At 37.0% G+C, this 144,179-nt stretch overlaps 1 protein-coding gene and 1 long non-coding RNA gene across 4 annotated transcripts; one reads left to right on the top strand and one right to left on the bottom strand.

Annotated features, from left to right (window-relative positions):
* Positions 1-44,559: 44,559 nt before the first annotated feature.
* FLRT2 (fibronectin leucine rich transmembrane protein 2) lies at positions 44,560-107,496 on the bottom strand. Of its 2 annotated transcripts, XM_066552872.1 has the most exons (4): positions 107,449-107,496; positions 106,831-107,004; positions 106,088-106,487; positions 44,560-51,997 (listed from the first exon to the last, which is right to left on the bottom strand). In XM_066552872.1, exon 4 carries the CDS (start codon positions 51,585-51,587, stop codon positions 49,602-49,604), a length of 1,986 nt encoding a protein of 661 aa, XP_066408969.1. In that variant the 5' UTR covers positions 51,588-51,997; positions 106,088-106,487; positions 106,831-107,004; positions 107,449-107,496; the 3' UTR covers positions 44,560-49,601. The 2 variants fall into 2 exon arrangements, with proteins under 2 accessions (XP_066408969.1, XP_066408971.1); XM_066552874.1 differs by lacking the exons at positions 106,088-106,487; positions 106,831-107,004; positions 107,449-107,496 and adding an exon at positions 102,977-103,071.
* LOC136558448 (uncharacterized) lies at positions 103,434-123,008 on the top strand. 2 transcript variants are annotated; one of them, XR_010783890.1, is made up of 4 exons: positions 103,434-103,523; positions 108,892-109,037; positions 119,030-119,191; positions 122,201-123,008. It is a non-coding gene; the product is annotated as an uncharacterized lncRNA (long non-coding RNA). The 2 variants fall into 2 exon arrangements; XR_010783891.1 differs by having other exon boundaries at positions 103,447-103,527.
* The last annotated feature ends 21,171 nt before the right edge of the window (positions 123,009-144,179 follow it).

Below are 144,179 nucleotides of genomic sequence, written 5' to 3'. Positions count from 1 at the left end.
GGGTAAGATGGGATTTTCAAAAGCATGAAATGTAGGTTTCTGATTGCCCTGAAATCAGTACTGAGACATTCAGTGACTTCTATGGGAGCAGATCAAGTACAATACTGTTCACATTTTTAACTCCCACTCATAAGTAACTTTTATATATCGGAAAATAGAGAAACATACTCTGGTAATGAATATTCAGTTACTTCAGAATATTCTTAGCTTTCATTTGAAAAGTATTTGAGTACATATGGCTACAAAATGTGTGCTGCATCCAATCTATTTTCCTGGTGCTTGATAGCACCAGTCTGTAATTGAAGTGCTGGGAAAATTGATAATTGAACCCATTCAAATAGCTGAGGTGCTTTTTAATAGATTTCTCTTCTGCTTGAAAAATGCATTTTTAATAAAACGTTTCTAGCTTCAAAATCCTTAAAAATCTTTTAGGAGTAAATATTGTTGAATTATACAGTGATTTTCTAGTGCAGAGAGGCAGGCAGATATGCTTACATATCCCTTCCTGACAAAACTTTAATGACTTTTCAAGCGCAAAAAACCCATTTAAAGTAGCAATTATAGAAGAACTGCCAGAAAATACATAATCAAAAACTACAGATGAGTCTGTGCAGATCTGTACATATTGGGCTGCATCGCCTGCAGCATGGAAAACTGTCTAGAGGATGCTTATTGCATAGCTGCAGGTCAGCTTTAATAACAGTAATACCTTCCACAATGTAGCTGTTCAAATTGTATTAGTTAATTACATGTATGGACATGAGTCTAGATAGAACCCTTGAGAATTAAGTTTTCATTATGTTGAATGGCAATCTGAGATTTAACAGAGCAAAATAGGAAACTATGTAGTCTGGAAATTATGTAAGGAGACTGGGAAGTACCACCAGAAGAATGAGGATGCTTTTCAGAAAAAGAAGTGAATGATGCAGGTGATTATCTTCTGCCTCCATGCAACAGAGATGATGTAGAAATATATTGCACATTCTATCCAAGATGCCTGTATAATAAACTTGCATTATACCAAGTTAATTAATCACATGTGAGAATAATTTGTCTTATCATATGAAATACAGAAATAAATTAGCAGGAGTACAAACCGTTGTAGTTCCAGCTTATAACTGTGGAATATGGATCACAAAACCAATCACATCCTGGGCAGAGAAAATTACAATCATAAATAATAATCCCTTCAATGCCCTTCAGTCAGAAAATACAAAAGTCTTAGAGAATATCAATAAACTAATTGAGTTTGAACAAAAACAGGGTGAAATTTCAACAGAAAACTGCAGTCAAAATTAGACAGGATCTAATTATATGGTTTTAATGAGAATATGAATCTGATTAACTACACTGCAATAAATATTAGACACAAAGTATCAGCTATAACTGCATTCTGAAACTATTTTTCTGATTGGGAAGTTAGAGAGAAAACAAGGAGAAATTTAATTAAAAGGAAAAAAGACGGACAGAAATCAAAATTGAACAAAAGAATCATTGCATTGGTCTAAATTGATACTTCACCTATATCCCTATCCTGTCCCTAAAGAATGCACCAGCCAATCCTATGTTTTTCTCTAATTTTGGTGTGCAGAAGACCAACACTACACAGAAAATCAGAACTTTATAAATGAATTAAAAGATGCATAGACAAAGAATTAGGACAAGCTAGCCATGCAGTTTGGTCAATACCTGACAAAGTAATCAGATTTTACTTTTTTGTCTCAACTATACTTTTGAAAGAAATAATAAGGTCCATTACAAAAATAATTTTAAGACCTTTATACTTTCCCATAAAGGATTTTTCTAAAAATGGTAGCACACTAAAAAAGGTTTACACTCGTATAAATCCACTAGAACTATATAAGAAACACAGCCTTTATTTTACTATTAAATATGACACATAGACATTAAAAAAAGACCAAAACAAAACAGATATAAATCCGCTCTCTGTAGGTTTAATTGATTTTAATCACATCAATGTAAAATTTGCAATGTAATCACATGGACTTACTGTGCTATTTCCACAGATTTCTTTAATCAATGAAAATTTGTTTCTATAAAATATTGAATATGAGAAGACTGAAAGCATCTATGTTCAACTGAAACCACATCAAATTATTTCATATTTAGTATCCAACTTTTATATCAATAGTGAACAAAGTAATTTTGTACTGTACTCTCTTGTTACCATGCTGTGTTGAAAAGGAAAGCAAACATTTACTTCATGTACTATTTTTTACAAAATAAGCAACAATTTAAAATAAAAATTTAAAAATAAAATCTGGTATTCCTAGTAGTAGTTCTGGTTGTATCTTCCCCAAATTTCAGACTGACTCACAATCACATTTTTTTACATAAGAGATTACTTTTTAAAGTCTTGTTCAGTAATTACATAGAGCTGGTTACCACTGTTAGAGCTAGTTACCACTGTATGGTTGTTGTGTTTCATTGATAGATGAGGATCTTTCTCTTTATCAACTTGGTAAGTGTTTTGAGAAAAAGGCTGTTGAATAAAGATACTATTGATGTATCTAGTTTTAAAGGCCAGGTAATGCAGCTTCATAAAGTCATATATATTTGTGGTGAATAACTATTAGGTCATCTGATTTAGTTCAGCCACAAATAACTCAAATTAGTTTTGCATTATTTGTATCAGCCCCCCTGGGAAATTTTTCCACAGACATAAATATCAATTATAGTAATTGTATCCTGATACTCAAGCTAAATTTTCCTTCACTCAATTTCACCTCACTCTCCTCTCTCATATTCTTGGAATCAACCAAGGCTGTAAATGTCCTTTTGTGGAATAATAAACACTTAATTATCTTTTCTTCTTTATTACCAAAACACGAAGGTAAGACAGGAACCTTTCTTAGTAAGGATTAAAAATGGACAAAGCAAGGGATATAATCAATTCCCCAAAGACCTCTGCAACTGTTTTGAAAAGAGGTGATAATCTTCATGAAACACTAAGCAGAGTGAAATTAGACAATATTAAAAGGCAGGGTTAAATTTTGTTGAGTCAGTGGCACCAATCTGAAGGGCAAATATATTTCTACTTAATTGTTCTTCATTTACATGTCATAGATTACATAGATTTGATCTATATTCCCAGAAGCCAGTTATGAAGACATTAGATTATGAGGAATTAGAAGATATCCATATTTTTTTCTATTTTCCAGTCATTATTTAACAAGGCTGCTTGCAGCTAGCGTAAACTGTAATGATTTTCTAATTTAACAGTTGCTTAATTTTTTACTTAATTCAGTTAAGTAGTGTCTTTGAGGTCAATGGTCATATTTTCAAAAAAGCTCAGGTCTCATAGGCATCAACATGAATTCTCTAGAATTTTCAAAGTACTCAATGAGATATAGTTTGCAATGATCGTCAATGAAATTTGAAGCTTTTAATAACCATGTCTTAACCACAATTTTTTAAATCATGATGTTTTTTACACTGATCATTTGGAGTATTTTCTGTTCCCTATTCTGTTTTGTCTTGATGTATACGTGCAACAACACAAAAGTTAGTCTTGAACCATGAGTTTTATTCCCTTTTTCAAGTATAATACTACTAGGCTAAACAAAATCTAACTCTTAATTGAGTCACTAGTCTTTCTTCTTAACTTTATGGATTATTACTTTGTCTTTAATTTTGGTTATAGTGTTATCGATTGTATTGAATTCAAGTCTAAACCAGCTCTGTCTTGTTGACTGTAAGCCCTTTTTAACTTTAACACATGTAATTCCAACTACTATTGCAGTTTCCTATATATTCTCCTTTCCGTAATGCTCAGCATGTACTAAATTAGTGTTTATAACAGTCACCCAAAGGAAGCACCAAGAGCTGGCAGAGACAAAAGTCCATCTCAGGATGCACCTGATCCTAATTATGTTATTTTATATCAAATAAAGGAATTCAATAAGACTGGATCCAGGTCTTGGTATGGTTCATTTGTCTCACGTGATTATTTGCACAATACTTCTTTTTAAAGATCAGTTATGGCTAATTATCATTTAGGAAATAGAGGCAATGGCTTTTAGATTTAAAGAAATAAAACACTTTGCTGATAAACTTCAGTGTCTGCTCACCATGAACTTAGTGCTGATCTCTCAATTTTTTATTCTACAGGCTTTTCTTTAGCCAAGTGATTTTAGGCAACAAAAAATTAAACAACCTTGATTAAGTTTGGGTAGTGAAAGGGCTTGAATTCAGATAGTTCAGCTTCAGTAAAGCCAAAGATTTACTGTCATGTAACAGTGAAACAAAATACAGCAGCTTCATTCTTGAATGTCACTAAGTAGTTATGAAAAATGTCATTGACATTTTTGTGCTCAGGAGTCCCACAGACCAAGAATTTGGGATTTGTTATCTAGCAAACCCCCTCTGCAGCACAGAAGTCAAAACAGGGGAACATGCCCATCAAAACATGGAAACTGTGTTTACAGATCTAGATTTTTCAGAATGGCTTTTGGCCAGCAGAGATTCTCCAAGTAACAATAATTTGGGGGGAAAGGGAGGGGAAGAGGGGAGGGAGCAGAAATTCAGTATAATTTGTCATAGTTCACTGCTTAATTATTTTCAGTTTCAAAATGAGCAAAATAATTACCCTAAGCTCTTGTATAATTTGTGACACATTATTTACCAAAGTGCAGTGCAGCCCAGGTGACTTAGATTCCCAGTTTACAACCTTACCATTGAAAAATACTTTCACTTGAATCTAAGCCTTGGTCTATACCTCTACTACAAGCTATGTCCAGTTTGCTTATCTACAAATAGACATCATATTATTTGACCTGAGACATCAAAACGGAAGAAAGCCACATCACTCCCTTGGCTACTTTTAGTAAAAGAACCTAGGATGCTATATGGCTTTCTAAACACTGATGAGTATTGAACATATATGTTCTTGTAGACAGTATCTTCAGGGGACTGAAAATATTCTATTCTTTGGTATTATATGGTAACATAATACTATCCTGTAAACTAGTTAAATAACATCATCCTTTTTTTTTTTTTTTTTTAGCTGAGGAACCTAAAACTTGATAAACAACAAACAGATTACAGATTCATGTAAAAAAAAAATTACAGATTTCAAATTGTAGAGAATGTGTATATCATGCCTACATTCCTGTAATGCAATATGTTCAAAATCACCATGATAGTGACATTTTTCCCATCATTCACAGATTTTCCCTAGTCTGCTGAACATTAGTTCAAACAAGATCTCAAAATCAGAATCAAAGTGCACATGAGAAGCAGAGGATATCTGACAAATTAAATCTACTGTGTATTTATTTGACCTTGGTAGTAACTCTGGCCATTAGAATGACTTAAATTTCAAGGCAAAAGTAATATGCCTTGACTGGTTATAGCTATGGACGTATAAAGGGTTAACTTAGAAATGTAAGAAATTGTGACAATCCTTCATTGTGATGTTAAATAATACAGCATAATAGAATCAATAAATATCAATATATTATAATGCACTTTTATACTGAAATCATTAATTTTTCTTCTAGCAGGGACAATTACATTTTGGCAAGATAGTCAAGAATCTGCAGAAGAATATATGAAAAGGATAACCAGTCAAGGCAGTGACACTTTATTATTTTCCTCCCCCACCTAACTTAGTGCATCTACATGCAAGATTTTTCTGTCTTCTGGCATTGCTGAAATCCCAGGATGTTGTGTGCAGTGACTTTGAGCAGATACCCTCTAGTGGTTACATTTTCAATACAAAATGGGTATCATTTGCTCCTCAGAATGGAGTATTTACTTAGGAACTAAAAAGATGAAAAGAACACTCTGTCTTTTAGTTTGCCCCTGTATCAGCAAAGGGAAATTACCTTGGGTTTCTCTGCTCTCAGTCAAGTTAATTTCATTCCTTCTTTTATCAATTCAACTATAACACTGGGAGTTTTCATGGTCTCTTGCCCCTGTTTTGCACAGATATGAAAAAAATTGATCTCCTGAAATAAATGTACAATTGCATTTTGGCCTATTTTCAGTTAAAAAATACTAATGTCTTAATTTCCTGCAATGTCAGAGCAGAATGGTGAAGCGGTCCAGCTGGAGAAAGATTGATTGTCCTTCTCGGATGTCCCAGCTGGCTATCCAGCACCGCTAGCAGTACGGGGGCACTGTCCCCATCTCCGTGGTTCGGGACAGCACCTGAGGCAAACACTCTGTGCTATGACAGCAGCGAGGCCTTGTGGTAGGACGTGGCTTGGCTTATGGCTACAGTCAGCAGAAATAAGAGAGCGCTCTCCAGCTGCGGTGAATCCAGATTTACTGAGTGCCAGGGGAACCAACAGCCAAAGAGAAAGAGGGAAAAGTTGCAACAGTTTATAAGGAGAGAGGGAAATGAGCGAGGATTAAGTCCTTGGACAAATAGGGTTTCAGAGGTGAGTGGGATACAAAAGATTGACTGAGGGAGAACACCAAAGGGGATAACTTGAGGGTGGGGCCCCGGCCCCTGAGCCAATCACTCAACGCTCTAGCTGGAAGTTTCTAGAGGGTTCTAGAGAGAAGGGTGGGAGCGCCGAGTGACGGACAGGGCACTGGGGAGGGATTTGAGAAAGGGTACATTGATCTCCAACTGGGGAGGAGTTGGGATAACTGGCAGAAATAAAGGAGGGAAGGGAGAATCAGGGCAGAACCATTACATGATAGGGGGAACAGAACAGTCCAACTTACACAGACACAACACAACGGAATGAATATCAATTATTGCAGAAATATTTTCTACCACAGGAGCAAAGAACATTCAACCAGGATTTTGCTTCCAGGTCTGTAACTGAGCTTTACCTTCAACTAGGCAGTTGCATATTGCATGCCCCAGTATGAAATAGGTATAAAATTATTGCTTCCCTTAAGCATTTAGCCAAGCATTAATTATGTATTTGTTAATTTTTTCGGCAGCAAGGAGTACAGATAGATCCACATCACTCCCTACAGTGTCCTTTCAGAAATGAGGCTTAATGATGAAATATAATCAGGGACATTTTCAGGATTTGACAGAAAAAGAAGTACCAAAAATGCTCTGGTACTTTTATGGAGCAACTTGCCCTCAAAGGTGTTGGTTCCTGTAAGTCTTTCTGAACTTTCACAAAAATCTGTAATTTAACAATTTTGAAATAAAAACTCTGACTGGGTAGATCAGTGTTGCTACTGCTTGAGAAAAATACCCATTCATACTATTGCAATATAAAATTTTAATTAATTGCATACATTAAAGGTTAGCATTAATAAAAATCAACATATGGATTTTTAAACCCAAAGAGAAAATAATTAGTAATACTTTCAGGTGTTGTTAAAATCAAATCAAATTAATGAATATCACATTTTATCAGAAAGGCCATTCTTGTCCCTCAAGACAGAAGAAAGACCTTCAGAACTTAATGTTGTACCTTGCAATTTGAATTATGAGGTGATAAAGAAAAGTTAACTTCACAAATTTCAGTCCTTGCAGTTGTTCACCATGTGTCCTTCAATGCTTCATGAAAATAACACTTTTTTTCCATGGCTATTATGAAGTTTCTCTTATTCCCAGAAAGAGTTATGACTTTTGGGAAAATTTTCAGTTCTTTCCATTGATCTTTTTTCCCACTTCTCATCATGAAAGTGATGATAGAAGACATTAATATGGCAGTAGTATGGGAAATGGCAGAAGCATTATCAACGCCTGTGTGTTAAGAAACTCAGAACTGCTGATTATTACCTTTATTAAAATTAATCTCCTCCTTTTCCTACTGCCTTGGAAATTTCAGGTCTGCTTGCCGAATTTTTGCCATTTCTTTTAATGGAAATAAGCTGTTAGCCATATATGGGTGATTTCACTTACTGTTGATTCTCAGTAAGAGTCTCATACACTTAATCTGTGAGTGGTCTTACTTGTCAAAATATGAGGTCTTTAGGTATAGAAAAGATTTCCAAAGAAACATAATCCTCAAACACATTGGCCCTGATTCTGGTTTACATAAAGACTCCTTTACAGATCCTGGCAGCACAAAGGAAACCTAAAGGGTATTTAAATAAAATTTATGCCCACTCTAAGATTTTTCTATGCTGCCAGAACTGTGTAAAAGAAAATCAGGTCCATTTTATCTAAGGTGATTTGTTCTTTCAACTGTTATATATGAAAAGGCATTTCTTTATAACTTCTACAATGACAACAACACAAATTTCGAGGTAAAAAGGAAACAAATTTGTGCAGTTAAACAGGGAAGAAAAGTTAAGAAACAAATTTGTGGAGTGAAACAAGGAAGAAAAATTAGGATTATTCTGTTTTAAAAATAATAAAAAATAGATTGATTTTATGAAAAGCAATCAATTGAAAATTCCTTTCCTGATTTTTCTTTTATTATTTTGAGAAGCTGTGATGGGACATGCTAAATATCAGAAATGTTGGGTTTGAACCAGGTTTCAAAACAGATTGACTGAAAGATGGCTTGCAGAAAATCAAGCCTATGACTGTTGTTAACCATAGAGCAGTTATTGCTGTTTTGCAATGATAAAATAAAAACCAGAAAGAATCATATGAAATGGCATATATAGGATTGTTCTTCACTTATCTTGAAGAAAATGTGTTATGGAGTCAAATTTTTAAGAGCTCTTTTAGATTGACCATGAAAAGACATATTTGAAACTATGTTGAAGGGACACATCCACTGAATTTTTTAAAAACTGTAGTACCTCTGGCCTTACGAGTTAATTGCAGACAAAAAATACCATTTCTGTTTGATTACAGCCCATTTCCTTGGCAAGTTGAACACAGCCCAAGGTCAGGAATTCACTTTGTTTCCTTGAATGTCCTTTCTTTAGACCTCTTACCTGCAGCTCTGGCCTTGGCCTTGCTCCATTTTAAATTTGTTTTTCCTTACATTTATGCCAAGATTCCAATGGATTTCAGCCTTTCCCTGTAGTAAAACAATGGATTTCAGCCTTTTCCCTGTAGTAAAACCCTCTTATTTTTGCTCCCAGTGGAATGTGAAAGCATTGAAAACAGAAGACAGCTTGCACATTTAAAACGATAATATTTTTCTGCATTAATTTGTCACTAAATGCATTGTGTTCCAAGTCCATATTGACCTGAAATTTCCCTGTTATTGTTTGAAGTCTCTAGAAACTGAAAATCATCAGTGCTCCTTGGCAACATTTTCATACTTTGGGATTACTTCAGTGAGCTCCACGGGCATTGGCAGTAAAATGGGATCCTTTTGGTAACTGTGATTTGGACACCTGTTGGAAAGGATTCAAAACTCTTACTCTGCCCTTTCTCCCTTTTTATCTGCTCTTCCTGTCTTAACTTTTGCTTTCCCCTGATCACTCATTACTCCTAAGAACCTGTACATAGCTAACAAGCAGTCTGCTCTGGCAAAAATTGGTTTGGGACAACTGGTTCCTCATGAACCTCAGCCAAATTTGAATAAAAATCAAAGTTTTCTCCAGTCCCTGAAGTGGAAAACACAGTTTCCTGGATTCAGGTAAAATAAAAGAGAGTATCTGGGCTCTTTAACCTGTTGTTGGTTTGAATTCATCTGTTTCATCAAGACACAGTAAAATGTAGATTCTTGAACATATTGTCCTTCTTGGATTTTCTTTTGATGTTAATACTAGAGGTCTCACAATACTGAGTGAAAAATAGGTGCTGCCTATTATCATGAAAAGAACATGGAAACTTGGCTGCCTAATATAAATTATTTTATCTTCACAGACACACAGAGAAAAAATGCTAAAATATCTTGGAGGAAAGCCAAAGGGCAGTGTGAGGTGGAACAAAATGATTATTAGTTAGATGAAGAGCAAAATATTCAGGTACAGTTATAAAAATGAGGTAGCTTTTATACATGTAAATAAAGTACCTAAAATATAGAATCTTCTTCTTGTATGAGATTTCACTGTGCTTTGCTTAATATATATCTACTTTTTTTCCTGTCTCCCTTTGATTACTTGTACAACATAGGTCTTTACTCAGCTTGACTTCTATATGTTTCTCTAGTTGGTTGGACTTTATTCCATTTTAATTACCAATCTGATAATAACTCAAAAGACATATATAATTCACAAATGAGTGAATAGTTTTCAGATGCTGGTTAAAAGTTCACAATCCACAGCCACCATTGCAATTCTCCCATTATCTGACAGAATTGTTCCTTAACATTCACACTAGAAAACAGAAATAACCAACAAACCTATCAGAGTGATGTTTACATGACTAAGAGTTTCTTCTGTTTCATTGAAATAATGGATGCCACAACTGATACAGAATGAGATAGGGAGGTCTGAATATATGAGCAGAGTGAGAATCAGAGTACTGAAGACTGAATGTGAACCTAAAGCAGCCTGCTTATCTTCATAATTTCTTATCATTAGTCATTTTGTAGGTAGATATTAAAAAAAAAGAACTAAAGGAAAGATGTATTGTACTATATCCACTGCATAACCTCAGGGCTGCAAGTACTATATAAAGCAAGCAAAGAAAACACACCAAATACACATAAAAACTTCAAAGACACAGGGGTGAGTGGTATAACAGTTTCCCCTTTCTTAGCACAATATGTGAACTCAGCCAAAATCATACCATAGTTTTGCCAGGTTACCTTGTTGCAGTGTGCTTGTTTTGATATTAAACCTGAGTCATTATCACTTTAAAGAAACAGTTAATCTTCCTTGAATGTATGCATAGGGGAAAGTACAGCAAAATCTCTTCCTTGCCATTAAAGGACAATAAGGATTGTATGAAATTACTTTATGAAATTACAGAAGGCTTGACTTTTAAAGGTAAAATAACAAGGATTTTATCTGAATTAAACAGAACTGGATAGAGAAACCACATAGCAGTTTAGGCTCCAAGTCCCTTGCTGTTTTTGCAACTACATCTGGCTAGCTCTTTTTATGCCAATTTTGCATACATAGGTAGCACTTCCAGAAGGGGGGGCTTGGGAATTCAGACAGGCAGGAGATGGATGAGGAGAGGTCTTCTGCATGTAGGATCAAGGTTGCTAATCTGGCTGGCTGTCCAGACTGCTGAGACTGTGTGCAAACTGCTGGCTGTCCAAACTGTGATGGATTCAGAGCCCTTTCACCAAGCTTTTGGAGACCTGAATGCTCATTAACTTCTACTACAAATGCACCATTTTACTGAGGCAAAGATCTTTTGTAATGTTGAGCAGAACCAGAAATCAGATCCCTTATGACAATGTTTATATATTTCCTACAAGGCTTGTTTCCCCTTGTAAAATGTACATCTCATATGCCTTGATGTATGACATCACAGACCTCCATAAACATCTTTCTTTTACTATAGTCCAGGTGTAGTCATTCACCTGAGTCAATATATCCAACACAATTAATTGAAATAAATCTATAAATCTTGAACAGCTGCAGCTTTTGGAGAAAAAAAATGCTTTATGAACACAGATCTATTGTCACCCCCCGCACAGTCACATTTTCACCTGCACACATAAACACACAGACACTCATCGTGTCTGACTCTGCAGCCATTCTCAATAGCATTCATTCCACTTTATACCACCTGTCAAAACAGCAATTTAATTAGGTTAAGCTGTCTGGCTTTGTGAGAAGGTTTTACTGTACTCTGTTGTCTTTGCCATAAAATTAATAGTTTGACCAACTTCTGAGGGGACAGGTTTTTGCACTTGTGAAAGTCAAATTAAAGCCACCTTTGCCAAACAGAATAATAATTATATAAAAAAATAAAATCTCAGTGTCTGAAACTTTGAAAGCAACACTTCATTTATAATCTTTTCCTAGTGCCAAAGTACAAATTATGTAACAAAATAGAACTGCAGCTGCAAAGAAACCAAGACTGTAACCTGCAGCACATGTTATCCCTGCAGTTCTTGGGGCAGTTGCAAGACAATGAAGCTATCAAAGGACTTTTACTTTACTCTGCAGAAGATATTTGCTGTCCAGTTAACTGAGGAAGAGGGTGACTCTTCATTTTACAGTCATCTCTCTTACACCTATGTAAGTCTAATTCCTGTGACTATCAAGGTAACTTTGTGCTGGCCATGTGAATCACAAGCTCCCTGAATAGCAACTTAGCTGATGATTGAAAATAGTCTGGTGATACTGATCTATCAGAATAATCTTTTTTGTCAAGGGTTAACACTCAAAGTGGATGTCTAAGCAAAAGGAGCATTGTTAGGCACTGTTAGACATCTTGGTACTTGCTAAGGAGCACAGCCTCCTGCTGGCAGAGTCTGACTTCAGTGGGAGTAAAAATGTCCAAATTCCTGTCATTGTTTCTACCTTGATTTGCCTGGGGTTTTTCAGGATTGTGAGGTTCTAAAATATAATTCAAGAGAAGCTTCCATTTTTTATGGTAATTAATACTTGCTAATACAAGTGACAGTACTATGGTGAAGGTCTATTTAGTATGCAGGACATGTTCTTTAAATTTATAAAAAAATTAATATGATCCCTGAGGCTCCTACGATCTAATTAAGATACAGTTATGAAGGAGATGATCAATTAAAGTTTACCTGACAAGGCATATGCAGGTTTTAAAAATTTATTTCAGTTTTGAACTAACTGGTTACTTATATGCATTTAGACTAAGATTTTGGCCAATTTATTTATTTGTATTGTAACTACAGGTATGAAATTTGTTTTATCAGAATGACAGCACTTTCAGTACTTTGAGAATCAAATAAAGGAAATGACAAAGAAAAAATATAAAGCAATTTTAATTAATAATTAACACTTTATCTTCTGCTAGCTATCCACAGTTGTTTTTTTTTTCCTTTTCCTTGGAAAAAAATCTTATTTTAACTGTTAGGTTTTTTTGCCTACTCACAGGGGGGTGGACCACTTGGGATAAGATGAAATAACTAGATTTTATCAATAGCATTTTAAAAATACCCTGCTCTCAAATACTCAAGTCTGCACACAGACAAATGTGCACCTATCCTACAGTTACAGCAAAATATAATGCAGGTGAGATTTCAAATATACCTAAAAAGCTTAATATATGAAAGCTTGAAGTGTAGCTTCTATTTCAGTGTAAGTATTGCCCATCTTCTATAGAGCTGTGAAACAAGCTGCTTCTGTTCATACTTCTCCTTGTTCTCTAGATGCACTTTCACAGACTCACAGTATGAGCTGAGTTGGAAGGGACTCACAAGGACCATCCAGTCTAACTCCCAGCCCTGCACAGCACCATCCCCAAAAAGTAATAACATATGCTGAGAGCATTGACCAAATGCTTCTTGAAAACTGTCAGGCTGGTGCTGTGACCAGTTTCCTCACGGAGACTCTGATTTTTATTTTTTTTTTTGTATAAGCCAGCCACAATCAGCAGTTTGCAATCTACATTCCAAAGTCAACAGAAACTGGTTTTGAACAAGCCAGCAAGCTACGTATTTATTCTTTCTTAAAATAAACAACAACTAGCATGCAATGCTTTTTTATTTCTGCTAGCTTTTCATCCAAGCTTCTTTTTCTTTATTTTTTTCTCTGCTCTTGCTGTTTTCTGTAAATCTGTATGAGATGAGTGAAGTAGGACTTTGTTTTCCAGGCTCATATTACACTTCCATGTGTGGTTTTCCTGAAGTACTTCTGTTTCTCCAATGTTGCTCTAGCTGAGCAGAAGCTGTGGTTTACCAAGAATGTTCCCTGGAATGTGCAACCGGTGGCAACTGCAGTTTCCATAAACCTAGGAGTTCTTTTTCCGATAACTAGAAAATGTCATGAAAATAATTATATATTTTCATGCATAATTCTGCTTAGCCAATACCAGTTTTCTGGATTCAAGTGGAACTTTTCTGCACCAAGTAGATCACATTGCTTTTAGTTTGTTTCACAATGGCTGAACCATTTTTGCTTTGCAAAGTGTTTATAGTAGACTGCAATAGTGAAGTTACTCTGTTTGTTTCTAAGATTTTAACCTTATGTTGTTTGATGCAATACCTAGTAAGTACATTCAGGAAAAAAAAAATTTGCTCCTCCCTGTCATACTCCTAAGCATATACCACTGCAGTTTTCCTTTTTGCTACATCTGTTCATCATAGAGCTACAAGGCATGATGGTTTGTTAAGCTGATTTGACAGAAAAAGAAGTATCAAAAATGTTGTGGTACTTCTATGGAGCAACATGCCCTCAATGGCTTTGGTTCCTGTAAGTCTTTCTAAACCTTTACAAAAGTCTGCAAAGCTTTTGTGTCAAAGAGATTTCCTGCAGATTTTCCTGCAGCATCATTTCCTGACATCACAGTGAAGGTGTCAGCTGAGGTTCTACCTGTCCTTACTTGTCAGCATGATGTATACTGAAAATATTGGCCACAGTGGAGATGTCCTACAGCTGCTCACCTTTTCTGCCTTGTTCTTTATGATCACTGTGTGCAGCACCTAAGATTTCGGTCCAAGACCCTCAGATTGCTATATTTGAAAATATATTTGCAAATATTATAGGTTCACAGAGAGTTTTTGGACTCTCATTCTTAGGTCATATATCTCTTTTTTTGCTGTCAAAGTCATTAAAAACCAGCTAAACTTCTCTTTCCTCACTACTCTTTTGGTGCGACCTGATTTCAGTGGGAGCAGTGTATTTCTAAGGTTGTCTTACATAAGAGGTTTAATAAGTCCTTTTTGCATTTAGATAGATGTTGGCTTTTGGTTACCCTACCCACGGAAACTGAGAACAATGATGGAAAAGTAAGCAAGGTATGGATTTGTTAGGATGCTTTTCTAATATACTCTGTTCTCAGCAGCTCTACTCATCGCAAAAGAATGAATGTCCGAGAAGTTGTGTCCTGGAGCATTTACTGCTCTGGGTTCTGATGGGGTCACTGCAATACTTACCTAACGGTGCATGAATCTAAGTTAGCAGTTAGATTTAATACAGCTGAATTTATGAGAGCAAGCAATTTAGCCTTTGCCTGAGCTACAAAATGAAGCTCATTTTCCTTGCATTCCCTCTGCGCTTGTGCAAACAATCAGCCCAGTAGTTCATAACTTCTTTCATTTTGTAAAAATTCTATGCTGGATGGTATGATAATATCTCATGATTTTCTTATATTCTGGGAGCTGTGACACTACTGCTGCTAAAGTTTTAATTTTGTACTGGATCGTGGTGTGATTGGTAAAGCTGGTTCTTCATAAAAAGCAAAATGGATGGGAACAATAATGGCATAGAGTTAAAAGAGGTTAATTGGACATGCAGGAAATCTTCTCTGCAGGTTGTCTGCTTGGCTGTAAAATCCAGTGACACTGCAAAAAAACATCACCTCAGTAAAAATATGATGTCTCTATATAACATACAAAGCACACTGACAGAATTTTGACAGTGCACTATGCTAAGCCATTATTAGTGCCATGAATAAATTTATATAAATATTTATATAAGTTCTGAATTAATTTTGTTAGAGGTTCTATTACTACAGGTTAAAAAAAAAGGAAAAAAATTACTTTCAGAGCATATATGTAATTTATAATCCAGTAAATGCAATTAAAAATAAAAAGTAACCCACATATCTCTAAGTATGCATATGAAAAAAATGGGGGAAGAAGGACAGAGACAGAGTTCCTATGAATTTTTTTTATTATCTGCAGATTCTTTTCTGCTTCACGTTTCATTCATGCCATTTTCACTTTATAACTTTGCAGGAAACAATGATCAATGTCTAAAAATCATAAGGACCTGAGCAAGCACTAGGCACAATTCTATATGTATTTGTATATATCCATGTAACTGCTGCTACTCTATTCAGCCTCTAAAGGCTCCATGATCTGATGATTCTAAAGTATTGTAACTTATGGCAGACACAGATGCCAACAGTTATCTCAGTGCAAAAATTTCATGCTGCAAAAGCAGCTGACATTAATGGACCTTCTGTGGCAACCCCATGAGTGAACAACTCTGTAGTGAGAGCAGAAAAACTCAGATTCTGACTGAAAATATATACTAAAAATAAAGTCCCATCTTCAGTGTCTCTCAGAAAGGAACCAACAAAGTAATGATGCTTAAGAGTTGGGGTGACTTTAAGGGATAAAAATACTTCCCCATTTTAGTTGTACAAGAAGTATGTCTATTTAATTAAGGTTGGAAACAATGCTGGATGTGGTTCTTTGGGATGGGAAGGATAGGACTGATTTCTGTATGCATAAGTGTAAGTAACTGAGTAGTTTGTTTATTCAGATATTCATTGTCCCACCTGACAGCCAACCTGAAGAAAAAGTACAGATAATATCCACAACACCTGCACATACAGTGTTACTCAAGACAATGGATGAATTCAGAATACAAGACTATATGCTCTATTTGTGTTTCAAAGGCTGTTGAATATAGTTACAAAAACTCATTTTGCTCAATAATTTTACACTAGAGTAATTTAACTACTCACTGGAATCTTCTACTGTTTGATAATCTCCAGAGTGACAAAATATTTTGATGATACTTGTTGGGTTACCGCATTTTCAACCATGTCTTCTTATAAAAGTGCCCGTCTCTCTTTTGATTGCACATTTGCAGAAAGGATTTGAATGAAAATATTCACATTGACAAAGTTTTGCTAATGCAAATTTCATTGCTATAAGCAAAGCCTTACTAACAGGATATTTAGTTACATGTAAGGGAAAAAAATCAGTCAATGAGCTTTTCAAAACACACTTTACAATATTTTGAAATAAAAAAATGCTTAACATATTAATATTAAATACAATACATATTGATTTTTCTTAAGTAATTCACGAAATAAAGAATAAAGAAAGAAGCAAACAAGGCTTTTTTCTTTCCAAGAAGCCTTGCTTGCTTCACTGTGTGCTAGATTTTATGCTAGTAAGATTTGGTATATATATCAGCAGGGAGATAGAATTCATAGTAGCAGCCAGGGTGAAGTGATTTTTACACTTCCTTTAAGGCAGTACTTTCTCAATACTTTAGAAATTATGATTAAAGCTCACATCTTCACTGGATTTATAATAAAGTATTGCCTATAGATCATAAAGCTGAACAGAATTACATTTTGGAAAAGAGTCCTCTCTCTCAAGCCCTGCTGTAAATAAAACATGCCAAGGTAAATTTGAAGAAATCTTTCAACAGTCCTGCTGGGCATGGTGACTATTGTATTAGAGATGCAACCAATGGTTAATAAAGCAGTTCATAAATCTGCAATCTATTATCTGGCTGTGGGAATGATGCAGCTCCTTAAAAGTCCATAGAATGGGGTTGTATTGAATGAAATTAAAGAGACACGGTCAACCTGATCTCTAACCAATTACTAAATATGAGCTAGAAGTGCTTCTACAGACATTTTAAAAAAGACTGCCTGCTTCCTAGAATTTGCAGGGGGATTATTTCTCTAAATCACAAATTTCTGGCTGATTGCTGGCAGGTCATAGTCCCAAATTTTTTCTACTGTGATTGCTTTGAGTTTCAAAGATCTTAGAAATGGAAGCTTTCATTCCCGACAGAGAATAACCACTCCATACAGACTCACACAAGCTTTAACAGAGTAAAAAGATTCTTTGTGTGCTCCTCCCAAGCTGCAAACAAACATAAAAAACTGCTACTATCTGTCTGCAGGTAAGTACTGTGCTTGGAAGAACAAGGAAAATATAAAAAGAGTTTAAAAGTGTTTTCTTTTCTGTTCACCTATCAGAAAACACTGCAGGCTGGTCCCCTGACAATAAAAATCATAGACTCTTCATTAGTGGTGTTGTGCATAAATAGACACATTGTACCTGTCTGAATGGGGAAGATGAGCTTCTAGAGTGGGGGAAAAATTCCCAAATAATTTATGGGCTTTGGAGTGATACTGTAGGGAAAGCAAAAGACACTAAAAATCTTCCATGAAAGTCAAGTTAGGATTACAAAGGAAATAATTATTTTGCACAGTGTTTTAATGTTCAGGGTGTAGTGACACAGAGAAAATGAAATTCTCACCAAAGTCTTCAATATGCTGGATCTCTTCTGGCAACTTCAAATCTTTACAAATTTTATCCTATTTAACAATTGGGAAATGTCTAACAAAGAACATTATTCAGTAAAAGACTCTTCAAGGTTAAAATGGAATTAAGACATTTGGGAGAGTAAATCTTCGAGATTATCTTTATTTTTCAGGTGCCTGCTATTTTGAGACATGCTGAAAACCACAGAGAAAACATCTTTCTTCCTGGACATATTCTTCTTTAGGCAAGTGTGGATAGAGTGACCATGTAATGAAAAGCTTGGAGCAACCTCCAAAAGTGTCCAGAACAGAATAGTACAGAAAAGTCTGACATGTAGCAAATCTCACTCTCTCCTTTGTGAAGTCTAATATGAGTAGGTATGAAGAGGGGAATATGAGTAGGTATGAAGAGGAGCTACTGCTCCATTAAATTCATCCATATCTGATTTAGCTTTTTTAAACATGAACTCCCAATGGATTTACATAGACCACTCTGACTGTTTATGTAGTGGTGCTGAGTTGGGCTGTTTAGACAGCTAGATAGACAATGAAATTTGTCTTAAGTCCTACCCTGGAGAAGTGGAAATTGTGCATCTTTGCAGAGATGTTGTTTAGGTAAAGATCAGGAAAAATCCCACTAGAAACCTCAATGATGCTTTAAAGTGGTCCATTAAGAGAGTAAGTTGTTTACTGAACATGGGATTCTATGTGAAAATTTCACTGCTTTTCATAAAACTCAGTGTTTCCATGAAATAAGCTTTCATCTGAGGCAAAGCAGATTCCTCAAAGTGATTATTCCAACTCTAGAGGTGTCTTGGGCCAGTAACACCTTAATCATACAGGATGGAGGGGAGGATAGGGGAATACAGGATAGGCTTAAGCACAAGGTTATTTTCAGGTTTCATAGAATCAGAGAATATACTGAGTTGGAAGGGGTCCATCAGGATCTAAGTCCTGTCCCTGAACATGAAACCCCAAGACACCACATGCCTCCTTTGGACACTCTCTAATAGCTTAATGTCTTTTTTATGATGTGGTGCCCAAAACTGCACACCTCATTCAAGGTGATGCCACACCAAAAGTATAGCAGAGAAGGAAAGTCTCCATCCTTGCCTGGCTTGTGATGCTGTGTCTGATGCCCCCCAGGACACACCTGGCCCTCCTGGCTGCCAGGATACACTGATGGCTCAGGCTCAACTTGCCATGACCAGGACCCCCAGGTCCCTTTTCACAGTGCTGCTCTCCAGCCTCTCATTCCCCAGTCTAGGCACACAATAAGAGTTGCCTGGTCTTAGGTGCACAATCTGGCACTTGCCCATGTTGGACTCCATGTTGAACTATTTTTGGTAATTGCCCATCTCTCTAATTTGTCAAGGTCTCTGCAGGACCTCTCTACCCTCAAGGAAATCAACAAATCCTCCTAGTTTAGTGTCCTGGGCTTACTTAGTGTTCCTTTGAGTCCTGCATCTGTGTTGATTATGAAGATGTCGAAGAGAACTGGACTGAGGATGGAGCCTTGCCCAATACCACTTGCGAGTGGCTGCCAGCCTGATGCCACTCCCTGTACAATAACACTTTGTGCCCAGCCTGTGAGCAGTTTTTCACCCACTGTACAATGCATTTATCCATCTGTGTGCCTGGCACTTTGTCCAGAATGATACTGTGAGAGACAGTATCAAGGCAGCAAAGGTCTAAAAAAGCAGAGGGTCAGAAAAAAAGTAAAATTAAAGCTCTCATCACTTGCATATGAGAAGGATTACAAAACAATCATATGAAAATTCCTGGACTTATTCTGTGTGCAATATGCAGAAATAATTGAGCCTCAGCAGTAGGATGATGTCACGAATGCATTAATGTCCGTGTCATGCTGTTCCTGAACCTCTGCCTATGGCACGCATCAGGTCACAACACATCTGTCCACATCCTCCTGCAATGGAGAAATCCTAGTATTATGTGCTGATGGAGAATACTAATAATATTTTTCACCTGGAGTTAGAGGACAGCATCTTGCTTTGTGTTTGTTTGAGCCTTATTTCCAGGCTCCAGTAGAGTTGCAAAGCCCTTCAGAGCCAGGGATAATGGCTCAGTGTGACATTTAAGCAAACTCTGTACCATGCTTACTTGTAGTCTGAATGGCCAGAGACTAGCCTTTATGCCATTTGCACCTTCTGAGTCACTTTTTTCTGCCTTTGAAACCAGTGTCCATAACATGAAAGATTAATGAGCTCATCTGCAGCCATACCTCACACAAATAGCATTCATCCCCTCATCACTCTGCCTCGACAGAAACGACAGACCTGCTTCACAAAATAGTCAGATATCAGAGGTTGTGCAGGGTCACCTCCCCAAACCTCTCTATTCTAAAACTCATGTGCCTGCACAAACTAAGATTTCCAGTAAGCTTTTAAACACATCTTTCAGTACAGCCATGACAGCTCGCCTGAATAATTATTATAGGCAAACCAGGTTTTCCAAAATTATTTCCTTACTTTTTTTTTTAATGACGAATGATGCAAAAAATTAATTTCTATATTGTGAATAAAAGGAGGTTTTGCAGAATAAATAGGGAAGGAAGGAAGGAAGGAAGGAAGGAAGGAAGGAAGGAAGGAAGGAAGGAAGGAAGGAAGGAAGGAAGGAAGGAAGGAAGGAAGGAAGGAAGGAAGGAAGGAAGGAAGGAAGGGAAATTGATAGAAAAAAAAAGAAAGAGAGGGAATAGGAGCTGTCTAACTTGCATCTGCACACAAAATACATTTTCTAAAGTGCAAGAAACTAAATATCACATACCTAGTGAACTCATGTTTTAAGTGATTTATGTTAAAGAAAAAGTTTTATCCCACTCTATATTTTCATAAACTGCTTGTTTTGGATACAAAGGACGCTACAAATCTGCAACTGATAACTGATATTGCTCCTTTTTCCATGATCAACTATTTAACTAAAAACCCTCTGTTAGCCTTCCATATGCATTCAGCTAATTTTTCAGGTTTTCATTTCAAATTATTTCTCATGATGTCCAAAAGACCCTTGCTATAGGGGGAAAGGAAATTAATTCATGTTCCATTGTTTCTTGCTGCATAAAACTAAATCCTGTGCTTCTTCCTCCTTCCTTTGGGAATTCCTGTGGTGCAGTACAAAGCATGCATTAAAGAAGAGATGTTTTAATGGATCATTAGCTCTCTTACTGGAGGCTTCAGCCAAAGAAATATTTTGCTGTGGTCGCTGATAAGAACAAAAGATATTAATGGATATGAGACACATAATTTTATATCCAAATTATTCTGTGCTTCTACAAAGTCCAATGCAGAGAAGCTTGAAAGGGACTAGAAAAAGGGGCCTGATATTTAGAGCTTTTTCTTTTGTCAAGGACAGCAGTAAACTCAAGTTCCAGTCTTAATTCAGGCCATAAAAGTGACTTTGGATTCTTTCTGATTACCAGGTGTTCTACATAACTATTCTCTGGGTTTTTTTTGTGGGTGCTTGACCTTTTTCTCCCCTCTTTTCTCAGTACTTGAAAAAATGAGCAAATAAAAATTGTACTGATGAATAACTTGCAGTATTCCATTACAGTTATTTTCATACAATAGTAAAGCTCCATCTCATCCACTGCTACCTAGATGAACCTCATCATTAGTACCAACTCACTGGATCACTCTCACCACTGAACTGAGGTAGAGAAAGGTAGAAAAACATAATATTTAGCATACCAGACATGAGGCTAGCTAGTGCAACTTGACTAAAAGTATTTAAGAAGGAACAGGAGTCAAAACCATCTTGACTCAATGTCCAGAGAGCTAATGTTCTTGACAAATGATAACTCTAGTTAAAATAAAGTAGGGGATTAAAACAATCCCATTTGTTTTTTCCTTTATTACAGAAGTTTTAGCTATTTTGTACACTGATTGCAGGGAATGAACACTGCAGCTCTTGGCAAGTCTGCAATGCTCTCTCTTCTTCCTTCCTCTCATATGCTTCTCTGCCCTTTGTGAAGGAGTCACTTTGACAAGGAATCAAATAAAAATCCATATATAGCCTTTCTAGGCAAAACAGACAAGAGAAGGTAGGAGGGGAGACAATAATAAATAGAAAAACATCCTAAATCTGGAAGTATTTGAAACCTTATTTCTCTGTCTGCATGTACATGTGACAAACAAAAGGCAAGTATAAAGAAGGGAGAAAATAGACTGCAAATTTGTGAGTCAGGAGACTGGATATCAGAATAGAACAAAAATAATGACAAAGCTTTGAATAGGGCAGTCTTACCATTAAAGACTCTCACCTCTCACCAAATCCAATGGATTTTAGAAACTGTAAAGCTGATTGGTAAAGTTGAATTGGTTTTGGGAAGATGAATACTGTGGCTATTGCTACTGACTCTCACTCTCCCATATTCTGTCTTGCTCATTTTACTGAGTCTGTTTTTGGAATAAAAGGAAAACATTTCTCAGCTAGCATGACATTATATTTTTTACCACTGTCTGACACTTTCCTGGCCTATGATCACAGTGGAATTTTCTCGATAAAGTGATATTGTCTCCACATGGCTAAGCTAGAGTTGAAAATCAAGTATAGGAAGAAAAAAAGCTAAACATACCTGACCACAGCCTTGTATCAGGAAGGAAGGTGACCTGAGACTGACAAGCAAGGGGAACAGGTGGAAGAGGAAAAGGTTCCCAAAGGGAATATAAATTACCTTACTCATGTTCTTTTAAATAGTTTGTGTGACCTCTAGTGGCCTTTGCTGCCTGCTATGTCCCCATGATTCAATTTGTGAAAGCCACCTTGATGTACTGATGCAGCATCAAATTCACATAGATGTTAGATACTTCTAGATTTCTGCTGGAAGCACAAGTCAGACAGGGGTTAGGTATAGGTATATCCAGACTTTTTCTTGAAATAAACAAAGGGGAAAATATTTTCAGTTGAAATAAACATTTGAACTTCCCTTTTCTCCCCAGAATACCTCTCCCAAGGTAGAATACAGAATGGTTGAAGTTGGCTTACTCCAAACCCCTGTTCAAAACAGTCACCTAGGACAGGTGCCCAGTTGGATTTTAAATTATCTCAAAGAATGGAGACTCCACAGCCTCTCTGGGAAATCTCTTCCAGTGTTCAGCCACACTCACGGAAAAGAAAACAAACAAACACTTTTTTTTTTTATGTTTAAAGGGAATTTTTTGTATTTCAGTTTATAACAGTTGCTTCTTGTTCTCTCACTGGATTCCAGTGACAAGACCTAATGCATATTTTTGTTAGAGAATGTGAAGAACATATGATACTCACAAGAGAGACAGATTAAAATAAGAGATTTAAAAACTATACACAGATAAACACACATATTTTTGCAGAGTAGCTTTTTCTTTCTTTCTTTCTATTACCTCAGAAATTTCCAGGGCCTCTGACCTGTGGCACACTACACACAGTTCTCACTCTGTGCTTTGTTTGACTTGGCTATGTTTTGCTCCCGACTGCTCTCAGGAGCCTCCTCTTCTCTGTTCCTTCTGGATGTTCCCAGATCACCCTTTTTATTCCATCCCTGCTGACCCATCACGTTCTCTGTCGCATCCCTCACTTCTGTAGACATTCCAGCTCTTGAAAAGGCATAAATTCTCCCTCAATCTCTGAAAGGGAGACACAATTTTGCTGCAAAGAGAATTCAAACAGGTGATCTTCTTCTATGCTTTTCAGTCATATTTACTAACGCATCACAATATAAGCAATGTAGAAGAAGAGCAAATAAACCAGATACCTTCCATCATTGCTGGATTTGCTGACTCTTATGCATAGATGACAAACATTACTGCTATTTTTCCAGTATACTGGTGTGCTTAGATTAAGATGGACATTTTCCCAAAACTCCCAGTGAAAAAGATGTATTAATCAAAAGGAGAACAGTTTCTTTTACAGGGTTAGTATTGCATTATGCTGTGAGCTGCAGATGGTGGGAGTACTTGTATAGTAAGGTATACACAGACAGATGATGTAATGAAGGTATTCATTGCTTGAATCATTTTATGTTATCATTTAAATGTTAATAGATTTATCTTTGTAGACCTTTTTGCATATCACTGTCTTGTCCCTATTTTACAGAAAAGGAATTGAGTCAAAGACAATAATAAAGATCATTAAACATTATCACATCAATACATTATGAACATTAATGCTAGACTACATATTACAGTAATGGTTTGAATCACTTGGCTAAACCAACACAGGAAATACGTAGGAGAAAATGATCATGTTCCAGAATTTTGCACTTATTGTTCTTATGTATTATGGTTTTTTTAACCACAAGGTCTCCCTCTTCTAATGAAAAAAAAATAGATATATAATCCCTCAATATATCACCATCTCACCAACCTTAATTAACTTTAAGTAATGAGAATGACAGTGAAAATAGTATCACATTAAAACAGCATCAGAAAAGCTTAGGCAAATTTGATTTTCTCATATGTATGCTCCAAAAGCATATCTGAAAGTAGGAAGCCTTTTGCAATCAGATAAAAGTTATATAAAAGCAAACAAGGAAAGGAAAGAAAAAACAAAACCAAACAAATAAAAAAAATCCAAAACCAAAAAAAACAACCAACCCAACATTCATACTAATCCTCAAAATATATTTCAAGTCACCAGACTTTGATCTTGCCTGGACATTTTCAAACTTGAGGAATTCTTTATTTTACTTTTTTGGCCTTTTGATTTAAAAATTTACAGTACAGTTGAATCATAAGGTATGTACAGAGAAATGGCAGGTGCTGATCTGATTCTGTTGTTCTAGGAAGAAGAAGCTGATATTTATTCCTAGTTATGTTTACACTGTGTTGCAATTAAATAAACATGGCAAATATACACACCTAGTTTTGCAGGTTTTAGTGATTATTTCTTCCTAAAGAAACAGCTGACTCCTCACCTCTTTTTGAGAGATAGGATACAATGTACTGCTAACATTGAGTTTTTATTTCTGCTCAGCTATAAAGATGGTTTATAAATGTTATCTCTACCATAAGGTAAACAAAGATAATAGACCTGATTTGTACACAGCATATGGGCCTTTGTATCCAATTTATTTCCTATTTTATTTCTTGGATTTGCCTAAGGCCTGTCTTCTGTTTGTATAGGATTTCATCCAAAAATGAATCCTAAAAACATCTCTTCAAAATGTGCATTGCCTTTTTTATTAACAAACTGTAATTCAGACATCTGCTAAACTGTCCCCCAATATAACCATATGAAAGACAAAGCTAACACAGCTCTAGCCAATTATTGTGTTAATTCTACACTGTGGAAGTTTAGCATCTGCATTTAATGGAAATACATTATTTATAAAAATACACAGTTTGAAAACAGCTTCTGAAATTTAATCACTTATCTAGAGCAAAATTCTGCTACTATATAAGCATTAAGCATGAGTTTTAGATCAAGCTGAGTGTTTTAAATAGTAGTTTTTTAAGACAAAAGAATAAAGTTTTAATTAGTATAGTTCAAAGAAAGCTATGAAATAGCTTAGTGGGTCCACTTTCGGCCCAATGTCTGTGAGGCTTGCCAACATTCAAACCTGTGACTCCAAAACCTTCACCAAGGTGTTTCTAGTCCTGGAAAAACCAAAACTCTCACAGAAAGGAGTCAGTGGTTTTGGAAGTTAGAATACAATCTACGAGACTGCTGTACCTTAAAGAAAAGAATTAGATGTTAGTCTGTGTTTCAAGGAACTTTGACATATGGATCAGAATTTTCAAATGGATTAATTTCTGTAGGGAGTTTAAGTCCTAACATGACCAAAAAAAAAAAAATATTTTCTTACTGTTTTAACTGCTGGCTATTGCATCTACAACAACAGTTTTAGGTGCTGTAATCATGGCACATGTGGGTTTCTTACACTGTGTCTGCAATAGAAGGTAAAAGTGGGTGATGGTAACAGATGATGTGTCCGCTTGGATCCTCTCTCAGATAAATGAGAATGCTTTAGATTAAACTACTTCCATGATTATTCCTTATTAAAGTAACTTTGCCTTTGAAATGGACAAAACAAATTCATAGAATCTAGCAGAGAGTTCAGTTCCAGAATTTTGTTTTCTTTATGAAATCTTCGTTTTCCTATAGTCCATTAATACTTAACATAAAATTTCTTTGTAAGAAATCCTCATTAACTTCCACAGGGTGAGGATTCTACCTCAACATTTTACAGTGTCAGAATTTACCAGAAAAAGGAAATCTATGATGTTTTCCTTTTTTTTTTTTTCACTGTGAAATAAGCTTACTTCCTGCTTGCACACTTCCTATTTGGAAATGCTCCAGAAACCAAAGCCAAAATGCAGACTGTGATTGATAGCTCTTACCACAAATAAGACAACACATCTCCAATATGATGCTTTTTCCCCCTTATGATCAGGAGAGCTTGAATGGCAACCCCATCTACCAGGACTATAGAAATATTAGAAAGGCCTCTTATAAATAGAGGGTCTGTTTTTATACTCTGCCTGGGGGAAATTTTGCCCTTTTATTTTTAGGTCCCAGGTGATTCAGTGAAATGAAATACAGAGCTGAGTTCTGTAAAAATATTTTCTCAGAATCTTGAAAATTTTAATAGTATCTACTTCCACAAAGCAGTGAGTGAAAAACAGAATGTCATTTTCCGTGCCCATTTCTAGTGAGTGCTCTGAAGAAGATACATTCCATTAACTTATTAGAAGATTTAAAAAGAGACAGCTGAAGGTGCACAGGGTGCTCACATCCCATCTGCTCTCTGTCTCCAGAGACAGTACTGCCACTCTGGTACACATTTCTTGCAGGTAGCTCAGAGAAAAGGGCTATGAAGTTTTACTTAAGGCCCCCTCCATCCCAAACCATTCTAGAATTCTGTGAACTTACAAAGCACAACCAGGAGTGAAGTGGCAGGATGCGATATGTCCATATTCATATTCAGGGCACATTGACAAGAACACAGTTTAGAAGATTAAGAACATGTGAGCTCAGAAACTTCTTAAATATCACAGAACTTTTTTGACCTGAGCATCAAACTGAGTTTTTAAAATAAATAGATAAAATTACTGTTAATAATTAGCCAAGCCAGGCAATATTATCTTTTGAGTCCTACAGACACTCAGAAATTAAATTTCTGAAAGGTAGTAGAAAATGTAATAATTTTGAAAGACATTTCACAGAAATAAATGCAAATAATTTGAAAAGTGCTTCTAGGGATGTACACAGCTAAGGACCAACATGTCTGACTTGCTTGAAAACAAAGTATAAAAATAAATAGAATTAATAGAGAATATAATGTACATGGGGAGGTCAGTATAAATAAATAAAATTTTGTGTCTCACAGAGTCACCAGAAGTCTTTCAAGGATCACTTAACATATGGATAAAACATGAGGAGAGAATGCTATTACAAGCTGAACAGGAATCAATTTTTCATTGCTGTGTTGTGAAAGAGATAATGCCAAACTTGAGCAACAGCTGTAAGAACAACATAACTCTGATTTCCTTAGTACTGGCTGCATCTTAGTCTTACATGTAGTTTTGTTGTAATGCACTCCATAGGAAAAAAAAAAAATCAAATGAGATGCTTGGACATATTCATCAGGAAAGAAAAGATGTTAGAGGCATGAACAGCAATGATTGAAAAAATCTGACCTTGCTTAGTCAAGACATGACAGAGGTTAGAAATATAGTAGTTAGTACAATCAAAGAGATCATGTAGAAACAACTATAAATGCTATTTCATTGTACATGTTCAGGGCTGCTAGGATAAGTAATATTGTATTTAAGTTTCAGCAAGAGCTAGACAAGGTAACTAAACTCCTAATGCAATTCCCTGGAACATGATATTTTTTTCACTAAATATAAAGCACTGGATGGATACTTATCTGGAATTTCATCACACAGAAGAGAGGGAAGGACTACAGGGCCTAGAATATAGTTCCCAGATTAATTTTTTGTGATTCAATAATTATATCCACACATTTCAAGTTTATTTCAGGAATTTGATCTAAGCACTGAACCTCAATAATTGCAATAATTTGATTGTGACTTTATAGCTTATATTTCCAACAAAATGTCTCTGTTTTCTCACTGAAAATCACAGGTCCAGTGTTTCCCAAGCCACCATCATTTCAAATTGTTGATTAATATCATGTCTGGTCTCAGTCAAGAGTTGGTAATGAATGACAGGCATTTTTTCCAACTGTAACCCTGGCTTAGGTATGTATTTCAAATTGCAGGTTGGTTTCAGATTTAAGTCTTTTTATGTGGAGATGTTTTACATTGGAATGTACATATTTAGTAAGCAGATGGGGAAGAGAGCTTTACTTTACTACTAAAAGAATTCAAGATATGTAAATAGGCAATTGTAGAACAGGTGGCTTTTCATTTCCAAAAAAATCTTAATAAAACCAGAGTACCTCTGTAATTTAATAGGAAAAATGTCAAAAATATCTCTGTGCACTTACAGCTGAATAAGCTTTGGGAAAAGAAAATTATTTTGGAAGGAAAGACAGAGAATCCCAAAATATTATAGGCTTAAACAGTTCCTAGGAGAAGATTTACACTAACAAAACCAAAACAAACAAGCAAAGTTCAGTGTGTCTTGAAAAAGTAATTATTCTCTAAAATAGAGACCCATCTTGAATGAGAAAGTCTTCAGCTAAATACTAGCAATAGAAAAATCTGATGTTAGCATAATTCAATAAAGCAGTGTTCATTTGTTTTACAAGGGTCCATAACATTTTTGTTTATTTAAAGACATAAATAGTTTTTATTTGTATTTTACCATAATCTCATTCAGACTGTGGACATTAAAAAACATAGAGTTAACAGAAACCTATTTTAAATCAACAGATGTGGTGATCCTTGAAATTGAATTTTTATCAAGTTCATAGCTTTACTAAATATTGATGCAAAAAATTTAAAAGGTAAGAAATCTATTATTTAAACTGCATGGATAAGAGTCTATACCATGAGATTAAGAAAGAAATAACTATTTCTCAGTAGTAAGAGTGTGTCACTATAGTGAACAGGACAACTAAAACCTGATGGTCCCAAAGGAATTGTTCAAAAGTGCTGCAGCCAAGGTATTTTTCTGTTCCTACTGCCCAGCCACGTGAATCTTAGTTTATTAAACAAGCATGAATAAGAGTTTTGAAGGTACTATCAAGGAGAGATGCTTGCTTTACTGAACAAGCAAGAGAAAAAGACGAACGTTCACCCAGTATGCTTCTGCAGGGAGCAGAGATAGAACAGGGAATTTGCAAAATAAAAAATCCTCTGCATGACTAAGAAATGCTCTACCCAAGAGAATGGTCGCAGCTAGAGCTGCACAGAGAGAATAAACTGGTTGCTTTTGATGACAGCTAACCAAGACATAATGTGTCTATTGAGAACATAGATGTAGAAGATAGGACTGTGAGGAAGAATAAAATGCTAGAAAAGACAAAAGCTTTATGGTCCAGGAATGCATGATGAGGAATGGGGAGTGTTATTAAGACAACACAATTGGAGGAATTGGCTGGGGAAAAGAAAAAATTATCTTTGAGTAAGAAGTGTGTGGGGACTCTCGCTAGTGGGAGTTACTACTTATTTGCAAGCACCTGACTGAAATTATGACCTCTCTTCCATAATAAATGTTGAATGGCTAAAACCAGAGAAGTTGTGGATGACAGCACAGATAGAGCTGCTACTGCCAGCAAGCCAAGAAAAGCTAGGGACTACAATCCACTCACTGACACAAATACTGGAAGGTCAGAGTAGTTGTGGTGTGGAGATCAAAGACCATAGGGCAGCCTTGAGGAGAGAAGTGAGGCACCAGCACACACCACAGGAAGATTTTATGTGTCAGAAAAGAAATTCTTGTCTTAATGTGCCATTGCAGGCATAAAATAGAAATGCCTCATGGAAAATGAGCAGAGAGACACACAGAGAGGTACTACAAAGATGAGGGGCTTCATCACAGACAGATCTGTAGATTCTAAGACACAATTACTTTACATAACTTTTACAGCTATCACATAATGGTATTAATTTAAAAAGTTATTCTTTTTCATGCTAGCAGGCATGGTGAAGTAAGCACAGCTGCAGCTTCTGTAACTGGACTCAAAATCTGAAAAGAATATTTGCTTCCAGGAAAGTCCAGCTAAGCTACTCTCTCATATGACCCAGGCGTTTTGATAGTCTCCATCATCATTATGAGTGCCCTTATGGATCAGGCTAGATGGAGGAAAATACTCTGTCTCTAAACCTGGCAAGACATTTTGCTGTCTAACATCTTAAAGCAAGTTCTTTGCCCTTTCAGATAACAATGAAAAAAAAAATTATGGTCTATTAAAGAATTATAAAATGATGACATTTGTCTCCTATTTTATCCAGAAATAAATTATTTAAGAGACATTTTCACTAAAAGTGCTTAAGGCTAAATTGAAATATATGCAACCAAAAAGATTACAATGGCAGCATAGTATTACCTCATTTTCTCCTGGCTACTACAAGGTACTTAGGGAATCTCTGTGGTTCAGGAGTTTGTACACCCACACAGAGGGATAAAACATAAACCTTCAGATCTCAATGGATACTTTTGGTGAAGCAGCACTAGATTATACATTCAAGCGTTATGTAATGATTTAAAATGAACATTTCTTTTGACATAATAATACACGACCAAAGGCCAAAGGACCTGGAAAATGTGGTACAACCAGAATTGTTTCAAGCATTCTTTTGAAGTGGAGGTGTTCATGCTACCCTCAATCCTTGAAGACTACTTTAAGATGCAAACTTCTTGGGAGAGAAGCCTTTGAGGAAATGAAGAGGTTAATGAATCTACATACAATGACAGGAAGTGACACAATCAGGCTGTACCACAAGCAATGCACAATAATAATTTGAGAGTCTGTTGCAGATGTAAAGAGGTTATAAATATGATTAGTAGGAAAGAGGACGCACCCGTAAGCCCTCTTCTGTCAGATACTCACCAAAAATGAAAGGAAGCTCTTTAAAGAATATAATTCTGCTTTGGGAGGTGCCTCTTTCAACAAAAGCACATTATGCATAATCAATAGAAAAATATTTCTAATAAAATTGCTGGCTATCATGAAGATCCTATCAGACAAAGTTGCAGACACTAATATGAAGTCAGGGATTTTTAACATTATAAATAAAGACTAAGGCAAAATTAAGCAGTCCTTGAGACATAGTAAGAATACTTTGAAAATGCATTTTCCATATGACTTGGCAATGGCTGAGCAGAATGGAACTTTTCATCTATTTTCAAGACAAATAATCATTCTTTTTTCAAGACAAATAATCTGCTGGTAACTTTGAAATGATTCACCCATATCAACTAAACCTTCATTTGGTTTGATAAGTTTATATTGTCAGGCTCTGTTCAAAATGTTAAAATCTGCATTCACCATGGACAATTTGTCTGTCCGGTACCAAATTTATGTTTCAGAATCCAACTAGGTAGATGCCATGATTATCTTGGGACCAGTCATTTACAGAAGCAGCTACAAAGAGTACATGAAGCTGGATGGACTCTTTGAAAAGCTAGGACCTGGTTGTTTGAGGAACATCTGATGTATTGAGAGTAAATCACTTGGGCCACCAGACCAAATGCCTTTCTACTCCCGAGGCAAAAGGCACAGTGGACTGGGAAAAAAATGAAAGGTGAAAATCAATGACTAAGAAAATTTTTTGGACTGTGAAACCATGCTGAGAAGTCTGAATATTGGAGGCATGACAAAGGAACCTATTCTTGTTACTAATTGTCTTTTTAGAACTTTAATGCAAAGATATTTTTAGCCAAAATAAATATGATATTCACCATACTAACTGTAGGAACAAACAAAACTGTGAAAGTAGGACACTGAAGTAAGGTCAGAATCAAAAGATGTTGTGGGATTTATTTTGCTTTTTTAATATTTCTTAGATATTTCTGTGGATTGATGTAAATTAAAAGTTTCAGCATTCCATTTCATTTAAGATGCATCAAAGTGCTGAAATTCATATATATCCTTTGAGACCAGAATTTACTTTTTCTCCAAATTTCTAGGCTTTCCTTCAGTGGAATGAGTTCTGATTTAAAAGGAAATCAGTATTGTATTCTCTTCTGAAAATTGTTTGGGTTTTTAATTCTTTTGAATTTGTTACCAGTGGCATAACTGATGATATTGGTGTTTTGCTGTCTTTTAAAATTAGAATCAAGCAAAATTATATAATTAGCCTAATTCTTTTTTTCAAATTTAAAATTGTGCAAAAAGTTTTAAAAATATGTCTGACTACAAAATATCACACATCAAAATAAAAAGGACAAAATGTATACTTTTAAAATTTTTATTATCTTAATACTAAAGTCTGAGATTTGGTGTCTTGATTCATATTTTTTTTGTTTATAGACTTGGTAATGTTTCACTAAATCAACCCATTTCATCCCAGATCAAGGTTCTCCAAGCCTCCTAATGTGCTTCAGCAAATATAAACTGCAATTTAGTTCCCAAGAAATTCCAAGAATTTAATATAGTTAATTGTCTGTATTTTTTAGAAGTGCTGTTATTAGTTTGAAGTTTAACTGGATTAGAGAACACAAAAGTAACCATATTCTGAAGTGCAGAAAATGGGCTTGCATTCAGTGCTTTATTACACAATATAGTATAATAAACAGGCTTAGAGTAAAGCCTCAAATCAAACCTCTGTGGAGAGGCCCCTCAACACACAGGTTAATTAAAATCTACATTTACATCTTTCCATTTGGGACACATCTGTTTAGCTTAACATATGCCAAATTATAGGCTATAAAAATTTGTTGCAAAGACATCTTTTTAAATTCAAGGAAGCTTTCACATATGCCGTCCATTTGTTAATGCTTTAACAGAAAAACAAAGTGATGCACTGGGTGAATTACATCCTCTTATTCTCCTCTTATTCTCCTTTCCTTTCTAGTGTTTAAATTTTCAGACTCTGTCCCTAAGTGAGGCTTATGCAATTACCCTGATTTTTTCTAATATGTGGCACTGCTGTAAACACAACTCTAGATATAATTTGTTTGATTTTCTTGCTCTTTTATCATACCAATACCCAGTTATTCCCTACTCAGCTGGTCTAGTGTAATTCCTTAGATGATTTTCTTGAAGCATCACTTAACTATTTTTGATTGCTTCATGTAGAGCACAGATATTTTATGAGCCGTGTCTCCCTGTCAGATTGCCTGTCATACCTGTTTTTCTTTTTCTTTTCTTTTCTTTTCTTTTTTCTTTTCTTTTCTTTTCTTTTCTTTTCTTTTCTTTTCTTTTCTTTTCTTTTCTTTTCTTTTCTTTTCTTTTCTTTTCTTTTCTTTTCTTTTCTCTTTTCTTTTCTTTTCTTTTCTCTTTTCTTTTCTTTTCTTTTCTTTTCTTTTCTTTTCTTTTCTTTTCTTTTCTTTTCTTTTCTTTTCTTTTCTTTTCTTTTCTTTTCTTTTCTTTTCTTTTCCTTTTCTTTTCTTTTTTCTTTTCTTTTTTCTTTTTTCTTTTCTTTTCCTTTTCTTTTCTTTTCTTTTCTTTTCTTTTCTTTTCTTTTCTTTTCTTTTCTTTTCTTTTCTTTTCTTTTCTTTTCTTTTCTTTTATTTTCTTTTCTTTTTTCTCTTTTCTTTTCTTTTCTTTTCTTTTCTTTTCTTTTCTTTTCTTTTCTTTTCTTTTCTTTTCTTTTCTTTTCTTTTTCTCTTTTCTTTTCTTTTCTTTTCTTTTCTTTTCTTTTCTTTTCTTTTCTTTTCTTTTCTTTTCTTTTCTTTTCTTTTCTTTTCTTTTCTTTTTTCTTTTCTTTTCTTTTTCCCTTCCCTTCCCTTCCCTTCCCTTCCCTTCCCTTCCCTTCCCTTCTCTTCCCTTCCCTTCCCTTTTTTTCTTTCCTCTTCTTTTTCTTTTCTTTTTCTTTTTCTTTTTCTTTTTCTTTTTCTTTTTCTTTTTCTTTTTCTTTTTCTTTTTCTTTTTCTTTTTCTTTTTCTTTTTCTTTTTCTTTTTCTTTTTCTTTTTCTTTTTCTTTTTCTTTTTCTTTTCTTTTTCTTTTCTTCTTGCAGTTTGAATGGTTTTGGTTGTTTTAAGGAAGTAGTAAAATAAGAGGTATCACAAACAGCCAGATTTGCTTTAAAATGTGTGAAAATCGATGGCAAGGTAGATTACAAAGACTGTAAATGTCCATTCTCAGGGAAAGAACTCAACCAGTTGGTCAGTCCATGGCCATGCACTGCTTATCACTGTGTCGCTTCATCACTACTTTCTGTCAGTCACCAATGGCAGCTTTTGCCTATTAACCAGCTAGACTCATGTTTAAATGGTGGTAAATAACACAGAAAGAGCTAGAAGAGCTGTTTAGGCACAACAGAGATGTTAGACTAGTAGTGGCACTGAAATAAATATAGGGACAAAGCGGAAGTGAACATGAAAAAAGAGAGGATATAAGAATGGAGAAGAATATGGGGCACAGTAACTAAATTCATATCATGTTGGTTCATGCAAGGATTTTATTGTGGAAGGAGAACACTGCCTGGGAACTTGTGCTTTTCAGCAATTTGAGATACATTTTGGGAAAGAATTCTGTGATATGTTCACTTAAAGATTCTACAGAGTTAGAATCAATTATAAGTAGTGATAAAACAAAGGGTAAAAGGAGTAAAACAGGAGTAAAAAGAGATACAGATATAGACTTCTAATACTTCTCTGTACTTTGAGTACTACGTCTTCTACCTATTAACAGTGTAAACACTAAGCATAAGGGAAATTATGGAAGTAGCAAGAGGAAAAGTTTGCTAATAAACAGATTTTTTCATTAGAAAAGCAAAACAGATAAAATATCTAACATTTAGATTCAGAAAAATGGTTGAGGAATACTTAAGACAAAGCAAAGCTTTAGAAAATAGACCGTAAAAAGTCTTTGCCAGATAAACTGATGAAGTTATCTAATGCTGTTTACAGCCATATTTGGATGGATGAGGAGGGCACAAAAGTGTGACTGGAATACATTCTTCCACTAGCTTAAAACAGATTTGTGCCAGCTTGAATAAACTATTTTTGCATCATATCTGGGATGGAAAAAGAAGTGACATTCAAGAATAAAAGAGAAAAGACACACATAGGAAATGTAGCCGAGCAATGATCAGAGGCAAAGAAGCATATTCAGGAGTGTGGTTTAGCTGTATTAAAAGTCTGTTTTGAAAACAACTTCAAATTGTTTCATTTGATAATTTGAGGAATGTAAGCAATGCCAGCAGGTTTTCTAATCAATTTATATTGTTTTTTTTTCTCTCTAGCATTTTTTTTCAAAATTCAATATACGGATATATACAGCTGAAGTACAGATATGTCTTCAGTTATATTAGCTCTAAGAAAACAGTTATTATAGAGGTTTATTCATTTCAGCACTATCTATTCAGTGATGTTTTAGTTAACAGCAGAAGGTCTGAGAATGCAAAGCAATAATGAAATCATAATGTTTTCTTTTGAGACTGTGTTTTCCTCCTTTAAGAGAGGAATATTTTATTTTTGTAAAGGCAAGCTGATTTAACCATCTGATAACCTTTAATTAAATTAAAACAAAGCCTATGATTCTAATACAAATTTACAAATGCATCAAGTAGAAGCATTATTCTGTAAGAGAGACAAGATATAATCAGATGTTCAGCAAACAAGAAAGAGGCAACAGAAAGACTTCCTTTCAAAAAATAAGAAAATAAGAAATCAGGACATTTTGGGAAGCCTACTAAGGATTCTATTTAAGTAATAAAAGTATGGAAGATGCCCTATAGCATAGACTAAAACATCTCATTTGAATATGATATTCCTTTAATATCTGTCTAGTAATGCATTTAACTTTAAGCCAGATTTCTGATCCTTATCTCTTTAGATGAACAAGCAATCACTATGTAACATACAACCACATAAATGTATGCTACTTAGGGAAGTATTGAGGGATATGGAATATTTTTCCTCTTCAGATTAAGCAACAATTCCCTACATTTTTAACTTAGAGAGCAATATCTCAATATGAGATTAATTAATCAATTACTTTAAATGTTGGTATGGTTAAAGATTCAGAATCTGTTCAGAAAAGAAAAATTAGACAGAACATGCGAGTAAGACTTTAGGAAAGTCTTAGAAGAATTATAATCTCATTAGAGAAGCCAACCATCACACTGAGAAGGATAGTGTCTTCTAAAGTGGAATTGACAGCCTGTATAGACTTCTCAGAAACAAATTTTTGCTATCTAAGTTAAGGTTGCAGAATCACTGCAGAAACTAGGACTTATTTTGTCATGTATTTCTACACTACATTCCGTTTCAGTAGGATTTGTTTAGACTAGACCATAAACCTTAAATAGTAGAGCAATAGTTGTAGAAAACAAAAAAAGCCAAATTTTTTTATCCACACTTTTGTGCTTTTAAACTCTTTAAACAAATTTGTAGGTACTCCTACAGCTAAATAATGCTTTCTAATCTTTAGTAGATTGTCTTACAATTGTGCAGGTACTAATCTCTGAACTAGGGTACAGAGGATGTACAGTGGCTTCACTACAGCATTTTTATCATGTGCACTATGTGTCCTAGCCTGTAGCTCAGTATTACAGTAGTTTTGTGGCTAGAAATGGGCCACAGGATCTGTACTGAGTTTATGAGGCCTCAGGACTATGGCTTGTCAAGCTTATTTTGTATGACTTTTTCTTGATCTGCCTGCAACTTTGCTTTGACCTAGTTTAACTGTAACAGTATTTTTGTCTCATAACTGGATAACCATGTGTAATTTTTTTTAATATGGCTTGTCTTCCTATGGTATAACCAGTTTCACATATAATTGTAAAAAGTAGTTTTTCTATATGAAATTTGTGAGCCTAATGCAATGTAGCAATGTAGAGAATCACAAGGTTGGTGTGTTGGTGGAGTCCTTGAGAAAAGGAAGCAAAGCAAGCAGTACAGAGGAATAGTGGTGTGGGACAAGAGGAGAGTCACAGCCTGGCACCAGAGATCCCATGGCTATGAACAGCTCATCAACAGTCAGTTTAAGAAATGCAGACCTGAACAAAACTGGGGTATAGGGGCATGACAGGTGCATCATATGTAGTAAATTTGAATGCACAGCAATGAAAAGAAACAGTATATGAAAGACCATTAAAAAAAAAACTAATATTATCCCAGCAAATCCTAAAGTGAAGAAGAAAACAACTATTTCATCATAGTCTTCCCAGTGAAATAGTTTGGGTGCTGGTGATTTCTACATGGTACCATAACAGGTGGAAGGATCCCAAAGGCAAGTGAAAGGTTCAACAAAACCATTAGCAGCTAGGAAATGTGCGATACACTTCGAACTGTACTGTTATTGAGGGTTGTTTTGCTTTTTTTTTTACTTTGGTTTGGGGCTTTTTCAGTAATGGTGGTATCCTTTCTTTATGCTTTTTATTTTCTTAATTTTCTGTTATAATTAGATGTTGGCTGGCTTTTTGATTAAACTTTAAATGATTGTACGTAAAGTCAGGACTTCATTATTAATATAATGAAGTCCTGACTTTACATACAAACATTGTTTACTTTTTTACCTATCATGTTTTTAACCAAAAGTATGGATATCTTGATGATATAATTCCATTAGATTTTGTATACTGAGTTACTGTGGAGTCCATATATTAAGGAAAACTCTCAAAATGGTAAAGCAGCTCCTTATGTTCCACTAAAATGGCTCTAGCTAAATTTACTGGTTTTCAGCAGAGCTGCATATTGCAAAATAAGAAAAATGCCAAGCTTTTACCCAGTGCTTATCTCGAGGTTAGTAGAGGATGTATCCTTTTTCCCATTATAAGCAAGAATCAACAATTATGCAGGCTCAGGATCATTAGCATTTTTAGTGTCAGAATTTGTCTTTCCAGTGCACTAGATGACACTAAAGATTAGAAATTTATCTATGGATCTACAGAAGAAATCATAATTGACCTAGATGGCCTTCTACATAAATTATTCTAATCTGACAGTGGTTTTATAAGGTGTTTGGCTAAAAAGATACACTTTAGGATTCATTTTAAAATGTGAAACTCTTAGAATAATTCCCTTTGAAGAAGACTGCAACAGGATCCACAGATTATTCCAGTCCTTTTAAATTCCCATGCAATTTACATTCTGTTAATCTTTTTTATAAAGAGATGCATCCAAGTACTCTTTCAGGATGTGGATATCCTATTAAAACTATTAATATAAAATCTTGTATAATATGCAAAACTAGAGCCTTTAGCATACACTTTGAATTTCCCATATGTTACAAAAGCTTTTGCTTTTGTCAGTTTAATTTACGTTTCTAACACTTTTTCAGGAATGTAGAGCATGTAGGTGGTGAAAAGAACCTGGAAAATGTGGATCTCACACCCAGAGAGCAGATCCCAGTCCCCTCTGTGCCATCCACGTTGTTCAACAGGCTCATAAACACACCAGAGGTCACTCAGCAGGGATCCATTTGCTGCTGCAGGTGTGTTAGATGGCATGTTGCAGGAGCAGGTGGCAGGAATCATGTGTGATGCTGAGGAGAGGTGACAGGCACCATCATCGTCCATCACACCGCTGCCATCCTCCCTCTCTGCAGCCCCTGCTGAGGGCTCTGTGGCAGCTGGGCAGGGGACACTGCCTGGCAAACTCCTTGTGGGTCACCAGCAGAGGACTGAAAGGATCTGTCCCGATTTGCCTCTTCCCTCTTGGCCAGCTGTCCTGAGAAAAACATGCACACGGAAAAATGGCATATACTTCACATGATTGGCTCCAGCCAGGTTAGTCAAGCAGGAAAAACAAAAGGAAAAACCCTGCAACCAAATCCAACAGAGCATTATCAAGACCTGTCAGGGCTGGAAGCAGTTAAAAGACCAGAGTATTTAGCATGGCTAAAAGATCTTTCTGCAGGATGGCTTCTGAAACAGAATTTTTTGAATAATTATGAGAAATATCCTGATCAAAAAGTTTTGAAGGCATAGTGTTCATTAGAAAATACAGCTGCATTTTACAGCAAGCAGTAAATTCTAACTTGAAGAAATTAATGTTATTTCAGTCACATCATACTTTGCCCTAAACTAATGCTGTTAGTGTTTTACTCATAATTTTGTTATTTGCTATGGTTATTTCACTTATCCTTCATCAGCTGTCTAAATCTAAATTGAAATGAGTGCATATAATTTTTAGAATTAATGCAAAGAAAGCATTCATTGGACAGTGAATTTCTTTACTACTTCAAATTAACATCATTGTTTCAAACATTGTTAATTTTTTTCCCCCAATCCAACTGTTTGCTGCATTATCAGGGCTTGAAGAAATGTTTCTCTAAACAATTTGTCTTCTATAGCAAGGTGGAGAAATGTCTACTGTGATATTTTTTTTAAATGACCAGCATGCAGCTTTCCAAATTCGCTTTAACATAGCAGAAAATGGAAAAAGAAAATGCAGATTTTTAATGGAAAATGCAGATTTTAAATTGTATGAAACAATTTTTTTCAACCCAGGCAAAGATTTTCTAATGGTGTACTAATTTAGTCACTTAAAATAAGCAGCAACCCTAATTGAATCCCACAAATAGAGAAAAAATAGAAGAAATTTTTGCATCTTTAAATTTTCCACAGTTGTTTGGTACCCTAGGTCTAAACAGAACTCTTATATTTTGGCCCATATTTATTTAAAAGTCATTTTTATTTGCAGGATTTCTGTCTTTCAAATCTATCTCTCTGTCTCTACCCCTGCTTCAAATACTAAAACAGCTTTGATGTTTAGAGTAGGCTGTGCTTGGAACTTCATAAACTAGAAGGAACTTCACTACTTATATCAGTTAATTTACTATTACTGCAAAGTAAAACATTAAAATAATATTACCCACCAAATTTCTATGTTTTCCTGTAATAGCACACAGGCTGCATGGCTCATCTCAGAAAGATTTTTTTCAAACAGATTAATGACTTAAGGAGGATGAGTGGCAATGAAAACTCCCTTTGGGCTGCTGCACACAAATGCATTTTCTCAGGGATAACAGAAGTGCTCATTTGGGGCATTCCACAAAAATCCTGTAGAAAAATCAGGTTCTTCATGAAGCAGAAAGTGAAGAGTGAATTAAAAGACAGCTCATGTGACAAGGAAAAACTGTCAAATACAGGGAAAGAAATATAGACCACAGAGAAAAAATTACATAGAAAGTCAACAGTAATGCTAATGATGTAGAAATATCTGAACTTTTCCCTTCTTGCTCATACTGGGTTTCAGTTTCATACTGCCCTCTTTCACATTCTACTCTGTCTACACTTAGAGACCACACAGAACAGTCCTGCTCTAAACTGATTCCTCAGATGTGCTTTGTGCATTCCAAAGTGTATTCCAAAAGGTGCACACTGTCTGCTTCCAGGAGCTGTGATAGTCTTCTCTGTAAATTTCAAGTTTTAGTGTATAGGCTGTAAAAGTACATAAACTGTTGAAAAACATGCTCTTACTAATACTTACGTTACAGTGCTTAAAAAATAAATCATGCTGCTCTACCTCTTTACTCTCTTGAACAAGCTAAAGTGGAACTGAATTGATGCAAAAATCCAGAGTAAAAGATTTGTAATGGACTCAACACAGATCAATCTATACTTATAATACAGATATGCATACCATATGTCTATATATTTGTATATTTGAATATACATAAACATAAAAAATCTATAAATATAATGTGATTGTGCCTTATGTGTTTGTAAAATGGTGAGGAACAGATAGTGCAGGGGACAGGTACAAAGTAAATTAGAGCAGCCCAAAGATGCAGACAATCAGAAAAAAGCTTAGTTTTTCTTGATTTAATCTTAAATGTAAACAGCAATAAATCAGATAACCATATGAGGCATCAAGCAGCAATCTGTCCTGTAAGCCAATCATGCTAGAGAAGGTTAATGCAACACAAAGGAAATGAGGTAAAAGCAAAAGAAATTATGAGATTGGTGCCTCTGGATTTTTCATAGTCTGGCTATAAACTGAATTGATATCACAGTAGAAGATGTGACTTCATGAAAAATGGTTCACTGCCAATGGTATTGGCAGCATTTCTGTGGCTTAGCTTTGCTGGGTAATCATCACAGTTTGCAGGTATAATGGTTTTGCAGAAACCTTTTCCTTGTGTTGTGATGAATAAGCAATAGTGCAAACTGCTTTGTTTCAGGTATTAAGGAAAAAGTTAATTTGACAAGAAATAAGGGAAAAAAATCCTGAAAGTAGTGTCTGATCTGATGGCTGACAGAATGATCAATCACATCTGTGGGGTGGAATCAGAATGATCAATCACATGCTGTGGGTTGGAATCTTGCCTGCAAGGACCTTACTAATATTTGCAATGATAAAGGGAGAGTCATCAAAAATGTGACCTTTCAAACCCGCCTTGTTGCACACTCCTTCTTGAACATTGTGGTGTAGCTGGCACTCTAGAACCTACAGGAAAGAGTAATTAAAGATGCACAAAACAAAGTTAAACCCAGCTCCTTCCTTGCTTTTATGGGCATGGGTTTACCTTTTGACACAATCCCTCCAAGAGCATGGACCTCAGTGAAGGCACCTTAGTAGGGTTCTGGACAAACCAGATATCCTATATAAAACTGCAGAACACCTGTAATTTGCTGTATCCCTCATAGTATGATTCAGCTCTACTTCTACCAGCTTCTGTAGTCATCAAAGAGAAATGCCATGACTGCATGAACTTTCCTTCTGTTCTGACCACCTTGTTTCTTGAGGGAGATCTCTGTGAAGTAGCTGTATTTCCTCCTCAATCTCTACAGAAAGGAATCTGATACTTCAAAGAAGAAACCTTTGTTCCCTTCTCTTTGTGCAGCTGCTAATAATAATCTGTAAAACTGAACATAAGAACCCAAAGTTCCTATAACCACAAACCTGAGTTTACTCAGTGTATCTAGCTCAAATTCTCACCATGACTATTGTAACTAAATGTTGAAAAATAATTCAACTGAAAATTCATATCAAAGTTCTTTAAGATAATTTTTCTTAACTCAGTATTCTGAAATTTTGTCTTCTGATAGAAAGACAACACAGTCTTACTGCTGTAATTACAGCAGAAAATAGTTAAAATTTGCTCTACTTCAAATTTGCTTCATTTTTTATAAAGTTAAATCACAAAAAGGAAAGCCAAAACAAAATCAGAAAGCTCTAGACATATACTTGCTACTTGTTTCTCATGAAAGCAAGTATTGCACGTATAGTAATCTATTCCTCAAATTTCTTCATAGCTGATAAAAGAAATCAGTGCATGAAAGGACTTATCATGACCAATTAAAAAAAAAAAAAAAGAAAACACGGGCTTCAAAACTAACCTCCAACAAAAATGTAAGTAAAAAGCTATCTAATCTAATTTTTTGTGAATTGAAAATTAAATATATCCTCCTAGGGATGGGAAATATGAAAACATTCAATACTTTCATGAACCCTTTTTTAATTGCCTAAAGTACTTAACTGTATACTACTAAAAGAACTGCAATAATATGGAATATCCCCCCTTACTTAGGTTTCTACTTTATTTTTCTAAGTAATCTGTTCTTGATAACCCATATGTGCTTTTTGTCAGGTTCTTCAAAATGAAATAATGTGCATGCCTTGCTTCTGCAGCCCTCACTTACAAACACATGCTAATTCCCTGCTTGAATAAATATCATTGTTCACATCAGCATTTACTGCCAACTTGACTTCACATCAACTCTCGAATTTTGTTAACATGTTTCCTAAATGGAGAGAAATTCCTATCATTTGCATTGTAAGTCAGAGAGCAATGAATTATGTATTGGTTTCTGACCTGTGAATGCCCAAAGCAGTTTGTAAAAATATGTGAGGTCAGGATTATAAGACTGTCATTTAAATTGTTTGACTTTCTAGTCAAACCAACATTCTCTCTTCCATTCTTTCTTCTTTTCTTCTTTCTTTCTCAGTATTCATACATGCATTTTTCAGTCATAATTTAGCCACAATATGAGGCTATAATAAAAAAAATAAAACGTGTTTATGTGAAAAAAGAATATTTTTGCTATGCCCACTGGCCCATTTGTGGCTTTAAATGTCCTTATCTTCCATGTCTTTATATTGGGCAGTGTTGCTCAGAGCATACTTAGCTCCCCTCTCATTTTCTGCACAGTCTTTTTCACAGCTTTCCCAGCTTTTCATAAGAGACGCATGGGCCTTCTGCCTTATTCAGTTGATGTATTTCATTTGGGGATACATAGTGTGAGGTGCCATAAAATGTGTCATATTGTATGTTTTTAATAATCCTTCTGTTATATATTATTGTGGTTTATAGTTGAAGGCAGTGGGGTCAGGATTTCACTATAAAAATGTGCTAATTTGTTTCAGGAATTATTGGTAAGAAATTCACCAAGTCTCTATCTGTGTAATGGAAGTATTTTAGTATTTTTTAGTTTCAGCCTTTGTTGACAGTGGCATTTCAAGTAGAATTAAAATATTTGTTACCTACTTTAATGGTAGAATGCAGTGCCATAACTCTTCTTCAATATGGTACCTTCTCCATGTGGTACCATAACTCTTCTTCAAGGGAAGAACTTTTTAAAGTGGAATATTAACAATTTTGACTGAACAATAATGAAAAATACTCCTCCATGTGCTTTCTTTGAGAGATCTCTGTAGTTAAATCCTCTACACACAAGAAATTCATACACAATTGCACATGCATGAAAAATTCCAGATAATAGAGCTTAGAAGTATTGAAAATACTGTTTTATCTTTGCTACAATAAATAATTTTGGGTTATTAAAAGATTACCTGATGAAGTCAATGGTTGTAAATTCCTTTTTTTGACAGAAAACATTATCAATTGAAAATGATGATTTCCTCATTGTCAGAAATACATAACTGATGGCAGGCATTTGTCATTCTCATTATCTCTATTGTCCACCCTCCTGTGGTAAGGCAAGTAGGTTTAATTATCAGGGTCTAATGTGCTTGAGTAGAAACATCAAATGAGGAGAGGGATATTACAGGGGGAAAGAGGCAGGGCTAGGTGAGGATATATTGCACACCAGCCCTAGGTAGTTTTACATGATACTATGGGTTAAGAAAGAGATTAAGATATTTTGTGGAGGAACTGTGACACTCAAAAATATTAAATTTCTAAGCTTTGAAATAAAGTAGCATTCAGCATCTTACCTTCTAGCAAAGCAAAAAATTAGTTCTTGTATATGGAAGTAGAAGAGAGGTAATTTCCATTTCTAAGCAGCTAAACCATCTCTTTATATATAGTATATATTACCATATATGTTATGTATAAGATTTGCTTTATACAAAAATTTATTAAGGCGTATGTATTAATGTTGTGCATTCTAAAAATTCAAGAACAATTTTGAAGGGAGAATTGGAAAAGTCATATTTCATGTCAAGGAAACAGATTAAATAGATAACAATAGTTAAAAAACAGATTCATGATTGTCATGTTATAAATGTCAAATGCATTTATCAACTGGCTATGCATATAATGAGTCACAGCTTCCACATATATATATATATATATTTGTTATTGACATGTGTAACTCCTTAAGTGTACCTATTAATTGCAAACACTGGAGTACAGTCTGTTCTCATTTTAAATTGCTTTTCTATATGCATATTAGAAAGAGATAACTTTTTAAAGATAAGATTAAATCTGAGAAACTGAGGTAAAAAATTATTTAACTCTTTGAGAGACAAATATTATTTGTCTTTTAGAAACTGAAGAGAGGGTTGAACAGACAGAAGTTTCAGTAGAACATCTGAAAATATCTCCATGAATGAAAGTACAGAAAATGGATATTTTTTGTCCCTTTCAGATACCCACATCCTTATTTTAATTAGCTTGCTAATATAAATACAGCAAAGTTGTTGTATTTTTTAAATAACTCTTTACTGAATATGTCAACAAGATAATATATAGTGTATAGTGAGGTTTTGAAGTTAACAATGCGTGCAACATGGCAGATTGCAGAAAACAGGTAACGCAGACTTCAAACCATCTATTTTTCCATGTTAAAGATAGAAAGTATACCAAACACAGAACAGAATCAAGTGTGCATATCTCAGTTTAAATCAATTTTATGAAAGATTACCTCCAGATATTTGGGATCAACTCATGATAACAATTTGTTTAGTAGCTTATCTGTTTCTGAGAGGATCAGAATTCAGCTCTCATGAGGCACATTTCCACAGAGCCCCAGTGTAATAAAAGGTTGCCAAATCTCTTCTGTGCTAGTTTTCCATATGGACTACTAGCCAGCGTCCTTTTAAAGAGTAAAACATTCTCTGCTGTACAAAAGTTTAATGCCAAATGCTTCAATATTGCCTGTAGTATCATCTGGGATACAAAGTGCCCTGTTCAATAGAGTTCAGGGAAGGAGTGATCATCAGCTTCCTAGGATTATCTCTGTGTTTAGAAGAGAGCATCAGGCAGGATTTGATGAGGTTCAGAGCCATATCTTTTGGTTTTGGCACTCACTTCTGTTTTGTTTTTCCACTGAGCTGTAAAGATAAGTCATGTGTAAAACCATTATTCTCATGTTCTAAAGAAAAAAAACTTTAATATCTCCATGTTAAATTTAAGGTGAAGAAGTACTATAAATGTAGAATTCAATGGGAATTAACCACTTTACTGTCAAAAGCTGAGACTGAACTTTCACTTCAACGCCTTTAATAAAGTGCCTTATGTAGACCCTTAAAACAATAATATCACTATGCATAAAGTTTTTCTGTTTGCAAAATTTAAATTAATAAATTTTTCAGAGGGAGAAACTTGTTCTCATGAAGAAAAGAAAATTCTTCTGAGAAAAATATAGTTGAATTACTCTAGTAGCAAATATCATATGCTACTTCATTTTTCTGTTTTTCAAGATATTCACTGTAGTCCTTTATTGGGTTACATGGAAAACTGCTATATCTTTTCAGATCAAAGTAGCTTATTCCGTAAATATTCTTATAAAGAAATTCAGTAATAATGTTCCAATAAGAACCTGTCAACACAAAGTCCATGCATTAATCTGGTGTTTGTTTCTGCCAGCAAGCCACATGCAAGTAGCACTTATTAAAGTGACAGAATCCATGAAAATAAGGACCTGTTTGTAAATATATATATCTTCGGAAGGAAGCAAGTACTGGGAACAGCAGTGTTGTGATGCTTCTTTAACACAATTTCATTTAAATTCTTATTTTATTCTACACCAATCTTTCTGCATGTCTGTGTCAACTATTAGCAGTATACAATGGAAGATGGGTAACATTTTGACTGAAAAAAAATTTGTCCCTAGATCCAATGAACTTGATCAAATCATGACTTAAAAGTGAACATTTTGAGTGAGTTGCACATATATATATTTGGCATGTCTGCTCTATAGCCTTTAGTTATTATGTGTGGTCGGATATCTGCCCTAAGTGAAGATCACCCAAGTTTTACAAAGCCCAAGGAAAAAGCTACTAGTCTTAAACTTGATATTGCCAAGAGATTGTTGTCCATTTTTAACTCTGACTTTTTCTACATACTTTACCTAGTGAAGTTTGCTTGCTAAGTGCTTATCTAGGTGGGAACTGAAATGAAAACTCAGATGTTTGTGTGGCTGACACTTTGAGAAGTCCGAAATTCTGTTGTAGGTTGAAATACATTAAACTTTTTGGAGCTAAGGAGCAATTAAATAGGGAGAAACATTCTTCAAATTACAGATATGACCTTTCAGTTGACTACAACTCTGAATTTTTTACATAATATTCCCAGCTCTATCCACAAATTTTGGTATAAGGCGCTTGCAATGTTTTTTCAGAAGAGTCTTTATAGTAAAGAAACTTTCGTCAGTATCACATACAAATGATTTTTTTTTTCATACTGAAGAGAAGCATAAAGTAGGCTATCTTTAATATCATTGTGATTTTTTGATCTAGGTAAGCGAGTCATAGTCTACATATATATATATATATGTATATATATACAAATACATACATATGTTTCATCATTCAAGATCAAAATAAACAGTTTGTGAATGCCTTCTCTTTTCACCCTATTCTATAAGTAACCAGATTTATTGTCATCAGGTTGGGCTTGTGTGTCATTCACCTGCAGTACAGGTCAAACTCCCTGAATATTGCTATAAAGAAGGTGCCTATAGTATACTGAGGTCTAGAACAGAAGATTCCTCCTGCATCAGTAAATACTAATCAGCTTGTACTTTCAAAGGAGGCCTTTTGAAACCAAATGTACAACCACTTATTTCATTGAAATTAAATACTATGTCCACACCCAATGGGAATCACTGGCTCTGTTTAACTTCAAGCAAACTCCAGCATTCAACAGAAGTGTGCAGAAGCACAACTGTTTGCTGCTTGTCTTTTGAGCTGTGGCATCTAAAATATGTTAAAAAAAACAAAACAAATTAAAAAAAACCCAAAAAACACCAAAACAAAAAACCAAAGCCCAAAAGTATAAACCTTATCATCAGTAAATAGATGAAAGAAAAAACCCGTCCGCTTTGCATAGACATTTCTGCCTAGAATTATGCTATTTGAAATCATATGGTAAACTTTTAATCAGCCAAATTTTAGTGACTTAACTATGACAGTAGCCACACAGGTTGCTTAGAATATCCACTATAGCTGGAGAAAATAGCTAATATATAGAATATAGACTAGAATTTCAAAATGTTATTTTAAAAGATGTTGCTGAGAGGAAGTGGTTCCTTACAAAATGGTTGTACTTTGCCATCAGTCATAACTGGGTTCATTTTGTCATTGCAGACAATTAGTGTTATCATGTGATCTGAATTACAGAAAATATGTGCTCATAGACCGCTGAGTTTCAAGAATGGGTTGAGTGAAATGAGCGAAGGAAAGGATTAAAACCCTCTTTTCCAGCATAAGGAGCTTCATAAAGTGAAAAGTCTAAGCATTCCACTGTGAAGGTGCTTCAGCCTTTACTTCAAATCCACATGCAGCAACTTTCTCTCTATCCCTTGGTGATCACTGTAACACTTTCTCTCTTTGGTTCCCTACTACCCCTGGGAAGTTTTGTCTCTATCTTTTTTTCCTTTTCTTTTTTTTTTCCTGATGTGATGCAGCTTTAGCTTGTCCCCAAACTCAGGAGAAAATTAGCTACATTAAAAAAGCAAACTGAAAAACCCCCAAATAATTAGATTCCACCACAGTTCTTGGCAGTCACTGAGTTTGCAGAGCGGCTAAAATATTACATAATTTTGAGAGCTGCATTATGGTTTTAATACAAGCATGATATTTTGCATGGTGTATGTAAAGCTCAAGGACTGAGAAGAATCTGAGGGTATAAAAAAACAAATTCTAAACGCAGCTACTTTTTGTGGAACAGAAATCATTATGGAAAACTTGAAAATGCTTAATGTAAAAGAAGGGTAATTCAGAGGGACACTGTGTACCTGTGTTCTCAAAATTCCCCAGTCAATCAAATGCTTAACTAATGTCAGTCTCTGTATACTTTAATTGGGAAGGAAAAAAAGCAAAACAAACAAACAAACAAAACCCACAAAGATTTGTACATGATTTTCCCCACTGAAGATATTTCAGTTTATAATAGCCCTCAAGGTCTTCCCAGTACTAATAATTTTTTACAATATATTTCTTGTTTGTTTTCTCTTTTTGTCTTTTTTTTCTCCTATTTCTCCATACTGAACATAACTCGGGCCCTTAAGTCAAACAAGGCTTGAACCATACAAATTATTAGTAAAACCTTTGCATTGCCATTACATTTTCAGCAATATGCACTTTTAGATTTCAAATTACATGAACACATACATGAATACTGCAGAGCTGGGAGCACTCAGAATTTCCCTCATTCTGGCCTTACCTGAACATGCTATGTCAACAAATGATGGTCTATTAAGAGGTGCGACTTAATGACAGCTTTCTGTTATGTACTGTTACATAACCTTCACCTCCCACTGAGAAGGGTCAGAGAATGCCTAAAGCTTCTTAATCCTAATGAAAAGCACAAACAGTTTCTGAGATAAAGTATATAGTATTGGGGACATTTTTGGAGCAACTTTTGCAAATAGGAACCAAGGTCACTTTGTGTTTGACACAGTTCTTTCCACGTTTCCTATTCCAAGTAGATTGAAAGAAAACTAATCAAACGAGAGAGTAGCTTTTTTTTCAGAACTACAGCTTTCACTTGGAGGTGAGAAGTGCAGACCTGACAAAGAGGAAAGGATATATTTCCAATTGTTTGAAGCTCAACAGCAACTGCTGGGTTCAAGTCAGAAGGGTTGTGCCCATTTTATCTGAATTGCTTTTCTCTGTTCCTAGTGACCCTGTTTTAATATGCACTTATTTTCCTGTATTCCAGGACACCTAGAAACTTAACATCCCTCAGACTGCTTCGACAGCAAAGTGGTTAATGTTTGAAGAATGAGTCATTCTTTCCTTTGCCATGACATTGGGTTCTTATTGTACAACCCTGTACAGTACTCAGCAATAGTTTTTAAAGATTTAAAAAGCAAAGAGTTACAAAACCATTTGCAATTAACTTGAAATAGAAAAGATAGCACTTTTTTTTAAATCCCATTATATAGTACACCGTATAAATTACAGAGTATTCAAATGCATAAATGCATCTGTGTAACATTTATCAAATGTAATTTTTTTCATTATTCTTGGGGGGCTAATTTTTTCTAGAGTTTTTCTCCTTGTCCTAGAGACCCCCATGGTCCCTCACTATCACGTATGACAGTGCTCCAGGTCTGAGACGTTGCTGTTGCAGTATCGCATGTTGTTGGGGATGTGGCAGTCTGTGTAGTTAATGCCCCCGTTTGGGGTATAAATGGGCTGCAGTCTGAAATCTCCTTTAAGGAGCTGATCATTATTTAAGGAGACAATCTGGAAGCTGGTTTCCGTCATCTCCAGGATGGAGTTGTCCTTCTTGGTCCCTGCCTCACAGTAGTCATCTTTCCGACGGCCCCGGTTATATTTCCACTTCTGGGAGGTGTAACGACCTTTTTTGTGCATGTGCCAGCAAAAAATGCTGAGCAAGACCACGAGGACAAGTATCACTGCACCCCCAATCAACCCTGCCAGCAGAAATGGGGAGCCTAGGTTCTGAGAAGTCGTCTGCTCATGGCTGGAAGGGATGTTGCTGCCATTGAAAAAGGAAGCCTTGGTTGTGGCTTCTGAACAGACAGTGTCTTCTCCAGTCCGGTAGTTGTTATAAGTATCCAGTGGAACCAAACAAATCCGGTAAGTGGATTTGGGCTCCAGATTTACCAAGCTTGATTGCTGCTTCTCACCACTAATTATTCGTTCATGAACAATTCCTCCTACCAGACTATGGCCCATTTTAACCCATGTGAGTTTATATGCCATCACGGTAAAAAGTGACATCCAGTTGACTTGGATGCAAGTGTCATTCACAAAGTGGATGGAGAGCTGAATCCAGTCAGACAAAGGAGGTGTCACCCTTTCTCTGTCCTCCCTGTCAGGCACAGTGGGGAGTGTGGCTATGATGGGAGTGAGAGGATTATATTTACTACTTGAGGGAGGAAATGATGGGCTGGGAACTAATGTAGTTGGCATGGTTGTAGCTGGGACTGGGGTGATGATAAGTGGCAGACCAGGGGTGGTGGTTGGGCATGACAACATATTCATATTGAGCTCCCTGACTGCCATACCTCGGACCTGCTCTGGTCCCTGGCACATAAAACCACGTACATTGATGGAAGCAGGAATAAATTTGAGCCATTCAGTGACCCACTTAATGCTGCAGTCACATAACCAGGGATTATTCCTTACAGTGAGTTGTCTCAGGCTATGAAGATTATCAAATACTCCCTTTGCCAACATCCGAAGTTGATTGTTGGAAATATCAAGACGTTCCAGTTTGTGGAGGTTTGAAAAGGCTGTAAGTGGTATATGGGTTATCTGGTTGTCCTGCAAGTAAAGTCTTAGCAGATGTGTACCTGGAAGATCGGGAGGAGGGTGAGTCAGTGAATTCCGAACTATTGAGAATTCCTTGAGCTTGGAGAGGTGGCTAAAGGTGCCTTCAGCTATGCCTTTATTAGTGAGGAGATTGCCATCCAAGATCAGACGCTCCAGACTTGTAAGATTCTGGAAGGCCAGGTCTGAAATGACGGCAATTCGGTTTTCGTCTACACGAAGTTCTTGTAAGTCCAGCGGAAGGCCTACTGGCACACTGCTTAAGTGATTCTTGGACAAGAACAGAAGCTTGAGGCTGATGGCTTCCTGGAATGCCCCATCCTCAACGCCAACAGTGGAGATGGAGTTGTCATCCAGGTGCAGTTCTTCCAGCTTCAAAAGCTGAGCAAGAGCAGCACGTGAAATGGTCTGAATGTTGTTTTCCTGCAGGTGGAGAACCCTGACATTCTTGGGCAGGTTCATGGGGAATTCATCCAATTGATTGCCATACAGGTAGACTGTGTGCACAGACTGGACATTGTGCAACTCTGCAGGAAATCCAGCATTATTAATTTGGTTATTATGGAGGTAGAGGACGGTTACACCCTCCGGTATCCCAAGAGGCACTGAGGTCAAGCTTCGTTCATTACAGTAGACAAAGTTTCGGTCACAGCGGCAAACTTTTGGGCAGGCCAGAGTTTTGGAGACCTGTATGTAGAGCCCCAGGGAAAAGATAAGCCATGATTTCATGAGAAGAGCCCAATCTGTGGGCCACATTTTAGTCCACAAACCCATTTCTAATTTAAAGAAATAAAGTACCAAAGTGTTTAAGAACTGATAACAATAATAACGCACAGGTAACAAAATCTCAGGTCATTAAAATTGGCTTCTATTTATGTCCAGTGTTCAGGCCAGAGTTAAAGTCTTGGAGGCTAAGCATAAAATAATCCTTTTATAATTGGCCTGCCTCCTACTTCTGAACAGGAAAACGCAGTCCTATTAGCCAGGGTTACAATGTTTGTTGCCTTCCTCCATGTGTGCTGAAAGAATCAGTAGCTATGTCTTTGCAAATGACCCACAGGTTACTTTAAAGCTACCAAAAGTCTCTGTGCTTGGAGGTGTATTTCACTGAAGTCCGTTGGCTTCTGTCAGCTTTCTGAAGTCAGCAAAGTCCTCATATTCACTATCTGCCAGATCTGGTCTGCCTGTAGAAGGAAAGAGAAAAGAAAAATCTGAATAGCATGAAACGTTTAGTAAGGAAGATTAAGCCCATTAGAAGACTATTCTAAGTCTGAGCTCTTTATGGATTTCAGGGAAAAAAAAAAGGAAAAAAAGGGCATTAATATTAAACATTAGCTTAATATTACTGCTAAATAGTCCTGAAATAGATTTGATGCAAAGTCATTTCAATGACTGAAGGACTTTCAGTGACTTCAGAGAAGGCTAGATCTATTATTTTCATTTGCATACTATACCTCCAGTCATTGTCCTCTCACAGTCTGTTTAAAATTTTAGAACCAAAAACAACCCAAAAATCTAAACCATTTAACTGGAAATTTTTGCTCAGGTAATTTTCTTTTTTTTGCAGAACCACTGACTTCAATGACTACTATTCACTGATGCCTGACAGAGTAGACTCTGGGCTGTATTATTTAATCACATTCTATGGTTTCTTTCATTTTCTACCAGACTCTGGAATATTCTGCTTCTATTTCTGTAATACCATTCCAAATATTGTCCAAATTAATGCACACTGCCAGATTATTTTGTCTTGCTCTAATGAATTAGAGAGTTATGAGAAGAGTCTTTTAAACAAGTATAGTAGTCCATGAATGTAAGACACTCTGCTGTAAGACATGTACTTGCTAAAACTATCACCTTGATATTGGTTCTGATGTGAACTGTGCTGTCAATAGATTCCACAACTTCCTTTCCACTAAATGAAACAGGCTCACATCTGCTAAGTTATTGTTTCAGGAGATCAGCTCAAACTATGGCAGTTTTGTAGAACACTTCCTTTGAAACCATAAAGGTTAGATATGGCATTTAATTTTGCTACACAGTTATCTGTGAATGGCTACATAAACAAGTGTGTTAACTTTAGTATAGCTGAGTTCCTTAGTGTGTATTTTCAGCTTGTAAGCATACTTTTTATGTTCACAGCTACTACTTATTATTCAGATCTATAACCAAACATTCCCACTCTCCAAAGCATGCAATGAAAGGTACTTTGTTCTTTGATGCTGTCTTGTCTTGTTATATGTTGTTTCCAATGATTGTCACCCCATCCTCTCCTCCAAATGCATAGTTGGACCTAATGAAGGATATCAGCCTTGGCAAGTACAAAGCATGTGCAGATCTCAGGGTCTTCAATTACAGAGACATAAGCACAGTAATTTTCCAGGTTTTGTTTATCCAGATCAAAGCTCAGGCTGGGATTTCAAGAAAATAGAATTTTAGTGAACAAAATCCTTTTTCTTAATGGTGGTTGATTTTTTTTTAATTTTATTTTTATTATTATATTTATATTTATTTAAACAAATTAAGAACATTCAGGTCATTCAGAAAGAAACTTACTTTGGTCATACATAAAACCTTGTTAGTCTGATACAGCTGTGCAGTTTATAACATGTGCCTCATGCTACTTTTGGGAATCCTATGGACTGGTAGTGTAGAAAGCATCCTTAGGAGTCAAACTGTTATAAACCTTCAACCTTGCACTTGCAGATTACTGTATTTATTTAGAGCATCATCAGGTATCAGCCTCAAGGTTAAAACAGCTGGAGATAAAAAAGTGAGACCCTGAAAAACCCTGTTTATCATTATGAATTCAAATTTTAAGATTTTTAAATGTAATACTGTAATACAGCCTATAATGTATTGTCCCTTTATAGAAACAGTAAGATTAGGTACCCCACTGTTCATGGTTTTCTCTCTCACAGGCATATTTCAGTCAAGACAGATTTCTTTTCAATTATGCCAGATGACGTGATACTGTAGAGAAACTCTTAACAGGATTACATTCTAACATGAGCCCAAGTGTGACAGTTTATCTGCCTTTAATACGGCCTGGCTCCCATCTAGATCACAGCGCTCTGATCCGTCATGACACTCTCTTTTAAAATGAGAATGGACATGCAGAGCATCCTCTGAGATGCTCAGGACCACAGAGAGTAATAACAGTTGTTCTCTCACTTTCCTGTCATCATCAGAGAGAGACAGCCTGTACCTCCTCACAGATCCAATACCCTGCACTAAGCTCGCTTCCGAGTCTAAGTCCAGTTACTGATTAAGTTTTATGTCACTCCTGGGTACAATAGAAAGCCCAGCTGAGAACATGCAGCCACAGGCAGCTGCAGTTCCTGGTTTGCTGGGAATGTCCTAAGAAGGGACTGTCATATTAAAACTGATTTATACATTCACCTCATTCTAGTACTCTGTACAGTGTACTTCTCACCTAAGTAGATATGGCACCTGAATTAAAGATTTCAGTAATGGTTCAAACATATTAGGTCAAGCACACAGCATTTCTCATTAGATATGATGAGAAAAAGAGCTTTGATTGGACAGTAACTTAAGCAGATTCTGGAGTTTCTCTCCTTTTTTTGTTGCATGGATTTTGCTATTAGAAATCTGTTAAAACTTTCCTGTTTTCTTCCCCCATGAGGGAAAGAAAGGTAGTCCTCTTATTAATGCCGGTATCCTAAACTCTAGATATCAATCCTTAATAAAGTGATACAAAAAAAACAGTACAGATTATATGTATTTGGGACTACTCTTGATTGTACTAAGTAAGAGTACAAGGACATATCTAACTAGATATTTATGACCTCATGGTTGACTGTGGTGTGGCAGAGCTAAAAAATGAGGAAGTAAGGATAAAACTGAATGTATTTAAATGACTTTTTTGGGAAGGGTTTTTCTTTGGTAGTCTTTTACAACTGCTTAATACTAACTTAAAATAGGGCTCATAGTTGCTGTACTTTTCGGCATATCTCGGGGACCCTAATGCAAATGTGAGTTCCGTGTGTCAGAAATCTCTACCCCAAAGACATTAAAAAGATAGAAGAGTTGGAAACCTGCTTGATTAAAAAAAAGAAACTTTCTGAATTTAAACTCGAAAAGGCTAGAAAAGTATAAACAGTCTTTTTCTTCAGTAAACTGTCAAAACTGAAGGCAGGTAGAGTCACTCAGCTTCCCCTCTCCCCACCATTCCTGGCATGCTGGCTTCCTAAAGTAAGCTCTGTTTTCAATATGACTGCAAATACTAATTTGAGTCTCTCTCTGCAAATTTTTTTGGAAATAGAAATTTATAAGTGGAGGAATTAAAGGCATTCCTTAGCTATTGTGATTTTAAATCTTGGGATTTGACTGATAAGCTATAGGAGGCAATAACTTTACTTATTTGAAGTCAGAAAGTTCTATGAACCAGTCTAGGTAGAGAAAAAGGCAAGTGTCACAATTAACTTAAAATGTAAGAAATTATCAGGCAAATGCCTCAATAATAACACATCTGTTCATCAACAATTTGGTAATTTTTGTATCTATTTCCTCCCCTGTACACTTGATTTCTATTTTTTCTTACTATACCCTCCTTAGATGCAAGTTGTATCTTCCAAGTGTGTAAGACATTTCCTGCCTTACTGCAGCCAGGATATTTAATCCCATTAGAATTTAAGGAATGATGCAATGAAGTTAAGAAAACTGCTTTGATGATAAACTATCACATGTTTTAGGTGGCCAAGTCTGAAAATTTGGCTTAGAAGTTCCTGTAATCAATGGAAATATTTGTTTTCATAACTTACAATACATTTCTGATCGACATTGTTATCCACTGTCTTTTTTCAAACCTGCGTTGTTTAAATTCCCTTTTGACTGATGCTAGCTGGAAAAGAAAAATTCTGGCTTTATGTACTGGATAAAATATAAGGTGTTTCAGTTAAAGATATTTTAAAGGTTGAAACATCTGGCTGCAAGTTGGAAAGGTGAAAGTTTTTTATGAGTCGTTCCTTCACTGGTCAGAATCCTTCATACAACTTCCAGCCTTTGTCACACTACACAGCCATGCAATAATTAATATATTACTGAAATTGATGTTCAATTATAAATTTGTGGCATCTAGGGGAAAAAAAAACTATCTCACTAGTAGTCTGCTTAAGGAACTTTTTCCTACCTCACTGCTGGCCTACTTACTGCCTCAGTGGCTCTGCCTACACTGTCTAAAGAATCTCCAAAGCTGCCCTTAGAATCATCTTTGCCATTTTTCATTCTGCAGTCTTCCAAACAAGCAGTCAAGGTCCCTGTGGCTACCTGAGAACCTAGTGAAATTCAGGGAAGATAACAGAGAATAAAGGGAGAAGATAACATGTGGAACCAAGCCTGCATAGGAATTTTACCTATGGCAACATTGGTTACCTATAAGCACAGAGTTCTGAGGTGTTCCTGAAGCCAGGTTGTCTGTCTTCATTAGCCTAATCATGGTTTACATTAAGGCTACAAATTTTTCAGAGGTAATAAAATTAAGAATGCTTGGCTATTTTTTTCCTTCAAGGAATATTGAAAATAATAAAAAATAGGTCAAAGGAATTCAAGGCCTTTTTTCTCTGATAGCCTAACCAGTTAGCATCACTTTTCCCAGCAGTTCACCTGTTTATCTGGACCTGAGTGCCATGCAACATAGACTGAAAGGCAAGCAAAGCCAAAACCAAACAGTCATACTTTTTTCACTATTACGAGTTAGTGACTCTTTTTTAGCACTAAACCATTTGGCATAAATTTTCTTGGCTGTACTGCAGACCAGGGTTGTAATCGAGTCATATAATCTTACTCTACATAATTATAATACACAGTAAGTACAAGGCTATTATGTCTGTAATTGAATGACAAACAGAAAACAAATCTAATTCCATTCATATGAAATCTAGTACAGAGCTCCTTGTTCTTAAGAAAAACATCCTTGTGTATCTATCAAGTGGTAACAGGAAAAATTACAGAATAACACCTGACATATGTCTTTTTTCCATACAAGTAGAGTTCATATGTGTGAGTGCACACATTAGTGAATATCCTGGTGTTTTGGTTTTTTGGGGTTTTTTTTGGTTGGTTTTTTATTTTTTTAAGTGATTAGGAGCCTTGGGTGATAGTTTGCTGTATATATTTCTCTATGAGTTACTTGGGTTTGAACTTTGTGCTCATATTTTAATTAGAGTCTATAATCTCTGCATCAAAGGCAAGGGGAAAATGACCCAAAGGAATCAAAATGCTTTTATAGGAAGCCTTTTTGCATGCCTGCTGTACTGGCTGCTTCATAGCTATGGGTGTGTATTATGTAAGAAGAAGAGGTAAGGAGGAAGAAAAAGAGGCGAAGAAAAAGAGATAGAGAGGAAGAAAACATCCTTGGTGCCCTCCTCTAAAATAAGTATTGATGACAGGATAATGATGAGTAGCTAGTATAGGAAGGAAACCTTCTAGTGTCTCTGTACATTGTTACAGACAAATGAAGTCTATATGAATAGATTTTGGCAGAGAAATGCGTTACTGTCTTTGCAATATTGTTAGCAAAATGATTCAGCAAATGTACACATCTGAACTCTTGTGCTTTCTTCTACTCTGATCAGGATGTTTCTGGTTTTACTTGTCAATTTGCATTTATAATTATTCTCAAAACCTCACATCAGGCAGCCTGAGGATGCAAGTGAAATTGATTTGGATCTTCCTTGGTGGAGAGAGGAGAAAATTTAGAGAGTGGTACATCTTGCAACAACTAGTGTAAAGACATTATTTGCCATCCTTCTCTTTCTGGTTCTTCTGTAATCTTCTGGTCCTCCAAGCATTTTTTCTCTTTCTAGCTACATTCCTGCAAATTATTATGCAGACACATTACCCAGAAGGATGCAGGCTTCAGGAAATCCCATTTGAAAAGGCATGCTATTACAGTGAACAAGAGCTTTGTCTTTGGAAATTTGGGTAGTGTATAGGTTTAACAGACTCTGATACTGCCCAATTCCTGACTGCCAGGAGAGGGAGCTAAGCCAGCAGGAAACTTTCTCTCCCCTGAATAAACAAATAAATAAATAAATGTGGGACTTGTTTTCTCCCCACTATGTCTGCCCTCACACACATGCACACACTTCTTCAAAGTTGTCTGTCACTGCTGACTTGTTTGATGGCACCTCTGTTACATACCTGACAAACTGACTTGGTTATAGGACTTGGTTACTGGGAAAATTAATGTTCATGTATTCTTATAAAAGCAGTGTTCCCAGCTTCATGGTTCAAGACTTTACTTGTGGGTTACTGCAGAGTGAAATTGCTTCATAGGCATGAGGAGGCATGTAAGAGGGAAGGAAACAAAAGAGAACAAATGATGGAAAATAGATAGGTTTTAGGGGGGAAAAGCTCAGATAGAACAGATTTTTTCCTTGCAGTAATAGGAACCAGTAACAGGTCAAGAGAGAGAACCTACTACAAGACATAATCACTAGAGTGACTGCTGTACTTCAGGAAGCAGAGCTGAAATAGCTACAAGATCAATAGCATTAATGCCTCAGGTGGGGCCATGAATTCAAGGCTGCCAGTCATCCTGGCCAGGCGCTGTGCTGTATGACACACCCTGCTCAGCTCCTCGCACTTCTCCATAAATGGGGGTTGAAGTGCCAAAGTTCAGGTTTGGAGACTACCTAGACTAATGTTATCTTCATTCCTATGTTTAACAGTTACTGAATTGTAATAGAAGGAAGTTATTCTGAAAATTTGACATTGCACAACTTCATCAAGACTACCTCATCTGTGAAAACTAATAAACTTCTGAGCCCAGAAACAACTGTGTTTGCAGCCTGTGGCAAAAAAAAAAAAGTTCTTGCTTGCACACACATAGGTAAATACAAATTTTGTTATTAAATAGTTTTAAAAATAAGACTATTTTTAGTAATAAAGCCCATCAATGAAATACTGTAGAAGGTCTAGTGGAAAAGATATCTATCCAAATTCATGTTTTGGTTTGTCATACCATTCAGTCTTATCTGAATGACTGTCTGCATGAATTAATCTTGCAGGGACCTATTTCTATTGATAATTTCATCTTAGGAGTTCTAGAAATGGAAAATTGCCATCAAGAATATCCTGCCTGTGAAGTCCTGAATTCTAATGTAAGAAACATCCAAGCCTAGTATTACAACTAATGGTAGCTGTTAAAGTAAAAGTTAATGAGGAAATACATGGCAAATTAAAAAGCAAAATCTTTAATTGCCTATACATGAGCAGACAGGACTCCCTCCCAGAATGCAAGGAAGAAGAAAAGGTGCAGAATTCCAGGTTTTTAACCAATGTGAGCTTCTGAGTTGTGTAGGATGTCAAGGCAGCCAAAAGTCATTGACAGCCCAAGCATATTTTTATAGGGAAATATCCCTGATTTCATTATAAAATTGCTGATTGCTGAAAAACTACTCCAGATGGTGACCATCATGATATTTTCACTCCAGTGGGCAAAGAGGAACAGATGATCACCTTCAGGACTCATATTAAATGGAGTATTGCACCTACTAGCAAAAGGTTATTGGTGTCTTTATTAACCTTGCCCCAAGGCCTACTTTAATTTTTCACCAGTCTAATGCTGCAGTGTTCAAAACTTAACAAATTTGTCAAACAGTGAGAATGATCTATTTAGTATGGAAGTAAATTAATTCCCTAATCTTTCATCCCCAAAAGCTGTTCTCGTATCTTAGGTGAAATAGTTTTGATGGATCTCATCTACGACTCTATAACTCACCAATGTACCATGTCATGATGTGAAGTTGGTTTGAGAAAATTGGAAATGGCAGATGAAAAGAATCTCACATGAGGAGCTATCCTGAACGTTTCAACAAAATACATTTTCATTAAAATATATTATTTCACTGGAGCCAAAAACCTGCATGTAGATTTGTCAGTTGTGATAATGTTTTCAATAGGAAATGTGCCTGAGGTCCAATGTTTTCTGGTCCTTTGTGACCAGAGACGAGAGAGAAAAAACAATAGGGAAAGAATAAAAATTGAATTTTTTACTCTAAAACACAGGTTTGGACACAATTCTACTTTATAAAAGCATTTATAAAATAGTGTTTACATTCCACAATTTAAAACCGTGAAAATTGTTGCGGAATTGTCTGCCTCTGGACAGCTGCACTTAACACAGTGAAAGAAACAGAAAGATAATCTTTCTTTGCCTTCTAGACCATTTTCCAGAGGGCTTACAGCCTTCCTTGATAAAACTGGACACGACTGTTTGAGAAAAACTATTAATACTAAACTAATTTCAAATAATTCCCCTTTTGGAACACATACATTCTGTACTGTGGTTAGCATAATGCATTTTGTACTAAGAAAAACTGATGGCAACCTGCTGTTTCTTTGCAAACAAATTGGTCCCTACCTATAAATTATTCTACACTGTGAAGCAAACAGTTTGCTTTTATCTAGAGATATGTGGGCAGCCTGGCAAAACATCTGTGGAGAATTTGAGAAAGCTGCTTTTAGTGACCTAAGCGGTGAAGCATTGCTGCTTTGGAGTCAACATTTTGACACATTTTAAATGTGTTGCATGGTGCTACATCATTGATGAGATCCTGTATGGCGTCACTTCACCTTGTGGGATAACATTCGTTCAGGATCTCAGACAAATGAGCGTGAGATGTCATATTCTTGTCTTCCATACTTGGAAGCATATGGCTTGGAAAGAAAATATGGAAGGAGCTGCCCCTCAACTTCTCAGACACCTCAATATAAATAAAGTTGAAAGTGTCATCATATGTTCATCTTTCCAGCAAAGGCAGATGGAGGTCTCTCCTTCCTATTTTAATATTACTTAGCATGCTGCTCCTTCACAGCTCTAAGAACTACTCCATAAACACTTCTTAGGAGCTATCAAGAAGGATTATTAAAGTTGTTTACACTGTTAACTTCTGCTTCAGAGAACCTGTCATGTATGGTATATTCACTTATGGGGGCAGTGAACAAAAGATTTTCCCCAGATATAGAAGAAATCTTGCTTACGTGACAGTCCCGGTAACAAGCAAATAGAAGGTTATCAAACAAAATTCTTAAATCAATGCCATCAGATAGCCAGTTATCAGAAAAGGAGAAAGATATTAAGATGATGGATGAAGAATGTACAGCTAAGCCTCTGAAATTCCTGTTCAGCTAAATAGCTGAATTATTTATCAACTGTACAATATCTCAGCATCAACAGTGCCTGACAAGAGCCTGGGGATCTGGATTTGTTTTCCCAGAGATCTCCAGATATCCAGAGATGTCTGGATATCTTTTCCCAGAGATCCAATTACATTTTTCTGTATGCACAGGTGGAGAAAGTGCAATAATCTCACTGCACCAAATATGACACAGCACTTCATTCAGGAAACAACTTGTGCTCCTACATAACATCAGAAAAAAAAATCAGTTATAATAAACACTAAAGATATAGCTGCAACTGGAACTTCCTTATAGCAAAACAAAAACATCCATACACTGGTTATCTGGACACCAGTAAACCCAGTGATTTTCTGAGCACAGAGAGGAAAGAAACACCAGAGAAGAGTTTACCAAGGGTACAGACCATTAGCAGATGTTTTTACCTCACTTGCTTTTGTTTGGTTCTGCTATTTATTTTTTGCTAATTGTTATTCAAGATTCCAGTAACTCTATGATAATAACTATTTTCAGTGAGAGAGTCCTGTTGTCTCTTTTTAGTGCTGCTGGTCAAGCACATATCCAAAGAATGTACACATCTGAGGATTAAAAGGATAATAGGATTAAAAAATTTCTTTGTAGCAGTGGGGATGTGAGTCTTCCCCAGGTCTTGATTCTGACAGAGAGCAAACTTTTTTTGTCACTTTGCTCTGATTTGGTTCTCATTTAGTGAAAGGCTACACTACTACCTCTCCCCAAGAGCCATTCAGATGTCCAAATTATCCTTGAAAGTTCTTTGAGAAAAGAAGGCTGCATGGGACAGAATTTAACATGGGACGGCTTCAGTTTTAGGTACAAGTAGAAATAAGAGCAAGCTAGAAATAGTAAATAGACATTTCTAACCCAAAGATTCTCAGCTGTGAGAAAATCCACAAGAATCTCCCGAGAACTCTTAAGGGATCACAAAATAATACATACAGGCAGTGTTAGCCAGCAAGAGCACTGTTCCTGCAGGATGAAGGAGAACGGATGATACGTTTAAACACTGACTGCAACAGTTTACATCAACCAAGAAACTACTATCTGCCTTTAATTTCTGGCAGCAGCTCAGTTCCCTGGGGAAGAAGAGACAGAGCAGAAGAAGAAATGGTGTTTACATCTGCAGTTGTGATTTAGGTCACTTTTCAGTCTTCCTTCTGGTGTACTATTTCATTGAAGGAGCGGAGATGCTGCCAACACAGAAGGTGCTCAAAGACAAAGCAGAGCCAAACGGACATCATTTCCAGAAGCTGGATGTGTTACTCCAGCCAATTTTTCTTTTGCCCCATGCTGATGACTGTAGGATCGAATATTCTCTGTGAATAGTTTCACCTGGGACACCAAATCACAAATCTTCTGACCATGAACTGCCAAAGGAGGGTACAGTAATGGCAATAGGTCTAATTTTGTCCACAATGTAGAGAGTAGATACACAGGAAAGAGTCTGCCATCTTTGTGCTTCTATGAAGAAGCAGCTCAAAACAGAATAAAGCCCTGCTATTCTGTCCTGAAGCTTCTATCATTACATTTTCTCAATAACTTCTCTAAAACATTTTTAAAAGAGCTTGACTAGGCTTATTTCAACTATAAAGTTCAAAGCCTTTATGTTGAACAAATCCTGACAAAGATGGAAAAGGACACAGAAAGCAATTCTGCTTTGTTTTTCCACTTCTCCCCTTTACCTTTGAGGTCTGTGTGTGGTTGCATCAGTTGATCAAAATTGCCAGGAGGCCCAAAAATGACACATACCAAGAGTAAAGCAAAAAACCATAGTCTTCTGCCATTAATGATTCATGGTTGGTTATTTTTAGCCATGTGTAGACAGACAACAAGATACTTGCAAACCACTTAAACTCTCTAAGCAACTTTTAAGTGGGTCCTAAGAGGTGCAGAGGCCTGGAGTTGGCCTTCAGCTCAAGTGCAAATTCCACCTGACATGTGCCAAATAATTCCAGGCAGCAGAGCCCTTATCAATATGTGAATATGTGTCCTTGTGGTACTTTTCAGCACAGTTGTTATTGCAAGGAATCACAAAATATTATCAGCATTTTGTGCTTATACAAAACTGGACCTCTCAAATGAGTTCAGAAAGGCAGAGAGGCAGTGCACAATAAAACCTGAGAGTGAGCCAGAGGGAGAAATATAGGAAGAAAAAGTGGGATAGAGTTTTAAGGTATTCTGCAGGCAGAAAAATATGCCTGCTCAAAAATGCAATTATTGTTTTCTTTTATTTGCGAGCACTCTATTTTTTCAGGTCACTGCATGAATCAAATAAGAAGACACTCATGTTTTCTATGCAGACCTCTGGGTACTTTAAATGAACTACATATAAAGATCTGCTACGTGATTTGGGGATTTGCTGATGGGTTTTTCTTTGTATTAAAAACTGAGGTAGGTCCCTAATACAAATATCTTTGTAAGTATGGGAAATCTTGGATTTTGATTTGTGTCCACACCAAAATTTTACCTACTAAAAGCACGGGTTCTTTACTTTTACTTCTGCTAATAAGGCACATAGTTGGCATAACCCATTGATGTAGGGTTATGCCCTACATAACAGTATGCCCTAAAGACAGGGTTATGCCCTAAAGACAGTACATGCAATCCATGGTATTTTCAGCAATATTACCTCTGCTCATCTGCTCTGACCTCTACATGTTCCTTTTTTATAGGGGGTTATAAATGAAGAGAATTTAAATACAAATCAACTTTGATGGCCATGGAAATATTGCTGTTGCTACACGCAAAAGAGCAGGCATGGGCTTGCACCTTCCTGTTTCATGGCATACACTGGATACATACATGTGTATGTGGAAGCAGAACAGATGAGGAAAAATATCAAAATCATCTGCTTTCTGAAGACATGAATGGCAGAAGAGCCTATATGCAGCCTGGAAAAAGGATTTTGAGAACTTGACTAACCGCAGATGTTGCTTTGATTACTCAAAGGAAATTTTCTTTTAGTGTAAATCCCTTTTTACTCCACCTCTGTCTTTGCGCTACTGCATCTGTGTTGTGTTGTGTAGAATACACAGCTTAGACAAGAAAGGGGCACTGGCAATTAGAATAAATAGGAAGGGGAGAGGCATCTGAAGCTTCACCCATCACCACCAGCACCCCCATACACCTTCAGTTTGGATGTGGCAAGAATTTGTCAGACATTTCACTTCAAATCTATCTAGACATCTCTGACCCATTACTGCAAATAGCTGACTTTAACTCAAAAAGTAGTGTAAAGTAGTAAAGGACAAAAATTAAAACAATTATAGTTATTCCAATGGATTAGAATTATTGACTCATAAGAGTTCAGCCCACAACACTTGAGTTTGTCTACTGTAAAGTATTATTTAAAAATTCTTTCCTTCCTATTTGAATTAAAATAAACTTAATTTCCTAATACCATACATCCTTAGAGGTGCTGCTACATGCTCAAACAAACCCACCCTGGCAGCAACTACCTTCAAGGCTTTTAAGTCTCTTGGGAGATATTGCCCACCTCTGCTCCAGTGAAATAGAAAACCATCCTGTATTCAAGAGAAAAAAAAAATCTGTTTCTATATTCACTGAAAATACTTCAAGCATTAGCCCTCTTTAAAAAAAAAATAAATTCAAATCTTCTGCATAGGGCTTATATGAAGGAGGAAATCTTGTCAAAGCAATAGTGTTCGTTATTATTATGAATAACAAACTCCTTTTAAAGCACAGATAAGGACTGACTAAACACAGTCACTGTTTAAACACAGTCACTGTGGCTGTTCTGGTCACTTTCTGAGTTCACTTCCCAGAAATCACTGAGCTGTGCTGGCACAAAAGACAATGTGAGGTGATTTTAATAGGTACCTGCAGCAAATTAACTGCAAATACCAGTCTCCACCTGGGAAGCTTCTGACTCACACTGCCTCACAAGAAGCATGGAATTAGGAAAATTCTTGCATAAAAATTATATTTTGAATACCAAGAGAAACTGTGATTCATTAAAATTAGTAAGGTTCCTTTACACAGGATAGTGAAGTGAAAATTTCTGTGGAAATGGTTCCACAATATATTGGTCTTTAAATAGGTTCCCTTAAAGAGAAGACAAAGAGATGCACCCTCTAATATGTCTAGTTCCACTATTTCAGGCACTTCTGGATGTCTGCAGGGGGAAACTGGATGGCAAAAAGCAACTGCAACAATTTCTTGTACTTGTTGGAGGCAAACCACTGAGATAGATGGACTGTTGGTCTGTCTCAGCTGAGAATTGCTTGTTTCAGTCAGTCATACCTTATGGTCTGAACTAGGGCCTGAGCTCAACAACAGAAATGCAGCATGCATGGACCTGTCCATTACATTCCCAGAGTGTTTGAGACAGAAATTAGATCTGGTGGTATCCCATAATGTATCTGAAAGCCTAAAAGTCATTGAAACAGCTCAAATTCTGCATTTTGAAATTCTGGGTATTTCCTAATGACTATAAATATAATGTTAAACCTAAACTGACCAAATAATGTATTCCCAGGAGCATTCCAAATGAAACAAGGAGGGTGACTTTACTGGTCTATTTTTCTTTTAAGACCATGAGTTTTTAAGGCAAGTAAGAAAATAAAGTGGTAAAATGATGATGCAAAAACATGCTTCAAGGGCTAAGTTCTGGTTCCCTAAATAGCAATGTTCTGCTTTAGCTTTAGAGGACTGGAAACTGTAAGGAGTGAAGTAGTGACCACAGAAGGAACTGAAACATATCATCATGTTTTATATACTTTTCTTCAATGACCTCTGCACCTTTTGTATATAGAAAAACCCAAGCCAAGCCAAAATTACTGTATATAAAATTGCATTGACTTGAAATTCAGACTGTTTTGAATCTAGGGGTTCAGTTAGGACACACCTGTAATTTTTATTAAGCTAATTTTTGCATAAATGTCTTTTTTTTTTCTGTTCCATTTGTATTCTTTGTATTATATAAATGGGATTTTTCTTCTCAGTGAAACTTTGGTGAAAGAGGTCATCCAATCAGCTGCTACATAAACTCTATATGAAGTCTGTGAACTTTCTAGGTTATGTCGTTTCCTTTTTGACTGCTGGGAAGGTTGTCAAACACAATCCTTTGAAGAAAGACTTGCTCACCATCTCACTTCACCTCCTTTGAGGTAGATATTTAGAAATATCCTCATCTTCCACTAACATAGAATCTATAACTTTACTTGGGTTTCAATTTAAGGACAGTTTAGAAAAAAATGTCTCCCTTTCTAAATAAGATACTTATAACAAAGAAAATTTCAGAATTCCATTCTTTCACCACCCATAACACATCAACATCCATCCTGATCAATGTCGTTCCTCTTTTTGTGGATGAACTCTTCAAAAACTTCCACTACTCTCTGCCATTGTTAACCTAAGCAATAATAATAATAAAATTTAAAGTCTATTTTCTAACAATCATTACTTTTCTCGTGTTTGAATGTTCTAAAAATAAAGAAATAAAATCCAGACATGGTTTCTTGACAGCTGTGGTACTGGCACTTAGTAAATGCTTGGTAACAGCCAACAAAAATTGTTTATTTTCTTGTCTAAAAAAATGAGGTTAAAAATTTGTGATCCCAGAAGATATATTTCTTTCCATGTTATATTTGCAATCTCTTTCTCAGGGAGTCAGGTCAGCTTTTGCATCAATTACTGCAGGACATAGTAAATATCATCTCAGAATGTCAACACAGCCATGAGAGTTCAAAAACTGCTTTTTTCCTAAACCATAATTATATCCCAGGATCTGTTGGGCACAGTCATACTTGTCATTGTATACAGCATTATTCACCTTTCTCATCATCCTTTCTAATCCAGGCTAGGACAGTAGTGCACAGCCATCAGGGTATAAGTATGGAAAAATGAGGTGGCAGCTTAAGGCTATTCCTTAGGAGAAGTGGAGTCCAAAGTGAAGTGAAGAGGAGTCAATGCTTGTGTGATGGTTTCTTTTTCCTGATGGCAAACCATTGATTAAATACTGTACCAGAAGCAGACAGCCAGGCCTCTAAAAGGGGAGCTTGGAAAGACTAGTGTCAATCCACTGACAGAAAAAACTCCAGTCTTCAGTCTCTCTTGTTGGTAGATGCTGATTTTTTCTGTGACAAGCTCTTTGGATGAAAACTACCTTGCAGTTAGAAGCAGTAGATAAAGACAGGATGGAAAATGACACCATCCTTCTAATGTTTGGCAAGTAGAATGCCCCTGCATCTCTAAATTGTGCTTTTTAATCAATGAAGTAATTAATTTTTCTAAGAAATGCTATGGTGGCCTGGACATCCCTTAGCATTTACATTTGCAATCCTTATTCTCATACCTATAATCACAAAGTTTTGCATCTCAGGGAAGACAAGCTTAAGTACTTCTGGACCCACTGGTTCAAGGAGAAAATGCCATAAAAGACATGACAAGCATATTAAGATTCACAGTAAAATCAGGTTGCAAGTCAGAACCTATAATCAGACATAACACCAGTGGATGTGTTTCTTAAACTCAGTATGAACATTAAGTAAAAAAATGACTGATTAATTCAATTATCCTACGTAGCTTCCCACTTAAATATTTATGACAACTCTATCTCTCCTGAGCATAATAAAAGGTAAAATGAAGCTAAACACCTGAAAGCAGCATTCTCTATCAAGTTGTGTGGGTGGAATGTCCCAGATATCTCACTAAAATGTAACAAAAATTCACAAGATTAAGTGTTCTCTGCTGCCTGTGTTCAACAGGCAAAGAAAAGACTTCATTCAGACAGTATCATGGTAGAAACAGAAAACATTTTCCTCTTCTGGTTCTTTTTTTTGAAACTTTTAAGGTTTTGGATTTTCCTCCTCAAAATAAAGAATCAAAAGGTCAGGCCTCATATGGTTATGTGCTGGCTTTGTGAAGTTCTTCTTTTGCTAATACCAGCTACAGTCAATTATATTCACCCTAGCACTCATTTACTCATGTCAGTTTGGGGTTTTCAAGCTTAGGGGAAATGATGCCTCAGGTTTTAGCTTTTATATTTTTCAGATTCTATTCTGCTTTAGTGTGTAAGCCTAGGCTTCATATTAGGGGATAGTAAGCTCTCTTCACAAAGTAGGTAGACAAAACAATTTCTTTTCTAGCTGGGGACCAAGGACAGCCGATCCAGATCTCACACCCAAGAGCATAAACAATGGTGGACCAAAGAGAGGAAACATGAAGGATGGGACTTCATGGGCTAAAGCTGTAATTGGACAATTAGCTCCAATATGATAATGGACCAAAGTTTATAAAAATGTCACACCCCATGACCAGTCATCCATTTTGTGGCCATTTTTGATTGTGCTGCCCAAGGTGGATCTATTTGAGGCCTCTTAATAAATATCTACTTTATTCTTTAGCTTCTAGGTCAGCCTTCACAAGCCATCAGTCCTGTAACAGCAGCACTAGCCATGCTTCTGACCAGATGGCTGTCAGCAGGAGTGGAGCTAATTCCCTGGTTCATCCACAGGCTATGGCAGCGTGGGCCTGGAGCTGACCTCCTGGGTCAGAGCCCAGACTCCTGCTCTCACAGGCAGCCCTGCCATTGAAAGATAACACCTTGGCCAGGAGCTGATGGATGGTTTGTTCTTCCCACTGTGAATCCCTCCCTGTTTTCTCCAGGGAGATAAGAGTATGTGCTTCAGCTGCCTGTGTTCCCATGGTTAGCTAAAGATCCCTGGCAAAGTCACGGCAGGACAAGCATCATTATTCTCCTCCTGGAATTCAAAAGGCATTTTTATTTTTTAGTTTAGATTGAGAAATTGAGACAGGGGGCTGTGTGTTCTGGGTTCAGCTGTGAACTGCATACAGCCCTATGGTAAATATACACACTGAAGACACTGCTCAATTGCACAGCTGGTAGCAAAAGCAGCTCAGACTTTCCCAAGAAATACAGGAAAAGACCCAGGATATGGGATATGGGAGAGTAAGGCCAAAGGCTTGAGGATAGCAAGTAAGTTTGTGATTTAGTAACATGCCCAAGCACTAGCTTGGTGCTAGTGTTGGTGCTAGGCCACACTACTCAAAAATCTGCCTTGGCCTTTGGGAGTGGTGTTGTGACTCCACAAAAGACAATGCTCGATCTTCTGCAGAGTTGAATAAACTTGCTTAAGGGTTGCAAAGTGAGACGGGAGCACAAGTAAAATTAAAAGTTACAAGTTCCTGTCTCTTGGTCTGCATTCAATCAATGAAACCACATGTCCTCTCTGCTTAGACATACAGCTTTGAAGACATGGCCCTTAATGGCCTGAGGTTTGGCTGTTCCAGCTTTGTTATTTTGGTTTGGTTTTTCCTTTTAGCCTTTACTACCAACCTCAGACAGAGTCCTTCAAAGCCAGTAGAAGGAAGAAGACTGGTGTTACGGGGGGAACTCAATTTAATAAGAGCACTTGCAGAAATTTTTTGTTTTTTGAAAGCATGCAAATAGACAGTATGATTTACAAGGATACAGGGAAACAAGTACACAACTTCCCCTGATATCGTGGTTAAGACAGCTTGGAAACTATAGTGCTGTGCAGAGAACAGCACAAACATACACTGCAGAAAGCCAAGGCAATTATTCAAATCCATCTTTGTTTTAAGCACCAACTATTAAAGTGACCATTCTGGTTTTACCTTGCTCTCTCTGACAGTAGGTGACAAAAGGCTTTCTAAATCCTAAAAAGTTGCAAGTCTGCTTTTTCTGAATTGCAAAGGGAATTTGTCTTCTTGGCTTTTCAATAACTATGCAGAGTGAAAACCAGAAGGAATAGTTGCTCATACTATATCAAATATGCACAGAAGAAAGAAAAAGAAATATAAACCTGGCATATTGAGACTCGTAGGGATTCGAGTGCCTAGATTATACAGCATGCAGGTTTTAATGTGGCCTGAATAAGACATGATAGAATTCATGGCAATTACTTTATTACATGAGCAAAACAAATTAACCTCATGTTGCTAATGCTGTAGACTACCCCAAATCCTTGATTCAGCTATATCACGTGGAAAACTTTGTGACAAAGTTAAATAATCTTTCTGTCTCTCACCACTTCTTGCAACTCTTTTTACTATTCATTGGATGAGCAACCTTAGACCTCAGATGGAGACAAAAAATTGCAATAGAGAAAAAAGAATAACCTTTTATTCTGTTCCTGGAGTTCTCTTGAATCAAATATTATGATTTTCTAAAATATATGTATGATTTTGAATTGTACAATAAAGTCTTCTGTAAATTACAGCTTTGAGATGGTTTATTATTGAAAGTGTCATTAATTGCACATTAGTTGGTCACTTTAATCACATGAAGAGTTTTTGGGTTCATGCTCAATGCTCAGAATTTCTAGGATTGATTTTTCTGGTGGAAATGCTCATAGAAAGCTGTGTAAGACAAACTCAACACAACAGCTTACAATACACTGTTAAGGCTCTTCTCAAGACTCATGTAAATGTGCCCAAAAAGCAAGGGAAAAGGAATGCAAATATATCACTCCCGTTTTCAGGAATTTCTGCTTCCAGGGCCAAATTCTCCTGCAAAGAAAATGGCCATTTTCTTGTGCTTGTCTGGCTGAGAACATACTGCATTATATTTTGACACTTCAAACTGAAGTCTGACTAAGCTATGGCACGTACATTTGAGGAAATCAGAAAAAGGATGTAAAATGTTGTTGGTTTGGTTTTTTTCTTTTGTTTTCAGGTATATTTCTAAGCATATCTAAGATTTGTGGATAAATATTTATTTTTTAAAACAGATGCCACAATGTGATAATGAAGTTTGAGAATGTGAATGTTCTTTCTCTTTAAAAAACCAAAAAAACCAAACCAAACCAAACCAAACCAAACCATACCAAACCAAAAACTAACAGAAAAAAAAAGGAAAAAAACAAACAAAACACTCTCCATTGTAACTTTCTTCCCAATGTCATGTGCTAATATGTCATCATAACATCTGTCATCTGTATGCTTTCTCAACAAAATTAATATTGATGTTTTTAGTCAAGTTTTAAAAAGACTTTACTGTGAGTTATTTTATTGCTTAATTTTGAATATTCAAGTTCTATATTGCTTTATTTCTCATATTTTCTATTTTTGAAGTAGGTTTATTTGCACTAGGTTGCAAGACTATGTTCTTTAATTCAAGAGAAGCCAGAAATTATTAAAATTGGTAAAAGAAGGTGGTCCATAGGAAATATATAATTTTGAGAAACTACTACAGAATCATAGTCATGGATTCCTTTCCCATGTATGAAGCTTCATGGCTCTGATTCTATTCTACTGCCTTTGAAGGCAATGGAAAATTTCCCGTTAGTTTCAGTGGGCCCTTTGTTTTATTTTCAGAAGCATTTTTAAAAGTTTCCCATTTTGAAGTTCCCATGATTTAACCTTGGGTGTGACCTTGAGAGAATTTTTATGCCCATGAACAGAGAGAATTACTGAAACCAATGAGCCTGAAGGGCTGGACCAAATATCATCACTTATAGTGCTATATTCTGTTAACTGCATAGAATGCCAATATCTTGCCTCGACTTCTCCATCCCACTTTATAATTCGAGTTATGTCGTTGTGCAGCTTATGCAGCAGTTACACTGCTAACAATGGCAGCTCAGTAGAAAAACACAGTTAATATTTTGTGGAATGGCAAGGACATAAAACTGCAAGAGAGTTGTTTCAATGTGTTAGGGAAAAACAACAAAAAGGCAATTTTCTCCAAGTTTCCTGGGACTATTCTGAACAACATTTAGAGTAATAGGCTTGAAAGAAATATTTTCAAGAAAGTAGCTGAAACTTTGTTTTACATAAATTCAGTTGATTCAGGAAAGCAATTATTGCTGCATCAAGGGATTTTTTAAAGACCTGAATAATAAACAAGATAATGGGCTCTATCAGTTTCATGGGATATTTAAGGGTGTAATTCACTTCCAAAACAAAAATTTATCCTAAAGTTTCATCTGGTGATGCAGCACAACATCCTGCACCGTGTAAAATCCCACTGCCATGGTTTGATTTAATTGGAAGCAGAGATAAAAACACCACCATGTATTAACAGCAGTCTCACTAATTAATGTCAGCTAAAATTTTAACTCATTCCAGGCATTGTTGCATTTTACTTTTACACACATCCTTCTAAAAAAATCAATGCCCCCTCCACCTCCTCCACCTGAGGAAGCTCTCATTGGTACCAGCATGATGCCAAGAAGAACCCAATTGGAACTCTGTACTGGATGTTCTTTTCCCTATTCTGTAACAATGACCTCAGTTCACACACACACGTCTGTATTTCCACCTTTTCATTCCCTTTTTCTCTGCTGCACATTTGTTCCACATTCTTCCTCCCTCATCTCTGCACCCCCCAACATGAAGTACAATCCACCCCAGGAGGTTTCTGTGGATTTCAGCAAGCGTGGACGGGCTGATATTCTCTCCCTCCTGTGACTTACATAAACTAAATGGCATTTGGATTTCTGAAAGAACTGCATTTGGTTGCAAAGTGAATACTTCTTTTATTCTTAATTTTTCGAAACAGAATTTCTAAGGGTTTCTTTTATCCCTCTTAAATATCAAAGTAATTTTTTCTCAGCAGCTCCAAGCTCCCCTTAGATTTGTGAGCTGAACATTTTGTTTCCTTTAGTGTACTGCTATCTTTCCAAAACAGCATCAATGAAAAGAAATAAATCCATCTTTCTTGAATGAGGTCTCTGCTAAATAAATGGATTTAAGGATGTCCAGGCTCTACCCATAGGAGATAGCAGGAACATTTAACTCTTACAGTAAATGTACTTCTGTGCTAAATTACTTTTCACCTCTCAAGTATAGTAGAAACATTAGGTTTCTACTATAGGATGCTCCAGTCCAAATGAAGACCAGCAAATGCATAATCAAGAAGAAATGAACATTAGAAAACCTATAAAATCCCTGACATGCAACCAGGCCAGTTCATTGCATTTGGTCTGACTTGATTTCTTCTGTAAGTACAATAATATCTAGCAGACACTTCCCTGCTGAAGCCCAAATGTGAAAAGGTTCTCTTGACCTATTTATTTTAATAAAAACATGTGTTTCAATGTTTCTTTGAAATTAAATGTCAAAGTAGGGGTAGGCTAGGTGTCAAAGGAGTACTGGATACCTGGAAGTAAGCACCACATAAATATATTTGCTTGCAATGAGTTGAATAAAAAACATCGCTAAATTTAAAATCAAACATTGTTAAGTGATAATTTACTGGAAAAGTATTACAGATGTTGAGTTTAGGAATCAGGAATGAAAAAGTAGTGAAGGACTCAAAAAGTATGGAAAGAGCAGCATATCATGAGACATTTTTTATGGTTACAAGTGAAATATCTTCAGATAGACTTCTCTTCTGTAATTAGGACAAATGCAAAAATGCATAAAACAGAGAAGAAAAATTTTACATCAATAAGATCTCAAAAAAGAATAGTCAAATTCTACAGAAAAACAGGATAGACTTGTGATAAGAATCCTGATTATCTAGTATGTTACTACCCATACAGGTTTGAATGCATTAAGTCTCTTGATTGTATTATATTTGTTTCAAAGACTGATGGTCTCCTATTGTATATATTTGATCTTCTGTTGAGATGAAAAATTTTGGGTTTGGGACATTTTCTACTATTAACTGCTGGACAACAGTTGTAAAGAGGAGAAGGAATGAATGCACCTTCTCTTTTACTGAGCACTCTTCTGTGTTCCTTGGAGCAGCACAGTCTCTTAAGGGCACACTTGACAAGGATTAAAAAGAAATGCTTTCAGTTAAATCTATTGTCAGATTTGGGTTTTAACCCATTTTCTCACTCCACTTATATTTGGAGAGAAGGCATTATTTTCCTTCCTAGTGTGGGTAGTATTCTACTTCCTGTATCCACACAGGGGACCACATGGAGAGTTTCCTTTAATAAATTCACAAATAAGAAGTTGCTCTTACTTGTGAACCCCATATTACTTGTGTTGCCAGAAATGTTTCGACTTTTCATCTTAAACTGGGCTTTGAAACAAATTTTCTAGCCTGTAGCTTATAGTAGTAGGCAAAACAACCAATGTGAATGGCTGCAAAGCTCCTTCTGGTATTTTTCTATCAATGCTAAAAATACCAATGCAGAATCAATATTCTCCTCACACCTCTACTGGACATAATGCTGCCAGAAAGGCTTTATAAATCCCTGGACCTCATATGACCTAGGCTCTGACATCTCTGCTCTACTACAACACCTGACCTATTGCTTTAAGGTAACTCTGGTACTTGCAAAATTTAGAGGCACTTGATATTTTCTGCCAGAGAAAATCTGCACTGCAAGACAAGTTCAGAACGTACCTCTACAGGGGAAACAATATGTTCTTGAAAAATCACTGAGGCATTGTTAGAGCCATGCAGGAGCTCCTACCTCACTGACAGTGTGAGCAGAACAGAATGTGGACATATATCAGGTGGTGGAGTTTATAGGGAGGGCTCCAGGGTGTCCCCAGACTCAGTGATGGGTGCTCAGCACACTTGTCCCTTCTTGGATTAATGGGGAGGAAAGCACACGCACATGTGGAGGCTCTGGCCTTCATCCCCACCTCAACTAATATAACCACTGTCAAAAGAGAAGAATGTTCTCAAAAACTTACCAGCAGCTTCAGACAGATTAAAAAATGTATGTACTTACTGATTATATAAAAAAGAGAACAGAAATTACAAGGTTTAACACTTTGTATTACAACCAAATCAGAAATTGAATTGTTTGGGAAAAAAATCACAGGGTTATCTCTTAACTAATATCAGATTTCTGCTGTAAATAAGACAGATATGGAAGTTTCTGAAAGAAGAGGTCACTGTAATCCTTTGTAAAGGAATTCCTAGCCAACTTAAATATAGAATTTGCAATTAGCTACTACTATAATTATTGAGTCAAAACCCAGATGGGAATACCATAGATGAAAAATCAAATTTTGTAGGTATATTGATTAAAAATACAGATATAACTAATGCTAGGACTACATTTGAATACTTGTTTGAATATTTTAATAATGTTCCCCATTTTCAAGCATATAATCCTAATAATGTTCACATGTGAGTGTTTTCTCAATGGCAAATTATACCCACCATTTAGACACCATAATTACACAAAGAAAATAAGATCTTAACCCATGAAGAACTGTCAAAAATTAATGAAGATTAGTTAGATTAATGAATATTAGAGTTTTTCAGACTAAGAGCTGTTAGCAGTGCACACATAACAGTGACACTTGATTTACATGCCTTTTACACTTAAAAGCATGTTGTAAGCATGAACAATTCACCAAATATTTCTGTAGGCTAGATAAATACTATAGAACAACTAGCTGGAGCAGAAAAGTGAATAGCTGTATTTTGAAGATTTTGAGCAACCCCAAGATTTCTAACAGGATTTTAGATATTTAGCATTTGATTGGTATGTACTTTTCATCAGTGCATATTTTCTGGTGAAAAGTTTTGAATCAATGACCTTAAAAAGCTTTGTACTACATTGCTATAATTAAATTTTTAATTGCAATTTGGATTTAAGCACTATTTAGACATGGCTGATATTTCCAGTGTTCATGCAAACCAGTATCCCCCTACTACTGATCTGGGACTCGTGAACTCTGATCTGGGACTCGTGAACTCTGAGGGTTGATTTCAATCAGTCTCACAATTTTTCACAGAGAGAACAGATAATCAACCACTGCACCTTGCTTGGCCAAGTTCCAAAGTTCCACCAAACACCCTGGCTCCTTGGAGCCAGGAAAGTAGTAAAAGTGGATCTGGATTTACACAGATTTGGATTAAAAAATATTCTGGGCCTATATTCTGAAAAAAAAAAAAAAAAACAAACAAGTGCCATGGTCATTTTCACATTGCCTAGTTCAGGTGTCATAGTAACCAATAGCTTTAAGTATCTGGTAAATCTGGGGAAAAATTATTAAAGCTGAGGTAAGATGCTTTGGAAAAAATCAAGAGTTCTATTTGTTATTACTATTAGAGAAAAAAAATATTCTAAAATTCAACATAGTTCTCGTTTCACATGGGTTTTTTGAGGTACAAATAGAAAATAATCAGGATTTAGAGCTAGGATAGTTTAGATTCACCCCAAAGCAGTAAGGGTCAAATGCAATTAGCCCTAGTTTCCACATCAAAGTCAGACAGATCTATGACAGTTTCTGCATGACATGTCCCTAGCTTCAGCCTATAAAAGTTTAGACTGGAAAGAATGTCCAGAAAAGAGCAGAGATTGTAGACATGGTATTAGGTTAGTATATGAGGAAATATTGGGTTGAAAACTTTGAAAATAGATCACAAAATCCCTCAAACTTTGGCATGGTATTTCAAATTAATCTCAACCGGAGCTGACAACTGTTACCAGCTGATGGCAGTTCTGTGTGAAATAAGGAACCAGGTTCCGCTGCAGCTACCACTGGCTACAGCCAAAACCACAATTCCCATTTGGAGTAACAGTGCCCTTGTGACACCAAAAATCCCCAAACAGTAAAGGAGATGAAACTGTCCAGTTATTCCCTAGAAGGTCCCTCTGAGATAAGGTGAGGGACAGAATCAGATTATGTGTGTGTGTGTGAAAGGAGGATGAAAGCATGGCTCATACTTCTATAGCACCTCTGCTGTATTTCTTCCTCGAACAGAGACATTCATGGTTTGAGACTTTCAGTCTGATAAACCAGCACTACAACAATTAATAATTGAAAAAGTTGAAAATAAATCTTTTCTACTCACTGAAATGACAAGATGGTAAAACACAGTACAATTTATAGGCATATTAGTATATTTTCTACTCTGTATCAAAATGAGAAGTCATTTAAATGCCTTTATTCTTAACCTTTCTAATATGATATCAAAGGAAGACTTATCACATTCATATCACCCTTCACCAAAAAAATGAAGGGAAAAAATTTCTCTATGCTGAACATAGATTTATGTATGACCTCCATTAACATTAATGAGAGCCTTTAGCTAAATCCCTAAGCCCTGCAGCAGAAACCTACACTTAATAATTTAGTCAAGAACTAAAATGATGGTTGAATAAGACATAAAAAATAGCAAAAAAAAAAAAAATTGCAGAAATCAAACAGTAACAGGAATTGCAACATGGGACTGCAAAACCACTGCAGAAATTCATAGTTTGCAGGGGAATGGGGTTGCTTGATTCAGGGTCCTGAAGAGGCAAAAATAGAGCTGGTGTGAAGAAGAGTGACAGAAGTCCAAGAAGCTTAGGAAGCTCACTAGCCTATCATCACCTCCAGAAATAGTGGCATATGCCTCAATGATGGTGCAAGTTGGAAGATATGGTATTATTTTCCAGGGATGAATCAAAGTGACACTTTCTGTTTGTCTATTGTTTGGTTAGTGGGTAATTATCTTCATGGGAAGAAATTTATCTGTCCTTGCTTCAGCAAAGGCAACAAGGAAGAAGATATATATGAACAACTCTATGCTTTTCCAAGCAAAAAACCCTCAAAATAATGCTTTAAAGCAGATGAGCTCTTCTTATAGCTTGCTGTATATTAAACACAATTTTGCAGCTTAAAAGTTCATTCTTTCAGGTTTCCTATGTCTCTACACACTGTAAGGGCTGAATGGAAAAAAAAAAAGGACGTTGCATGGAAAAAAAAAAGAGACACATTCAGGGATGAATATGTCAATTTTGACAATATAAGCTGTTTTACCTTTTAACAACTTCTGTTCTCTTATCTCACATCTTTTAAGTTAAATCCCACATCAATTCAGACCCCCTACAAACTAGTAGAATTTGATGGAAACAGAAAGCTAGATTTAAAGGATTTATACCAAAAATACTTTTGGGCCATGTTCTATATAACAGAACTTCTGCCAGTGAAGGTCATCACAGGAGCAGAAAATCTAATAAACTTCTTTTATTATGTTACCACCTTTTATTTAACTACAGACAAACAAATGTCAGAATTTTTCCTTTTCATGCCATGAGGGGTTGCAAAGATATATATATATATTTTAAATTAAATAGATATTTGAAAGGCAGAAAAGAAGTTGAATTTAAAGCAGTCTGATCCAGAGTATCTGGGAATCTATAGCATGTGGTGTGAGAAAGTATTTCTTACACCTGGAAGAGTTTTGCTGCAGAACAGGGTCCTAATGCAAGGCAGGGAAAATGAATAAAGATTTCATCTACCATGTGTCCTAGGAAACGGCCAACTTCTTAAGGAGCTGAACAGGAAGAATTAAATTCAGGGATTAATTTAAAATATAAGAGACTTCTCCAGCTTGTAATTTGCACTGTGATTCTATTAAGAAACTCAGATTTGCTTAGTATTTGTGTGATTTGGTCAGCATTTGTGTGATGCCTGTTTCCAAAAATGTTCAAAACCCTGCTGCACTTATTCAAATCACTAATCACATTTTGTTTCTACTTCAGTTTCTCTGTAGTGAAGTTCAGAAATTTATCTACAACGTGTAAATTGACATTGCAAATGCTTTTTCCCTCTTGCAGATCAGGAAACTTTCATTAACATGGGTGTCCATTTTGTCTTCTTATTTTGCATTCAGTCGTATCTATACTTAGATTATTTCTTTATGAATAAAGAGTCGTCAGAGCAAAATGTCTACCAAAAAATCACAAAGACCATGTTTCACAGTAACAGATGTAATCTAAAGTTGCATAACATTAAACAGAGAAGAACTGTGATCTATGATTGATATATTGAAAGCAGTCACAGTCACCAAAACAAAACAAGAACACCATTGGAAGCAGCTGAGTGCTTCTCCCTCTTCCCCTCTTTCCTCTTTCTCACTCTTCTGTTATTGAAATTAATTCATTTACGTTGACAGAGTTTATCAGGAATTTCTGAAGGACAACATTTTAAATATACAGAATCTCATTTTTCTTTCACTTATAAATTAAAGAGCCATCATCATTAATGCCATCATTTTGAAAAAGCAGTGAGAGTTCTAAAGAAAATTTAAAGTCTGAAATTTGTCAAGAGGAAATACACTTTATGGGTGTATGTATGTTTATGTGTACGTTTTCTTGTGAAGTTTCTTCTCTTCCTTCTAAATATGATAGAGGCTTACCCCGAGAAACGGTTTCAAGAGGGTTAAAGTTATAATATTAATGCTGTACTACACTGATGTCAGCAATTTACAGCAGGATGGTGGGTTCCAGTGCCAGAAGCTATGGCACAGGAGAGAATGTTATTTTAACAGCATGATTCTCTATGAAAGCCTGTCATCTTCTGTTCTTGAACCCTCGCTAATGTACTGAGGCGACATGCCCAGATAGAAAAGGAATGTTTTTCAGCTGTTATGTGGTGGCTATTAATATGAATACTGCTATACAATAAATATGATGCCACTGCTTGCCATCATTTTAAATTGACAAAGACATAGGAATCTCTTGGGACACTGTGTTTCTAAAGGGCCACAACCTTCATTCCTTATTCAGATGAAACTCTTAATAACCTATCTCACAAGAAACTTTCCTTTTAAGAATTTTAAGCCCTTGAGACCATCTGGGCACAAATACCATGCTGTGTCAGGCCACATTCACTGTGACTGACAGGGCATAATGCAACACTAGTTTGAATTTTTCTGCATTGCTGCTCTCACACTCCTTAATATTTGCTTAGCATGCCTGACAATACCACAGTGAGATCCAGCACATGCTCAGTACCAGAGAAGAGCTGAAATTCTGAACATTATGACTGATGAGCCATTTTTTTCTGACTAACAGCCCTCACAACTCACAGTGGATGAACCAAAAAATTCAGCATTTAAGCCTTCCTAAAATTTCCTTTTTTTCTGTTATCACTTCCCCAAATCACTCAGCTAGAGTACTACAAAGATATATGTACTTATTTTTCAAAACAAAATAAAAGGCGAAGAGAAACTTTTTGTCTGCTAAGGAATTTTTTTATGTATTGCACATTACCAGCTGCTTATCATTTTCTTTTGGCTGACAAACTCTTGCAACATCATAGCCAATAACTATGGAAGTAATTTTTCAAGACTTATACACATGCCCTTCTAGGCAAATTATTAACAATGCATGTTCTTGAAAAGATAATTCTGTCTATTCAACTCATCAGAAAGGAATGTGAGTAACCAAGATGAGCAGATGCACCTCGGTCACTTGAGCCAATTAGGTCACCCTAAGCAAACGTGGCACTTCAAGGCATCAGGTCACTCACAAAATCAGCTTGGTGATCTGAGAGAGCAAGACATTCCTGCAGAGCTTGTGGAACTTAAAAAAAACAAACAGGAATATATATATAATTTCTCTATATTTGAATTTCCTATATGTCTATAAAAATAAAACACTAATGTTAAATCAAAGCAACTCTCAATACTTTTTATACCAACATTAATGTGTAACATGCATGTATAGATTTGAAATGCTCATATTTGAAATACAGTGGCATAAAACTTGTTGTTTTACCTGTTCATACCTACTCATACATAATTCCTGCTCAGAAAGTTTACCACCTACCTTTCATGTACTTTTTTGCCTCCACTTACCCTGATCTGTTTTTCTGCCAAAAACACTGGAAAATGCAGAAGCATAACATTATTTCTCATATACATTAAAAAAAAGAGGGGAAAAAAAGTGTGTGGGGGACAACAGATCTAAAGCCAACTCTCATTGCATCACTGCTGGAAACAAAAATCAAAGTTTTACAATACCTCAGCAAAGAAAGTAGCTAATCACAGAAATAGGTGATGTACTAGTCAGAGAACTGTGATTTGTATAAGCATATGCTGCAGAACTAGAGGAGGCATCCTGGGTCAATGAATCCAATTCCCTGCTATCATAAATAATCATGTCATATAATCCCATTCATCTCATTTGAGCTCCATCTTAAAACCCTTTTTATGAATTTGTGGTATAAATGCATTCATAGCTGGTTTATATTAATTTGTTCTTGTGTAACCTTGTCCTTCAGCAAAAATAACTCATCTTCCTCCTGCCCCCATTTATTTATAGAAGGCAATCATACTTTTTCTCAGCTATTATTTTGCTAGGCTAAATCCATCTCTTTCAGTCCCCTCATGTAAAACAGCTTCTTCATTCCTCTAGTTATCAAAGCAGCTGGTCTGTGTACCTGCTCCAGTTCAAACATGGGGTTTTTTTAATACTCCATTTAATGCTCCAAATAGTTTTAACTCTTCCTATACTAACGATCAAAATTTCATTACCTACTGGAGATAGTTCACTTCAAGCATACTAATCCGTCCTTCCTTCCTTCCTTCCTTCCTTCCTTCCTCCCTTCCTTCCTCCCTCCCTCCCTCCCTCCCTCCCTCTTGGCAAATGCACTCAAGTGGTTTGTGATTGACTCAAACATTCAAGTCTCCCTTCCCAACAGTTGTTCTCCCACCCTAAAAATCAAAACTTTTGTTAAGTAACAATATAAATACACCAACAATTAAAATGTTTCAGTATCTTAATAATTTCATCATAATTCTGTCTTAGAACAGGGAAAGAGTTTTCAGATATTATAGCAGTACTCTCATGAGAGTTCCTCTTATATATGTGCCATTGGTTAATTTTATTCTAGTAAACTAAATTTCTAGATGAAAATGTTAATAACTTTCAGCACCAAAGACAAGGTTAGAGGAATTCTAATAATAATAATATCTATTAAGATAAGTTACTGCATTTTAAACTCTCTTCCTTTTAGTTGTTTTACACTTAAAATTTTTTTCCAGTCTCTAAGTCTCTAACTTTCCTCCTCATGCTAAAGAATTTCACCGGATCAGATGTTCTTTTGAAGTCTAGATAGAAAAAGTGCATTATCATTTTCTTCAAGAAAACCAGTTATCTTGTTAAACACAGCTATCAGGCTAGCCTAGCATCACTCCCCCTCTATCTCTGGCTGATGTAAATTGTATTCTAATCCATTTTACACAGACATTTATATTTTTAAACATTTGTCCCAAAATGTGTTTTAAATCTTTGCTTATGAGAAGGAAAAAGAACCTCTAGCCACACTAACAAAGATGATCACTTCCTTCTTTTTCTTCCTTTTCATATCTTCTCCAATTAGTGAAGAACACCGCAGGACTTACTGCCTCAAATCTCCAAGGTGAAATTTGCACATCCTTAATACTTGCTGCATTCTCAGGTGAAGCAATATTAGTTTTTAAATACATGCTTCCACTAGCTTTTCTCTCTGCCTTTGCATATTTCAGAGTCATCCCCAGTGAAAATTCAGTGACAGAGTTCTAATCGTGAGAGTAAGACTTAATTTAACTTATTTGGAATGAGTTATAAAAAATTATCTCATCTGTTTTCCTGCAATAGGAATAATCAAATATGCCACTCAGAGCATGCTTGTTTTTCTTGCATTTATATGTCACTTTAGAAATAGACCCCAGTGTTTAAACCACTATTGTATCTCCAGTGAATGACATTACAATCTCCTTTTCCAAGCGTCCAAATGTACCCTTCTGGGATCCTGGCAGGTTGTTTTGAATGAAAAACTCACATTAGGTATTTTCTAGGAGTCCATCTAGATTAAATCATTGCAGTCTATATTTTCACTGTTGTGCTATGATAATAAGTTATTATAATATTACTATTGTTACAGACTAAGCCTACACTGTCAAAAATTGCTACTGTTTTATTATAATAAGTTCATAATTCATTAAAGCAAATGAGAAGAAGGAACTGCTGCATAGGCTGAACATTATAATCAGAAATACAAGCTGCATAGAGAGTATTATGTGTAAAGCATCTTTATAAAACATAGCTTAGTAACATAGGCTGGTATCTTAGATATATGCAGACTAATCAGAACTAACCTGCCAAGTAAATGCTGGAAAGGCACACAGTAGTAGACAGAATGGCAGATTAGTGTTAAAAAATACATGAAAAAGAGAATACTACAACTTCTTTAACCATATGGTAAATGGCAAGATTCTGAGCAGAAAAAGAATTGCTTGATATGGAAAACATATGCTACACATCACATAAGGGAGAAAAAGGGCAAGACAGACTAGTCAAAAGCAGTGGCCATCACCAAAGGCCTCAGAAAGTCCTGAGACTAAAGCACCACAGATCCTGAAGTCTTAATTGTTCACATTTGTAAACAGCTCTCTGAGCTTCTGCCCAGCTCCTGAATGATTAACTGCTGTCTCATTCACTCCCATACAAGGACACATAGGATCACTTTTTTTTTCCTACCTAAGAATGTCTTGTAATGCGTATAAACAGCTTGTACTTATTCTGACCATAAATTCTGCAGCACTTAGTTCAGCAGGATAGCTCCTAACTATGGAGAATACAATCACTTTAACAAGTAGTTGACTTCCAGACCCTTGATCTGATCTAAGGAAAAAACCACTTAAGAATATTCTCCTTATCTACCTAGGAGCTTCTGTATTATAATATCATCTCCCTTCTGAGCTAAATATTTCTATTTTGTGAATGTCTCCTTATAATTGCAACAGATTATATTGTGAAAAATGCATTAATAAAAAATAATAGTAATAAAACCAGAAGAATCTCTCTCTTAAAATCTCTCTCTTACTCTCTCTCTCTGTTGACTTCAATTCTGAAGAATTTGAGATATTTAGATTTTTATGGGACATTTCATACAAAGATAATCTTTCACCCCATCATCTTTAAGTGTTTAAGAGACAAAAGATGACACAACTCTGAACAAAACTTCTGGGACTGGTCAGAATTTTAAACCAGCTAGGAGCAAAGGTTAAATTACTTGACCAAGTAAGCTCAGTGAGTCAGCAGCAGAGTCAGAATGAATAAGCCCCAAGAGTGAAATTTCATCTTTTTGAGGCCAACATAATTTTCCCAACATTTTCTGCTTAGCCAGGATTTCACTTCAGTTTCTATTATATGCTTCTGCCTCCTCTAATCACTAAAGCACAATGGCTCTAAGTGGCTCTTCAGTTACTAAATTTTTAAACTCTTCAGTTACTAAACTTTTAAATGCTGTTTTGATGGTGTTGCTAGTGATATTTTTTGCCCTCTCATGTACTTTATTTCACATGAATTTACTAAAGTGCTCATCAATCATTATTCCAGTAATATAAGCTTAGGCAAGTATCTTGATTTAAAATTTACTGACACTATAATCCCTTTAAATAGTTCCAGCATAGCATTAACTTATTATAGAGAGTGACAGTATAATAAAAAATTGAATAAAATAAATGATAAATAAAATTTCTGAAGAAAGATAGATCTCACATCAGGCTATTTGTATCAAAGCACATGATGGCAATGGACTATATTTGTGAACTTGATATAGAAACACTTTAGCAACTTTTGTTTACATGTACAAGTCTAACAAGGGTAACATTTTCTGTCATAAATATTTGGAAACTGTGAAACAAAAAAAGAAATAAAATAAACCAAAACTTGTGTATTTTTGAGTGATCTGGAAAACCTTGAATAGCCCATCAGATTAACTTTTTCTTCTTTCAACAGCAAAAAAGCTATTCAGATATTTCCCTAAAATAACTTTTTTTTAGATCATTGCTACACTTGATAAACTCATCACAAAAAATTGTAAATGCCAAATTGCTTATAGTCTTTTTGCAGCAACACTCAAAAATCAGTGGAAGCTTAGCTTTGACACCTTCAATACTTTCTTGAAAATCCTAATTTGCTGATGATAGTCACTGTCCAGAATTTTGCTCAATATACTTGAGAAATATTTGAAATTGAAGAAGTGATTCTTTGATTTAGTAATTATATTTTCAACCAATTCAGATGGGAATATTTTCCGATGCAATTTTACCAATGACATTCAAGTGGGACAGCGACAGTTCTCACATTGCTGAGATAATGTTATTGCTATTAATAATCTCAAAGAACCTCTGAGATTGAAGGCATTGCATAAAGCCACAGATGGCTGCATAAAGGTCATTATTTTAATAGCTATAACATTAAAAATACTGGAAATTCCATACATTTAGCTTAGTTGTCCTGTATGTTTACCTTCAAAAAGCCAGAAATTATTGTGACAGGAAAAACCCTTTCAGGAAACATAACACTTTATAAATGACACTCTTGTGCAAGCTGGCCTTATGGTAAGATAAATATTGATGTTATTAATGCCACCTAAAGTATCCACTGAAAGTTTCCAAATAGAAATATACCTGCCTGTCTTGTGTACAATGCAGCAGTTTAAGACAGCAAGGCATTGCTTCTATTGCAATGTTTAATTTTAAACTGATTTATTGCACTGATGTCCATCAGAAAGGGAAAGGAGATTGAGGAGATGCACAAGGGAGTGAGAGAGGACCAGGAAAAGAAAGAAGACACAAATGCACTGAGTGTTAATAACATGAGTTACAAAGTATTTTTCTAGAGATTCCCACAGAGTGTGATTTCAGCTACCGGCTGCACTGTAGGTACCTTTCCTGTGTGAATGTGGCTTCCTCACGTGAATGGAAATTCAGACATTTTTAGGGCTTTAGCAATTAAGGCCTAAGGACATAATATCTGGAAGATATACATAACAGATCTTATGAATAGGTGTCTGGACAAAAACTCTTCCAGTGTTCAATTGATTCTTACTATTATTTCAGTGCCTTGAGTTCTTAATTACCTAAGGCTCCAATTGAAGACAATGTTGTAGTCAGTGCATTCTCTCTGTCAGAGGGGAAGATATGAATCTTATGGTATGGCTCAACTCTGATCAATCAATTTCGTTATTCCAAATGACCAAACATGGTTAATTAATTTATCTTAAATAGTGAGAAGGTTTCCTTATGCCAGCTGTGCCTGCTCTGTCACTGCAGACATATTTTCAACACTAATATATCAGTGCTTTGTCAAAGCTAATTCCATTTGTGCCTAGAAATGAGGCTTACATAATTTATCGGAGACTATGCACTACTTTTTGCTTTTAGAAAAATATCCTGATGTTCTGCTTATTTGAGACAAAGGCTAAAAGAGTAAAGATGTCATTCCAGCTAGTGGGACAAGTATAATGATTTTCAGTTTCTGAAAAAATGTTCAGCATGTCTCACTCTTTTTTTTTTTTATAATATCTGGAAACAAAAACGTTTCAGAAAAGCAGTTTATTAGGTCTGTGAAGAATTCAAGCCTGAGTGTTACAAGTATACCTGGAAAATACATATAGATGTATTGTATCCTGGTTTTACAAATTTTCTTTAGATCATTTAGGTTCAAACTAATTTTTAAAAGGTTTTGATTAAAAATGGTAAGATGCAATACTGAGCCTGAATCATACTCAGAATTCCTGTGTACTAGCTTAGATTCTAGATGATCATATAATAAATTTTTGGCTCCCTTTGTGATGCATTTTCGTCTCAGTGCTCATGTTCCAATGTGACAAGAAGAAAAGGAATACATCCTTTTCCAGGTAGGACTTTACAGTAGAGCTAAATCTAGCAATCAAATCACAAGTTAAGCTTTTACATGTGGCCATTTATCGAATGGATGCTCCTCTGCATGAACTCACAAACATATTAAAAGTTTTAGCAAATACTCAATGAAGTGCTTGAATGAAGTCTTAACTAACCATAAGGGACATGGAGAGGGTAGTCAGAAGTTATCCCATTTCTTTGATGTCAGTGGGAGGTATTTCCATTGATTTTGCTGAAGGACAAATCATCACCTAAGTCTTTAACACCAGGAACTTCAGTCACTTCTATTAAAACAGAGATATAGCTATATCAGTGCTATTATGCCACACAAATACCTAAAAATAGATTACAAGCAAATTAATCAATTACCTGTCAAAATGGGCTGGTATTAAATTTCAGGGGTTTATGCAGCTCAAATTTGTGTTTGGAGCACCAAGTAAGTGATTCTGCATCAATTTAGATACATTGTTTCACCAAATCAAAGTGTTTTATTTGAAATTTATTTAAATATTTCTAAAATTTTCAACCAATTCTGGACATAATATGGGAAAGAAAACTTATGATTGTATCAAATTTAGGAGGAGTGGATTCCTCATTAATATATTACATTCTCTATAATTTTTTGTTATTCTGGAATAATATTCTGTTTTATTCTGGAAAACTAATCAGATCAGATAATATAGTTGACGGTTCATTCTTCTGTTCAAGTCCTGAACTAGCATAACTAATCTAAGAAAATTATTTCAGTACAGATTAACTGATGAGCAGAGCTGCATGTTCAGAAAACAGAGTATGTATTCTAGCATCACCAGATACATTGAATATTGAATCAGTAACTGGATGCCACATTTCAGCCCACTGAAGCTCGGCCAGTATGATATTGCAGTATTTTCTCTTCAGGACACAACTGGCAATGAAAATTTCACATATATACGAGGAATTGCTATGATAAACTTCATATTGCAAAAAATTATTCCAACATTCTTTATTAGGGAAATTATTTTGGGAACTTTTAGCAGAGACAAGTTGTGCAAACCAAGGTTTTGGAGACATGCATAAAAGCTTTCCCTTAAAATAAATCTTAATTCCTCCCATGTCTCTAGAAGGAAACTGGTTTTGACAGACTGTATTTTGCCGCTGTTTCATTTAATTATTCACATCAACATTTACCTAGGGAGATTTGTCTTTGCTCAAATTCTCATTCCATGCCAGACAACCTGCTGCCTATTCTTATTACTTTTATTATTTATTGTTGTTGTATGGTGGACTTTGAAGACAACACTGTTACAATTTATATTTAAAAAAAAAAAGTCACCGTGAGAAAACTTGATCTTCAGAAAGAGCTTTTACTTCAAACTGTCTCAGACATATTTTAGGCCATGCAACATTTTGAAATTAAATCTTTCTCACTCAAAAAACATAAAATATAAAGGTGGTTCTTCTTGGTCCTTCCAAAGGAGATAAACTGAAAGAAATTTCCACTGAAAGAAATGTGTTTAAGTATGTGTGGAGACCTCACAAAATAGTTATCGTGTTCAAAACTCATTGACTTTTACTGGGATTGAAAGTATGCAGAATTCTGAAGGTCTTGACCTCCGCTGTGAAAAGAATACTGCTTCTCAAATTTATTTTTGATCAGCATGAAATAGAGGCCTACATTTCACAGGAATAATATCTTAGTCACTTTTGGGAGAGAGTGGGAAGGTTGAGGAGAAATCTAAAAATTTTCTATTGCTTTAGCATTAAATGACTGCAGTACAGCTGCATGATTCTTAAGCTATGGTGGGGGGGAAGCAATCATAGGTACTGCTGAGTAAGTAATGTTTTTAAGTAAGTAATTTAAACAAGTATCATGAAGTTAATTGTCCCAGTAGCAAAGCCCCTAGAAGTCAGCCATTGCTGCCTGGAGACGTATGTAAAAAGTGATATATACATATGTTGCAGTCGTAGTCTCTTTGTTACAGTATTCTTCAGATTTTTACTGTACTTTATGGAGAACCTTGCATTTCCTTCACCTATTTACTCCATATTCACTTCTTTATATAGAAAAATCTGATATCTTGAAGCTGCAGCTTCATTAGGAATCATCTGATTAGAGTAGCATTTTTAATGCCTGTGCTTGGGCTGGAAGCAGACAATTGTTTTGCTGGGTTTATTTTTATTATTCTCACAAGCCTTTCATATAGCAAAATGGCAATATATACTAAGCACATGTATGAGTTTCTCTACTAATCAGCATGGTATACTAATCAGCAAAATAAATCAAGAAGCCCTGTTCAAAATATGTGAAAATTTTGCTGTTTGTGGGATGCCATTTTTTTAAAGTTTATATTAAAAACCAGAGGATTCTTTTACATTTCCCTATTACCTAGTATTTTTAATGAAAATCTTACACACTTTTACAAATGAATTTTTGAACATGCCCTTTTGGACTAAATATAGTGCTTTTGATTCTGTTTTCTGTTTTCAAAAGTGTTCTGGATTTTTGCAATTGCTTTTTAAACTACTATGGATATAAGTAGCATGCACAAACAGGCAGATGACTGTAGTTGCCCATTTGATTTCTCAATGTAGGACATCTATACATTGATTCATAAACCACGAGCACTCTCTACTTTACTTCAGGCACTTCAGGTCTGTACATGTACTGTGTTTCTGATTATTTACAACTCCAAATATGTTTTGCCGTAACACTGTCAATATGTCTGATACAAGGATGGTCACCTTCTTTCTGCTTTATCCTATAGGTAAAGATTTGAAACAAGGAGTAAGTCTCTTCATTTTCATTTATGTAGATGTAAGGTAATTCCAGATTTTAGAAGAATGAACCTATATTTGTATTAGAGAAATATCTGTGGTGAAAGTGTGACCCTTTAGTTTTTGCTATTTCAGGTTTTACAATTCCTTTTCCCTTACTGGTAATGATAAATCACGAGAAGACTTACAGAGTGAAAAATTATCAGAAAGATCCCTCTCTATTTAAGAGCAGTAATATAAGATATGGTGTTATTTATTTCACTTTTTTTATTTGCAGCATAGCAATGCATGTAAGGGAAAACTTCCCCAAATGACTGTCAGCAATTATAGAATATGGGTACTTATTTATAACAAGGAGAATCTTTCTCCTGGAAATTGCCTGAAAAGCAAGAAATACACTGGGATCATGAATTCAACCTGTGTAATTACCTGAGAGAAAGGAAGAGGAGATTTGTTTCTTGTCAGATCAGTTCTAATCTCATTTTCCCACAGCCTAAAATGACAGCTTTGTACTTATATCCATTAGTGAACCTGTGGACTCCTTCTTCTCTGATAGGAGATGTTAAAATAGATGGAATCATAGTACCATGAAAATGCAACCCTTTAATCTTGCTGGGAAGACCTAGGTTTCAGCATGTCTGGGGCTTTAAGTATTAGAGGTTACAATAGAAGGGCAAAGCGAGGGAGAGGGAGAGAGCAAGAGAGCAGGGGTGAGAGAAATGCTGGATATAACATTTCTAGAAGAACAATCCATTGGGAGTAATTTTTGCAACATTGTTATTTGCAGCTGGAATATGCAGCACAATTGAGACCATTTTGCTAATTACTTATCTAGACTGTGCATGTGTATCAAGTCAGTGGAGTTATAAACATGATTGATGTACCCATAAATTATTGTGTGTACAAACCACTGCCGTGAATTTCATGATCAGAAGGAATTTTAAAGATTTTTAATTCTGACTGACCAGGTCTCATGTTAAGTATTAATAATTCTCTGCATTATATAAAGATCTAATATTATTGAACATTGCAGAACACTTTTGTAATAGCAGCTTTCACTAAAGCTTTTCATATTGGCATTAGGTTAATACAGTGATGAGCAGAATAAGATCACATAGAACAGAATGCAATCTGGCTCATTATTATTCACTTTGTTTTATATCTGGTTGCAAAACATTGTACTAGTTTCTATAAAGGAAACAATGACTAATTAAAGGACACATTTATTAGTAGGCATTAACAGCCTCTGGGGTACTACTGAAATTTGTACTGAAAAAAGGCCACTAAATCCTGAATGAAATAAACATCACTAGTTTCCAGATAGCAAAGTCTTACTGTAAATTCTGGAGATAAATATTCACTGCTACGCAGCAACATTGAATTTTCTCCAGTAACATTACAGCAGTTGTCTCATGCTGTTCTTATCTTTCTTAGACAACACCACCATCAGAATATGCACAACTATAAACGTAACTGAAATTTTAAAATGGTAAATTGATAGAGGACCTCTGTCATTATTCTCCCTACTCCTGCAATAGAGAGCTCCTGCAGCATTAGAAATTACCTAATTCATTAAAACTGTTAAGTTTGAAATTTACTACAAGTTGCAAAAGTCCACTGTTGAATTGATAAAGCCATTATATCTGTAGTCCTCTAGCAGAAGGAGATGATGGTTAGGCTGGTAAATTTTTTAGAGCCATATTACATGCCCAAAATGGTCACATGCCTGTGAAAATCAATCTACAGTAGTTATAGCAATGGTGGAATGCATGAAAAATGTCATGGAAAACATGTCAGTCACAATGGGCAGAGCAATTGCTGAGACAGATATAAGGATCATAACTGCAATATAAAATAGATGCCTCTATAAATTACTCCACAGATGACTCTGAAACTCCAAACTGTATGGCAAATAACTAGAAAAGTGCTGTAAACCTGACCTTAGGCGATTGCATGCCCAAGCATTTCCAGTTAAATCAAGAAAAAAAATATTTACTTTGTGTGAGAGATTTGAAGAGCAGGGTCCTCTACTGATTCTGAGGAAGCCAGGGCATAAACAGCAGTGTCAGCTACCAGACTGCAATCCTTCCCCTTATTATTTAAGAAGGAAGGCTGGCCTACAGTCATAGCTCTAACAAGGAGCTCAACAGAGTTTTCGGTTTTATGTTGTGGATAATTCAGCTATAAACTGGTTGAGCCCTGATTTATGCAAGTGCTACTACACATCTAATATCAAGCCACTTGTGCATCAGAATTCATGGATCAAATGCTGTTCTTTACTGTTCCTCCTATCTTATGTTTACATTCCCTCTTTTTATGTCAGGAAAAATATTGTAGAGTTTGTTTCTGATAATGTGCTTTTTATGAGCACTTGTGCAGTGTGACTGAGGCTCACGTCTGCTTTGTAAGAACAGAGGAGGAAGAACATGTGGAGGTCAAAGAGCAGTTTGTCTTCCTTACCTAACAAATCTTTTCACTTCTGACAGGGACTGGAAAACAAGGATCTGTTAATAGTGGTGGGTTTATCTGAGTCGCCCTCTCATTTCATATAGATCACCAAAGACTATGCCTGGACTTTAAATAGTAATAAAAAGATTTTGTATTCAGCAAGAGAAACCCTGTGTCATTTACTCCCCTTTTAAGCTTTTAAATATTACACTTTTTTGTTATTTCTTTTAGTCAATCAGGAAAGATGAATCAGAAACCATAACACTGTTTCTGTTGTCAGGAATCAAATGTTGACTAATTTCTTACCCTAGCAAGGGTAATTCTAATTTCCACTTGTACTTCATTTGTCTGAATTGTCCAAAAAAGTATTTGCTAACCTGAAAAAAATTTGAGTTCTCTCCAATTTCCTAAAATCAATTACTTAAAAACATGTTTGGTTAAATTTTAGTGCTCATGAAAAGGGAAGGCAGATAGCACCAAGTGAATCATCACACACAAGTTCCCTGGCACGGTTCTGCCAAAGCAGTTCAGCCCCACACCTGTCCTGGAACTATTCACAGAGCTAATCTATGCAGTAGTTATTCCCGTGTGGGCAACTATCCATGAGAGGCTTGACTGAGACCAGCCAAATTCATCTGCCTTGTGTTTTATTACTCACAGGAAGCTTGATCTGAAAGAATGAAGGGCTAACATGTTAACTCATACGGTGCCATTTTTCCACTGAGCTTTTTTTTTCTGTTTTGCAGTTACAGTAACTGAATTCTAGTCAGATTCTTTATTGGACTTTTTGCAAGATAATAAGTGAGCAAATAACTAGAATTACATGTTGTTCCAAATATTATTGCTACCACAACACTCATAGAGAAGGCTAACACAGTAAAAAAAATTGCATAGCCTCCCTAACAAAGCAAGGACATATATCTTTAGTATAGCCTTCACCACGAATTATCTCCTTCCTTCATGTTAAGGGCTCAGACTTGGTGCTGATGCTGATTGTGGGCATTTGGTGTGCCTGGGGGAAGAAAAATGCCAACCCTCCCATATGTACGTGCACAGGGAGTTTCTGCAGCCATTGCTGGTTTAGTCTGTACCCTCCTTGTCCCTGACAAGGGGACAGGGCTGAATTCTGCCCTGAGTTCAGCTGTAAGAGGCAAAAGCATACTGCAGACCATAGTACAGAGTTTGATCAATGTTTGACCTAGACAGTGATTTAATCAACAGGACAGCATGAATGCTCTGATGATGCAGAGAAAACATCACAGTTCTGAATGTTACAGTGCACAGTGAACATTTCTTTCATTGGGTTTCTTAGAAACAACAGTAATAAAGACCCACTTTGGTGTCATTTGCTCCCTTGGCACATTGCTCCCCTAATTCAGTCTTTTTTTTGTAACATAAGGGATCCCTAATCTCTTTCAGATGGGATGTCTAACGAAAAAAGCTACCAGGATCTATATTATATACTTTAAATAACACATAATAGTAATTATTCCCCTTTGATTTATTCACATAAAGAAATTTTATGTGAATAAACCCATTCCTGAGAGGAAAATTTAAGACTAGTTTATCACTAATTTCTTTATCCATCCCATCTTTACTCTGTGTCTGTTTTTTCTTATGGTTAAAATGCATAGTTTCTAAAGACACAAAAACGAGAACACAGAATAATATTAATAGGGAATAGGCTAAAGAGCAACAGACTCACAAAACCAGCAAGGGCTCTGTTCTAGAGGTAACACACTCTGAGAGAACATTAACTGCCTGACAATTCAAATGTGCTATGCCCACAACAGAAACAAATAGGGAAATCCAACAGATCGTTTTGTCCCATCTTAGCTTGTCCTAGAAGGTGCACTGTCCTACTTCTCCCTCTCATGGCAGTCCTTTTCTTCTCAGACAAGTAACAGCTTGGGTGGTTAAAACTGTGATAATTAGGACATTCTGATTTTCTGTTGCACATAAACCTGTTTATCTCCGGACTTCATTAGGTCCGGACAACTTTGATTACTCACTTCCATCCTGTTTTTCAGTTATTTTCTAGTTACTTTCCCTTTTCAGCTTTTATCTTCCCTTTGGCACAATACTTCAATACTTGACCTTCAAAAATGATATGAGAAGTATTTAAATGAAAATAAAAGCTTCTGTGAGCATTATTATTAGTTTTGATAGTATCTTTAGGCTACTTGTCCTCAATGCACCTGACATGACAGACATAAGAGGATGAACTCCAGCTTAAAAGAAAGATCCTTCTTATCTGAAGAGCTAACTAAAAATTCAGATTCAGCCTATATTGCCACATGTATTGAAAAAACAGAGGCAGTGAAAGACACAAATAGGAGAGTAGTATTCTGCTACCAGAATACAAACATATGTCAATAAAAGTACCCCAGACTGTGGGAAGGCAAATTTCATAGCAAGGCTCCATTTCTTTTTTTTTATTTCCTATTGTATTAAAGAGGAGATAATCTTTTAGCATGGCAGTGAAAGAGTTAAAAAGAATGTCTTTTGACAAGCATTGGCTATCAATCAACACAAGACAATATACAGTGCTATATTTAAACACCCCTTCCCAAGACTGCCAAGTATTTTTTCACAAGACTTAAGCAGCTTGTGAACTGACACTGATGTTATCTGAAATTTAAAAGTGTTTATTCTCCTAGAGCTCAAAAAGGATCATCTTTCTGCAGCTGGTTGGCTATACCAGAGGATGCCTTCCCTAGGTCAGCACATGCATAACCAGACAATCATTCGGCAGCTTGTAAAATATGATTGCATATGAGATATTGATGGCCTAAGGGAAGTTCTGAATATCAGAGGTTCATAATTAGAATATCTATGCATTTGATTCAATAGAGTTTCCATCAATGTCACAGAGATGAGTGGTTATGAATTTCAGAGTCATCTCTGCTCGTATGGACTGATTTATGTACTTTCAGTTTTGGACAAATGAAGGGTGAAGAGTTAAAACTCTTCTACCTAGAGACCTCCTTATCCTTTGAAGGGCTCTAAAATTTATAATTGCCTCTCCTGGTGTCAGGATCAAGCTCCACAGTTGGTAACTCATGACCTATTTATGATCATGCCATCCATCCACTTTCAGTCATTCTATCCTCTTATCTGTAAATTCACAGTCACACCATGTAGGATGTGTGGATCTGCTGATAAGACATTTTTGCAGGAAAGAGAATCTGGTTAGATCAACAGTTCTGTTGCCAGAGCTGCTGGCAGCAACTCTAACATCTCATTTATTCCAGATTTATAAAGATCCACTGTGCTGATCTGAGAATAGAGCTGAGTGTTTGAATTCTGTGATAATAGACAAAACTGGATGTGGTACGAAATATAAAGTTAAATAGATGCTGATAAGATTATCCAGTGTGGAACAGAAAACAACCATCTTGTTAGGATTGAGATTTCCACAGTTCCTGAATTGTGGGCTTGGGTTTCCTTTGTTTTTGCTTTTGGGTTTGTTTTAGTGGGTTTTGGTTGTTTATTTGGTCTCTATTTAGTTTTCAATGACAGCATTTTACTGGAATTATACATAACTAAAATCTAAGGTTCTAGGTTATCACACAAGAAGGGATACAGAACCCCGTATCCAGAATTTAAAATTAAACCAAATTTCAACATTTTTCTTAAGACTGTATATTGAATGGAGTAGTACTTGTGAAAACTGTTCTGTATTAACTGCAGAGGGAAAGCACTAGAGTAGAAAACCAAACAAACTAGAAAAACTTATGTAACAGTTTCCATTTCAAAATTCTTCAGTATCACTCTTTGCCCCACTACCTAGTTAAATTAAAAAAATGGAAGATGCTAACTAAACTCCAGAATGAAATATATTTTGTTAAATGATCTGTTGTTACTCTAATTATCTTGAAAATCTTTTCTGTTGTTTTTCTTTTCTATATTTTGTGTGTGTGTCTCCCCACATGCATGTATTTACATTTTTATCGTTTTAAATACATAATACCACATGAATAAAAAAAATTTTAGAAAGGAGATTTTATGAGGCTCAGCATGGCTGAAAGAACTAGAGTAACATTACTGTCAGATGCTTTGTCACAGATGCTTAGGCATCTCTGGGCAATTATAAGGGACTTGACTCTGTCTGTGGCATTCAAAGTGCACATTCTTAAAGGAATGAGAGGTGTCCATTATGCTTCTTTCTTTCCTAAGTATTTTCAAAGCTATAGTGGTAGGCACTTCTCTCCATGAGTAAAGATTGTAATTCTGCTGCATCACAAATAGTAAGATTTTGAAATTAGTTTTGTTGAACAGTGAAAATAATTTCTCAAATAAAAAAAAAAAAGACTTTCACTGGCAAAATGCATTTTACAATTTACTGTTGAACTCTTCAAGAAGCAGCTCTTCAGTGAGCAGCATGGCACAGGGCCAGAATGGGCTATTTCAAAAATCACTGTTAGGCATATACCGATTTGATACACAGGATTCAGCAATACAGATGAGAATGACTGTCTGTATGTGATCATGTTCTGTTAAATTTTAACAGTCCTTCACTGTATACTCATCTTCAATGTGAGGAAATTCGTTCTTAGACAACTAAATCTGTTTTAAAGGAGGAGAAATGTATCAGGCCGGATAACAGCACACTTTATTTGCTTAGTTTACTTATTTTGATTTGGAAATAAATTTTCAATGGACAGTTCAAAGCATAAAATGATGAAGTATTGAAAAAGTTTAAATTCTGCCTCCACTTTCTCTTCTCCAATTAATGATGTGGGGGCTTACTGTAATGGAACTGTACAACATGATGCAATATGCATATAGAACAGTAATATATTTAATTGGAGTCCTACAATCATCAGTTCTAAGGTAACACCAATTCAGGCATCAAAATGATTTGGGGTTTGGTTTTTTTTACATAATAAATGATTAAACTTAACAGCAAGTTATCAACTGATATGGCTCAAAAAATAATGCGTAGTCTTGGAGCATTTGTGACTAACTCCAAAGCTAAGTGGTTAGAATAAGGTTAAATAAGAATAAGGTTATAAGAATAAGGTTAAACTTGGATGAGCCAATGAGATGGCCTGTGAAACCAGCCTAACAAGACAAATAGGGTACATTTAGTTGGATGCAAATCTCTCAGTGACACAAGAAGCACCACCTAGGAAAAACTTCCTAGATCATAAATGAAATTATAAGGTATGGCTAAGACATACTCCTTCATTTAGAGACACCTGACATGGTTTCAGTTTGCATTTAGGGCATGAAACAGGCTCACTAAAACTCCCTCACCTACCAAAACCATAATTCATTAAATGATATGCACACACAATGTCTTATCTGCAGATAGTTTCTACAGAGGTATACCTATGTATGCTGTGCCTGTGAAAAACACAAATACTGCTTCAATCCTAACAAAGACACAATTCTAGTACCTTAAATTAATTTTACCTACATAGTTTGTTTCTTTTACATATGTGAAGAAACTCCTATTGAGAGCATATATACATTAGTATAATCAGAGACATGCTGCTGGGGTTGTATCATCTTCAATTACAGCTAAATGACATCACTTTGGGGTATTGAAATCATTACTCACATGAGTATTACCTAATAATGAGAAGAGTGTCTGTGAAATTAACTTGCCTGTGAAAGAGAGAAGGATTGAGTCTGGAATCCAGTACAATAATTCAAAATGCAGTTCCTCAGCTGTGAAGTTGTATTTCACAAGCACAGGTGAGTTTGGGTCGGACTCTTTCTGTTGATCTCAGGAGCAATACCCCTTGGGAACACCTCAGCTTTTTTACCCACTATAGAAGCTTCCAACACACTGTAGGAAAAGTATACCTTTTTTCTTATTGTTTAATTTGATTTGCAGTTCACCAACAAAATGAATTGCTAATTAATATTAATTACATATGCTTTGAATGGTCTGAGGGAGACCTCTATGACTAGACAGTCACAGTCACCTATATATGTAACCCATACAAAAACTGTATATATATGCATGTGCATATATATAACCTACATTTCTTTTTCAAAACTGCATATTAATCTCATGTTCTGTCAGTATGATATTGATATAAATTTTTTTTTTTTTTGGCAGTAGTTTCCAGTGACATTGTAAAGGTCATCCTTTTCTCTGCAGGAAAAACACACAGGACATCTTAAGAGAAAGAAATATTTGTACTCTGAACCTACAGGTCTGCAGCTGATGACCCCATGACTCCAGTTTGACCATGTTTTGATCCTCTGCAACCTGTGTGAAGATTGAAGACTGTACATGAGCTCACCAAATCCCCTCAGCATTCCTAGGCCATGCTGCTGGAGCACTTTCCCACACAGACAACCCTTTTAAAGATGATGTCTCTTGGCTAGATCTTATGGAACAGCTTGGCCAGGTATGAGCTGCTAGTGCAGCTATGTGGTGCAGCACTGGAAGCACTGTCAGAAAAAGCTCTACTCTTTAGTTTTATTTGACCTGTTGGTTTTGTGAAGGAATGATAAAATCTGCCAGTGAGAATTGGGAGTAACACTGCAGCACACTGATTTCTGGCTTTGGGAGGCGCTGATGAGGCTTTTCATTCAGCGCTCTCACCTTCTCTCCTCTCAAGAGGTCATGTAGTACTTGTCTCATAGTAAATGCGGTAAACTACGTAGTTTACCACGTTTACTATGAGAGAAATGTGTAGCATCAGCTGCCTTGACTTTCCTGAACCCAGATGTACATGGCAATGAATGTCTAATAAATCAGACATGGAATTTCAAAATCTTTTGCTTGTAATGCTCCCACAAGATCTCAGTCATTAAAAAAATCTTGAAAATTTTTTCTGAAGAGATTTTTTGGAATTGCTTTAGATTAATTCAGTCATCGAGAAGGAACTAGCTTGATATCTATATGATATTTTTAAGATATTTAGATTACCAATGACAACCTGGACACAATAAAGAACTTTGGCCAAAGAGCAGAACTTCTGTCACTTCACCTGTGATGTTTTCAAAAATAAATGATGTTAAAAGAAAGTAAGTACTGGAAAGTAAGTACTGGATTCTGTGGCTCAAGGTGTGTCTCTGCCTGGGTCAGGATTTGCAAAAACACACTGCAGACCATCACAGTAATCTACTGACCTCTTGGAAGCAAGTCACCTCTCACCTGGGGCCAAAGTAAAGCCATCACTTTGCAGGACCAAATCTGGCAATGATCTGATCATGTATATCAAAAGAGGGTTTCTTTTCTGAAAGGACTTAAACAGTTTCAAAGACTGATAAACAATTTTCTGTGTCATATGTCTTTTTAAATACATCCTTGCATTACACTAGGCTAGGAAAGATTTATGAATAAAACCTCAAACCAAATAAAGCAGTCATAGCTTGAAGTAAAATATACAGAAGACTGCTTCTAGGTAGAGTTGAAACACAAGACTTCTTTTAAAAAGGGAAACTTTACAGACCTTGTTCTGCATCATTAAGTTTTCAGGAATGCTGAATAGAGCATGATGGATTTAAGTTGCTGCTAGTATTTAATTTTGATACAGTTCAAGGGGCCACATCAGAAGAAGGAATCAAAGACAGAAAAAAACCAAATAAACAACCTTTTAACTGGGAAAACCATCAATTAAAAAAAAAGAAAAGGTATAAGAAGGTCCCAACACCTTTCACCAGTGGCTGAAAATATCAGATTAAATTGTAGTATTCCTGAGGCATATTATTTGATGTGATTAGAATATAATTTGTTAAACAGAGCAGAGCTTTTATTTCAAACATTTCTTTCCTGAGTATCATCAATGGATTAAGGTTTCGGTGTGTTTAAAATAAATTAATAAAACATGCCATCATTTTAATTATGTTCTTTTTGTGGTTGTTTTTCTTTAAAATAAGCCAACTACTTGAAATGTGTCGGTTACACATAGCTGTAGGGAAACTGAGGCTCAAACCATCAGTGCATGTCCAATTAGTCTTCTTTTAAAAAAACAACAGCTGTATATTATTCTTCTCTATTTTTTTTTTAATAAGAGAAAAAAATAAAAACATATAGAAAAGAAAAAAAAATAGAAAACAAAAAACAATTTTTACACCTCTGGGGCAAGTTCCAACTCTGGCTTCTTGAGGAAATAAATAAAAAGCTTTGCAGAAAGACTCCTAAAAAATTGCCCAAGGGGGAGGGAAGGAAACACCTTAAAACATCACATTACCAAGCGCTGAGGTAATCAACTACAATCTGAGAAATGTCAAACAGTGGTATTCATCTACTCAAAGATTTTGCTGGTCAAGTGCTCAACTGCCATTTGCAATCACTAACTAAAATATGGAATATAGTTGTGGATATAAACAAGAGGCAAATTAGTATCAGGAAGCTGGGTTTAATAATCCCCTAAAAAAGTCCATCTGTTTTATAAAGACCCCTTTTTGCTTGATCTCTGACATGTATTCCTAATATAGACAGTACTGGATTTTTTTTCCTTACATTTTTTAAACACCCTGCTACCATAAACTCTACTCATAGTATATCTGATCTGAGTGTTTCTCTCAAGTTTCAATTATGTAAGCACTGAGGGGCAATAAAATTTCACACAGGTTCAGCCTGCTTTAGAGTAAGTATTATAACATCAAACAAATATAAATGCAATTCTTTTATTACTAATGTTCAACAGCACTGGTTACTTCTTGTTTTTCTGATTTTTGCAAATATTTATCATATTACCACTGGAATAGCTGAAACTGATTGAAAGCGCTTTCATGTCTGGAACTGGGGTTTGTTTTTGTTTTCCTGCTTAAAAAAATGGAAAAATCACATTGTTTGCAAGGAATATAAGATTGATAACCTAAAAATCTAGGTGATTTGCAGATATAAAAGACTAAAACAATTTATAGTCTGGGCTTCCTATCCACTATGGAGAAGTGAAAAATACACCATTGACTACACCCTTCTCACAGATAGAGGTCAGTAATGGACTGGGTTTGAATCTGCCTAGTGAAAGCCTGAAAGTTACATGAAAGTATCCTAGGCAAAAATGAACTCATTTTGAGATTAAAGAGGTAATAGAAATGATCAAAAATAAAGCTCTCACCTTCCTGTAAACAGTACTATCTTAAGTGTGCCTTCTTTCTAGTCCTTTAAATAGACAGTTCAGTACAGGAAAAGCCTGATAGTTGTACTTGTTTTAACTGCTTTTTGTTTTCTTCACTTGGTAAAACTCTGTCTCTCCTCCTTTGCTGCGGGAAGGGTAGGGAAGTCAGCCCTAATGACATCCCACGTTTTAGATATTGCTATTTTAAGCATTGAATGCAAGCACATTCTTGGTTCTTGAAGGAAAGCACAGCCTATGTAATGCAGATTCCAACTGGAAGGGTGTAGGGTTGCGCAAAGGAGATATGTCTACATCCTAAATCAAGCTATCCAGCAGGCCAGGATATAAATGTAACTTGTAACAGTGGCTCAAATTAGATCCAGACTTCCCCAAGCCAAACACAGATAACATCACCTTATACAAAATATAGGGTGTATGTGTGCGTGAGGAGCAGCTCTTAAGAACGCTGGGTGCATTCCAGCTCCACTTCTTGCTAAAGCCTTGGACTTTGGAAAACACTGATGACTGTTCTAGTCACAGGTAGTTTTATAGACACTGTATTTGCACAGTGCTCTGACTTGTTTTACCTACAGTACTCCAGGCCTGGACTCTGTTAACTGCCTCGCTACCATATCAGCACACAGAACAACCATTGAAACAGCCTCTTGAAATCTCTCCTCACGTAATTTTCAGAAACAAGATCAACAGTCACATTCTGACATCACTTTTGTCACATAGAAATAATGACTTTAAACTCACCTCTGTTATATCTTTTTTATTGTGCAATGTTTAGATCTTTTTCATTATGCAAAGTTTATATCTCTGTGATAACAATGCATATATTGACTCTTTCAAAGAAAAAAGGACAGAAAGGTGAATAGAGATATAGGTACAGTACCTTAAAAGAGTTTTGAAAAAAAAGCCAGGATGAACTTTTCTCCTTCCAAAAGTACATATATCAAAAATTAATTCATTAGCTTTGTCTCAAACTACAAATATGTAAAGGTCTTTCTTTGGAGAAAGACCATGTCAGTGAATGCAGCAAGGAATTTAGTCCATGGAAATTTGTGGGGGTTTTTGTATGGTTAGTTGGGTTTATTAAATCCAAGAACTGATCAATCTCAACCTCTAAACTGGTTTAAATTCCCTGCAAGCACTGTAAAGTTAGTTACAGTAAATAAACCTCTCTTTAACACACACACTCACTTTCAGAGAGGGAGGTGGGGGTAGAGGGAGAGGGAAGGAATGAGAGAGGGAGAGGGAGGTAGAGAGGAAGAGGTCTGACTTGCTTTTAGTATCTTTTCCTGCTCCTCGTGTAAGGAACCTCTCCCTTTCCATTTGGCTGAACGCTGCATTGCAAAAGGCAGTATCTGAAGAAATACAATCAGTACCTTCCACATACAGTGCAGGAATTTACACGGATTTGTGCCTTGGATTTATTAGCTTATTGTAAGCCCTAAAACAGATTTCCTCCATTAAAATTAATTAAAAGCTCCTGTTGACTGCTTCCCACTCTGAAAAGAAGGTGGAGAATCTTATTCTCCTAACTTTAATGATTGTTTATTTATCTTTTATGGGGTTTTATATCATATTCAAGAGGGGTCTTTTCAGCTGCTTGACTTCCTTTTGCCATCTGCTATTTCTTGTTCACGCACTATCCCCACGCACCCAGCCCCCCCGTAGTAGTTATTCTTATTTTGTCAGATCTCCGTCTAACTCGTCAGGTCTCTGAGCGGCTCCTTTGTATTCCGAATCTCGATCCGATTCCCTTAACCTCTCCCCCACCCACTCACCGCCAGCCCCGCTCCGGAGGCTGCTGATGGGGATCTGGTGGATCCTCCTGCCGGGCGCAGCTCCCGACTCTCCCCGCAGATTCCTGAACACTCGGCAGCGCCGAACTAAGCCGACTACCTCTCCCAAGCAAGGCTCACCTCTAAAGGTCCCGTTTCCCCGAGCCACCTCCCAAACAGAGCCGCTGGTGGTGCTCACAGGGGCGCTCTGCCGGTGCCCCTGCCGCAGGGGTACTCCTCGGCTCTCCCCTCCCCACGGGGTGGGGGCCAGGCTCGGCACCCTCCCTGCTCGGCGGTGAAACGCGACCGGGCACCCGGGACCTGGCTGCAGCCGCCAGCTCCGAGTGCCGCTCCTGAGCCACACGCTGGCGCAAAGCAGCCCGGGGACCCTGCTCGCACTTGCCGCCGGCCATTCATAAATCCTACTTGTGGTGCCCGGCGCCGGGGACATGGGGCTCTAACGTGGCCAAGGCGGTATTTCTGACACAGCCTGATCCCGGCTCCGCAACTTTGCCATCTGGGAGCAGGCAAAGGGCACCGCGGCTTTAGATCGCCCGGGGCTAGAATTACCAGAAAGGAAAAGAGTAAGAAATGAAATCCCAACTGTACCTGGCGGTGTCTGGGAATCCCTCGCCGGCACGGATCGTAATCCCCCTCCGCGCCTCTGGCCCCCCACACCAAAACTTTGCCGCCGCCGCTCCTCGGTGGTGGCCGCCGCCGCCCTCCGCCCGGCGCCGCTCCCGGCCGGCCCCGCGGGCCCGTTCCCCGCCGGCCGCCGCCGCTCCGAGCGACCCCCGCGCCTCCCGCGCCTTCCTCCGCCCTTACGAGGCGGCGGCATCGTCCTACCCCCTGCTCCGCCACCTCCTCCTCCGGCGCGCAGCCCACGGTTCTGGCATTCCCAACGCACTTTCTCTCCTCGATTCACTCTCTCTTTCCCCCGCCGTTCCTCCTTCTCCGGTAAAAAAATAAACGAGAGGGGACCGCGGCTACGCTTGGTCTTGGGGTTTCTTTCTTTCTGGATTTTTTGTTGTTTGCCCCTTTTTTTTTTTTTTTTTTTTTTGTCTCTTTCTATCCTCTGGAAATGATGAAAAGATCACATGAGGAGTAGGATCGGCGACCCAGGACCCTCGTACGTCGGAGAAGGCATCGGACACATGTATGTGAGTATATTTGTGAGCGTGTGTCTGGCTCTCTCCAAGTCCTGCGCCTGCCTCCAGCCGGGATTGCAGGATGATCTTAGCAGTAGTGATGCCTCACATCTCACTATTCCCTGCTAATGTAAGTCGTGCCTTTTTTTCCTCCCTGCCTGACACCCCAGGGAGATGTTTACAGTAATGAATTCAGTTGATAGCCATCTCTCTCTCTCCTGGAGTCCCTCCCACATTTCTACTTTAAAGAATGCTTGGAAGGCAGGGCTGCAACCTAAAGCTTTCCAAGAGGCAAAGTCAGGCTAGATTTTCTCTTTTTCTTCTTTCCTTATTTCCCTCCCCGTCCCCCCCGCGCCCCCCCCCCCCCGGCTGCTTTTAACCCCTAGGTTGCTGAGGACAATTTAGCCAGCTACATCTGTTTGGGCTCCCCCTCTCCCCCCGCTTTCAGCAGTGGGAACCAAGCGGGCGGCGCTGCCGGGGGATGTTCGGGCTGCGGCGACCCCGCTCCCCGCCCTGCTCCCCGCCGGGGCCGCGCTGCGGGAGAGGAGGGTGCGCGCACCGCGTCCTTCGCGGCGGGACTGCCCCGCGCCGCTGCTCCGGGGACTCTCCGAGTGTATCGGAGCGTATCGGAAGGGAAGCCGGGAAGTGAGCTGAGAAACTCCCCGAGCGGCGGTTCTGGGAGATGCCCTCGCTAGCAATAATTACAGCCGTGCTCTCCACCAACATGGCGATATTTCATGTGCAGCCGCCGACAAGCCGGCCTCCCCCACCCCCTTCTTTTCCTCTCCTTCCTCCCTTGCGAACTTTTAGATACACAGCACCAGTATTCAACAAATATAACACAGAATAAAAGAATCTCAAACCCTCAGGGAAGAGACGGACCTCGTCTAGTATTCTGTCTGATTTTCATCATCAGCCATAAAGACTTAAAAACCTCTGGAGAAACCGTCTTTTGCCCTAAAGCGGTAACAACACCCACTCCCCTCCACCCTCCTATTTCTCCTGTACACATTCAGTGTGTGTACATATAAGAGTGAGTGTGTGTGTGTGTGTGTGTGTGTGTGTGTGTGTTTGCATGCCGGGCTGTCTGCGCTTGTTTCAGAGTAACCCTTCCCCCGCCGTCCAGCTCCCTAGTAGGCTACTGCCTTGTCCTGGAAAGTCCACTTAAACACAAAGCTATTTAATACCGAGAAGCACTTGAGCCATAGGATACAGCAGTCAAGGTAGGACGTGGGCTGTGCGAAGAGAATTTGTCTCAAACTCCTACATTTCTCAGTGAAGAAAACGCACAGCACAGCTTTTGCTGCGAGTTACTTTAAGAAACGGGCTGAGGAGGGATGGAGGAGAGGGAGCTGATCAATGCCATGTGTCGAGGAAACAGAAAAGGGAACCGAAATGCCTCGGGGTTGGCTTCCCCCTCACCCCTGGCTGCTCAGTGGTTCTATTTGCTCGGCCGTACCTCATAAGCTGAATCACTCGCTATTAGCTCCGCGCCTCCTTCGCCCTTCGCTTGGGGGGGCTAAACCACTCCCGACTTCAAAGGCTCAATAAAGCCGTACCGAGGAGCCCGGCGAGGGTCGGCCCAGCGCCGTGTGCTCGGCGCAGCTCCTGCCCCCGCGCTCGCCCTGCCCTCCACCTCCTGCCCCCCGAGGGGGCTCCGGAGAGTCCCCGCGTACGGACAGCCCGAAGCGGAGCCGAGCCGAGCCGAGCCGCGCCGCTTGCTCGCTCGGAGAGGGACTCGTGCCCTCCCTCACCTAGGCGGAGTGATGGGGGTGGGGAGCGAGCACGGACGGGGAGCACAGGTAGCCAGCATTTCTCAGGGCACTCAGCAAGAGGAAGGGAGTTAAGGACGAGACCCCGCTTCCCTCCCTGCTTTACGCCCCCAGGATGGAGGGGAGGCAGCCCGGGGCCCTCCGCGGGTCCCAGCCGGCCGGCAAGAAGAGGGTGTGACACCGGTCAGTCCCTCGGTCAGAGCCCGCATCCCCAGGGGCTGCTCTGTGACCGAAACTGCTCACAGCTGCCAGCTGGTCCCGAGGGATGAAAGGATCAGGAGTCCTGTAGAGTACAAAGGCTAATGTGCTAGGTATTTTTTTTTTTTTACTTTTTAAGATCTTTCTTTCTTTCTTTCTTAGCCCCTGCATACTTTTCAGAGTTCTCATTTGAGTATGATTTATACCACCTTCATGAACTGATGGACAGCCAGTGAATTTTCTGGCGAAAAAACCTCTCTTTCTCATGTGTAATCCACCTGTCCCTCTGATTTCCACGTCCCCGATACTAGCAACCTGTCGTCAGCACAGGAGGCAGAGCTGGCCATTGTCGATCACAAGTATTTCTGCCCTCTGTGCCCCTAATGAGGGAGGAAAGTGGGAATGTTAAAAACTTCTGCAAGGTTGCAGGCAGTTGCCCTGCTCCGCAGTCTCAGAGGGATTTAGGCGGAATTATTCCTGTTCCTCTCCCTGTCCCTGGACCCTCAACCAGCCTATACGTCAAATCAGTGAATGATACTCAGGACACGTTTTGGTCAAATCAAGATTGTGTCAATCCAGAAAGTGACTTAATCAGGCATTACCTGCTCCTGCGGAAGTGGGTTCCTTCTCGGTAGGTCACCCAAAGCCCACCGGGTCCGGCAGGTTGAAAGGGGAGAAAGTGGCAGCACGGCTGGGCTCCAGCATGGTACTATTTTAAGGATCACCACCGAGGTCTCTGTTTTCCATAGCTGCCAATGGTCACCAACACCCAAGGTTGCTCTCAAGGAAAGGAGGAAAGAAATTATCTTGCCAAACTGCTCTCCAGCCGGTCATTTGACCCTGACACCCACCGATGACACAGAAGAACACCCCGTTGAAGCGGCTAAACGCCTCGCAATTTCCTGTCTTCTCTTCCCCCAGGCGGCCCCGGCGCACCGCCGCCGAGCGATCTTATCGCCGTGCGATCATTATTCACCGGTGACAACTAGAGATGCAGCGCTCCTAAGTGAGGGTGACAGATTTCAAACGCGGGGCTGCAGCGTATCCAGCCTCAGACATATTCTTCCTCAAACTTTGCCTAGCAAGAAAGTCAGCGGCTTAACCCTTTGCAGCTCTTTCTCTCGCCCGGGGACCGAGACCCCAGAACCGGGGAATGCTGGCTGGGGGGAATGCAGGACAACACGACTACTTGGCTGGGCATTCTTTTTTACCTGCCATTTTATATTCTTGGTTATTTTCACTTGAAACAGATGAGAACCGCCAACTCTGGGGAGCAGATGGAGGGCTTTTCTGTGATTAGGGGCTGGAAAAATCCTCTTGGCAAAGCAGATCGCTGGGGACTCACCTGCGGTCCCTCTCTGTCACCGTGTCTGCAAACTCATCTGCATGGCACGACTTCCTCTTATACGCACATATAGAGAGCTTCTGCACTTTCCCCAGCGTGGTGTGGTTAAAAGCACAATTCCAAAAGTGCCATTTCACTCAGATCTCCAGAATCAGCTCTTTTACAGGTTATTAACTACAACACAGAAAGGAGCAAGTGAGAAAGAAACATATTTTCAGGAAAGAAAGAAAGGAAAAAAAGCCTTTTTCACACATGCAATTTGTACTCAAAGGAAATATTTGCCACCACCAAACTCCAGCATGTCAGAGCATGTTTCCTCCTAAGCACAAGAAATCTTAAAACTGAGGGAAAAGCATGTGCAATTCAAAGATGAAATTAAGTAATGAAGTGCTTGAAAGCTTTCCAAAGTGTGTACCACCAGCCCAGAGCCCGATGTCAAGACAACGTCAAGACAACAGGGAAACAAGATTAACAAACTCTATTGGTTGCCTAGTACTCATTTATATATATTTAAAGTGCATTATGATATTTCTGTCACCCTACTCTGCCCTCATCCCCTCCCTCCCCCGCAACCCCCCCCCCCAAAAAAAAAAAAAAAAGGAGGGGGAAACACACGACCTCTGACTGCAGCTGGTATTCCGGGCGGTCCTTCCAGAGCCCCTGTGGTCACGCTGCAGGAAGGATGGAGATGTGTATGAATGGGAATTTCAGTGCTTTCTTCATTAGATGTGTAAGATAAGGCTGGACAAGGGAGGAGATGAATCCTACAGTAAGCAAAAGGACTGGAAAAAAAATATTCTCCTCCCATCCACATTTCCAATTTCCGATTTGAAGCGCAGCAGGCAAATGAACCTCATTTGAAGAACAACCAGCCACACTCAACCCCCCCTTCCCAAAACTCCCCCCAAAACTGACCCTTTAGACATCACACATATCCTTGTCCAGTTTGTAACAGCAGTGACGCGGCTGGGGCCGCGAGTAGCCCTGGCCGAGGGAGGTTTCGCAGGCAGGAGCAGGAGCGCTGCCGCAGGTGCGCAGCGAGAGCTCCGCGGGCGCGGAGCGGAGCCACCTGCACGTCCCGCGGCGCGGCCAAGGTGGCAGCAGAGCACAGCGCTAGGATGGACACGTCCCCCCTCGCTCCTACCAACACGCTCTGCTTAAACTGCTGCGCACCCCTTCCCCCTCTCCACGTAATCCTGGTAATAGTCTGATTACTTGGACTTGAAACAATTTTTTGCCCTCACCATCACCAGACTATAAATGTGTCAAGGATGCATTTATTTATTTATTTGCTAGCAAACCGCTTTGCATCGTTGAAAAGCTGTAAACTAAAAGGACATTATAGAAATATATTCTCTTTAAATTATCTGTGATCATACAAGAAGGCTAGCCTGGAGTGATGGTCCACTGATCCATAATACAACCTCACTTATTTTATAGAAAACGTAAGATGGGATAACATTAAGAAATGTTATAAAAATGAAAGTGTCTGTTTTAATATTTTTTTTCTTCCAGCTATATTGTTAGATTGATTTCTGCAGCTTGCTAGAAAGAGGGTAAAAGGAAATGGAAATAATTTTGTAACTGAGAGGTTGGTCTAAATCATACTGAATGATCTCAATTTTGTCTGTAATGAAAAATTTTACTTCAGGCCTTAAATTCATGCAGCTGACAGAAGGAAAAAAATCACTAAATATATTCTTCATCAAATTTTGGAAAATCAGCTTATTAAAAAAGGTTTTGAGGAAGGAAAGGGAAAGGAAAGGGGATGGGGAAGGAAAAAGAAAGGAAAGGGATGGAAAAAGAAGGAAAGGGGCAGAAAGGAAGGGGAAGGGGAAGGGAACCAGGTAGACATAGTTATGGAATATTGATGTTAATTGCAATAGTTTTCATGTTGATGACAGTTGCACAAATGTAGATCAATCCAACCAACATTTAGTTGAATTTGATAAAATTAAGGTAATTAAAGTGGCTAAATCATGACATAAGAATCCAGCAGTCATTAAATATTGTTATGGATTGTTTCTTTGTGGTTTTATTTGTTTTTTCTTTCATGTATAGGCAATGCAAGGGAAAATAGAATAATGAGAAAAACTGAAATCGACACCTATATTAAAAAAAGAATTAATTTATGATTGACCTAACAATCTAGCATGGTGAGTGGAAGACATCAGTAAAACCTTCTGAATAACACACAAATAGCCAACGTAAGTTTTTACTTTCACATTTTCTAAGCATAATCATTAAGGTCCTTTTCATTGTCATAGTCAGCTTTTAAAATAGAGGAATATCTTCCATCTCTGCTTCTGTCACTGCACCTTTATGTTTCTGGAAAAAAATAATCCACACCCTTCTATCAGACAAACTCTTACTTCACTATATAAAGATAAAACACCTCAGTTTTGAGGTGTGACAGAAAGTCACACAGCATTCATTAAGTTGCCCCTCTGCATTCAGTGCTCTTCTTTCATTCTAAGTGGAGAACCCTAGAAGTCAGACTATCAATCTACTGTAGAGAAAACATCATTTTCTGATCACAAGGCTATCCTCCCAATCTCCCATGGGTGTTCAAGAGCTCACTCATTCTAATTTCCTACTGAGTAAAAAAATCACATTTATTTGTACTTTCTTATCCACAGGTTTGGCAAGCTCAAATCGTTCTTTCACTTTTGTCTCTGTCAAGTCAATTTCTGTGAATTTTTTATTTTCTAGAGGATGGTTATAATTATGACAGAGTGCCTCTTAATGATCAAAGGGGAATGTCCTAGAGTGACTTTATGATGCTTGTATCCCCATTTGTCTGTTCTGTTTATGCTGGATATTAAGTTCTGCACCTTTAAGACTGGTTCCAAGAGAGAAGAGGGGAGAAGAAGCACAGAGTTTGTTTTCAGAAAGTGAACTTCCAGAATACTTTGCTTGTTAAATAAACTGTTTTTTTCCACTTTTCACCAAGGAAATCTTTGCCTGAACCAGTAGGGGGAAGGGTCACTCGAATCTGCCTTCTAGAGGGAGCTCTTTGGATGTTTCCTCCCAGATTTGCCCTAAACCAGGACAAGGAACCAGTTTTCTTTCAGCCCAATAAACATGGATGAACATTAGAATAATGAGAATATATAACATTTGGACAGGAGAACATTATTTTTAAAAGATTAACCTGGTCAAAATGTCACAATATTATTTAAAGTGAGAATATTTAAAAAATGCTACAGTTTATAATATAGACCCCAAGGCACATGGCATGTCTTTGGCTTTATATCTGCTTGATTTCCATGTGTCACTTTACACAAAGTTAGCAAACTTTGATCTACAGTATTTCAAAATATTTCAAGCTCTATCTGACAACTGTTAACTCTTTCAATTCCAGTATCAGCTAATTATATGTAATAAGATACCATGGAGAATGCAAGTTTTCTATTGAAATGTATTGATTTTTACCTTTTCTGGATTAGTCCCTAGATTCTGATAAACTGGTAGCATCATTTGGTAAAGCTTCTGTTTATTTATTTAAGAACACATTGTTGTAAAAATATTAGGTGAAAAGGAAAATTGGTTTCAATAACCTAAAGAAAAAGCAATAAAAATGTTACCCTGACCATCAGGGTCAAGGTAACATGATTTCACCTCCAAACTCAGAAATAAATGAGCAATAATCTTGGCATGCTGGTGCACAAGAGGTCCCCTTTCCAGGGACTATTACTAGAGGGCAGAAAAACATGTCACCATGGTACAGACTGATTACCTGAAAGGAAAAAAAAAAGAATACTCGGCAGATGGTATCTGTTTTGAATCCTGATAAATTAGCAGTAAGCTTTCAGGTCTTCAAGAGGATTTTGAGGCAGTGAAAATATCTTGTGAAACCATTTGTCTTGCTCTTTAGCAGTGCAAAGCACCCACATCACAGATTTGTGGACTGAGGGGGATAGGAAGGTTGTCACAACAGTCAACAACTTCAACTCTTTTAAAACAGAGGGCACCAGATTAATTTTGTTCAGACCAAAAACATTTTGTTAGAATTTAGTTAAAGAGATTCTATGTCACTTCAGTAATTTCTTTATGAACAGGAAGACACTGCCTTTTAGATTTAAGGGAAATGTTGTTAGAAGGAACAAGGATCTCTGATTAGATCTACTGAACCAGTGAAAGGTACCCATCCAGGTAAGCTTGGCCTGCTGAGAGAAAGAGAAGGGATGTGCACTTATGAGTGACACGTGTTACATTGAAGTAGAAATGTGATGCTAAAAGTTATGAGGCTGATTACTAGTGGATATTATGGAGGATATGGTGCCTAGTGCCAGTACATTTTTTTTATTTCATTCCCATAGTATAGCAGAACTGGGAAAGTCTAAATTTCCTTCACTAATGGGATGCTGAAGGAACCTTCTGGTGAGAAAACCCATCTGCAGAATTGCACCAGGATTGCAAATTTAGGGTGAAATTAATTCAGCTAGGAGTCATTGTTAGGCAATCCCATTCTTCTTGTGGAACTGTGCTTTCCATTCAGCAGTCTTTGCAATTCTCAAGACCTTGAACAATCCCTGAGGAAAGACCAATTTTGCCTTTTATATATACCATATACATCCAACCTCTGAAAGAGTACTGACCATTTGATAGAAAACCCCAGCTATATGCAAAGATAACAGCATATGGAAAATTCATTTTCTGAATCATGTGTGCACATATATATTGAATTGTCTTGCAGAATTTATAACTAAGTAATTGAGGTCTGCTTCTTCTTTTGTTTTAACTCAAACAGACACTTCTTCAGTTTATGATGGGCTTTTTTATTCAGTTAATTCTGCTTAATTGGTGGCGACAAATTGCACTTGAAATCTACCATGAGATTATTTAGTTAAACATGCCACAGTTAAAGTTTCCTAGGTGGAGTAGTTATGAAGAAGAGCCAGGAATATACCCCCAGGATAAACTGAACTTTTTACTTACATCATAAAATGATCCTCCTTTCTATGCCTCAGGCAAAAAGAATGCTAAGAAGTTAAGATATTCTTTTTGGTAGGGTTAGAGAAGAGAGTGAAATCCTCCCTGGAGAAAATGAAGCAGCTTGAGTATGCAATCATTAATTGGTGAACTTTAGTAAGTCCAAACAATGAGTTAGGGAGAGAAGAGTTTTCCGGTTTTGGCTCTTTCTTTCTTAATTTTGAAGCATACGCATATTTGTCAGAATTTGTTCATCAGAGGGACAGATTTGTACAAGCTCAGAGAAGCTGGGGTTTCACTATAGGAGCATCTTTGGTGTTTGTTTCTTGCATTTGTCAAACACAAATAGTCTTAGCAACCATTGAACAAAATAGGCTGACTATATACTCCTATTGCCTTTGTCCTTGGATTTCTCTGGTCTCAAAGGTTGTTGGCTATTGAACACTGTTATGGCCAGTCTTAGCATTCTCATAGTTTTCAGCTTATTGCTGGACTTGATGTAGGGAACAGCAAGAAAAAGGGAGGATGAGCTGGAAGTCAAGGGTGATCCCAGAAAAAGGCAGTGCCCTCAGCCAGTCCTGCAGAAGGGAGACCTGGTAGACAAAAAAGGGGTCTTGGTGCAGGGTTCATTAATATCCCCAGGCATGCCAGGATGGACATTCAGGTTCAGTGTTCACAGAGGGCTGGAGACAAGACTGAAAAGAAGGCTATCATGCCTGTCCAATGTCCATCCAGAAGAGAGGACTGGAGACCTGCACATGTCCAGTCGTGACTGCATCTGGGCACCCCCAAGGTGACACAAAGCCCTGCACTAGAGCAGAGTTGGAGAGAAGGAGTCAGGAGGGGGGTTCCCAGGGAAGGATGGATCTGGTCAGGGCCCAGGACTCTGGATTTATGACACTAGCCACCAGTGACTTACTGAAAACATGTAATACTTGATGGATACATAACATCAGTTCTCTGAAGGGCCAGTTCATAAAGTAACAAACAAGATCAAGCTCTTTCCTCCAACAATAGTTAGTTTTACTAATATATACTGGACAGTCTATTGCGCTACATATTGGAAAGATAGAATATTTCATCTACATGTAAGAAAGTTGTAAGCTCTTTTCAGATGCTATCAGTGCTTCTCTTTTCTTAGTCTTTTCATTTTTGTGCATGAGACTGGACAGTCAGAGAGGAGATACACCATTACCATTTTGAACAGTTGTCTTATAATTCTTTTAACTGATGATAATGTGATGGAGATAATTCCTGATAATACCCCAATAATAGGGTTAGGCTATTGCTTGAAGCACACACAGATTTTACAGTCATCTGATCTGAGGACACTCAAGCAATTATTGATCAAAAATTTCTTCTGTGTTCCTGCAAGTACATTTTTTTGCAGCAGACATTACTGAGATGTATTCTTGAACCTCTGCAGATGACAGCAAAATATGTACTAGCACTGACCAGGGTCAATTTCCAGCTTCCTTTTTTTTTGCTAGGCTGTAAACTGATAACTATCAGGGGATGCTGCCAGTCTAAAAAAGCTCTTCCTGTTGAGGGAAAATGAGGAAAGGGATGGGTGGACAACTGGGGGAGGTAATAACTTTAACCAGTGTTTATCCCCCACTGCAAATGAGTCAATAGTCACAGCTCTAATTTAATATTAAAAAAAAGTCTCCAACTTTCAAGAATGCAAATCCTCAAACAAGAAAAAAGTAAAAAAAAAACAAACCCAAAAAACTAATTAAAACCAAGACAAAATAAACAAATGAGATAATTATTTGAAGAAAGGAAATCCTAGTGAATATTGGGTTAGAATTCCACATCATGTCATAGATTGCTGTCATGATTTCCATTACAAATGCAGGCTTTAAATATCATGATTTTCAATTTTGTAACTAAGAAAAGATTGGAGTTAACAGTTCTGGTTTTATTTCACTTTTTGTTACTGCTAAAGTTGCATTATTGGATTGTTTATTTTGATTTCCCCTCCCTTTTTATTTTACATTTTAAATTGTCCAGAAATGCTGAATAATGTTTGTGCCTTGTGATACCCAAGCCAAGGAGCATGTTGCAGTCAGTACCTGTGAATTCTTCATTACCTATAGCCTCAGGCTGTTGTCTACTGTCACCTACCTTATCCTCTGATAGAATTATTTGACTTAGCTACGTTTATTTCAGGTTTGCAGGGGATGATATTAAATTTATCATTTTGAGGAAATCTTTTATTGGAGACATGTGAGTCGATCCTTTGGGAACATCTCTTCTGTAGTTATACTAAGAGACAGGCCATTAAATTGCTTTCTACCCATTTGGTTACTATCACAAATCTGGAATTCTATACTTGGAGATAAATGGAACAAAAATGTCTCCTGCTGTTGCAGGGCAAACTCTATTGAGTCAGCTGAGTCAGATCACACTGGCTGCACAACTTTTGATGCAATGAATCAGAGAATTGGTATAGCTGTGCCAACACCCTGCTACTTCTGGCCATGCCATTATTTGACACTTCAGAGAAACGTGCAAAAAATTCATAAACCACCTGGCCAATTGTTCAAGTTACGTATCTTGATTAAAAAAGTTATGGATGAAGAAGCAGAAGTCAGGGAAACTGATGATCTTTTTCTAGTCGAGTGCTCAGTTAGACACCTTGTATTTAACAGAACATGAAGAAGCTCCCTTTTGTTTCTCAGTATTTCTAAATGATCATATTTTATGAAGCATGCATGTACTAATCCAGAGACATAGACAATTGGACTATTAAGATTCATTAAATGCATTGATTTGTCTTTTTCTTTCTGTTTCTTATCTCTTATTAATGATGCACAATGACTTGTCTCTCATTTTTTTTCATCTGTTTTCATCTATATTCCTCATATTTTATCTCGAACAAAGAGTAGTCTTGTGTCATGAAGGCTCATCAAAGTCATAATTGCACTTCATTTATCTGCATTGAACTGTCTGTCATCCGTTAGCATTTTGAACGCTCTATACATCTTTCTGCACTTGTCTGCATTCTTCCTCATTTACTTCTCCTGGACCATCCATTACTTCTTGCAAGCTGATTTCTGCTTTTAATTGTTTTTAATTACCAGGTGTTTTTGTAATCTTCTGGCAGTTTCAACCCAGAAATATTGGTAATGCTTTTTTTTCTGCATTTAGCAATAGTTTATAGTCAACACTACTATTTATCTACAAGACTAATGTGCCCCAGCAAGGCAGGATAAATCTCAGTATTGAGGACCTGTTACACACCACAACAACCTACACACCTTTTCTGAATCTATCTTTTATGCTCTGGACATTATCCTTGACATAGCCTAAAACTCAAAAGCACTTATTGTAAGTAATTTCTGCACAATTGTCAGCTGATAAATATTAGATTGGTGGCCAGAAGGTGATAAGGTTATCTGATGATGTTACTGATGATTTTCATTTATTCTTGGTTTTATCATGCATCATGTTTTTTTTTTTTAGTTAATTAAAATATTCTTTTTTTTTCTTATCATACAACTGCTTTTGCTTGTCCTTTTTCTCCTAGGTACCTGTCTCATCATCTTTACTATATCTTATTTTAAAAGACATGGCAAAACTGGGTTATAGAATGAATTTTTACAAATTAGATAAAGAACTCAGATTTCAGAGGGCTGCTTTGAAAGAAGTAAATGTGGAAACATTAATTTTGGGCTGTACAGATACTGTGTTCCTTATCTGTAAGACGAGACAAATAAGCAACCTTTCCTTCACAAGGAAATCCTTTTCATAAGTAGGTGAAGGTTATCAGACAGAAGGTTACTGTAGAAAGATAAAATAGTATACACTTTATATTTCAGATTCTTAACCGAGGCGCATTGGTATAATGGAATCAATGAAACTATGGCGGTTTATATGAAATGAAAACAAATGCGGATGGGTTTGGTTTTGCATTTAGCAGAGAGTCAGACAGATTAACAGTGGTATCATTACCTCAAGTAGGCAGGTTTCAGAGGCCTGGGGACTTTATTTACTTGAGTTCAGGTGAACAAGACACTATTTCATGTTTGGTAATTATTTAGACTAGAAATAATATCAGGTCACAAGAAATCTGCTGAAACTCAGTTTACATTAATATCTCTCTGTAATTAATTTTTATACTTTCACCAAAAGTGAAATTTCTGAGAGTGTGTGCAAACTATTAAATAGTTTTAATACAAAGAGCAGAAGCCAGGTCAAACAGGACAAATACTTCACCAGCCTTCTTCATTTTTCATATGTTGTTTTCATTTCAATTAATTTTATAAATACTAGGAATATTTTATGTACACTGTATTATGAAATTAAGCTAATCTTTAACAGTTTTTCTTTTTTTTTAAATTACCATTGAAATAATCTAAGGGGTCTATGAAGTATTTCTAGAGTATGTCTAATTTGATTTTTAAATGTTTTTATTAAGCCAGTAAATTTTAACTGAAAAAGAACACATAGCTTGGACACATAATGAGATAATCCATCATGATGACTAATTATCTTCAATGCCAATTATACATTTGAGTATGTCTACCTTGAATTTTCAGCTATTGTACCTTACTACAGATTATGACATATGAACCTTCTCAGAGCAAACAAAATGGAATAATCTCCTTAACTTCCTTTAGTAACAAATTTTTTTTCCTCTTCTCCACTCTTTTGTTGGTTACCGGTTCCTTGTCAACTACAGCGTCACCCACCCACACATCCCAGCTGCTACTCTCTCATTTTCCTTCCAAAACACCAGAATACATCACCTGTTATCAATGCTGCCATTCATTCTTAAGAAACAATCAAGAAATAGGTACTTATCCAAGGCTCCTGGCAGCCACCCGTGTTGAAAGATTGAGGAATTCTATTTCTAGTCTATTTCGTGATCTTCATGAGCATATAGTACAACATGGCTCTGGAAAAACTTCCAAACTTCAACTAGAAACAGCTAGTAACACAATGTGAATAGAATAAGTTCATAGTTTTTTTCCTGAGCAAGTGGTGAAAAACCAAATTCCAGCTGTACCAGATAGAAGGAACTCTATTTTTCTGTCCTTCAGGGCCACAGACAAGGCTTTTTCTCTGACTTCCCATGTTCTCTGCTTCTCTGGTGTTCTGTGGAAAATTCTTTAATTTTTTTGTTCAGCTTGCTTTTTCCTGCCATATAATTTGTGCAGCTAAATGCTATAGCACAGCCAGGCCTGCTGGCTGTCTCTTCTTCATTGCTATTTAATCTCCTTTGCTACCTTACACCTCCTTTCTGCCAATAGATTGGCTGTGCCACTGCTGCCACTTGTGTCATTGAGGCTGTTGTTTTATTCATCTGTGCTGAAGTATACTGTGGATTAACTATTTCTATTACTTTCCAACTTAGGCTTATTTATTGCTTCAAAGGACATAAGTCCTCTCATGTTGTCTGATTTTCTCTTCTTGTACTCCTCTTCCCTCCTTCATTCCCCCACCCTTTCATTTCTTAACCTCCTTTTATCTTAGCACAGAATCTCAAGCCCTAAATCTCAAAGTGCAATGTAATAAGCACAAGTGGCTGTGCTGTTATAACTTACAAAAGAAAATGAAAAAGGGTCAGGGAAAATGCCCCCATTAATCTCTGCATTTTATACAGCTGTTTCTGCCCCTGTAGGATAGACAGCAAAAGATGCCAGCTTTAAACTCCATCCCAACCTGCCTATAGGCAGAGACAATTTGAAGTGGAAGATGAAATGACCCCACCCCATAGACATCTTCTATAAATGACATATACATGTTTTCGGGTTTTTTTTCTTTTTCCTCCCCAGAAGCTATATCTCTTAAAATTTTCTCCTCATGTGTTACCGCCACTTTTTTTTTTGTATCTAAACACAGCAAATGGTATACCAGGGAAAACTGCAGTCCTCATTCTCAGGCTGCTTAGTAATGGCAGGTGAAAGCAAAAACTCTCTTCTCTTGAATATCTGACAGCATCATTTCCAGCTACTGTCTGCTCAACTGGTTATTGCTCAACCTCTCCACCTAACACTAACTGCTCAAATTCAGTGTTTTCTGGCTTTCCTACTCCTGCCACACAACTGCCAGGAAAGTACATGAGTAACAGGCCCGAGAGAGCTGTAAATTAAAGTAGGGAGCCAGAGGGTGACTGGCTATATTTAGGACCTTGTGGCACAATTCCTGATCAAGAAGAGGGTCTACTGCTCTATGTGGTTGCCACTGAAAGTCTTCTTCATGAGTTAAATTGAGGTGAAAAAAATTTTAACTGGGTCCAGCCAGTGTTTCAGGCCACATGTCCAAAGTCCTTCCCTATCTTTTGGTAAACAATAGATTTCTGCTGTCTCTGAAACTCAGCAGATACTTCTGGTCATCTGCCAGAGCACAAAAGAATTTTGGAAAAAAAGAAGGTTGTGACTTGTTTTACATTTTGGGAATGCATTGCCAGGATTTTGGTCATGTTTTGAGGAAGGATTATGATGGCCCTCTAAATTAATCACCTCCCACTTCTTTTATCTAAATAATCTATCTGCCTTATGTTGTATTTTCTATATCTCTGTGACCTCTCACTTCTCATCAGCTCCCCTCTCCAGTGTGAAAGAGTGACAAGATGGCTCATAGCACCATACATGATTTGAAAGATATTTACAAAAAGACCTCCCTAAAAAAAAGATGCAGGGAACAGTATCATTTACACTATTTGTGCAGCCTTCAATGGAAGTGTGAGAAAAAGTCTGAAAAGAAAATACAAGTTACAAAAACTGAAAATGTGAGGTAGGAATTTAAGCAAGTTTGGGAACAGTGGATATCTAAATGCTGTTTCCTATTAATTTAGATTCAATGTGTTGTTAACCAGCAGCCTGCCACTTTTTTTTTATTATTTTCACTTGGATGTATTTCTCAAACCATGAAAATCCATGGCAAACAAATCACTTTTCAGTGTTAAATGCAAATTAGGGTTTTTTGTTTTATTACCTTTTCCAACACAATATTTTGTGAAAATAATTTTTCCTTAGTTTTTTCCAGCACAGAGATTTTCATATATACAGTGTATAGTGTACAAGTGCAATGTATACACAAATAAATATATTTACATAGCCAGGGATCTGTCTGTACTGATGCAATCTTTAAGCCAAATTCAACATTTATACAACTTGTTTCTCCATGTAGTTCTAGTGTGTTTGGATTAAACAAGTCTGCAGCTTTCTAATTGTCATGGTTTAACCCCAGCTGCCAACTAAGCAAAACTGGCGCACTAATAAAAGATCTGACTCTTCCTTCCAACCCTGCACAGACTGTACATCTGGGAGATGATTTTGGAAGTGTGAAGAAGACAAAACATCACTTTCTGGCGCGTGTTCTACTCCAGATGAACATGTCAGCATGCTCTTTTTGGTTGCTTACCTTTAGTGTTCTGTGAAAGGATCCTGTCACCACAGGACTGTTTCCCACTCAGGTTAGTGGAAATTGTCAAATTGTGTGTCAGCCTTTTACAGATTCCAAATCTAGTTGGGTAGTAAAGAGCAATGCCCTTTTTAAGCCAGTGTAAGTCACAGAGCATCTACTCTGGATGTCTTGCTGGGGGGCTAATCATTGAATGCTGGGTGTGGAAGGAGTCTTTTGGTATTATCAGGACAGAAATTCTTCTCCCTTCTCAGAAGAATATAACTAGCTAAAGGTAAATCCTCATGGACTCCAGGTTTTTGAAAGGATCCTAACAAGTCATAATGGCTGGCAGTAGGCATCTTGCTGTATTGAAACACCAAAAACTTTGTTTTCTTATAAGGTGTGAACTCTTAAAACATAAAAAAAATATCAGTCTCACTGCTTGCTTGCTTTTGACATGTTTTGCTTCTAACTTAAGAGCAGTAGTTATTTTAAGAGCAGTTGATGATAACATCTCTTATAGGTTGAAAAAGCCTTACAAATGATGTTGCAAAATGTTTGATATTTTCTCAGGAATGGTCCTTCACCCTTCCATTGTGGATTTCTGTTAAGAAAGAAGTTGTTCTCACTGAAGTAATCCTTGGCTTTGGTTATGCCTATTGCAAAGTAGATGGCAGATTTTCTGCATCCTCCACATCTCAGTAAAGGGTTTACATTGATAGCAGCTGTATTAGTTTTTAGATCTCAGAAAAACATGCAGATGATTTTTGGTACTGGTAAGAGAAAAGTTGAATTATGAGCAAGTTGCTGTAGTGATCTCTGCAGATCCAGTGGTTAATTGTGTGCGCCTACTGGATTTTGTGCACATATCCAGGTTTTTTACCATTTCTTTTCAAACATATGCTGGACTTGTAGCTGAAAAGTAAACAGAACTCAAAAAACAGTTAAATATATAATGATAAAAGAATATAATTATGTGACTGAATATCTACTTACACAATGTAGAATAATGGCTCCAGAGCCTACTGGGTGAATAAAATGTATTTCTTAAAGCATCCAAAAATACTTTCATAGTATTAAGGGGTAAATGAGATAATTACAATTAAGGACATTTAAATGAGTTTCTTGTGTACATTTATGCGTGAGACTCATGCTGCTAGATAGGATTTTTCAGCAATTACTAGCTAACCTCTTTAATAGTGTCCCCTTTGATTCTAATGGAAAGGAAACAGGCTGAAGAGTCATAAGTAAGGCTTTAATTTAATTTGCTTACTTATCTAAAGGTAAATAAAATTTTAAGATAACTCCCACTTAAAATGCAACAAAACCAGAGAGAAAGCAGCATATTTAATGTGAATTCACTGAACCATATCTCTTGAGACCAGAGATCACGAGTGTTTGTGAAATATGTTTCTGATGGACAGACATATTAAGAAGTGCATGGCCAATATGTACAGATTGACTGGCACAAATGCCTTTGACATGGTCATTCCAAAATGTTCTGGGACTGGAGTATTTTATTTTCCATGGTGGGAAATAAGTATGAAAAAGAAGATTTTACTCAGAATGATGTATATCAATTATAGTAGTGTCTTGCACCAGTGCTAGAGAGAGAGATGGTCCTTCAGAACAAAATCCTCAATAAGACAGCTTGACACGCAGAATATCTTTTCCAGGGGTTTTCTTCTCACTGTTACTACAGTACTGTTTAATACTGTTTCAAGACATTGCTGAAATTAGGAACAACTCATTGTCAGATGAACCTTATCCTCTCAGAACTTCAAAACTTCCAAGGATGCAGACTGTACTCTTGGCAATCTATTTAGTCTTGACTTCTTTGGGAAGAAGTTTTTCCCTTATTATGAGAAGTCAAGGTGTTCAGGTAAAGCCTATGGTGACTGGAAAAAAGAGAACCACCACTATTATTTTTAAAAAATGTAAAAAGGAAGACCCTGAGAACTACAAAATGGTGAGCCTCACCTCCATGCCTAGGAGGCTGGTGATGAGTTGTGTCCTTCAGGGCTCTTGGGACCAGTGCTCTGTAATATCTTTGTGAATGACGCAGACAGTGAGATTGAGAGCACCCTCAGCAAGTTAGCAGATGACAAGAAGCTGAGTGGTGGGTATGACAGAGCAAACAGATGGAAAGTCATCTACAGGGACCTGGAAAAAGCTTGAGAAGTGGGCCCACAAGAACATATTGAGGTTCAACAAGTTCATGTGCAGGGTGCTGCACCTAAATTGGGGCAATCACAAACATGATCACAGACTGGGAGACGAAGTTTTGGAGAACAGCCTGAGGAGAAAAACTTGGGGTTTCTGGTGGACATGAGCCTGCAGTGTGTGCTTACAGCCCCAAAAGGCAACCATATCCTGGGCTACATCAAAAGAGGAGTGTCTAGAAGGTTGAAGGAAGTGATTCTTCTCCTCTACTCTGCTCTCATGGGACCCCACCTGCAGTGCTGCATTCATCTTTGGGGTCCTCAGCACAGAAAAGACATGGACCTGTTGGAGCCAGTCCAGAGGATTGCCACTAAGCTGGTCAGAGGAGTTGAGCATCCCTCCTGTGAAGACCAGCTGAGACAGCTGGGGTAGATTTCCCTGGAGAAAAGGAATCTGTGGGGAGAACGTGATGTGGACTTTAGGTACTTAAAGAGTGATCATAAAATAGAGAGGATAATGAAAGGGGAAATGGTATTAAACAAAAAGAGGACAGATTTAAGTTAGATGTTAAGAAGAAATTCTTTACTGTGAGGGTTGTGAGGTACAGGAGAAGGCTGTAGATGCCCTATACCTGGCAAAGTTCAAGGCCAGATTGGATAGAGCCCTGTACAACCTGATATAGTGGGTGGCATCCCTGCCCACAGCAGGACTTGGAAATAGATGATATTCAGGGTCATTTGTAAACCAAGGCATTCAATGACTTGATTATTCTATGATGCTCTTTCTCAATGTCTTTACAGGATGCAGTTGGCTAAGACTGGACAAAGTAGCTTTATAGCATTCTAAAGAGTGGCATGTAAATGGGAATAAGCAATTGTCTTGGTTTCTCAAATGTGCTCTCCTCTTGTTCCTGCAGCTCAGAAGGCAGTTAGCCATTTCTGTTGCAGACACACACTGATGGCTCATGTTCAGCTTGCTAACCACAGCAAACTCCAGGAATTTTCCAGCTGAACTGCCTGGAACCAATCCATCCCAGCCTGTAACACTGCAAAAGGCTCTGCTTCCCATGTATAGGACTCTACATTTGTCTTTGCTGAATTTGATAAGGCTCCTTTTCACCCCATTCCTTCAGCAAGCCGGGGCCCCTCCATCCTCAACTGTATTGACTGTTCCTCCACTCCTGGTTGTCACCTGCAAACCTGAAGAAAGGGCACTTCATCTCCTCCTTCAGCTTATTGTTAGAGACACTAAGCAAGACAGATACGTAATGCAACATTAGTGTTTCAAGAATTCAAGTAGTTCATTCTGTCTTTCTGGTTCTGACACTCACAAGTCTCCCTCCTAACTGTTCTTAACTCTGACCAGCTGAAACAAGGGTAAATTGATGGGCTCTACACCAGAAAATGTCTTTTATTTCACTGAAAATGTTGTCTGAATGAAGACCAAAAGATTGTGTCATTCATCATACTGGGCATTCTTTCAACAAAGGGTTTTTAAGAAAATGTCTGGTTCAGCAAATGCATAAAAGAAAGTCTTGATTTTCATAGCTGTACATTGCAGTACTATGAGGGTAACCTTGATGTATAATTATCATTTCTAAGAATGAATTGAAATAAAAGATCTTTGCGATGAAATATGTACTCTAAAATGTGATTTCTATATTCTATGAATTGTCATAATTTTGAAGTCTTAAAATAAATAAATGTTTCCAGAAGCAAACACAGGCTATTTAGATGCCAAATTCTTTTGTTTTCCTAAGTATCCCTTTGAATGCATAGAATCCAGCATTTAGCACTTGGCATCTAATTAACTTGTTATCAGGGGGGAAGTCACAGAGCAATGCCATTCCCCATTCTCATAAATGCCAGAATTTGTTTTAAAACTGTGGAGGCACAGCACTAATAATAAAAGCTTTCTTAGCTTTACTCTTTCCCTTCCAGCTCTACACCATACCTTAAAGAAATCCTCCCCCTACCTCAGGGCACAAAAAAGGCAACAAAAAACAAATCCTAAAAAAACCCTCCATAGCAAGATATAACCCTCAGGATTTTTCCTATTATTAATGTACATTGTTCTTTTATTCTGCTTTGAGAAACCTCATTCTTAGTACCTTTTTAAGTTAATGGAGATGAGATTCTGAGGAAGATGGACTAGGGAGTTTGCATATTTTCTATAACTAGACTTCCAGGAGACCAATTAATTTTAACTGGAATGATGGAAGGACAGATCTGTTATTCACCTTTTCAAAATGCAGAACAGGCTTTGCTTGTATTGAGTAGGCTCATCAAATTTACATCACCATTTAATTAAATGTTTGTAGCAATAATTGACCTCAGGAGTAAGTAATTTGGTAATAAATAGATTCCACTGTTTCTAAATACTATTTTACTGACTCGGAGATGCTATTCATAGCTTCATAGCTTTGCCACAAATCTCATTAGCAATTTACTTAAATGCATATTCCATTGCAGAACTGACAGTGAATCAGAACGAAGTTTAACAATAGAGGTTTCAGAGCATGGTCCAAACAGAAAATAACATGCCTTTCTCTGAGAGATTTTAGGGACAGCTCAAAAGTGAGATATGAAAAAAACAAACCAAAAAACAAACCACCAACAGAAACCTAAGCTAAATCCTGATTTATTTAGTGTCTACATGTCTTTCTATTTTAATTTTACCTGCTTAAATAATTGCCTAAAGAAATTGGTGCATATCTAAATTTGAATTCAATAGTGTTTCAAGTAAAAAGGCAGGACCTTTTTATTAGTTTTGATGAAATACAGTGATAACCTCGAGAAGCCAAAATGGACACACATTTCATGTCCTCCCTCCTCCAAACTATCGATTTATTACTCTGCTTTTGTTTAAAACCTATGAGCTAAGTTCAGAGGTGATGCATAAAATGTGTAATTTAGAGTCCTTTCTGCTCAGTTAGACACCTTAAGACCTACTTACACTCACTTACTAGAGTATAAGTCAGTGAAATGGAGTGTAAATTGATGTGATTTACATGTGGAGGAGCTGGCAGAGTGAGAAGGTATTACCTATAGGAGGGAATAGACTTTGTATGAGCACTTTCTAATGTTCAGCTGGTTTTCTTGCTACACCTCTGTACCCCTGAGTAAAGATGTCTGTGTTTGACTGCTTAAATTTGACTGCTTAATCCTGCACATTCCGTGAGACCTGCTGGGCGAAAGGCACTGATGGAATGGAAGAAGCATGATAAAAGCTGTGTTCTGAGGAGTGAGAGTGGGGTTTATAAATAAGTAACTAAAGGCTACGCTTCCCATCCCTCTTTGTAGTAAGCTGTAAACCCAGCAGTTCTGCAGTTACTTGTAATGAGTGTTCTCATCTATGGCTCTTGCTCTTCTTTCTATTGGAAAGATTTTTACATCCAGTGCACGCTGCATGTTTTGCCCTGATGCCTTGTTTGACAAGCTGGCAGGTAAGAGGAAAGCTCCACCATATTTTCTGTGGGATAAGAACATGCACCTGGCAGTTACCACGTTGCTGTAATTTCACATTCATACCCTGCGGTAAGTTGCTCTTTTGCCAACTGAGCTATGTAAAACCTTGTCAGCTCCAGAACTGTACCACTTGAAACATGTCTGTTGAAACACTACCAGTACAGAGGCAATTCCTGCAGGATAAAGAACCATAAGCCTATTAATCTCAGTTTCTACTGCCTTAAAACCTCTCCTGATAGTACACCAATTTAATCATTAAAAAAAACCCCAAAACCTGACCAAAATATTTAGCCTTAGATCATGATTATAACAAAAGTAAGACTCAAGTTTCAAGTTAATCTGAAGTACAAATAAAACAGTGGGATAAAGCATAAAGAACAAAGGAAGAGGAGTAAAGGAGATGTAAACTATCTTAGTAAAGACTTTGGGAAGACATTAACCTGGGCTCCTCTGGAAAGTTTTGGAACATATATAGATAAAGTGTGAAAAAACCCAAAACAAAACAAAGAAATGTATCCAGCTTTTGCTTTTCTGGGAAAACTGGATGCAATTGTTTTGGCCAAAAACTATTTCATCAACTGTTGTTCATTTTGCTCAAAAATCTACCACTAGCTTTTCTTTTATTTTCTTTTTATTTTTAAAACTTCTCTTCTTTTCTTTTCTTTTCTTTTCTTTTCTTTTCTTTTCTTTTCTTTTCTTTTCTTTTCTTTTCTTTTCTTTTCTTTTCTTTTCTTTTTCTTTTCTTTTCTTTTCTTTTCTTTTCTTTTCTTTTCTTTTCTTTTCTTTTCTTTTCTTTTCTTTTCTTTTCTTTTCCTCCACATTTTGATAGAAAGCCTTCATCAAGTCATAATTGTATTTATATATTTAATTACAGAAGAGGATAAAGGTATTCATATGGGTATGATCTGTATGTAAGCTTTTTGCAGAGTATATTAGTATTAGATACTGGTAAAGTTAAATTTTATAGACAGAGAGAATTTAGCCATTATATGAACAATATTTTTTACGTATGATATGCTTTTTTAATTTTATTTTGTTTCACTTACAGATAAACTGTAAATAGGTAGCTAACCACAATAAGTAAACCTACTCTAGGATTAAATTGCTATTTCATTTTGCACTCAAATCTCAATTAATACTAAGAAGATTTTGCAGTGCAGCCAAAAGGTTTTTTGGTGCAGGAGTGAGTCCAACTAATACTTTCTGAAACTGGAGTCAAGACAAAGAAAGTAATTTTTTTATTACATATTAGAATGATCATGTGTTCCACTATAATTTCAACTCACTTTCTATACAACTAGCTTCCTCTTGATTGGAATTATAATTTTCATCCTTTTTTTCACTTGTTTCTAAATGAAGTCTTGCAACCAACCTTGAATTAACACATGCACATCTCCCAGATAGTAATAGTCATTCTAAAATGATGAACATTAATGTCACCTAACTTGTCTATTAAGTCCTTCTTTCAATAATAAAGACATGAAGTAATGAAAAATTTTGCCTATTTGTTGGCTACAGTATGGTCCATTTTCAGCTCATTGTTAAACTGTACCCCTCAAAACCCCCAAATATTTACCTAATTAATAATTAAATGAATATATTACCTGTTTCTGTTTCAAAATAGTTAACATTATATCTTAAAACAAGTGTTTTAAAAGAAAAAATATATAGTTGAGGCTAAATATGGCACTGAGTTTAAAAATAAAAATAAGAACTTGGGCGATCCTGTAACTAAAGAAGAAATAAGGTTTTATCACATTGTTCTTTGTCAAAAAAGAAATATAAAATACAAGGAATAAACTTAGAAAAAAGAGAAAATATGCAAGCTCACTTACATAATACATCTCCAAAGAGGATAATGAATTTGAGGCCACTTGGACTTACTGCTGATGTTCATGTGAACAAATCTTTATTATAAGGGAAACTGACTCAGCAAAGCAGATATCTACAGCAAATCTCGGTGAGACAATTTTCTATGAACCAGCAAGGCATCAGAAAGAGTTTTTGTGTGTAAATGCAGTTAAAGGAGCCAGCAGTCTGCCCCCACAGGGGCTCTTTCTATGGCTGTGATCAGCAGGATCTCTTGGGGCAGGGTGAGACTGGGGCCAGGTGCAGGGTAGCCCTGGCTGACCTGAGAACTCGTCATAGCGCAGTCAAATGCGTGGAAGTGTTGATCTGCCAGCACCACTGTGACATTTGAAAAGTGTGGCCGTGGTTTTGGAATGAACTGAAAGGAATATAATTATCTATGATATTTATGTGTCTCCAGTTACTGTGCTATTTTGGTGCCAGCTGCAGAGCTGGGATAATGGCAGTGGCCCAAGGAGATACTTCTCTTGCCATGGTTCTTCTGAGTACAGGAGACATTTTTACATTTCTTTGTCTTCCTGCACTTTTGCTTTTTCCAGGATCCCTGGGGATCCCAAATTGTGTCCCTAAGATTCACAATTAACATGAAAAAAACCCCAGAAAATAAATAAGAATGGTGGAATTTATTTCATTGGAAAAATAGATCCACCCTGGCACATATTTGCATAGTAAGATGAAGCCCTAAGAATACTTAGTAAAGAATTCATTACCTAGATTTAGTAATTTTTATTTTTCTTTCTTCTCCTTCATTTAATCAATTTTCTAGGGAAGTTTTGACTAAAATTCTATCTGAATTGTAGGGTGAGGTTTTCTTTCATTTCCATTAGACAGACTTTGACCAGTTAAATTTGAAGATACAATAATTCACTAAACAAAATTAAATGCTGTTTGTGGACACCTTCATCTCCTCACAGTTTTAGTAATCATCTTCAGCAGTTTTTTACTAAATTCATCTGCATTGGTATCAGGCATGGGAAGAACTGTAAACCTGAATAACTGCCTTTAAGCTGTTAGCAACATTATGTAATTTAAGAACAACAAGGTTTTGAGTGCATTAACTAATTTTCTGCTTTGTTGAAGTCTTAATAGCCCTTGCATGGGTAAATTAGGCATTTTCTTCAAACATTACCCCTATATTTAAGAAGTTCCTACATATGCAAAAACATGTAACATTAGCCAAATCCATCTACTTGTTTCAGCTAGGATTCTTTTTTATAAAGAGAGTGCAGAGCTATTTGTAGATGTTTATTGCATAGTTGCTTGTTGACTGTGATTCTGAATTATTTGGGAACTGTTTTTAGAGAGCAGATTAATTGCTATGGTATTTTCAAAGGTACCTCATCTTTCTAAGATAGTTCTTCCCTTTTAGGATTTGAAATATTTTATTAAGTCTGATGCCTGAAATTTATACATTCATATAATCCCTTTTGTTCTTGTTCTTTGGTTTTAAAGGGCAAACTGGTGTATAAAGTTTTTGTTCAGGGGATGCATATTTTAGGGTGAAGAAAAATACACCTTCAAAGGTACAAAGCTATACTGAAATCTAGGACCCACATTCTCTTATGACTGAACTACTGTATCTTCACTGAAGTAAAAAGAGGTGCTCCAGATTGTCATAAGTGTGAAATGAGAACAGGATCCTTCCCTAACATGCATCACTGTGAATTTTAACACCATACATATGTCTAAAATCCATAGAAATTCATATCTTTATTTGGCTTTGGAAGCACATGAAATTTGAGTGAGCAGTTTTCTCAACCAAGAATTAAAAATAGCAGATAGAAGTATCTAATGCAGAAAAAAATCAAAAATGGCATATGAATCAGTGAACAATTCACACTACAACCTTGTTGATTGGTTCACAAATAGTTTATGTTCTCTCAGTCTTTATATTAAGCAGAGTTATTCCTGATTTCATGACGTTACCTGCATTGAAAACAGCATATTCCCTGATTATTGACAAGTCTCTTTTGGGTCAGGTTTTTGCTATTTTATTAATCAAATAAATTCATATTTGATTCTATAGAATGAGATAATGTAATTCACTGTAGCAGTATTAATGTTATACCTCACCACCTGTTTTTGGCCTCAGCTCTAAAGGTCACTACTAGTACTGTTAGAATAGAAATGTATTGAAGTGTACTTACTTAGGAAATGCCTAGATCATAGTCACAGCAAGCCAGGAAGAGAGGAGCTTTTCTAAGGTCTAGTCTAATTGATTGAAAGTTATTAACTGTCCCACACAAAGGGAGAGCTCATGAACATTTCTCAGAGTAGAAATATTCATTGAGATCTTTAATGAAAAGCAGAAAAAGTCTGTGTTTCAAAGGAAATGAAATAGTCAATGGGTCTGTCATATCCTGAGTTCCCTACTCTCCATCTTTTTCTGTGTCTGACTCTGATGGCTGTATTTTGGGTTTGGGCCCATTCCACTTATGATCTTGCTGAACTTTTCTTCTTTTATCTGATATCTGAAGCAACAAAGGATAACTATACACTACTAAGAAGAACATTATTTTCTCCAGCTCCCTTTTCCTTGTGCCTGTAATATTTGCTTGAAAGATGTGACATGGTTCTCAGGAAAGATCTATTTTCTACATGCATTAGCTAATCCCTTTAAAAACTCCATGGAGTATTTTTCACTTAGGCACACAGAAGAGCAATTTTTCATTGTTTGGAGAGCTCCATCTGTATTGTTTTACTAAACAAAATGAAAGGGAACAATCAAGCTTGATCAAAGCACTTTCAACAAAAGATCTCACGTGTATGGAACCACATACAAATTCCCCTTTATGCCAGTCACTGGCATCCTACAAGGACACTGATTTCACAGCAAGAATAGACTGGTGGATTCTGGATGTCCATTCTACGCCAAATTGTGGCATGATTCTAAGACCATATTTTGGTTTTATTTGATCCAGGTTATGGTGCTTAAGACTGAAGTTTGGACCTCTCTGTTGCCACTGGAAAAAATATAGCCTTAAGAATAATTTCTTTAAATGAATCTAGTAACTTGCATGCTTGGGAATCAGTGTGTTAGTAAATGAAAAGAGTAGGTGACACCAATCTGCAAAACATAAAATAGAATGCATTACATTTCACCATTAAAACTCACCTTCTAATCCTCAGAATTCCATGTAAAGACAATCGGTGGGCTAGTCAAGTAAGTCAGGTCTCAAGCCATGGTTGAGAACCTCAGAAACCCCAGAATACAGGCTGAGTGTTGATGTAGCTGGTATCCCACCCTGACAGCACTGCATGGAAGCCATCCAAATGCTGTCAATGTATTCAGGGTGTACCCTGGTCATCCACATTAAGGAGGGGGAAGAATAGAATATAAGGAGGTCCTTGTTTTCTTTTCTCTTTCCCTTCTTGACTATTTGGATAAGATGTGAGTATCAGTGGTGACATCTTTCCTTGTTTGTCCACTTTGGATAATCATTAGCTCAGAGTTTGGTGTGACTTGGATTTGAACTCTGATTTTTGCCTCTTGGTATGTTTTCAGCTGCCTCAGAGAGATGACAGGATAAGTGTAAACTTCTCTTACCAAGGACACAGGCAGACAACAGCTAGCACAAGGCATATGCTGTGACAGGAACAGCCACAGCAGTTTCAGGAGCACTGAAACTCACTTTGAGGTGAAGTTAATGAGAATTAACTTGGAGGAGAAAAGAAAAATTAAAGAGATATTACACTGTTGCAGCAATTATTTTTCCAGTTGTGTTTTATAGACCAAACTACGTTAGCAATTTCACCACTGTTTGCATCTGTGAAAAATGGAGAAATAATTCATGAGTTCCAGGAAGAAGTTAGAAATACATTTATAAATTTCTTCATTAGAATGTTTCCAAAGAGAACTTGTAACTCCATTTTGAAGACTTGACACATTTATAAAACTCCTGAAAGGGTAATAATTTCTGTGTCCAGTGTATCTCTCATATTTTTATTTCTGCCTTCTTAGTACAGTATCTTTGTATTCTTCCTAAACAAACTGTGGTTGTGAATGCAAAGTTTTATTTTGCAGTTGTGTCTTTGAACAATGCTTTGCATCTCTACATATGTTAATTATGAGCACAGCAACACCACTTTCTGGGTCTAGGGATAATTAAAAAGGGTATCAGTTGTAAGGGACACCATAGATGGATGGAAATAGGGATTCTAGTCACTATTCCCTACCCAGACAATGGCTTTGCTCTCATGTCACATTCTCTTGACAGTGAGTACTGAAAGAATGAAATAAGCTCCAAATTTCTGTCCAGCAAAAGCTGTCTCTTGAACTTTGCTCTGAACTTCTGATCCTATAGAGACAATGTTCTTCCTAGCACTGCTGAACTCCTACACTATAAGTAATATCCAAAGAACCATCTCTGCACTATCTTTTCTCTAGAGAAAATTTTCTATTTTGTGCCCATGAGTAAAAAATGGGATCTGAATACTACTTTTAAACAAAGCTTAGGAATCAGTCACTCTGCCTCTCTGCATATCTCTGGCTATATTCTGAAGTAAAAAGAGAAGAAAATTGCCTTAGTACCTTTGAGGATATAGCTATTAGACACTAATGTTGCTCCTTTTGGCACAGTGGCATAGATAAAGAGAGACAGGCAGAAAATATCAACTTATCAAGCACCTCAGCAGAGTGAGACAATTACATAAAACATATTTATATAAATTATTTCACCTGCTTGCTTCATTTCCCTATTAAATAGCTCTGGTTACTCTTATCTCCCAGAGAGGGTCTTCTAGGAATCACCCTCATAAACTGTGCTAGCATGCATTCAACATTAACTCAGCATTAGCTCAACATTTAGTAACTAATAACACTATAATTTTGTTACTGGGATTGAAAAAAGTGGTGAGTTATGGCTCACAAAAGTACAGTAGAGAAAGATTTTATAGTTATTAAAGGATATGACTTCTGAAAGTTACCTGCTTTTTGCTGCTGTTCTATCTTTGCATAAGCACAGATTTCCAAGGAAAATACCTGTTGCTCAGAGAGAGGATTGTGTGATCTCATACTGCAAATATCCTTTCTCCTCCAAGCCAAGAAATTTTAACCAATTTATACCTCAGGGCTTTTACCTCACTGGACAGCTCGTAGTATGTAGTTATCTCAAGTCAGTGTTCTCTTTAATTTCCCTTCAAGTTCTCTCCCTTGGAATAGCTCATTAGTGAAATACTGGACAAAACCTCTTAGGTTTTACCACCTGTGCCCCTAATTCTTAACTCAATATGGTCAGAAATAAGGATTGACTTGCCTGAAATCAACTGCAGCACAAAATTAGGGGTACAGAATGAAAAGGTTACAGGCATTTTATGGCATATTTTTAGTCCAGTGGACCATGGATTTTAATAGCAGCAAGGGCAAGATCATGCTTTCATGAAGGAAAATTTTCCTTCCTTTCTGAAGGAAAATTATCTTAGTATATATAATCTTTACATAATTTTAGAAAATCTCGGTTTGCATGTCTAATTTATTTTTATTTTGCTATTTTTTCCTTGATATTTCTTGCAAGGCTTGAGTAGAATATGTATCAGGAACTTTTAAGTGGAGACGGGGGGAGCAGAACTCCTGCAAAGTGTTAAATAGGCATGCCACTGGTAGGGAACACTCAATGCTTTGGTGCTCTGGGCCCATGAAACAGCAAGTTCCAGTGGCAATTAATGAGAATTCATGACTGATTTTTAGCTTGAATATTGTGGCTGTAAGTGGAGTCTTAGTACCTTAGTGATCTGGTAAATTAAGAGACTTTGGCTTCCTCTTTGTAGATTTTTCAGTAGCCTTTCTAACAATTTGTGGGCATATAATCTTCTGAATGCTACATATCCTTGTTTAAGAAACTTAAAATAGGTTTGGTTAAACTTGAAGTGTGAACCACTGCACTGTGGTGTTTCAGCCACCCTTGCTTCCTACTTCCAACATCCAGATCAACAGCCCTCCTTGACAGAGTTATCAAGGTTCTTTTCTCTTAAGAAAGTTAATTTATACATATCAGATTTCCTCTAAGGGTGAGGCTTCTAAATAGCAACCTGCTTTTTACATAACTAGGACTCTGGGAGTGGCTTTCTTCTGTACTCTTTGATACTGGAGTACTGGCTTTCCTGGGCTGCCCTCTAATTTGCAGTGATTTTGGTGAGAAGAGATTAAGGTCTGTCATGCCAGAGATTTGCATGAGCACTTCTTCATTTCCGATACAACACTTCAGTTTAACTTTTGATGTGAAAGTAGAGCTCACAGTGTCTGACCTATTTATCCCTTTTCTGTTCCTTTTTTTTGAGATAAAATTCTTGTATAGATGAATTGCACGCAACAGAGTATGTGTGTTTGGTTACTGTGTCACTTTTGGTAAATCAAAGAGAAAGATCTTTTGTAATTGGCTACCCTTTAATTTAATAACACTTTTGATAAATTGCTTGTATACAATAGGTTATCAAACCCAAACATTAAAGATTTCAGTTTGACAATACTGGAATGAATCATACAGATGGAAAAGGCCAAATTCACAGTTCTTTATCTGGAATAAAGAAAAAAAAATCCTATCAGTTTCAAGACTTGCACTAATGAATGAATAAAGAATTTAAAATCTGGCCTAAGGAAGTTAGAGATATGCTTGAAGCATAACTGTTCATGAGAACAGCATTTACAATTCCTTTACCAGAGAGTTTTAGCACACTGTGGATCATTGTTTATCGTTTATTGTATACTACCATTAAGAAATACCTCCTTATCTTCTTTTTCTTTTCCTTTCTTTTCCTAATTTATGCCCTTTTCTTGTAACTTGTTCAGCTTCCCACATACACAACCCCCATGCTGGATCTGCTGCACTCCAAAGCATGTGAGTGACAACAGGCTTGACAGCCCTTGGGGTGGTGAAAGATCTGGCGAGAGCAAGCCTCCCCAGCATGCTCATCAGGTTAGTGAGGATACTGTCATGGATAACAGTGCCATGTATTCTTGTCAGCCATAAGTGTAAAGTGATTGCAGCCAAACCTTTCCTCACAACAGAAAGAGAAAAGGCTGAAAAAAAACCTTCTTGAGACAGTGAAAGATTATGATGCTTTCCAATAAAAGAAGGCTCCCTTCAAAGTCCTTTGCAGGCATACCTGTTTCTTGTTTCTATCACTTGCACACTGTAAAGAGGCCTTACACTGGCTGTAAATATAACCTATTTGAATTTTATAGTCTTTTATGCTGCTGCAACAGCATGCTGAGGCTTTAGGATAAACACAGACTAAAGCCAGCTTGTTCCATTAAGACCTTGATTCACCTATTTTAGAGATTTCCCTCTCAGAAAGATCATGGAGGTAAAACATCTTTAATGGGTTACCCTGACTGTGCAAGGGAAATATCTACTAAGGCAAATAATCTACTTCAGTCTCCTCAGAACTCAAACCCAGCCTGTCTTCATCAGCTCTGTGTGTGTGTGGACAACAAAGTCATTCCTTTAGGTGGCCAGCAACTGCAGAGACCCTCCCCAAGAGGATGATAGCAGAGTAGGTGTATCTGGCCCATTCATTGGAAAGAGGCCTGTGCATGCTGGCTGTGATATGGTGGAAGGAATAGGGACACAGCTGTCAAGCCCAAAGTCAGCAGCTCAGCAGCTGGAATCTACCAGCAATTTCAGTTTGTGCTACTATGTTGAAACAAAAATGCAGTCTGTCCCATTTCAGTTTGCATTAAAATGTGCTCTTTACTTGCTGCAGAGGTAATAATCATAATAACTATTGCAGATGAGCGTTTACCATATTTGCTCTCCCTGTCATATCACATCACCATTCATGACTAAACATCCTGAGGCTGAGAGAAAAGGATAGTACATCTCTATTTCCTTTGCACACCCTCATATTAGCCAGGTAAAACATGACTTCCACAAGCTCCTTTTGATTGAGGTAACAGCAATTGTTGTCTATTTAAATCTGGTCGGTGAAGGATTTAAAGTGGCATTTTCTAGGTCAGAAAGAGATTCAGCACCTGTATTTTTCAATGGCATGCCCTGACTTCTGCCTTGTGCTCCCACAGCTAAATTTTATCTCACAGAGCTGAACACTGGTGATGAATGTGCTGTGGAATTTACTTTGGAAAACAAATATTTAACTTTCTACAGATCACTGAAGACCTGATAAAACTTTTGAGTGTCACCTGCCTAATTTCTCTCTATTTTTAATTGAAAAATCTTCTTATTCTTTTCTTCTAAATGTGTGGTTCAAATAAGAATGGAAAGGCGATTTGCAGTTCTTTTCAAATATCACTCAAGCAAATAGGATTTACAAAATCAGAGTGTTCAGAGTGAGTCTTTGGAGGAAAAAAATCCTTTTAAAAGCATCAGTTATTTCAAAAAGAGGAGTCACATTTATGATTAATCAAGAGGGCCAGTGCTTCCTTCTTGTTTTTGGGTGTGGAGAGGCAAATGGCCAAGAAGGCAGGGTTGGGCTGTGTGTGGGGGTGATGTGAGCAGCTTTGATATCCTGCGTGATGCTCCCCAGTGCACAGGCTGGTGGTGCAAATTCCGCAGTGCGGGAGGGCGGAACAGGAGCCAAGTAAGCACTCCAGAGAGCCAGGTAGTGAGATAGATAGTTTGTTCCCAGCAAAGACATGGGAATGCTGGCACCAGCTAATTAATCTAGCTCCATTCTCCAAAATGGGAGATTGGAGTCCACAAAAGGCTTTTGTTTTTGTTTATTGTTTCCAGTAATTTCCTATGAGAACTGAAGGCTTTCTTATGTAAAGGCAAAAATTTAAACACTTCACAGTTGCTGAAAAATATATCCAAATACAATATTGATAGGAAAAGTCAGCCTGAAAATGCTAGGGTGAGGAAGAGATTCTGCACAGGGCATTTTAGACAGTTGTTTTTCAGCTCTTTTCAATAAATTAACTAAATATAGTGCTTATTTATTGTTTGCATTTCTTTAGATCACTCAATTTATAGCAAGATTCTAATTTGAAAAAATTGGGGTTTTTTTACTTCAAGATCTTGTAGATTTAAATTTTAAATATTTTATGTTAAACTTTTTTTCCTCATGTCCTCCCTAGAATGCAAAGGAGATCTTTTATAAGTCTTGACACACTTAATCTTGTTAAGTTCTGATATTAAAAAAAAAACCCAACAAATGTATGTAAATCATTCGAGTGCTAGGAAGTATTAGGATAGGGACTGAGTATGAAAAGGAAAACATAATTGTATTACCATATTGCCATGTTGTTTAACTGCCCAGAGATTCAATATTTAGTTAATTTCTGCTCATTTTAACCTAAAATGGGATGTAGTAAAAAAGAAAAAGTGCATTGAAAGGAGAAAAGGCTGATTAGGGAAACAAATTGTTTCTATATTAAGTACATACAAATAGATTAAGATTATACAAGACAGAAAAACACAAACAAGGGGGGAATTACAGAGATCTGAAGCAGCATTATTTGCCTGGGGAAGACATGTTTATATGCAATGACTATTCACTACTTCACTAAATTCAGGAAGCAACAGAAATCAAATTATATTTTCACATAGTAGGCTCAAACTAAACAGCATGTTTTGGTTTTCTCCTACATAAAAAAAAAAAAAAGTTTTCATCTGTGTAACTTGTTGCTAAAGTATTTGCCAATGCCAAAAATTTACATAAATTTTAAAACTCATGAAACAGACTCAAAGAAGAATAATCTTTGAAAGGCTAATAAATATAAGTTAAAACCTGCTACTCAGGAAGACCTTGAACTTCAGATCAGAGGAAGCTGTTAGACTGTACTAGGAAAGTAGCTCTTTAATATATTTTGCTGTGTTTCTATGCTGTTCAGTAGAGGAACTACCTTCTTGCATTTCCCTTGATCAATCCTGAAAGCAAAAAACTACATGTAAATTTTATTCTACCCCAAAAAATTACCTTTTTTCTGGAGTTCAAAAAACCTGAACAAACATCCAAAATTTAGCAAAACTAAATATTTTGGTTGTCAGAAAAATATTGGCCAGGTTTCAGTGAATTAAATTAAAAAGAAACAGTAAAAAAACAAACTACCTATTTACAAAACAGAAAATCTCATTTTCCTCCCACAACTATTCATATCTATTTGCAGTCATTACAGGTAAGAACATACTGCTGGTGAGGATACTTAAACATATAATTGCACAAAGAATATAGCAAGTAAAGTAGTAAAACAGGCAGAATAAGATAATACAAAAGTTAGGCTTATTTTATATTGGATCATGTTTAAAATTTTATAATGAGTTTTGGACCAACTCCACTGAAAAAATTAGAGAATCGCTTCCTATTGTTTTTGTGACATTTTACTTCAGGATTATTTTGTTGTTCTCCTTGCCTCAGTCAGTTTACCTAACTTTCACAATCCAGTCAGCTAAAAGAACAATTTACAAGTTGAATACTTTAATAAAACAAAGTGAGTGAATTTTACTTATGGTCAGCCCTGAAAATAAATTGTCTCTTCTGCTCACTCTTTGTAGCTAATTATCTAATCTCCTTCAAATTCTTAGTAAGCATAAGCCTGCCTTTTCTGGTGATTGATACAGAACTACCCTGATCTATTAGACTAGGGCACACCTAATCCTAATATTGCACCAAAAGGAATTGAATTGGAAAAAAAAAAATTAAAGCACAAATCTTCAGCATGTGAGAAACAAAACTGACTTTATTACCTCTAAAGATGGTGTTTTAATTCTGCAAATTTAATTCCACATTACATCTAGAAAGTCCTAGCTGCAATAGTTCATATTTATGGTAATATTAACACTTTTGAGAAATCTGGATGTTATATAGGTGTGACCATCCATCCTTAAGGAGAAGCAATTTTGTTAAACTGTCTGAAGCTAAACCAACTGCAGTTGGAAAAAGCAGACAAGTTTTACTCAGAAACTGGGGCGTTTTTTTTTTTCTGAAAAAGAAAGCCTTTTCCTTTCTGTCTCAGAAATCTGGACTATCATTCATTTCAATGACAATATTTCCTCTTCCTGTAAAATCTTGATTTTTCCTAGCCTTAAGCAATCATGTCTGTGATCATGCTGCTGAAATAAGGAGATTCTGAAAGACCAGCAGAGTGAGAGACGGCTGAGAAGTTGGAGGCATGGCTATTTGTCTAGGTAAGATATCCTTCTGTTAATAGTATGGAGAAGCAGTGATGATCTAGCACAGTTGGAACTGGATCTGCTTGCTCTGAACAGCTGGGAGAGCAAAGATGAAGTGTCAGCTATTTAGTGTAATTCCGTGTGTTCTAAAATCCAGAATGTCATGGGAGTGATGCATCGCCTTGGCTTGTCAGACTGGTCTTTCTGTGGCACAGATTATATCTGAGGCTGTCTGAGTTTGCTCAGTGTTTGAGATAAGGAGAGACTTTGAATCTTGCTAAAATCCCTTAAGAAACCAGACACCTGAACTGCAAACAGATGACATAAGCAGCAGCAGTCAATAATTTGGAAGTTTATCTCTCACTTGTACCATTCAGTGGGTGTTTAAACATTGATTTTCTTGAAATTAGAATCAGGCTCCCAGGTTCTAAATTAATTTTTAACTAATGTACAAAAGGAAATGCTCCATTAAATTGCTGCTACTGTATTACTTGTCACAACACCGACACCACCTTCTGCTGTTGCAGAGGCCTCAGTTCAGCAGCCTCTCATCCTCCAAACTGCTTGAAATCAATAACACTCTATTCAGTCTCCCAGCAAACAGTGAAAAGTCTGTTAGCCTAATCCTCACAGAGAAAAAAAGAGATGGAATTTTATGTGCTTGTTATTTACATTTAAGAGTAAAATAAGGGTTGAAAAATACTCTTTCAAGGCTGAAGTGTTAAAGTTTTGTTGTTTACCTAGGACTTTGTGACAGAAATTTCCTTTGTTTCATAGACTCTCTGTGGACTCCAAGGTGGGTAAAAAATTCTGACCTGCAGCCTGAGGTTAAAGTATGAACCTCTCCTTCCTGAAGTTTTCAACTTTGCATAGAGCTGCTGACTAGAATGTACTTATGTGATCTTCAGTTTTCTCTCATTTTCCTTTCATTAAGGGAAATGTGGATGTTCAGTAAAGTTGCCAATCAGATGTGCTTAATATTGGACTAGGTCAGGAAGTCACAAGTTTTTTAAGTGCCTTTTGTGCAGGAGCAATTAGAACCGGATAGCTTTCTATTTCTCTTGTCACATGGAGGCCTTTTAAAAATATAATAAAATAGAAACAAATGCAATGGGGTGATTTTTATTATACATAGCTCATCTAGCATTGCTCTCAAATTAAGTTATAGTTTTCAGAGGAAATCACCATGTAGTATATTTATGGTTTTGCTATTGTAAATCACACCATCATTATTGAGATAGAAAATCTACAATAATTATACTATCATCTCTATTTTTCCTATAAATTCTGCTATATATCAATGGGTAGAGAAATAACAGCTGATATATATCCAGTGCATATAAATGAGCTGCTACTTATTCCATTTAAAAGTAAAGCAGCTTCTGTACAATCTGTTGCATGTTCCCATAGCTGGAAATGGGCCTGTGAAAGCAAACACAGTTGCATATCAACAGGTTAGGCCATCAGACTGCATTGACCCTTTGAGGTCAATGAAAAGAATGTTAATGAGTACAGTGGGCTTTTCAGTTGGATTCTGGGTGTTATGTACCTATTCACCACAGATGTCTACTTCAACTGCAGAAGTAAACAAAAGTATTTAAGCTACAGGTATCATCCTTAAGGCATGACTACTTTGCTTTCACTTCCTAGCCAAAACTTGCTTGGTTTGGTTCAGGACGCTTTTACACAGCTTTACTCTCATTGCTGTAAAATAGAAACAAAAATTTAGTGAAAACTTTTTTGCCTCCTTGCATAGTTTCAAAAAAGAGTTTGGTGGCACACAAATGGCTTCAATTAAGTGAAAATATGTTTAATTTCTGTAAGTCAATAATTTGAAACAATCATGTTTAGAAATTTAAATTAGCATAATGAACAGAAAAAAAAAAGCCTCTTCTAATCTTGATATTGTTTTAGGTTGAATACATTTCATTGTTGACATTTGAATTTGTTACTGGTTGAAGTTTAAATTACAACAATGAAGGCATATATGTTTCAGGTTTAAATTTCTCTTTGTTTAATATAGCTGTCAAGTAATGAGAAAAAGTCAGATCATACAAATAACATTTTTAAATAGAAAAATATTTTATAAGGTGGTCAAATTTCATTTGGCTTAGCTTCAAAAAGGAATGGGTTATTTCAAATTTGCAAATCCATGAGCAACAAATTTTGTATCTGATTTGCTTCATTTGTAAAGGCAAGCTGAAGCAAACTATTCCTTGCTTGATGCTCACAGTAATCATATCTCCTGGTTTCCCAAACCATTGGGGAGGATAGGTTCTGAAAGCTAGTTTGAAGTCCATGATAAAGAGATTTTCTTCTAGTTCTCTGTTTTGCCTGATAACCTTTCTAAATGCTCTGACAAAATGCAAGCTTAAATGTAAATTTTGTGTCTATTCACAATGATTCTCTTGCAAGACCTAAGAAATAGTCCAGGTAAAAAAAAATCTTGAGGGGATCATATTTGGCTGAAATTAATGATTCTTCTAAAACTACATTTCTTGTATACGGGATGCAATTTTCAAAATTTCATTTTGAGGGGGAAAAATGTCACCACAATGCTAAAGAAAATCTCGTTTTACCATTTTCATAACAATTAAGCTTTGCTGACAATTTTACTACTTACATTTTTGATTTCTATTGTAGATTTTTTTCCCACACTCTCTAAATTACAACACTTTAAAAGTTTAACCAACCACAGGAATTTTCCTTCCCTTATGTCTCTCTTCTTAAAACTTACCTTCCTGGAGGGTTTGGAGTCTGGAAGATCTGTTGTACATTGAATTTTTTTCCGAAAATGGAACTATCAGCACCTGCACAGCTCTAAGAGTTAATTTGCTAAAAGCTCTTCATTGTTTGATACAGATTTAATATAAAAGGGTGATAATTCTGCAAGGGACTCTCTCAAAGTGTCCAATGCTTGGTGCACCTGCAGTAGAGGTGAACAGACCACTGAGGAGGTCATAGATATAGATCTCAGGCAATTCAGTACAGACCTGGCTGTTCAAACTGAAAAGCTTACACTTCCATAGTTATGACCTGGTTCTGTGGGTTATTTTTAAAGTAAAACATTAAATCTGCCCACCTCAGTGTAAAGAAAGTGTGGTTGGACTAGATGACCCCAGCACGGTCCCTCCCAACCTTACCCTTTCTGTGATTCAGAGAAAGCAGCAAACTGATTTTCCCTCCAGGAGGATGCTCAGGGCTGGGGGTGAGATATGGCAGGTACATGCCACTGGGACATAGGTGTGAGTGACATTTCTGGTATGTTCCTGACCACAGAGTCTCCCTCTTGGCTAATTATTGTCCAGTGATTGCTGAGCTGGGGAACACTGAGTGGTTCCAGCTCCCATGATTGCCTTTTAGTGTGCTGCTGTGGGGACTCTGGCTGTCTGAATGCTCTCTGCAAGGGAACCTCTGTGCCCATTGTTTAGTCACCTAAATCCTTTGAGGACACAGGCCTTCAGTGAAAATAAAACTCCAGCTGAGTTAGAGGACATTTGGGGAAGGACTACCAAAAATGAAATTGTTTAACAAAGATAATCTCCTGCTCACATATCACAGTGAACTATTTTGTAGTGAATCTGTTGAATTTTAATTACTTCAAGAATCTGAAAAAAAAATGCTGGTTTGATTTTCAAAGTTTTCTGTATTTACAGTTTCAATTAACTTTACTGCTTATATACTATTGTTTATGTTAAGTATACTTCATAGCTATTAAATTTATAGTTTTCACACAGTCTCTTGGATTTTTTTCTTTGTTTGATGTTCTACAGGGATATATGGTCCCTTTAAGAAAGAGTAAATTTTACATTACTTCATATAGCTCATTGTTCTGACTGTTGCTGTGTATTTCCAACAACATATTCAGGCTTTTTTGAAAGTTTTGTTGTAACTGACTGCCAGCATCCGAAAGTGCATTTCAGGACTAGTGCTTGAAATGTATATACTTTTTCCAGGCCAGTTGAGTAATGAAAACATATTTAATTATTTCCATGCTCTTGAATGGTGTACAGTGTAATTAACTATGATGCAGATTTCCAGGCTAATTAGAACAAAGTGTGGTACCAAATTAATTGGACACAAAAGTACCTCTGAAGAGCAATGAAACAAGTTTATGACTTGTGTTTCATAAAAGTAACATGAAAGTGGCATGAATGCAGTATATTAAAAAAATTAGGAAAACTGTTAAGATGATCTTCAAGGCAAGACAAATTTTTGTCAGTTCATTTAAGAATCAAGTGGTCTTTGCCTTATGTGATTCAAGCCTCCTTCCTTTGAAGTGTAGCTGCCCACCAACATGCTGCATCTCATATCACACAACTCCCTATACCATCTTCTCCTTAGGCAGGAAAATCTTTCCCTACAGCTACTTGGATTCTCACAAATCCACTGACACATACTCTCAGATTTTATGACATCTGCTATTTTTCCTAACAATTTCTAGAGTCATACTAAATTTTATGAATTGCAGCTTTCTTAGGAGGGGAAAAGCACATATAGGAGAAGTCTGAGAATTCTGTTATGTCCTAAAACGGAAGGGAAGGGAAGGGAAGGGAAGGGAAGGGAAGGGAAGGGAAGGGAAGGGAAGGGAAGGGAAGGGAAGGGAAGGGAAGGGAAGGGAAGGGAAGGGAATTTCCATAGAACTGAAAGGAGATTTATATCTTGTTACTTTTTTCTTCATTGCTCTGTGCCAATTTTTGTTATCCCATTATAAACAGATAATTTTTTGTGAATAAAGATAATGAAGAATTATATTTACATTTCCTTCAAACTGCAGCCTAAATCTTTCTCTCTGATTCTGTGAAATATTTTAGGGGTTACTTCTGAGTCATTGTGCACAGTAGAGGAAAAACTCAGATGGGTTTAATTTTTACAGGCCTGTTAGTCTCACCTCAGTGCTTGGTTAAGTTATGGAGAAGATTATTCTGGGCGGTATTGAAAAATGCCTGAAGGACAACACAGTCATCAGTCAGCATGGCTTCATGAGCGGAAAGTCCTGCTTATGAAACCTGATTTCCTTTTATGACAAGGTAACCCACCCAGCTGATCAAGGGAAGCCAGTTGATGCACTCTTGAATTTCAGCAAAGCTTTTAATATTGTTTCTCATGATGTCCTCTTGGACAAAATGTCCAGCCTTCAGCTGCACAAAAGCATCATGTGATGGGTGAGCAAGTGGCTCATGGGTCAGGTGCAAAGGGTTACACTGAATGGGTGCTGCTGCTATTCAGGCACTAGTGGGGTACACAGGCCTCCATCTTAGCTCTCTTCAATATCTTCATTAACAAATTGAATGCAGGACTCAAAGGGATACTAAACAAGTTTGTAGATGATATAAAACTAGGAGGAGCTGCTTACTTTCTTAAAGAGAGGCCCTGCAAAGAGATTTCAAACAAATCAGAGGTCTGGGCAATTGCCAACTGTATGAAGCTTAGCAAAGACAAGTGACTGATTCTGCAGCTGAAATGGGGCACCCTGGATGAATGACAGGCTGGGAGAGAGAGGCTGAAGAGCAGCACTGCAGAAAGGGACCTGGGGATCTGGTCAATGGAAAGTTGAACATGAGTCTGCAGTGCCCTGGCAGCCAGGAGGGCCAAGAGTGTCCTGGGGGCACCAGACACAGCACCGCCAGCCAGGCAAGGGAGGGGATTGTCCCCCTCTGCTCTGCCCTGGGGCAACCTCACCTTGAGTCCTGTGTACAGTTTTGGGCATCACAATATAAGAAAGACATTGAACTGTTAGAGAGATTCAGAGGAGAATGAGGCTTTGAGGAGCAACTGAGGTCACTCGGTCTGTTCAACCTGGAGAAGAGACCTCACTGCAGTTACAAGGAGAGACACTGATCTGCTCTCTTTAGTGACCAGTGACAGGATGCGAGGAAATGGGCTGAACTTGTGTTGGGGAGGTTTAGTTTGGATATCAGGAAAAGGTATCTTCACCCACAAGATACCCAAAAGATGGTGGCTGGGCACTGGAACGGGTTCCCCAGGGAAGTGGTCACAGCACCAAGACTGACAAAGCTTAAAAAGCATTTGGACAATGTTCACATGGTGTGATTCTTTGGACTGTTTCATGCAGAAGTTGGACTTCACCAATCCTTGTGAGTCCCTTCCCAGCTCAGAATATTCAGTGATTCTGTGATTTTTTGATGCCAGAGTGTAACTGGTTTTAACTGTGGAAGTGAGAAAGTGGCAGAAATTTTCTTGTTATTCACAGAATGGCTACAACAGAAGGGAGTTTTTTCTTTGGGTATGTCAAAATCCTCAAAGTAAAGATGGCAAATACAATTTTTGCTTTTTTTCTGCTTCAGTTTTCTTCCAAACAAGAAACTAGTCATAAAGAGGTGGCAGAGGTTCCTGCCACCTCATGGAGGGTGGCAGACACCTTTACCTTCTCTCCCTGGCAATCATTCTCTCTTACTGGTTCATTGCTGGGGATCTGGCATCATTCAGCTGTTTTTCATGAAGAGGAGAACAAAGTACTATGCCAAGATCC

Source organism: Molothrus aeneus, chromosome 6, assembly GCF_037042795.1.
Source record: "Molothrus aeneus isolate 106 chromosome 6, BPBGC_Maene_1.0, whole genome shotgun sequence".
NCBI lineage: Eukaryota > Metazoa > Chordata > Aves > Passeriformes > Icteridae > Molothrus > Molothrus aeneus.
The sequence above is the reverse complement of the archived record's forward strand: the minus strand, read 5'-3'. Positions and strand labels throughout refer to the sequence as shown.

Excerpts from the sequence above, each read along its gene's own strand:
- FLRT2 (XM_066552872.1), bottom strand. The coding sequence starts at position 51,587 with ATGGGTTTGTGGACTAAAATGTGGCCCACAGATTGGGCTCTTCTCATG.